Source organism: Cibotium barometz, chromosome 23 (assembly GCF_041138505.1).
Source record: "Cibotium barometz isolate CiBa-2024 chromosome 23, ASM4113850v1, whole genome shotgun sequence".
Taxonomy (NCBI): Eukaryota; Viridiplantae; Streptophyta; class Polypodiopsida; order Cyatheales; family Cibotiaceae; genus Cibotium; species Cibotium barometz.
In genome coordinates, this window is record NC_141068.1 from 16,419,174 (window position 1) to 16,563,352 (window position 144,179).

Here is a 144,179-nt window from a genome sequence, read left to right on the forward strand (position 1 = left end):
ATTTTAGCCTGACAGATGGTATAGTGGATTTGCATTATGTGAAGACTGAAGAGCATGTGGCCCACATCTTTACAAAGCCACTTAGCAGGGAGAAGTTTGAGTACTTCCGTACTATGTTGGGAGTACATGGGATGAGCTTGAGGGTGAGTGTTGAGAGCTTTGATAGCCCAAGCTCATCTACATCTTCATCTATGGCAATACATCATGAGCTTGAGAGGGGCTGTTGAGATTCAAGCTCTGACCGTGTCCAGCCGGTCATAGTGGTGTGGACATTAGCTACAGTTAGTAGTGTGTGGACACAACACATAGTGTGTGTTGTAGATTATGGATGAGGGCTTTACGCATTGTGTGAGAAGGGAGAAGGCTTCCCTCTATGGTTAGGGTTTGCTCTTCTGTGTGTGGACACAACACATAGTGTGTGTTGTAGATTATGGATGAGGGCTTTACGCGTTGTGTGAGAAGGGAGAAGGCTTCCCTCTATGGTTAGGGTTTGCTCTTTTGTGTGTGCTCCCTCTCTCTTGATCTATTTTTCATCAAGGACAACACTCTTTTTTTAACCCGGGGAGAATGTAACTTACTCATATGTACGTATTTTTGGGCCCATTTGATTTGGCAATTTTTAGCTATATTTAATGTTGAAAAGTAGAAAATACTTAAAGGACATAAAAGATTAAGTTTGGTCACAAATTTAGTAATTTAGATATGTCAATTTTGGGATTTTTTATGCATGTTTTGTGGTGTCATTTGTATGTGATTTCTATTCTATACTTAATCATGTTAGATAATGAATAAGAGAGTCATGGTGAGTCATTTAGCCTAAAGGAAGCTCATATGGGGTTTACATAATAAATATAACCGCAACGAGCAGCCGAAAGGGGGCCGAACACCAAATTGATCCTTAAATTTTAGTAACGGCCTCGCATGAGGGTGTAGATTACTTTATTTGTCAGATAGATGAATTAAAGAAAGTTAGAACAAAGTCCGTGTTCAGATAATTGGGAGATTTCGCATGGGGTGGCCGATATTCATGAAACAAATCCGACACCACTTTTTAGTGTGGGAGAAAGGCCCTATTGGTTAGATCTTTTGTTGGTGATTCTCTCTCTGATTTTAAGATTTTTGTATTGACGAATATTATTGTTACTTTGGATTTGTAAACAAATATGGTTTTATTGAAAATCTCTTCGTTTTCTGAAGTATGTGTGATTTTTCTGTATGTTTTGAGAAAAGTTTGTGTTAGAACATGGAACAAAATATGGGTACATCACACTTGGGACATGTGGGCCTCCAAGATGGCTATAGTGAGGGCTCCGGATGAGAACCCCATCTTGGACTAGGGAAGGTTGCCATGGTCCTCTAGAGGAATGGTTGCATAGGGCGCCAATTGGGGTTTCGATCACACGCGACTCGGATAAACCGTCGTTTGGGACATTTGGGTTGCAAATTAACAGAGAGTGTGATATTCTCTTTCTAACGAAGGGATTCTTGAGTGAGGGTTGTACCGCTTGGCGTGCATGAATTAGGGCCACCTCCAAGGGGGCACGGACATGCCTTGGCTCTCCAGGGAGGCCTTGGCGGCTTGGCATGTAACAAACTTAATCTCTCATTTGGCTATTTTACAAGGTATTTGAGATCATTTCACGTGTTGATATGTGTAGCATACTATGATTTTTCCATGCCTTAAGTATTCCATGTAGCAAGAGGCCCTTAGTTTCTCACAAACTATGGGCCATGTGCAAACAAAATATGCTTCAAATATTAAAAAAACATATTAATACTCACTTTATATCATATTAATTAGTCAATGTACAAATTACATGAAGAAAAAATTCTTACTAGGTAGAAGGTTATGTCCTTGTTCCTCTAGGCAGCTACAATTGTTCATCCTTGAAATCAGATATTTTTGTTGAGTTTTCCTTGATCATGGTCTTTCATTTCCCTTTAGCCTTGATCTGGTCTTTATCACGAGTTGCATGATTTGTCTTGTCTCTCGATAGAGGCTTTATACAATCCGCTATAGGATTGTACCACTCTCGGCTATTCATTGGTGCTATGCAATAGAGGCATGAGATGAATAAGGGTGCTTTAGATATGAATAAGGATATTGAAGTTATAGTAGCTGATGGAAATATTCATATCTAAAGCACCCTTATTCATATCTAAAGCACCCTTCATATCGGCATCGTTCTTCTTTATAAATAGCAACTCCTTTTTCTTGGAATCTATAGTTTTCTCTATTTAAGAAAACAAAAATAGGTCAAACCATATACCACTTCATTATAGTGCTTCTAAATGAAAGAATAGGTTTAGGAAATTAGTATCTTAAATAGCAACAGGTTGGCCCCCAAATCTAGGAGACCTACGAATAAGATATATCTTTGTTTCCTTCTCTTATTGCCTCTTTACCCTCTCCAGCACCTCATCCTCATCGTACTTATTTTCCTCCTTTTGATTGGCATCCTTCTCCTTGACCTCCTTCTTATTAAGTTCTTTCTCATTAGCCTTGGTTTTGTTGGACTTTCCAAATGATGCAAGTGCTCCCTTATTATAAAATTCTTCCTTGAAATCAGCCACCGCCACTTAACCACATGGAGTCATCAGAATTAAACTATCACATGATGCACGTTTCCCCGAGATACATTTAAGCTTCTCCTTAGAGTGTATAGATGGTGCACCTACAAAATTTATCACTAAATAGTATAAATCCCAAACATAAAACGTCTTTATATCTATTAGAAGAAAACAAAACACAAGGATTGCATAGTACAAATTTTTAGGCTTCTATGTAGTACTCACATAGTACTAGTGTCAAATTGTTAGGCTACAACACCAAACTATTATTTAGTATTCACATGATACTATTTCCAAATTGTTAGGTTGCAACACCAATCTGCTAATCAATAATACTAATAGTACTCAGATAGTACTACTACCGTTAGTTAGGCTATAGCAACTAAATGCTATACTCAAGAGTACTCAATAGTACTAGACAATACTATTGCCAAATTATTAGGACGCAACGCTAAATTTTTAATCAATAGTACTTGTAAGACTCCTCCCCAGTCCCCCCTGAAGATGTCCAGTTTCTTCCCCTGTAATCAATCCCCTTTTCAGAATAATAAAAGATCTTGTTTCTACCTGTTTTGGTCTAGAGAGAGAAAATATTCTAGAGAGAGATAATTCAATTTTTAGATATCCTTGGAAGGAAAAATATCCCTTCTTAATAAAATAAATTTTCCCAAAATAGAAGTTTAAAAAGAAATTCCTAAGGTGCATTAGAAATAAATTAAAATGTGCACAAATGACCTTAGCCTAAGGGTCCCTGTTTTTAGATAATTTTGGATTAAGGTCCAAACATAGGTTTAACAGGCCAATGAGATTAATCCAAATGTAGGGAGGAGATAAATTGAAGAATAAAAGAAAAACCCCCTCAAAAATGAGTAAATGCTTGCATAAGATGAAGAGTGGACTAAGGACCAAAGAAAAGAATTTAAAAATTGAATTTTGACACCTCAATGTGGGGATCTCCCCTCATGAAGTAGGTGCCTTTTTCTCATCATTACTCCCAATTTTTAATCAATAAAATGAGATATTTTCATCTCTCCTCTCTCCTGTTTCAAATCCAGATCCAAAAAGTAAGCTAAACTGACACAAAAATGGTCAAAAATTGACCAAACTGATCTGGAAAATTCTAGAATTAGTTTGTATGGTTAGAGGCTCACTTTTTCCTATAAATGGAAGCCTCCCCCTTTGTAAAAGCTTAATGGTGTTTATGCACTGTTACTCTACTCTTGTCGTCCTGAGCCATCTACATTGAATTTTTTTAATAATTCAATTGTTTTTTGCCTAATCCTCTCCAAAATGAATTGGTGGCCCCACTATTGCTTCAAACAAGAGTAGAACCCTCAATCCCTCAAGCTAAAGGAGAGCTTACAAGCTCCATGTAACCTAATTTTCTTACTTTGTTTACGAATTTTAATGAAAAATCTATGGTTTTCTTGATTTTTATGTTTTGCAAATGATTGAATTAAATTCAAATGCTATGCCTTTGATGAAAAGGCCACCCCCTTCTCTTCTTTACATTCCAACCTTTCTTAATCCTAGAAAGATTAACTAAGTGATTAATTAAACTCTTCTTATTGTTTACTCTCTTGAATTTAGAAAATCGTGTAGATTAGAGTTCTGTAATTCTAAATTGGGTTAATTAAGTTAAGTGAAGAAAGATAAAAATTAGAAATGGTCAGCCATACAAAGGAGGTTATGGCAAAAAAATTTAGAATTTTGTGAAAAAGAAAGTTTGTTTTTATGTTATTCCAAAAGAGTAATTCCCACCATTTTTGCGTCTAAAAGAAATATTCTAATTACTCCATGTATATATTCACCTATGAATATGCATGGATATCACTGATATTAATTATTAAATTTGATTTCTATGCATATAGAAAGATGCATAAAGGAAATTCTTTTATTATAGAAGTGTTATTCTTATTAAATTTGATTTCTATGCATAGAAAGAGGCATAAAGAAATTTTTTTTATTATAAAAGTGTTATTCTTATTAAATTTGATTTCTATGAATAGAAAGATGCATAAAGGAATTTTTTATTATTATAAAAGTGTTATTATTATTAAATTTGATTTCTATGCATAGAAAGATACATAAAGGAATTTGATTTCTAGTAAGCCAATTTATACAGAGCCCCAGAAAACCTCATTTAGATGTAGTCAGACGCATTATGCGATATGTAAAGACCACTACACATTATGGTCTTCTTTATGAGCATGGTAAAGGGTTGGATGTAAATGGCTACACAGACGCAGATTGGGCAGGTAGCTCGTATGACATGAGGTCTACTAGTGGTTATGCCTTTACATTTGGAAGTGCAGTGGTGAGTTGGAGCAGTAAGAAGCAACCTACTATTGCTTTATCTAGTACAGAGGCTAAATACAGGGGGGTGCAGCCACTACTACATGTGAAGGAGTATGGTTAAAGAGTCTCTTGGCTGATTTGGGTGAGCCTATTGATGGCAAGGTTGTCATTCATTGTGATAACATGAGCAGCATAAGAATCCAGTTTTTCATGCGTGGACCAAACATATAGAGGTCCACTATCATTTTGTTAGAGAGAAAGTGTTAGAGTGGATTTGCATTATGTGAAGACTGAAGAGCAGGTGGCCGACATCTTTACAAAGCCACTTAGTAGGGAGAAGTTTGAGTACTTCTGTACTATGTTGGGAGTACATGGGATGAGCTTGAGGGGGAGTGTTGAGAGCTTTGATAGCCCAAGCTCATCTACATCTTCATCTATGGCAGTACATCATGAGCTTGAGAGGGGTTGTTTTGAGATTCAAGCTCGATGTCAACTTATGCCAATAACACTATGTGCTAGCATGTTGGGTAGTAACATGTGTGAGACATAAATGATCGCGTCCAGCTGGTCATAGTGGTGTGGACATTAGCTACGGTTAGTAGTGTGTGGACATAACACATAGTGTGTGTTGTAGATTATGGATGAGGGCTTTATGCATTGTGTGAGAAGGGAGAAGGATTCCCTCTATGGTTAGGGTTTGCTCTTCTGTGTGTTCTCCCTCTCTCTTGATCTATTTTTCATCAAGGACAACACTCTTTCTTTAACCTGGGGAGAATGTAACTTACTCATATGTACGTATTTTTTGGGCCCATTTAATTCGGTAACTTTTAGCTATATTTAATGTTGAAAAGTAGGAAATACTTAAAGGACATAAAAGATTAAGTTTGGTCACAAATTTAGTAATTTAGATATGTCAATTTTGGGATTTTTTATGCATGTTTTGTGGTGTCATTTGTATGCGATTTCTATTCTATACTTAATCATGTTAGAGAATGAATAAGAGAGTCATAGTGAGTCATTTAGCCTAAAGGAAGCTCATATGGGGGTTTACATAATAAATATAACCGCAACGAGAGGCCGAAAGGGGGCCGAACACCAAATTGACCCTTAAATTTTAGTAACGGCCTCGCATGAGGGTGTAGATTACTTTATTTGTCAGATAGATGAATTAAAGAAAGTTAGTTCCTCATAGGACGAACAAAGTCTGTGTTCAGATAATTGGGAGATTTCGCATGGGGTGGCCGGTATTCGAAACAAATCCGACACCACTTTTCAGTGTGGGAGAAAGGCCCTATTGGTTAGATCTTTTGTTGGTGATTCTCTCTCTGATTTTGAGATTTTTGTATTGAGAAATATTATTATTACTTTGGATTTGTAAACAAATATGGTTTTATTGAAAATCTCTTCGTTTTCTCAAGTATGTGTGATCTTTCTGTAAGTTTTGAGAAAAATTTGTGTTAGAACATGGAACAAAATATGGGTACATCACATCTGGGACATGTGGGCCTCTAGGATGGCTATAGTGAGGGCTCCGGATGAGAACCCCATCTTGGACTAGGGAAGGTTGCCATGGTCCTCTAGAGGAATGGTTGCACAGGGCGCCAATTGGGGTTTCGATCACATGCGACTCCAGTAGACCGTCGTTTGGGACATTTGGGTTGCAAATTAACAGAGTGTAATATTCTCTTTCCAAGGAAGGGATACTTGAGTGAGGGTTGTACCGCTTGCGTGCATGAAGCAGGGCCGCCTCCTCCAAGGGGGCATGCCTTGGCTCTCCAGCGAGGCCTTGGCGGCTTGGCATGTACAAAACTTAATCTCTCATTTGGCTATGTTACAAGGTATTTGAGATCATTTCACGTGTTGATATGTGCGGCATACTATAATTTTCCATGCCTTAAGTATTCCATGTAGCAAGAGGCCCTTAGTTTCTCACTATGGGCCATGTGCAAACAAAATATGCTTCAAATATTAAAAAAACATATTAGTAATCACTTTATATCATATTAACTAGTCAATGTACAAATTACATGAAGAAAAAATTCTTACTAGGTAGAAGGTTATGTCCTTGTTCCGCTAGCAGCTACAATTGTTCATCCTTGAAATCAACTATTTTTGTTGACTTTTCGTTGATCCTGGTCTTTCATTTCCCTTTAGCCTTGGTCTGGTCTTTATCACCAATTACTTGCTTTGTCTTGTCTCTGGATGGAGGCTTTGTACAATCCACTATAGGATTGTACCACTCTGAACTATTCATTCGTGCTATGCAATAGAGGCATGGATTTGCACATCTAGCTAGGACCACCATAGACCCCATACATGCACTTCAATGATTTCAAAAAGTCTGCACTCATGTGCTACTCAACTGTAAAGTTTCCTACCGCATCAAACACAAGCATCTCTCCTATATTCTGAGCATCAATAATGCTTGGAAATTTTGTGTGCCAAAACAACCATTTGAGAGTATCATGACTCTCATGTGGTACTGCAACTGCCCCTATGTACCATAGTTCCATCTCTGACTGTACGCTATGTAATGGCTAGTCTTCCTTACCTTGGGCATAATTTAAAGCTTCGTTCATCAGCCTTATACTGATTCTTTCCATTTTTTGATGTTTTAGAATTTGTGTCTCATCAATCTTGATAACAAAAATAAGATTACCCTCACAATCCTCTATTGTACTGATAGAAATTCATCATGGCTGATTGGACCCTTCTAACATATCTAAATACATTATTATGTATGTCGTAGTTGAATATTAATTTCTTTTTTTGGCTTCTCTACAATCATTAAACCGTCAATGTGTTTGTATTCCCTGGAATAGCAAAATTTTGTTGGTGTCGTGCCATGTCTATGGTATGTGATCGGGGTAAGCTGAATACACCACGAGACGATGAGGCTTTGATATTGTTTTATCTCTTTTTTCTTATTGAAACCTTGTCACATGCCTCCACCACCTCATCAGGCTTGACCAAGTCACGAAAGTCATTGCAAACTTCCTTGACCACCTTCCTTCAAAGCCCTACACACTGAGAGAGCTTGAGCATTTCAATCATGTCATTATTTTTTATAGAAGATTTGATCATGTAAATTCTATCTAGATGATTATCCAAGCAGAAACCTACCACACTTTTCATGTAGCTTTGAGAAAGCTTCGAGCAAGCTTCATCCATTTCTTCTTAGGACCCCCATGTGCGGCTAGGCATGTAATACTTTTAAACTGTCTAGATCTCACTCTTAACCAAAAAGGAGTGCTTTTTAGTTGGGATTTTTGGAGTTCATGTTCCTCCAATTTTTTGTTAGTCTGTCTAAGCTTGTTACCTCTTTTTGAGATGACTGAAGTATCCTTTCCAACTCATTTACATGTTCAGTTTTGTGAGATCATGATATCTTCTAGTCCTTTAATAGATTGCTTGTACACACACTAGGAATAGTTTGCTCGAAAATAGTAGCCTCATTATTAAATCTTGAGTAATATCCAAATAAATATTCTCTACCATCCCCAATGAATCGAACAAGGTCATGTAAATTGATAAATGATGGAGGCTTACCAATTGATGGGTCAAGTGGGTATAGACCTCCTTGAACCCACATATCTACATGCTTCTTTCCTTCTGCACATAGCCTTGAGCTTCACCCTCATCATGTAAAGATTTGTGATAAATACTTCTCCAGGTGTAATATTCTTTATCGAGTACTAAGATGACATGGTTTCTTTTCTTTAAGTGTGGATCAACTATTGGAGTCGCCATAGCAATAAAAATGATCCAAACAGACAGCAAGAGATGGCGAGGAGAGAAAAAAGATAGTATAAAGAAAAGAGAGGGAAAAATTTGCATCATACCCTATAGAAGAGAGAAGTATGGCATGTATTCAAATATTTAAAATTATCTTAGTTTAGAAAACATGTACTACAGCAGGTAAGAAGGCTGCCAAAAGGATAGGTGAATTAAAGACTATAGATATGTGTGGATGGCATATTAAAGACAGTCTCCTCTAAATATAGGTAAAAGAGATGCATTTAATATAGCTATTTGTCTCTACTATTTTAGTTAAATCACTTTGATTAAGCAAGTTAATCCAATCCTTAAATGGCTCTTTTTTTTTCATTTTTGGCCCTAATGTTTAAACACCACTGGTTTTAGTCGGATGGGGCAACATCACAATTCAAGGTAGCACACCCGCTTTACTTCATTTCAAGGTAAGGCTTTTGATTCATCCCCAATACATGATATTTTAATAATTGAAATACATTGTGATTCCACTACCAAGTATGAGGTATATTTTAATTTGTAACAATCTCTCTCTTTTTTACATTGCTAGGTACTATTCTTGACTGGCCTTTGGATGATGTGGAACTACTTTGGTAGTGGTCATGGAAAGGGGGAGCCTGATGGTGCAGTGCAATCATAAAACGTGCATTGACTACAATAAAGCTATAGAGAATGCACACGATGTTATGGAGTGGTTGAATCAGAAAATGGGAGACGATGATGTGAAGCAAAGGCATTTTGTGGAGGTGAAGGGTGGTGATGTTGATCAGACAAATGCATGGGCATGCTAGACTACCAGAGGGGTCTCGTTGTTCCACACATTGTGTGTCCTAGGTTTTAGTAGCAAAGATCCTACACATGATCTATTGAGAAGCTTGTCATATTTTTGTTCATTTCACATGGATGGATCATGGGACAAGTGCACTGTAGAGCGGTTCTCTCTACGATGCAATATAGTGCTCATAGAGTATTACCAATCAACAAATGTGTTAAGAAACACAATGTCAATCCAAGGACTTGACCCGATTAGTGCATGAAGGCTTATCCCTTGAGGGAGAGCTGACATACATGAACCACCACTTGACGATTCAACCATTCAACACCTCAATCAATCTCTCAATCCCTTAAATCCACTACACTAATTAAGAGAACAAGCAATGCATGGCAATCTCTTAATCCCATTCAAACATTGATTAAATCTTAGCTTTTCCTAATGCCAACAAACCCATAAGTGTGCATCTACTAACCCACAAGCTTAAGCAAGCATAGAATGTAACATTCACAAACCCACAAACTCATAGAGAGAGTCTATCCATGAATAACTCATTGCCAATGAAGTGGGCAAGAGCTTGCATCAATGGAGACTACACACACACACACTACAAGCATGCATACACAAGAGAAAGAAAGAAGCATTCAACTAATCATAGATTAATCTACTTCAATGATGCTAAAACAGATTAAGAGAAAGAAGTAGAGCTATACTCAATGGAGCTTGATGCTCATTAGAGTACAATAGAGAGAGAGTTAGAGAGTTGTCATAGCTCGAGAGCTCAAGAGCGTCACTCAATAGCTTATGAGAATGGCCAAACGCGTCCTCTTTCTTTAGCTAACATCTCTTTTATATAGAGATGTCACTAACCCTAACCCTAGGCCTCTGTCATACATAGGCGGACAACCCCATAAGGGAGCCTTTCTTAATATACTTTTAAAACTCTCATTCAGAACCCACATTGGCCTAAAACGATTTACATTGCACTTCGGCACAAAAATATGAAAAAATTATGTGCATCTTTATGTTTCCATGGCTACAATCCCGCTCTCTCGCATTAATTACTTCCGGTCTCCTTCCATAATCCGTGTTCCTGTGAGTGTTCCCGTGGAACATTCCCCCCCTTCCTAAATCGCGCACGTCCTCGGGCGCGGTAGAAACAAAAGCTGCAAAAAACAATGGAAGACAAGTAAAGCCTTTTATTGAAAAAAAAAACATCAATGACAATCTTACACGTGAGCATGCAAGTGAAAGACTGATTAGAGTTTTAAAGAGTGCTAAAAGAAGCGAGTAAACACTAGTCAAAGTAAGACTAAGTGGTAGATAGTGCCATGCAAAGACAAGTGTGTTTGTACACTGCAGGTTATGATCGCAGTCTCAATGTCTACAAGTGTTTAAGTTATTCCTAAGTGGTAACCCTACTCCTAAATATAAGCCATGGTGATTGGACCTTTCTTTCTTTCTTTCTTTCTTTCTTTTTTTTTTTTGGTGTAAAGATCAAAAGATTAAAGATAATTATTATTTTTAGCTTGATAAAGAGGAAGGTTCCATCCCAATGAGACCCAAGCAATGGCCAAGAGACCTCCGCCCAAGAGAATTTGAAGGCCGCTAAGTATCTCAAGGGCAATAGACCCTTTTCTTTCTTTTTGACATAAGAAGTACCCCATGAAGATGAGGGCATCGGTCTCGAGGGCCCATAATGTACCCAAGAGTCCTACCATCATCTATCAAGGCGATAGAGTCCTTGTAGGTCTCCCTCTTAATCTTTTAGACGTCAGTGTTCACCCCATGGAAACCAAGGCATCGGCCCCAAGGTGCTAAAACAACCCAAGGTCCTACCAAGCATTCCACATGGCCGTAGACACATCATGTCTCAAGTCACTTCTATATATTTTTTAGGGCATGTGTTTCGTAAATTTTTGTTTATCGTAGCACCTAGCCCATACCTAAGAGGTAACTACCACTAGGGATAGCTAATATACTTCTAGAGCATAAGAACTTGGCATACTCTGTTGGTATATGTCTTACACTATCTTCAAATAGAAATACCTTCTACTAAGTCCTCTAAGAATCTAGAAATCACTCGCCAATAGTAACAACTAATTTAAAACTTAAACCAGCCAACTATGTGTGAACATGCAAACATTATATGAAAAAGTGAAAAGCACATAAAGAACAAAAGATTATGATTTGAATACACCTGTTGTAGTGCTCGTTGATGTGGCGCATTTGTCTTGATGCATTGCTGATGTGCAGATTGCTTCTCTTTGCTCTTTGTAGGCATTGCATGTCTCCCCCCTTTCTAATTTGTGTGCACGGTAGGTGTACTATTGGAGCGTGTTTGTATGCTCTTATTTAGCAGCTGAGATCTCTGCAAAATGTCTTATTAACAAACAAGAAAAGAAAAGAATAAAATTTGTTATTGGTGCCAATCACTGAATATAGCCGAGGGAAAAAACCCAGTGGGAGAAAAGTGCCCTCGCTTGTTGATCTTATTGTGGAGTTGATGAGCTTATCCTTGCGCTAGCGGTGGATCCATGTCCACTTCTACTGGAAAGATTGTATCAATCACTTCAGGATGCAAGGACAACCCTGTATAAAAGCCGGCCTCTGGAGAAGGTGCTAGAGGAAGGAGTGCTTCCTTGCTAAAATATGGCATTGGTTCTATGGGAAGGTTAAGCAGACAATGCCAATTTTGGAATTGCTCAATATAGGTGCTCATTGTGATCCAAAATTGACATGTTGAGGCTGGGGGAAGAAGGGCTTGCAAGATAGCTAGTTGCAAGTCATTTAGGCATGTATCCCTCCATTGTTTGTGCTTGAATCTCCTCAGGTAATCTACGTTGATTTGGTCCTCGGTCTGGTACTCTCATATCAAGAAGGTTATGGCATTGGGGTGTAATTCCCACAATTTGTTTCATTAAGCCCGTGCCATATCGTCAAAAGTAAGAGCGGCATAGCCAACAAATGTGTGAAGCTTCGTGCACACTCTTTTGACAATGTGGAAATGGATGATGTTGTTGATAGAATAAAGTGACAAAGTGATGCCCACATCAAATTTCACCTAAGGGAGTATAAAAGTACCTAGAATGAGTTTGAAAAGGAGGAACACTATAACCCCCGCGATGTTCAGGTTGAGTACTATCAGGGTCAATGCATGGGGGACATGTATCTTGCCAAGTATCCATTAGCAGGAGGTATCTGGGAATAGAACAATGAAATTTAGAAACTTAAAACTTTATACACTCTCATATCCATCATTACAATCCCTATAAAAAAGAATGTAGATAAGATCATCTCAAAAAGAACACAATCCTGTAATGGTAGAAGGAACCACATTAGTAAAAGTGAGACTTTTCAAAAACTAATCTACCAAAGAGCTTCAATTGTTGTAAGATTCCTCCCCCAACCCCCTTTTTGATGTCTAGTATCTTCCCCTGTAATCAACCCTCTTCAGAAATATAAAGACCCTCTTGCTAACTATTTTAACCTAGAGAGAGGAAAATTATTCTAGAGAGAGAATATTCAGATTTTGAATATTTTTGGATAGAAAAATATCTCTTATAATTCAGATGAGTTCCCCTGAAACAGAAATTCAAAAAGAATTTCCCAATGTGCAATTGGAATTAATTGGAAATAGGTATAAAGGACCTTAGTCTAAGGGTCTAGATTTTCAGAAATCTTTAGACTATGGTCCAATTAAGGTTCCTATGGGCCAATAGCATCAATCCATGTGTAGGGAAGAGATAAATCCAAATTTGTAAAAAGAAGATACCCAAAAATGAGTAAATGCTCACATGAGGTGAAGAGTTGAAAATGTACAAGGTTTATTAGTAAAAAACTATGAGCAATATTAAAATGATTCCATTATGACACATATGTAAGGAAGGGGAATTCTTTAAAGGAGGTGCATATTTCACATAAGATGAAGAGTTGAAAATGTACAAGGTTTATTAGTAAAAAACTATGAGCAATATTAAAATGATTCCATTATGACACATATGTAAGGAAGGGGATTTCTTTAAAGGAGGTGCATATTTCACATGCTTGAATGAGTTTTAAACTCATAAAAATTGAGATATTTCATCTCTCCTCTCTCCTCATTCAAGTCTAGTTCCAAAAAGTTAGCTTAACTGACCTAAAAATGGTCAAATATTGACCAAGCTGATGTAGAAAATTCTAGAATCAGTTTGTTTGGTTAGGAGCTCAATTTTTCCTATAAATAGAAGCCTCCCCCTTGTTGAAAAATATATAGTGTTTATGCATCGTTACTCTACTCCACCTAAGCCAAGAACTGTGAATTCATTTAATAATTCACTAGTTTTTGGAGCTTCCCTCTTTCTTCAATCCCCATTAGTGGCTCCATCAACATACTTAACCAATTGATTGGTTGGGGACCTCTACCGTGAACAAAGAATCAAGCAAGTTGTAAGGTAATTAGTGAATATTGATCTTTCTATAATTTCTCAATGTTTCTCTCTTCTCAACCCCTCTCAAGCTTGAGAAGTTTAATTGGTATGGTTTTTTAAATGCTATTGAAGTTTGAATAGTAGTGAAGAGTTACATAATTTAATAAATGCTATTGAAGTTAATTTTCATTTATGTTTAAATTCTAATGATTTTTATGTAAATTCTCTCTCTCACTAAGGAAATGGTCATACTCATGACCCCTTCTCAATCCAAATCAAGCTTTTCATAAAGCTTTTCCTTAACCCAAGATTAAGCTATGCTTGAGGTCAAATTAATGGCTTTTTTCTATGCTTTTAGTTTATGTATATTGATGATTCAATCCATTATGGATTAATAATCCAATTAGAGATCATTTTAATTATTTCCTTAATGATAAGCATTATCCCTTGGAAAAATTGAGATTTATCAGTCATAGCAGCGGAGCTATGGCAAAATTTTTATAAAAATTATGCATAAAATAATTTCATTCAAAGCATAAAAAGAGGACTTCCTACCATATTCTAGGAATTATCATCCTAGATTAATTGAAAGAATTTCATTACAATCATGGAGAAATTGAATTTTAATATCATGCATAAAGGATAAGTTTTTATATCAAAAGTGTTATTTTTATCATTTTTATTTCATGCATAGAAGTATGCATAATGGATAAATTTTTATATCAAAAGTGTTATTTTTACCATTTTTATTTCATGCATAGAAGTATGCATAATGGATAAATTTTTAAATCAAAAGTGTTATTTTTACCATTTTTATTTCATGCATAGAAGTATGCATAATGGATAAATTTTTATATCAAAAGTGTTATTTTTACCATTTTTATTTCATGCATAGAAGTATGCATAGTGGATAAATTTTTAAATCAAAAGTGTTACTTTTATCATTTTTAATTTTCATGCATAGAAGTATGCATAAAGGAAAATTTTTTATATCAAAAGTGTTACTTTTATCATTTTGAATTTTCATGCATAGAAGTATGCATAAAAGAAAATTTTTTAATATCAAAAGTGTTACTTTTATCATTTTTAATTTTCATGCATAAAAGTATGCATAAAAGAAAATTTTTATATCAAAAGTGTTACTTTTATCATTTTTAATTTTCATGCATAGAAGTATGCATAAAGGAAAAATTTTTATATCAAAAGTGTTACTTTTATCATTTTTAATTTTCATGCATAGAAGTATGCATAAAGGAAAAATTTTTATATCAAAAGTGTTACTGTTATCATATTGGATTTCATGCATATAGGTATGCATAAAAGATATTCTTTTTATACTAAAAGTGTGATTTTCCTCATAAATGGATTTTTTGCTTAACTTAGATGCATAAGAGGAATTCTTTTATTCTAAAAGTGTAATTCCCTACCAAATTGAAATTATGCATAAGAAGATGCATAAAAGATTGATTTTAATTTCGAAAGTGTTAGTCTCCTTAAATGGAATTTATGTATAAATAAATGTGTAGAGAAATCTTATATCAAATATAAGAATTCTCTTTTAAAAAAAAAAGATATGAAATGTGATAAGATGTGATAAGAGGTGTATGAGATGTGATAAGAATTGATAAGATGCGTATGAAAAGTGATAGGATGTGATAAGAGGTGTATGAGATGTGATAAGAATTGATAAGATGCGTATGGAAAGTGATAGGATGTGATAAGAGGTGTATGAGATGTGATAAGAATTGATAAGATGCGTATGGAAAGTGATAGGATGTGATACGAGGTGTATGAGATGTAAAAAGATGTGATAAGATGTGTATGAGATGTGATAAGATTTGATAAGATGCGTATGGAAAGTGATAAGATGTGATAAGAGGTGTATGAGATGTAAAAAGATGTGATAAGATGTGTATGAGATGTGATAGAATGTGTTAAGATGAGTTAGGATGTGTTAAGATGTATATGGGATGTGTTAGGACGAGAATGGATGTAATATGGTTGTATGAATGTGATGTGGATGTATACATGTAGATGTATATGTATGAATGTGAATGTTGATGTGGATGTGGATGTATGGATGTAGATACGGATGTGTATGTATGTATGTGGATATGTATGTATGAATGAGGATGTAATAATGGACGTATGTATATAGATGTGGATGTAGGGATGTATGTATGTAGATGTGGATGTATGTATGTAGATGTGGATGTATGGATGTGATTGTGAATGAAGAGGTGGATGTGAATGTATGGATGTAGATACAGATGTGGATGTATGTATGTAGATGTGGATGTATGGATGTGATTGTGAATGAAGAGGTGGATGTGAATGTATGGATGTAGATACGGATGTGGATGTATGTATGTGAATGTGGATGTATGAATGAGGATGTGAAAATGGATGTATGCATGTGAATGTGGATGTATGAATATGAATGTGGATGTGTGGATGTGGAAATGGAGGTATGGATGTATGAATGTAGATGTGGATGTATGCATGTAGATGCGTATGTATGAATGTGAAATTGGATGTATGACGTGGACGTACGAACATGGATATGTATGTAGAATAATGAATATGAAGATGTATGTGAGATAATGTAGTCTATATGAGTGAATGGATGAGAACGAGTACACACTGAATGGAATGTGGAATAAGTAATGTGGTCCGAGAGTGGATAATATGGAAAGACAAGAGTTAGTTATAGAAACTGTATTTGTAACTGTTTGTAAATGACTATTTTTATGTCAAGAATGCTGGAGAAGTATTTTGACCGTCTTGAGGATTAAGGTCATGAAGACTGAACTGATAAAGTTGCAACTGCTGACGGAGAGTCAATGGAGGACGTCTCGCGTAGCAAGGTCGATCGAGGTCTTGACCAGCCTCGGCTCGATTTAAATGGTGAGCTTCCGGTACGGTGGATGAGGGACCAAGGAAGCGGCCTATGAGTGAAGCGCTAGGTCACCTGCGAAGGATCCTAGAGGGTGCTGACCATACGGTGCTCGGGCTCTGGGTCGCCGAAGATACCCACACGTGCGTCGTGGAAGATATTGGAATAAGGAGTAAGAGTTGTTTTCTGAAACCGGGCATGGATCTGGTTGATTGACCTTGCTGGTCCTCAACAGATGAGTCCATGGCTCTTTTATATGGATCTGTGGGTTGATCTTGCTGATCTTCCACGGAGACTCCATTCTATTATATGAATATATTGCCGGTTACTATGAGCTAGGAACCATGGAAAAGGCCCCTGAGAGAACAAGTGGTGAGCGTTTTGGTTGCCAATGATGCCATAAGTATACCGATGAAAGAATGACTGGAAATAAGGATTCAACCAGAGACTTTGAGGATTGTCATCAGTGACATAATGGTTTTATTAAAGGATTGTTTTAAAGCTAGTTGATGCTAAGAAAAAGGCAATTTCATATTGGGTGTGTAAGTGGTATGACTAGTTTTATGTTTGCATGAACTTCCGGCTAGGGGACCTTGGAACTCTTTTCCTTGGTACCCGGGACAAAACCTAACCAAATTCCAAATTGGATCCCATCACTACAGTGGTTGGGCGGTTGGCTAACCCATGGGATCGGATGGGGTTAGGCTGGACTGATGGATCCGTAAATCGAGATTTAATTTCTATTATTACGATAGATGAAGTAAATCCCGGATAGAAATTGTTCTATGGATAGGAATCAACGGCTGTGCCTCTTGATGGGGAAAAAAGCGTTGATCCCAATGATCCAAGTGCAAGTTCTTCCTTGATTTGACCAAGTACCATTAAAGGTGTAGTCAGATCAGTTTGATCAGTAATGATCTTGACTACGTTAGAGTAAAGAGTTATCTTGGTGGAATCGCCCGTGCTTTCTGGGTAAAGAAAGTTTTTCCGGTTTCGGTTTTGGACAAACCGACGGATTAGTCTCTTGTCCCGATATCCGTGGGCGAGGCCCCGAGTGTGGGACCCCTATCCCGCGCGAGAAGTGCTACTTCCGCTGCTAGTACCCCGAATCAGTTGCTCGGTGGGAACAGGGATCTCACAGTTGGTATCAATGTAAGATTCTCCCCCAGCCTTCGAGGTATACATGAGTAAGAATCCCCTTTCTGATCTTATAATTATTCTCTCTCTAAAATAAAAGAAAGATTCTGTTTAAAAAAGAAAGAACCTTTTCCCTGAATACTTCTCAAGAGTCCCACCTGTTTTAAGATTCAGAACAATGAGTTCAGAAGTGAGAATCGATGTTTTGGATATCAAGGTTTTGGTCTTCATTTGAGTACGGCCCAAAAGAAGTTCTTTATCTCTTGGGAAGTATAAGAAGTTATCTCCCAGATATTGTGGACCAAAGAAAGTAGGTGATTTAGCTTACGAACTTCTTTTATCTCCTCATCTCAAAGTTCTAAATGCCTTCTATAGAAAAATATGCCAAACCCAAATCATGGAAAGACGGTAAAACTTCAGTGGCAAGTTACCGTTGGCTTCTAAGTTACGCTAGCTCCTTCCTTTATATAAGTCGTAACTTTTACTTGTTGTTCATAGTAATCTTACTCCCATCGATCTCCTTTCTTTCTTAATCTCCTTCATGGCTTGGCAACAAGAATTAGTTTTATCCATAATGATTCCTCACCTTCAAGACGCAAGTGAGTCTGTGAAGAAGGATTTTATAGAACAGTATGAGCGCTCACTTTTTCCTCACCTAGGAACTTCTGTAGCGCAGACCAAATGGCGGACCTATCAAGACATAACTAGGGTAACACCCTGGGGTCAGCAGCACTTTCGTAACAATGTTCGCTTGGCCATGGTTATCAAAGCCTTGGGTTTGGGTCCTCGATACTACTGCGTCATGAGATCAAGACATCTGGGTTTTCTGAGCGGGTCTTCTTACTGGCGTGTTTTCTTCCTTATGAGAAGATATGCCTTTACCCCGTTTTTGGCTTGCCTCTCAGAGGTCCTTTTGTTAGAACACCTCATACCACTGAGATAGGCGCAGCAATAACCCACAGAATCATTCCCATAGATGAGTTACCTTATACTTGTGCAGCTTGTGAGGACTGCTTTTGTGACCATATGATGGACGGGCTTATGGAAGTGTAAAGAGTTCCTCTATCTTTACTGTATAAGTTCCGAGAATGAATAAAGTTTAAATCTTGTTCGTATTTTGAATCTTGCTCTCTTTAAGACTTATCTTGGTGGTTAATCTTGATTAAAATTTTTCTCTAAATCTCATATTCGTGAATCTTGCGAAATTATCACAAATTGTGAGATGAGGACATCTCGCGTTTTTTAAGTGGGGTAGAATGTAAGATTCCTCCCCCAACCCCCTTTTTGATGTCTAGTATCTTCCCCTGTAATCAACCCTCTTCAGAAATATAAAGACCCTGTTGCTAACTATTTTAGCCTAGAGAGAGGAAAATTATTCTAGAGAGAGAATATTCAGATTTTGAATATTTTTGGATAGAAAAATATCTCTTATAATTCAGATGAGTTCCCCTGAAACAGAAATTCAAAAAGAATTTCCCAATGTGCAATTGGAATTAATTGGAAATAGGTATAAAGAACCTTAGTCTAAGGGTCTAGATTTTCAGAAATCTTTAGACTATGGTCCAATTAAGGTTCCTATGGGCCAATAGCATCAATCCATGTGTAGGGAAGAGATAAATCCAAATTTGTAAAAAGAAGATACCCAAAAATGAGTAAATGCTCACATGAGGTGAAGAGTTGAAAATGTACAAGGTTTATTAGTAAAAAACTATGAGCAATATTAAAATGATTCCATTATGACACATATGTAAGGAAGGGGAATTCTTTAAAGGAGGTGCATATTTCACATAAGATGAAGAGTTGAAAATGTACAAGGTTTATTAGTAAAAAACTATGAGCAATATTAAAATGATTCCATTATGACACATATGTAAGGAAGGGGATTTCTTTAAAGGAGGTGCATATTTCACATGCTTGAATGAGTTTTAAACTCATAAAAATTGAGATATTTCATCTCTCCTCTCTCCTCATTCAAGTCTAGTTCCAAAAAGTTAGCTTAACTGACCTAAAAATGGTCAAATATTGACCAAGCTGATGTAGAAAATTCTAGAATCAGTTTGTTTGGTTAGGAGCTCAATTTTTCCTATAAATAGAAGCCTCCCCCTTGTTGAAAAATATATAGTGTTTATGCATCGTTACTCTACTCCACCTAAGCCAAGAACTGTGAATTCATTTAATAATTCACTAGTTTTTGGAGCTTCCCTCTTTCTTCAATCCCCATTAGTGGCTCCATCAACATACTTAACCAATTGATTGGTTGGGGGCCTCTACCGTGAACAAAGAATCAAGCAAGTTGTAAGGTAATTAGTGAATATTGATCTTTCTATAATTTCTCAATGTTTCTCTCTTCTCAACCCCTCTCAAGCTTGAGAAGTTTAATTGGTATGGTTTTTTAAATGCTATTGAAGTTTGAATAGTAGTGAAGAGTTACATAATTTAATAAATGCTATTGAAGTTAATTTTCATTTATGTTTAAATTCTAATGATTTTTATGTAAATTCTCTCTCTCACTCAAGAAATGGTCATACTCATGACCCCTTCTCAATCCAAATCAAGCTTTTCATAAAGCTTTTCCTTAACCCAAGATTAAGCTATGCTTGAGGTCAAATTAATGGCTTTTTTCTATGCTTTTAGTTTATGTATATTGATGATTCAATCCATTATGGATTAATAATCCAATTAAAGATCATTTTAATTATTTCCTTAATGATAAGCATTATCCCTTAGAAAAATTGAGATTTATCAGTCATAGCAGCGGAGCTATGGCAAAATTTTTATAAAAATTATGCATAAAATAATTTCATTCAAAGCATAAAAAGAGGACTTCCTACCATATTCTAGGAATTATCATCCTAGATTAATTGAAAGAATTTCATTACAATCATGGAGAAATTGAATTTTAATATCATGCATAAAGGATAAGTTTTTATATCAAAAGTGTTATTTTTATCATTTTTATTTCATGCATAGAAGTATGCATAATGGATAAATTTTTATATCAAAAGTGTTATTTTTACCATTTTTATTTCATGCATAGAAGTATGCATAATGGATAAATTTTTAAATCAAGTGTTATTTTTACCATTTTTATTTCATGCATAGAAGTATGCATAAAGGAAAATTTTTAAATCAAAAGTGTTACTTTTATCATTTTTAATTTTCATGCATAGAAGTATGCATAAAGGAAAATTTTTTATATCAAAAGTGTTACTTTTATCATTTTGAATTTTCATGCATAGAAGTATGCATAAAAGAAAATTTTTTAATATCAAAAGTGTTACTTTTATCATTTTTAATTTTCATGCATAAAAGTATGCATAAAAGAAAATTTTTATATCAAAAGTGTTACTTTTATCATTTTTAATTTTCATGCATAGAAGTATGCATAAAGGAAAATTTTTTATATCAAAAGTGTTACTTTTATCATTTTTAATTTTCATGCATAGAAGTATGCATAAAGAAAAAAATTTTATATCAAAAGTGTTACTGTTATCATATTGGATTTCATGCATATAGGTATGCATAAAAGATATTCTTTTTATACTAAAAGTGTGATTTTCCTCATAAATGGATTTTTTGCTTAACTTAGATGCATAAGAGGAATTCTTTTATTCTAAAAGTGTAATTCCCTACCAAATTGAAATTATGCATAAGAAGATGCATAAAAGATTGATTTTAATTTCGAAAGTATTAGTCTCCTTAAATGAAATTTATGTATAAATAAATGTGTAGAGAAATCTTATATCAAATATAAGAATTCTCTTTTAAAAAAAAAAGATATGAAATGTGATAAGATGTGATAAGAGGTGTATGAGATGTGATAAGAATTGATAAGATGCGTATGGAAAGTGATAGGATGTGATAAGAGGTGTATGAGATGTGATAAGAATTGATAAGATGCGTATGGAAAGTGATAGGATGTGATAAGAGGTATATGAGATGTAAAAAGATGTGATAAGATGTGTATGAGATGTGATAAGATTTGATAAGATGCGTATGGAAAGTGATAGGATGTGATAAGAGGTGTATGAGATGTAAAAAGATGTGATAAGATGTGTATGAGATGTGATAGAATGTGTTAAGATGAGTTAGGATGTGTTAAGATGTATATGGGATGTGTTAGGACGAGAATGGATGTAATATGGTTGTATGAATGTGATGTGGATGTATACATGTAGATGTATATGTATGAATGTGAATGTTGATGTGGATGTGGATGTATGGATGTAGATACGGATGTGTATGTATGTATGTGGATATGTATGTATGAATGAGGATGTAAAAATGGACGTATGTATATAGATGTGGATGTAGGGATGTATGTATGTAGATGTGGATGTATGTATGTAGATGTGGATGTATGGATGTGATTGTGAATGAAGAGGTGGATGTGAATGTATGGATGTAGATACAGATGTGGATGTATGTATGTAGATGTGGATGTATGGATGTGATTGTGAATGAAGAGGTGGATGTGAATGTATGGATGTAGATACGGATGTGGATGTATGTATGTGAATGTGGATGTATGAATGAGGATGTGAAAATGGATGTATGCATGTGAATGTGGATGTATGAATATGAATGTGGATGTGTGGATGTGGAAATGGAGGTATGGATGTATGAATGTAGATGTGGATGTATGCATGTAGATGCGTATGTATGAATGTGAAATTGGATGTATGACGTGGACGTACGAACATGGATATGTATGTAGAATAATGAATATGAAGATGTATGTGAGATAATGTAGTCTATATGAGTGAATGGATGAGAACGAGTACACACTGAATGGAATAATGAATATGAAGATGTATGTGAGATAATGTAGTCTATATGAGTGAATGGATGAGAACGAGTACACACTGAATGGAATGTGGAATAAGTAATGTGGTCCGAGAGTGGATAATATGGAAAGACAAGAGTTCGTTATAGAAACTGTATTTGTAACTGTTTGTAAATGACTATTTTATGTCAAGAATGCTGGAGAAGCATTTTGACCGTCTTGAGGATTAAGGTCATGAAGACTGAACTGATAAAGTTGCAACTGCTGACGGAGAGTCAATGGAGGACGTCTCGCGTAGCAAGGTCGATCGAGGTCTTGACCAGCCTCGGCTCGATTTAAATGGTGAGCTTCCGGTACGGTGGATGTGAGGGACCAAGGAAGCGGCCTATGAGTGAAGCGCTAGGTCACCTGCGAAGGATCCTAGAGGGTGCTGACCATACGGTGCTCGGGCTTTGGGTCGCCGAAGATACCCACACGTGCGTCGTGAAAGATATTGGAATAAGGAGTAAGAGTTGTTTTCTGAAACCAGGCATGGATCTGGTTGATTGACCTTGCTGGTCCTCAACAGATGAGTCCATGGCTCTTTTATATGGATCTGTGGGTTGATCTTGCTGATCTTCCATGGAGACTCCATTCTATTATATGAATATATTGCCGGTTACTATGAGCTAGGAACCATGGAAAAGGCCCCTGAGAGAACAGGTGGTGAGCGTTTTAGTTGCCAATGATGCCATAAGTATACCGATGAAAGAATGACTGGAAATAAGGATTCAACCAGAGACTTTGAGGATTGTCATCAGTGACATAATGGTTTTATTAAAGGATTGTTTTAAAGCTAGTTGATGCTAAGAAAAAGGCAATTTCATATTGGGTGTGTAAGTGGTATGACTAGTTTTATGTTTGCATGAACTTCCGGCTAGGGGGCCTTGGAACTCTTTTCCTTGGTACCCGGGACAAAACCTAACCAAATTCCAAATTGGATCCCATCACTACAGTGGTTGGGCGGTTGGCTAACCCATGGGATCGGATGGGGTTAGGCTGGACTGATGGATCCGTAAATCGAGATTTAATTTCTATTATTACGATAGATGAAGTAAATCCCGGATAGAAATTGTTCTATGGATAGGAATCAACGGCTGTGCCTCTTGATGGGGAAAAAAGCGTTGATCCCAATGATCCAAGTGCAAGTTCTTCCTTGATTTGACCAAGTACCGTTAAAGGTGCAGTCAGATCAGTTTGATCAGTAATGATCTTGACTACGTTAGAGTAAAGAGTTATCCTGGTGGAATCGCTCGTGCTTTCCGGGTAAAGGAAGTTTTTCCGGTTTCGGTTTTGGACAAACCGTCGGATTAGTCTCTGTCCGGATATCCGTGGGCGAGGCCCCGAGTGTGGGACCCCTGTCCCGCGCAAGAAGTGCTACTTCCGCTGCTAGTACCCCGAATCAGTTGCTCGGTGGGAACAGGGATCTCACAGTTGGTATCAGAGCAGGTTTTGAAAGCTAATAAAGATAATAAAATTCTTATCTGAAATTGGTAATAAGAATTCAGAAACAGCATTTTCATAATGTATTTTCATTCCGTAAGCTGCTTTAATGAAGAAATTTTAATCAAAGAAATTGTTTTTATAGATGGAAGTTTTCCATTTATCTGGTATTCCCGACCTCACCCAGTCTCAAGATATGATTGCATTTGCCTTCGAGCATCTCATCTCTTTCGCTTCAACACGAACAAGCCAAGCAAGACTCGCACGCCATTTCGAGGAATTATATTTTCCTAACCCAGTGGAGAGACAACAGCATAAGTGGGTTGCAGGGCTATATATCCACGCCTCTTATAACCGGCGTGCAATGCTGAGGCAGAACCTCTCATTGGCCATGATTTTGATAAAGCTGAAAATGACGCGTGGTGTCATTCTATATCTTTCAATGCCTCAAAATTTCAGACGTGCTTGCCGAGTTTATAGACTCCTTAGTCGATTTATCCCTAAGGAGAAAATAATAGCTCCCTTCGCAGTTAGAGAACTTATGTAACAGGGCATGACTATGGCCCAGTACGGTCCTCTTATATGTCTTTCGAGGAGATTTTGAACTCAGAGCCGAGTTGCTCTATGTATATATTGCAACTTTTATATAAATAAAGAAACGTTTTCCTGTTAAAAAATTCCTGTTGAATAAATGATTGTTTATGGCGAACGATCTACTGCTGATAAAGAAAAAAAAAATCTGTTATCGGACTTATGCCATAGATCTCCATTAAGATCTTGTCTTGTATAAGAAATTGTTTTCCGAACTCTTAAGTCTTAGGATCTCGTGAATAATATCAAAATAAAAATTTAATAATATATAAATTTTGGCAAAATCATGAGACGAGGAAACCGTGGTCGTCAGCCAGACCCTGTCTCTGAAGATGACGAGCTTGACCTTAATGTTCGCAAGGCTCTTCATAGGTCTCAGCCAGGACCCTTCAAAGGAGAAGGGGAGAACTTGGGTGAGGCTGTGGAGAAATGGGTGGAAGCCTTGGAAGAGTATTTTGATGTCACAGGATACAATCATCAAAGCAATTGGCTAATAAAGATCAACTGAGAAGCCAAATATGTCAAAAATTTATCAAGAAACACAAAAAGGTTGTAATTGTGTGATATAATTCATACAATTTGATATTCAAACTGAAAAATTTGTAATTTAGTAATTGGGTTTTCAGATGCCGCAATTGTATGGAACCCTGACTTGCTTGAGGCCTAGACATGATGGTATCTATCTTATAGTTCCAAGTATCATGACTACCCGTATATACCGAGAGTATAACTACAGCTCTTTACTGACAGTATATACGAGTAAATCTAAGACTTGAAATTATAAGCGTTAATGCTATCCAGATGATGATTTTGAATGTGGTTGATATGATTTTTAATTCTGTTTGAGAATTGATGAATTGAATTGGATTCTGATTGAAAAATGACGATTTTCGAAATTTAGTTGAAATGTAATAAGCTGAGCAAAACCACAATGAGGATGAATGGGACGAGTCCCAGTGATGATATTCATAACTGGAATGATGATAATGATTTCAGCAAATCACTATGAGATTAGTGGATTGTGCTGTCAGATTGCTACTGTTAACACTTGAGACGGTAGATTAAGTTAAGGGATGACAAATTGAGAACTTGCTTAACTAAAATTCCTGTGGAGGAATGTTCAGAAGGAAAATTTTCAGTCTAATGGACCATTATCGTGTTAAAGATATGAATGATATGATCTGAATGAATTGTTATTTAATGATGAGTTCTATATAAGGGATAATTATCCCCGTATTCTGTTGGGTTGACCAGAATATAAGGAACCCCAGAATAAATTGGATCTTAAGAAAAAGAGTTGTCCTCTACCTTGCGAGATGAGGACATCTCGCACTTTTCAAGTGGGGTAGAATGTAAGATTCTCCCCCAGCCTTCGAGGTATACATGAGTAAGAATCTCCCTTTCTGATCTTATAATTATTCTCTCTCTAAAATAAAAGAAAGATTCTGTTTAAAAAAGGAAGAACCTTTTCCCTGAATACTTCTCAAGAGTCCCACCTGTTTTAAGATTCAGAACAATGAGTTCAGAAGTGAGAATCGATGTTTTGGATATCAAGGTTTTGGTCTTCATTCGAGTACGGCCCAAAAGAAGTTCTTTATCTCTTGGGAAGTATAAGAAGTTATCTCCCAGATATTGTGGACCAAAGAAAGTAGGTGATTTAGCTTATGAACTTCCTTTATCTCCTCATCTCAAAGTTCTAAATGCCTTCTATAGAAAAATATGCCAAACCCAAATCATGGAAAGATGGTAAAACTTCAGTGGCAAGTTACCGTTGGCTTCTAAGTTACGCTAGCTTCTTCCTTTATATAAGTCGTAACTTTTACTTGTCGTTCATGTGCAGTAATCTTACTCCCATCCATCTCCTTTCTTTCTTAATCTCCTTCATGGCTTGGCAACAAGAATTAGTTTTATCCATAATGATTCCTCACCTTCAAGACGCAAGTGAGTCTGTGAAGAAGGATTTTATAGAACAGTATGAGCGCTCACTTTTTCCTCACCTAGGAACTTCTGTAGCGCAGACCAAATGGCGGACCTATCAAGACATAACTAGGGTAACACCCTGGGGTCAGCAGCACTCTCGTAACAATGTCCGCTTGGCCATGGTTATCGAAGCCTTGGGTTTGGGTCCTCGATACTACTGCGTCATGAGATCAAGACATCTTGGGTTTTCTGAGCAGGTCTTCTTACTGGCGTGTTTTCTTCCTCATGAGAAGATATGCCTTTACCCCGTTTTTGGCTTGCCTCTCAGAGGTCCTTTTGTTAGAACACCTCATACCACTGAGATAGGCGCAGCAATTACCCACAGAATCATTCCCATAGATGAGTTACCTTATACTTGTGCAGCTTGTGAGGACTGCTTTTGTGACCATATGATGGACGGGCTTATGGAAGTGTAAAGAGTTCCTCTATCTTTACTGTATAAGTTCCGAGAATGAATAAAGTTTAAATCTTGTTCGTATTTTGAATCTTGCTCTCTTTAAGACTTATCTTGGTGGTTAATCTTGATTAAAATTTTTCTCTAAGTCTCATATTCGTGAATCTTGCGAAATTATCACAAATTGCGAGATGAGGACATCTCGCATTTAAATAGGTATAAAGAACCTTAGTCTAAGGGTCTAGATTTTCAGAAATCTTTAAACTATGGTCCAATTAAGGTTCCTATGGGCCAATAGCATCAATCCATGTGTAGGGAAGAGATAAATCCAAATTTGTAAAAAGAAGATACCCAAAAATGAGTAAATGCTCACATAAGGTGAAGAGTTGAAAATATACAAGGTTTATTAGTAAAAAACTATGAGCAATATTAAAATGATTCCATTATGACACATATTTAAGGAAGGCGAATTCTTTAAAGGAGATGCATATTTCACATAAGATGAAGAGTTGAAAATGTACAAGGTTTATTAGTAAAAAACTATGAGCAATATTAAAATGATTCCATTATGACACATATGTAAGGAAGGGGATTTCTTTAAAGGAGGTGCATATTTCACATGCTTGAATGAGTTTTAAACTCATAAAAATTGAGATATTTCATCTCTCCTCTCTCCTCATTCAAGTCTAGTTCCAAAAAGTTAGCTTAACTGACCTAAAAATGGTCAAATATTGACCAAACTGATGTAGAAAATTCTAGAATCAGTTTGTTTGGTTAGGAGCTCAATTTTTCCTATAAATAGAAGCCTCCCCCTTGTTGAAAAATATATAGTGTTTATGCATCGTTACTCTACTTCACCTAAGCCAAGAACTATGAATTCATTTAATAATTCACTAGTTTTTGGAGCTTCCCTCTTTCTTCAATCCCCATTAGTGGCTCCATCAACATACTTAACCAATTGATTGGTTGGGGGCCTCTACCGTGAACAAAGAATAAAGCAAGTTGTAAGGTAATTAGTGAATATTGATCTTTCTATAATTTCTCAATGTTTCTCTCTTCTCAACCCCTCTCAAGCTTGAGAAGTTTAATTGGTATGGTTTTTTAAATGCTATTGAAGTTTGAATAGTAGTGAAGAGTTACATAATTTAATAAATGCTATTGAAGTTAATTTTCATTTATGTTTAAATTCTAATGATTTTTATGTAAATTCTCTCTCTCACTCAAGAAATGGTCATACTCATGACCCGTTCTCAATCCAAATCAAGCTTTTCATAAAGCTTTTCCTTAACCCAAGATTAAGCTATGCTTGAGGTCAAATTAATGGCTTTTTTCTATGCTTTTAGTTTATGTATATTGATGATTCAATCCATTATGGATTAATAATCCAATTAGAGATCATTTTAATTATTTCATTAATGATAAGCATTATCCCTTGGAAAAATTGAGATTTATCAGTCATAGCAGCGGAGCTATGGCAAAATTTTTATAAAAATTATGCATAAAATAATTTCATTCAAAGAATAAAAAGAGGACTTCCTACCATATTCTAGGAATTATCATCCTAGATTAATTGAAAGAATTTCATTACAATCATGGAGAAATTGAATTTTAATATCATGCATAAAGGATAAGTTTTTATATCAAAAGTGTTATTTTTATCATTTTTATTTCATGCATAGAAGTATGCATAATGGATAAATTTTTATATCAAAAGTGTTATTTTTACCATTTTTATTTCATGCATAGAAGTATGCATAATGGATAAATTTTTATATCAAAAGTGTTATTTTTACCATTTTTATTTCATGCATAGAAGTATGCATAATGGATAAATTTTTATATCAAAAGTGTTATTTTTACCATTTTTATTTCATGCATAGAAGTATGCATAGTGGATAAATTTTTAAATCAAAAGTGTTACTTTTATCATTTTTAATTTTCATGCATAGAAGTATGCATAAAGGAAAATTTTTTATATCAAAAGTGTTACTTTTATCATTTTGAATTTTCATGCATAGAAGTATGCATAAAAGAAAAATTTTTTATATCAAAAGTGTTACTTTTATCATTTTTAATTTTCATGCATAAAAGTATGCATAAAAGAAAATTTTTATATCAAAAGTGTTACTTTTATCATTTTTAATTTTCATGCATAGAAGTATGCATAAAGGAAAATTTTTTATATCAAAAGTGTTACTTTTATCATTTTTAATTTTCATGCATAGAAGTATGCATAAAGGAAAAATTTTTATATCAAAAGTGTTACTGTTATCATATTGGATTTCATGCATATAGGTATGCATAAAAGATATTCTTTTTATACTAAAAGTGTGATTTTCCTCATAAATGGATTTTTTGCTTAACTTAGATGCATAAGAGGAATTCTTTTATTCTAAAAGTGTAATTCCCTACCAAATTGAAATTATGCATAAGAAGATGCATAAAAGATTGATTTTAATTTCGAAAGTGTTAGTCTCCTTAAATGGAATTTATGTATAAATAAATGTGTAGGGAAATCTTATATCAAATATAAGAATTCTCTTTTAAAAAAAAAGATATGAAATGTGATAAGATGTGATAAGAGGTGTATGAGATGTGATAAGAATTGATAAGATGCGTATGGAAAGTGTGTAAGATCCCTGTTCCCACCGAGCAACGGATTCAGGGTACTGGCAGTGGAAGTAGCGCTTCTCGCGCGGGACAGGGGTCCCACACTCGGGGCCTCGCCCACGGATATCCGGATAAGAGACTAATCCATGGGTTGTTCCAAAACTGAATCCGAAAAAACTTCCTCTACCGGAAAGCACGGGCGATTCCACCAGGATAACCTTTTACTCTAACGTAGTCAAGATCATTTCTGATCGAGATGATCCGATTACATCTATAAGATACTTAGTCAGTTCAAGGAAGAAACTTGCACTTGGATCATTGGGATCAACGCTTTTTTCCCCATTCAAGAGGCACAGCCGTTGATTCCTATTCATAGAACAGTTTCTGTCTGGGATTTTTTTTTTCTATCGTAAAAACAAAAGTTTGAGTCTCGATTTACGGATCCATCAGTCCAGCCTAACCCCATCCAGTCCCATGGGTTAGCCAACTGCCCAACCACTGTAGTGATGGGATCCAATTAAAAATTTGGTTAGGTTTTGTCCCGGGTACCAAGGAAAAGAGTTCCAAGGCCCCCTAGCCGGATGTTCATGCAAAATAAAACTAGTCACACCACTCACACACCCAATATGAAATTGCGTTTTTCAACCAGATTCAACCAGTTTAAAACAATCCTTTAATAAAACCATAGTATCATTGATCACCATCTTCCAATTTATCCAATTGATTCTTAATTTCCCATCATTCCTTCATCAGAGTATCTATGGCATCATTGGCAACTAGAACGCTCAGGAGCCGTTTCGATAGTTCCCAGCCCATAATACTTGGCAATATAATCACTTAACATGATGGACTCTCGTTGAAGATCAGCAAGATCAACCAACAGATCCATATAAGGAGCCATGGACTCATCCATTGAAGACCAGCAAGGTCAATCAACCAGATCCATGCTCGATTTCAGAAAACAACTCCAACTCTGTTCCAATATCTTCCTCGACGCACGCGTGGGTATCCTAGGCGACCCAGAGCCCGAGCACCGTATGGTCAGCACCCTCTAGGATCCTTCGCAGGTAACCTAGCGCTTCACGCATAGGCCGCTTCCTTGGCCCCTCATCCACCGTACCGGAAGCTCACCATTTTAATCGCACCGAGGCTGGTCAAGACCTCGGCCGACCTTGCTACGCGAGACGTCCTTCATTGACTCCCCGTCAGCAGTTGCAACTTTCTCATCACGACCTTAATCACAAGACGGTCAAAATGCTCCCCCCCAGCATTCTTGACATAAAACAATCATTTACAGACAGCATTTACAAACAGCATTTACAAACAGTTTACAATACAATTTCTATTTTAACTTTCATTTTTCCACATTATCCCTCCTCAATCTACATTACTTATTCCATATTCCATTTATATGTATACTCATCCCATCACATCATTTCCATCTCATCACTTCAGATTCCCTCACATCACAATCGTATATTCACATCCATACATCCACAACTATATGCGTACATTCACATCTACATGCATACATCTACATCCCTATGCATACATCCACAACTATATTCACATTCACCTCCATACATCTACATCTACATGCATACATCCACTCCACATTCACATCCACATCTATACATCTACATCTACATGCATACATCCACCTCTACATCCACATCTACGTCTATACACCTACATCTACATGCATACATCCACCTCTACATCCACATCTACGTCTATACACCTACATCTACATGCATACTTCCCCATCTACATCCACATCTACATCTATACATCTACATCTACATGTATACATATACATCTCCATTCACAACTACATCTACATGCATACATCCATATCTCCATTCCCATCTACATCTATACATCTACATCTACATGCATCCATCCACCTCCACATCCACAACTATATCTATACATCTACATCTACATGTATACATCCACATCTCCATTCACATCTACATCTATACCTCTACATCTACATGCATCCTTCCACATCTCCATTTACATCCTCATCTACACATCTATTTCTACATGCATACATCCACATCCCATGCATACATCCACCTCCACATTCACACTCACATCCATACATCTACATCTACATGCAACATCCACATCTCCATGCATAATAAAGTTCTTTTAATTAATCTAGGATGATAGTTCCTAGAATATGGTAGGAATTCCTCTTTTTATGCTTTGAATGAATTTATTTTATGCGTAATTTCTATAAAATTTTGCCATAGCTCCGCTACTATGACTGATAAATCTCAATTTTTTTCTGAGGGATAAAGCTCATTATTAAAGAAATAATTAGAATGGTCTCTAATTGGATCATCAATCCATAATGGTCTCTAATTGGATCATTAAGAAAACAATTAGAATGGTCTCTAATTGGGTCATCAATCCATAATGGATTGAATCATCAATGTGCATAAACTAAAAGCATAGCAAAAAGCCATTAATTTGGCCTCAAGCATAGCTTAATCTTGGATTAAGGAAAGGCTTTATGAAAAGCTTCATTTGAATTGAGAATGGTTCATGAGTATGACCATTTCTTGAGTGAGAGAGAGAAATTACATAAAAACCATTAGAATTTAAACATAAATGGAAATTAACTTCTATAGCATTTATTAAATTATGTAACTCTTCCCTACTATTCACCAATTAACTTCAATAGCATTTAAAAAAACCATACCAATTAAACTTCTCAAGCTTGAGAGGGGTTGAGAAGAGAGAATCATTGAGAAATTATAGAAAGATTCTCTTTTTCTTTACGTGATGTACTAATCACATTTGCAGGGCTGGTATTATGATGCAGCGTGCCACTCCATGGTCTATCAATAGACCCACTAGATGAGGACTCTCCTGGTCCACTCAAAGACTGTGATTGCTGACGTGCATTTTGTGCAACCTTACTTCCACTCACATCAGCCCCAATAGCTTCTTTTTCAGCAGCATACCAGCTGCTCATCTCATCAAAGACAACATCCCTGCTTACCCTCAACTCACGTGTAGCAGGGTTATAACACCTGTATCCCTTTTGCTCAAGGGAATATCCAATAAACACATATTTTTCAGCTTTCGGATCGAGCTTAGTTCTCAGCTCATCTGGCACATGCACATATGCAATGCATCCAAAAACTTTCAGATGAGACAAATCTGGTTTTCTGCCAGTAAACCTCTCCTCTGGAGTTACATCATGTATGGCTGCAGTTGCAGTCCTGTTCATGATGTATACTACTGTAGAAACAGCCTCAGCCCAATAGCAATGCGGCATATTCTTCTCTTCCATCAATGCTCGCGCAATCTCAGCAATGTGCCTGTTTTTCCGTTCAGCAACTCCATTTTGCTGCGGAGTGTATCTGCATGTAAACTGTCTCCGAATACCATTATTCTTCAAAAATTCAGAGAACTCATTGGAGAAGTACTCTCCCCCTCCATCTGACCTTAGGCACTTTACATATTTCCCTGTTTGCTTTTCAACCAAAACTCTAAAATTCTGAAAGTGAGTGAACACCTCACTCTTCTCTTTCATGAAATATACCCACACTTTCCTTGTGTGGTCATCAATGAAAGTCACATAATACCTGCAGCCTCCCATAGATATGGTCTTCGTAGGACCCCATACATCTGAATGCACAACATCTAGTGCATTTCTGCTCACATATCTGTTACGTGGAAACACATGCTTTGTTTGCTTCCCAAATTGGCATGCTTCACATATTTTCTGCATACCTTCCACTTTAAATTTTGGCAGCCCTGTCACAATTCCTTTTGTCTGCATAGACTTTAATCTCTGCACATTTACATGTCCAATTCTTTTATGCCAAATGTCTGTGTCTGCAACTATTTCTGAACCATTTGCAAACATCACAGCACTCATTTCAGGCATGTCTACATTCAATGTAAACATTCTGCCCACTCTGTTGCCTTTTGCAACCAACCTGCACTTGTCTTTGAAATCTTCAACATAACACCCATCAGGGTTAAACCGAACCTGTAAACCCTGCTCAATCATCTGGCCAACTGAAACCAGATTCTTTGTTATGTTCGGTACATGAAGTACATCTGCAAGGTACTTCACTTTGCCATCTTGCATAGACAATGGCACATCTCCAACGTGGGCAATTGGATGAGCAGTGTCATCCCCTGTTTCCACAAAACCTGGTCTTTCTGGGTTTTTCATCTCCTTGAACCACTCCCCATGACTCGTCATGTGGTTTGAAGCGCCTGAATCCACATACCATACATTATTCTTTTGTGCTGCATCAACATTTTCAACATGGCATTCACAACATGCTGCATAACAAACAACCTTTCATTATCCTCATTATTTCTGCTTGAGGATGCATAGTTGTTTTGCTGCACTTTCCCATTTTGCATGTCAGCCTGCTTCTTATAACATTCTGACTGCACATGTCCAGGCTTACCACAATAATAGCATTCACGTGCATCATTATATTGCCTTTGCCAATTTCCACGGCCTCTTTGACTCCCCCTGCCTCTGAATTTGCCTCTTCCACCTGCGTGTTATTGTTGTTGTTGATTCTGGGACTGTTGTTGTTGTTGCTGCTGCTGACCATAATTTTGATTACCTATTCAGCCACCTCCTTGACCGCGTCCACGACCTCCTCTACCTCGTCCTCTTCCTGAACTCGTGTAAAAGGCATGTTGCTCTGAACTGTTTTTGCTTTGTGAAGACTGTTGGTCTTCACCCAAGTTCTTCTCTTCGATAATCAGCATAGACACCAAATCTGTAAAGTTGGGAATGTTTTTCCGAGTCTGAATAGATGTCTTGAACGCCTTGTATTGTGGCCCGAGACCACGTAGACAAACTTCCACCTTGTCATCATCATCTACTGACACACCAATAGATGCAAGGGATTCCACAATACCCTTTATCTTCAGCGCATAGTCATTCACAGACATGCTCTTTTTCTCCACAGTATGAAGTTCGTTCTTCAACTGTATCTTACGTGCCTTGGTATTTGTTTCATAGAGCTTTACCAAGGTGTCCCACGCCTCCTTGGGGGACTTGGCATCCTGAATGTGCCCAATCATGGTGTCCTGTATACTAATGGAGAGCCAATACATAACCTTCGTGGCTCCTTGGTTCCAGTCTTTAAACTCTTTCACATCTGTAGCAGTCGGATTTATATCCGGTATCTCCGGTGCCTCTTCATGCTCACCTTCTATGTAGTCCCAATAGCCTTTTCCCATCAGGAAATTTGTCAACCTGAACCTCCAAGCATGGAAGTTATTCTTGTCCAGCTTCTCAGCCACAATCTGTGTTATGCCATCATTCGACATCTTGCCATACACACAATTTTACCAGAAACTGCACTCTGGTTTTTCTGCACAAACTGCTGTATTTTCTGCACAGCGGTACTGTAGTACTCTCAAATGTCACAACCAGTGACTTCAATATGCATACATACACCCAATGGCAACTGTAGACCTCTTTGCAGCACCCACAGTGTCTTCACAGTCAATCTGTCTTCCTGTAGTTCTTAAAACAGAGTTCTGCAGAACTGGACAAAATAGCTTGCACGATACCCATATCCATCTCCTTTGTCAACCTTCTATGCATGGAGGGTATCCTCAATGTTTGAGAACGGTTCTCATATTCTCCCAAATAAGATGGTAAGGTTTTCATTGTATGCTTACTTCTAGGAGAAACAATTGGATGCTTGGGCGTCTAAAGTTGTTTTCTGTGCCCCTAGTAAAATCCACTTCAAAGAATGGAGGTGAAATAATAGAGGACATATTCTCATTAACTTTCTCATGAACTGCTACCCACATCTCATTTGCCATGTCCTCATTAGCATCAATAACTTCATCATTGCATGGGAAGGCAAGACTAGGTGGTGGCAGAATGCCTTCTTTCAATGGGGTGTCAATTGGTGCAGACTTCTCGCTATGAGCTTGTAAGATCAGCTCACTTTTCATTTCCCAACTTGATGGCACTTCTGGTATGGTTTCTAATGTTGGCTTAAGAGAGGTTGGGCCCCAAGGGATAGGTGGAGGTGGGCCCTCAAGTATTGATTGAGCTTCCCTAATGAGTTGCTGATGTACAGCTAGATTGATCTTCTCCTCACGAGGGTTTGGGTATTCTTGAAGCTTCTTGGGTAGCTCAGGTAAAGCTGCAATGCGACTTCTATAACCATCAATGGATGGCATCTAGAGTCTCGTTCACCTTATCCACAAAAAAAGAACCCCTAGAACTATCCTCGGTTGTACTAGCCTCATCTTGTTTAGCACTAGGCCCAGGTTGAGGTTGATGCTCCTCATATGCACTTCTTGGGATGTTTTGTGTCTATGATCTAGTCATGACTCTAAGTGGCACGACATCCTCATTCTCTGATGAAGGTGGCGATGGAAGTGCCTCTACAAAGTTGAGTGAGACCTTTGGTTGAGAGGTACCTTCTCGGGGGGGTCACTATATGTAAATCCTCTATATCACGTGCGTTCAAGGCCTATTTAAAAAGTCCCTTATCTGTGAATTTTTTAGTGAATATAATGTATCCTTTCCTATTCAAATCTGTAAATTTTTTTTAAAATACAATAAATAAATCCCCTCTATAAATATATTTCTGTAAGTTTTAAATATTTAAAATGTCCTTCTGTTGAACCCACGTGATACTTACATATTTATACGAGTGACCCCCCCGAGGGTACCTTCCTCATGTGGTTTCAGCAAACAATCCTTTGGAAAGTGTTTTACACAACACCTTAGACAATATCTTTCAATTGGTGGAAACTGTGGTACTGTTGTATTTGATCGAGCTGCTTGCCTTGGGCGATGTGGACAATCACGAGTCCAATGGGGTTCTTTGCACTCATAACAGGGGCCCATTAGTTTGGCTTCTACTTTCCTTTACTGCCATTGACCTGAGGGGCCTGAAGTCCTAGGTTGGTAGCCACCTAGCAACATCAAAGAATTTTGTTTCCTCAGTTGAGGCTCTAGTGCTTGGCTTGGATATGCGGGACTTTCAAATAGATTTTCCTTGGATGAATATGATGCATATTCCTCCTCCACATAGCTTGAGTTTACCAAGTCTCTACACATATTTGAATTGTCATAGTCAACAAACCTCACAGGGGCAGTCCCAGGAGCAGGAGGTTTAGCTCCAAGTACAGGTCGTGCCTGCTCTTGTGCCATCGGTGGCTTACGTTCAAAATTAGTATACTATTGATGCATTTGTGGAGCCACTGCACCCCTTTGGTGCTCACGCTCTTGTCTCATTCTCGCAATGTGATTCTTGTGTGGTGTGGGTATAATTCCTGTAAGATTCCTCCCCCAACCCCTTTTTGATGTCTAGTATCTTCCCCTGTAATCAACCCTCTTCAGAAATATAAAGACCCATTTTAGCCTAGAGAGAGGAAAATTATTCTAGAGAGAGAATATTCACATTTTGAATATTTTTGGATAGAAAAATATCTCTTATAATTCAGATGAGTTCCCCTGAAACAGAAATTCAAAAAGAATTTTCCAATGTGCAATTGGAATTAATTGGAAATAGGTATAAAGAACCTTAGTCTAAGGGTCTAGATTTTCAGAAATCTTTAGACTATGGTCCAATTAAGGTTCCTATGGGCCAATAGCAGCAATCCATGTGTAGGGAAGAGATAAATCCAAATTTGTAAAAAGAAGATACCCAAAAATGAGTAAATGCTCACATAAGGTGAAGAGTTGAAAATGTACAAGGTTTATTAGTGAAAAACTATGAGCAATATTAAAAATATGAGATATTTTGGGTATCCAAAAATGAGTAAATGCTCACATAAGATGAAGAGTTGAAAATGTACAAGGTTTATTAGTAAAAAAAACTATGAGCAATATTAAAATGATTCCATTATGACACATATGTAAGGAAGGGGAGTTCTTTAAAGGAGGTGCATATTTCACATGCTTGAATGAGTTTTAAACTCATAAAAATTGAGATATTTCATCTCTCCTCTCTCCTCATTCAAGTCTAGTTCCAAAAAGTTAGCTTAACTGACCTAAAAATGGTCAAATATTGACCAAACTGATTTAGAAAATTCTAGAATCAGTTTGTTTGGTTAGGAACTCAATTTTTCCTATAAATAGAAGCCTCCCCCTTGTTGAAAAATAGATAGTGTTTATGCATCGTTACTCTACTCCACCTAAGCCAAGAACTGTGAATTCATTTAATAATTCACTAGTTTTTGGAGCTTCCCTCTTTCTTCAATCCCCATTAGTGGCTCCATCAACATACTTAACCAATTGATTGGTTGGGGGCCTCTACCGTGAACAAAGAATCAAGCAAGTTGTAAGGTAATTAGTGAATATTGATCTTTCTATAATTTCTCAATGTTTCTCTCTTCTCAACCCCTCTCAAGCTTGAGAAGTTTAATTGGTATGGTTTTTTAAATGCTATTGAAGTTTGAATAGTAGTGAAGAGTTACATAATTTAATAAATGCTATTGAAGTTAATTTTTATTTATGTTTAAATTCTAATGATTTTTATGTAAATTCTCTCTCTCACTCAAGAAATGGTCATACTCATGACCCGTTCTCAATCCAAATCAAGCTTTTCATAAAGCTTTTCCTTAACCCAAGATTAAGCTATGCTTGAGGTCAAATTAATGGCTTTTTTCTATGCTTTTAGTTTATGTATATTGATGATTCAATCCATTATGGATTAATAATCCAATTAGAGATCATTTTAATTATTTCCTTAATGATAAGCATTATCCCTTAGAAAAATTGAGATTTATCAGTCATAGCAGCGGAGCTATGGCAAAATTTTTATAAAAATTATGCATAAATAATTTCATTCAAAGCATAAAAAGAGGACTTCCTACCATATTCTAGGAATTAACATCCTAGATTAATTGAAAGAATTTCATTACAATCATGGAGAAATTGAATTTTAATATCATGCATAAAGGATAAGTTTTTATATCAAAAGTGTTATTTTTACCATTTTTATTTCATGCATAGAAGTATGCATAATGGATAAATTTTTATATCAAAAGTGTTATTTTTACCATTTTTATTTCATGCATAGAAGTATGCATAATGGATAAATTTTTATATCAAAAGTGTTATTTTTACCATTTTTATTTCATGCATAGAAGTATGCATAGTGGATAAATTTTTATATCAAAAGTGTTATTTTTATCATTTTTAATTTTCATGCATAGAAGTATGCATAAAGGAAAATTTTTTATATCAAAAGTGTTACTTTTATCATTTTTAATTTTCATGCATAGAAGTATGCATAAAGGAAAAATTTTTATATCAAAAGTGTTACTTTTATCATTTTTACTTTTCATGCATAGAAGTATGCATAAAGGAAAAATTTTTATATCAAAAGTGTTACTTTTATCATTTTTAATTTTCATGCATAGAAGTATGCATAAAAGAAAATTTTTATATCAAAAGTGTTACTTTTATCATTTTTAATTTTCATGCATAGAAGTATGCATAAAAGAAAATTTTTTATATCAAAAGTGTTACTTTTATCATTTTTAATTTTCATGCATAGAAGTATGCATAAAAGAAACTTTTTTTATATCAAAAGTGTTACTTTTATCATTTTTAATTTTCATGCATAAAAGTATGCATAAAAGAAAATTTTTATATCAAAAGTGTTACTTTTATCATTTTTAATTTTCATGCATAGAAGTATGCATAAAGGAAAAATTTTTATATCAAAAGTGTTACTTTTATCATTTTTAATTTTCATGCATAGAAGTATGCATAAAGGAAAATTTTTTATATCAAAAGTGTTACTTTTATCATTTTTAATTTTCATGCATAGAAGTATGCATAAAAGAAAATTTTTATATTAAAAGTGTTCTATTATCATTTTTAATTTTCATGCATAGAAGTATGCATAAAAGAAAATTTTTTATATCAAAAGTGTTACTTTTATCATTTTTAATTTTCATGCATAGAAGTATGCATAAAAGAAATTTTTTTTATATCAAAAGTGTTACTTTTATCATTTTTAATTTTCATGCATAAAAGAAAATTTTTATATCAAAAGTGTTACTTTTATCATTTTTAATTTTCATGCATAAAGGAAAAATTTTTATATCAAAAGTGTTACTTTTATTATATTGGATTTCATGCATATAGGTATGCATAAAAGATATTCTTTTTATACTAAAAGTGTGATTTTCCTCATAAATGGATTTTATGCTTAACTTAGATGCATAAGAGAAATTCTTTTATTCTAAAAGTATAATTCCCTACCAAATTGAAATTATGCATAAGAAGATGCATAAAAGATTGATTTTAATTTCGAAAGTGTTAGTCTCCTTAAATGGAATTTATGTATAAATAAATGTGTAGAGAAATCTTATATCAAATATAAGAATTCTCTTTTAAAAAAAAGATATGAAATGTGATAAGATGTGATAAGAGGTGTATGAGATGTGAAAAGAATTGATAAGATGCGTATGGAAAGTGATAGGATGTGATAAGAGGTGTATGAGATGTGATAAGAATTGATAAGATGCGTATGGAAAGTGATAGGATGTGATAAGAGGTGTATGAGATGTGATAAGAATTGATAAGATGCGTATGGAAAGTGATAGGATGTGATAAGAGGTGTATGAGATGTAAAAAGATGTGAAAAGATGTGTATGAGATGTGATAAGATTTGATAAAATGCATATGGAAAGTGATAGGATGTGATAAGAGGTGTATGAGATGTAAAAAGATGTGATAAGATGTGTATGAGATGTGATAGAATGTGTTAAGACGAGTTAGGATGTGTTAAGATGTATATGGGATGTGTTAGGACGAGAATGGATGTAATATGGTTGTATGAATGTGATGTGGATGTATACATGTAGATGTATATGTATGAATGTGAATGTTGATGTGGATGTGGATGTATGGATGTAGATACGGATGTGTATGTATGTATGTGGATGTGTATGTATGAATGAGGATGTAAAAATGGACGTATGTATATAAATGTGGATGTATGGATGTATGTATGTAGATGTGGATGTATGGATGTGATTGTGAATGAAGAGGTGGATGTGAATGTATGGATGTAGATACAAATGTGGATGTATGTATGTAGATGTGGATGTATGGATGTGATTGTGAATGAAGAGGTGGATGTGAATGTATGGATGTAGATACGGATGTGGATGTATGTATGTGAATGTGGATGTATGAATGAGGATGTGAAAATGGATGTATGCATGTGAATGTGGATGTATGAATAGAATGTGGAATAAGTAATGTGGTCCGAGAGTGGATAATATGGAAAGACAAGAGTTCGTTATAGAAATTGTATTTGTGACTGTTTGTAAATGACTGTTTTATGTCAAGAATGCTGGAGAAGCATTTTGACCGTCTTGAGGATTAAGGTCATGAAGACTGAACTGATAAAGTTGCAACTGCTGACGGAGAGTCAATGGAGGACGTCTCGCGTAGCAAGGTCGATCGAGGTCTTGACCAGCCTCGGCTCGATTTAAATGGTGAGCTTCCGGTACGGTGGATGAGGGACCAAGGAAGCGGCCTATGAGTGAAGCGCTAGGTCACCTGCGAAGGATCCTAGAGGGTGCTGACCATACGGTGCTCGGGCTCTGGGTCGCCGAAGATACCCACACGTGCGTCGTGGAAGATATTGGAATAAGGAGTAAGAGTTGTTTTCTGAAACCGGGCATGGATCTGGTTGATTGACCTTGCTGGTCCTCAACAGATGAGTCCATGGCTCTTTTATATGGATCTGTGGGTTGATCTTGCTGATCTTCCACGGAGACTCCATTCTATTATATGAATATATTGCCGGTTACTATGAGCTAGGAACCATGGAAAAGGCCCCTGAGAGAACAGGTGGTGAGCGTTTTGGTTGCCAATGATGCCATAAGTATACCGATGAAAGAATGACTGGAAATAAGGATTCAACCAGAGACTTTGAGGATTGTCATCAGTGACATAATGGTTTTATTAAAGGATTGTTTTAAAGCTAGTTGATGCTAAGAAAAAGGCAATTTCATATTGGGTGTGTAAGTGGTATGACTAGTTTTATGTTTGCATGAACTTCCGGCTAGGGGACCTTGGAACTCTTTTCCTTGGTACCCGGGACAAAACCTAACCAAATTCCAAATTGGATCCCATCACTAGAGTGGTTGGGCGGTTGGCTAACCCATGGGATCGGATGGGGTTAGGCTGGACTGATGGATCCGTAAATCGAGATTTAATTTCTATTATTACGATAGATGAAGTAAATCCCGGATAGAAATTGTTCTATGGATAGGAATCAACGGCTATGCCTCTTGATGGGGAAAAAAGCGTTGATCCCAATGATCCAAGTGCAAGTTCTTTCTTGATTTGACCAAGTACCGTTAAAGGTGCAGTCAGATCAGTTTGATCAGTAATGATCTTGACTACGTTAGAGTAAAGAGTTATCCTGGTGGAATCGCTCGTGCTTTCCGGGTAAAGGAAGTTTTTCCGGTTTCGGTTTGGGACAAACCGACGGATTAGTCTCTTGTCCGGATATCCGTGGGCGAGGCCCCGAGCGTGGGACCCCTGTCCCGCGCGAGAAGTGCTACTTCCGCTGCTAGTACCCCGAATCCGTTGCTCGGTGGGAACAGGGATCTCACAATTCCAAGCACAGGCCTGGCACCACTTCTTTGTGGGTTGGTTTGTGACTAGAGGAGAAAAGGTATTACATTCTTCGGTTTTATGGTTACTGCCACATGCTCCACAAAGACGAGGACCTGTAGGTAGTACACTCCTCATTCGCTTGCTGTTGTTGTGGCTACATGGGTGGGTGATAGGTTTGTCCCAATCTCCTTAGTACTAGGTTAGCTATCTAGTCTGGATTTACTCGTGCGCTAGACCCTGAACTTTGGTCATCGCCCCACTGATCTCTAGGTTGCACCTCAGGGCTAGTACCATCTTGGAATTTGAAGTTATCTGTGAAATCCATAGCATCATGGCAACACTCATTGAAATTTGTATGCTTCTTTGCATAGAGATGTGTGTGCAGTGTTGAATTTTTGAGTCCTTTTAAGAAGAGAGAAATTAATCGACTCTGCACCCCCATCTACTAGACCCTTATTAACTAGCCTTCCCTTGATGTAGCAATCTAATATAGGTGTAATGTCCTCATCCATCTTGGCTTGTGAAATTTTTACAACAGGCACATTCTCTTTTGTTTTTCTCCTAGTGCTCACTGACTTTGTTAATTCTCTCCTAACTTGTGGACATAAGGCTAGAAATTGACGCCACGAGAAATCAGGACCCTTACCTCTCATGTCTTCCAAAAGGTTGTATGGAACCATACCATGTCCAAGAGGAAAATCTTGGAGATTTATACGACGTCGTCTCCTCTTGACTTCCTTGTTTTCCTTCACTTTCTTTCCTCGTCCATGTTCACTTTGTGATGCCACACCCTCCTTTTTCTTCTCTTTTCCACGCCTTCGTTTGACACCATTTTCTTCAATGTCTACCTCCTTGGCCTTTGTTACCTCTACCACATGTACATTTGGGTCCGGCAAGGGCGGCATTCCTTCCACTCCACTCCCCGTGGAGGTGGTCTTGTTGCATTGGGCTTCTGCAAAATCATCGGTTGTTGTTGACTAGTGCCTTCACCTGCATTCATCACTGGATAATTCATGTTAGTCTTCCTTGGCTCCCCACAAGGCCAAGGAAAATTATACATCCCATGCCCTGACTCTCCGCAATTCCAACATTCCAAGAGTCGCCTAGGTCGTGGCTCTCGTTCTTCAACCCTTTTGGCTTGGCCCTTCTGTTCCACAGCTTGTGCAAAGTGGATAGACAAGTTATTTAAAGACTCATTGAACTTTTCTATCACCTCAACTGTGACCTCAGGTAATTCTCTATGAGTGCAAGATTGTACCTCTTCCCTAGGCTTTGAATCATCAAAGATAAAGCCCCCCCTAGCATACACCTCATCTTTCGGAGTTTCTTGGTAGCCCTAGCCTCAGCAACATCAAATGTCGTGGGCTCTCCTGACTCTACTTGCAATTTTAGTGATGGGTACATCCCTGCAATAAATCTCTCCGTCTTCAAGAATTCTGCACCATCTCTAGGGTTAGGAAGACTATGCAACCAAAGAGTCCAAAGACGTAAGAATTCTTGCTTATAACTCAAGTAGTCCTCTAGATCCTTTTGCTTATGAGCAAATATTTCTTGCCATAGCTTTTGTGTATTCAAAGGAGTGAAGTAATTGTCTCTAAAAAGTTGTATGACCCCCTTGTAATCTACTCGTGCGGGTGCAGGTAGAGATTGAAACCAAGTGGAAGCATCTCTTCGTAGGACCAACTTAAACATGTCTAAGCATTCTTGGTCTCCTACCACTCTCTTTATGTGGAGTGCCATTCTAAAGTTTGATAAGAACAACTCGGCATCCTCACCGGGCTTTCCAAAGAATAAGGTACCCCACTCATTTGCCTAGTGGTATCCATGCTTAAGAAAAATAAGCACAAATATAATTGCACAAAGGTCTTCCTTCACTCTCTTTCTCTCTCTCTCTTTTTTCTTTCTTTTTTTCAAAATAGAATGAAAATGTAGACGTCAAAGCTTATGTCATAACAAATCAAAGGCAAAATAAATGGATTAATTGAGGCAAAATAAATAGATTAACTGAGGCATTAATGGCTGCTACTTGCCTAGGTCCAAACATACGACGAATGACACGCTGAAATTGCAACTTACTACCAACAACTATGTGTATTTCTTGCCTAGCATAAGAAATTAGCCTATAGTATGTCTTCTTGATTCATAAAACTAAGCTAAAACAAGATGAAAATATGCACATTAAAGGAAATGGTGTAATCTACAATGGGAAGTATGACAGGATTAGGTGATGCTAAAACCTCTCTTAGTCTTTCTGGACCAAAAAGAAGAACCATGCGTTGTCGTGCCATGGCACGTCTATGGTGTGAAACCATGCATATGAGGCCAATAAATGCAAGTCCAGATGCATGGGATTAAGTGTCATGACTTGAGTCATTATATGATGCCTAAGTACATATGTTCATATTGTAAATGAGGTTCAATAAGACGAGCTGAGGCTGAGTCAAGTCTCGAAGCTTCTGTACATAAGTGTGGTGTGAATTATGGAGCTTTATGCTTATGGTAGACCTTGTAGTAGGGAACACCCTTCTCGACATGTATGGAAATGTGAGAGCATGTATGAAATAAGGTTTGGTTTTCAAGAATGCCCTTTTGAGATATCGTGTCTTGGGATACCATGATTCCTGTTCTTATTCGAAATGTGCAGATCAAGGAGGCTCTGGGTTTGCTGGAGATGATGCTCCTAGGGCAGTGTTTCCTAGTATTGTGGGTCGTTCTTGGCGCACTGGTGTTATGGTGGGTATGAGACAGAAAGATGCATATGTTGGTGATGAGGTCCAATCTAAGTGGGGAATATTGACCTTGAAATATCCTAATGAGCATGGTATCGTAACCAACTGGGATGACATAGAAAAGATTTGGCACCATACATTCTTTAATGAGCTTCGAGTTGCTCCTGAAGAGCATCCAGTCTTGCTCACTGAAGCTTCTCTCAATCCAAAAGCTAATCGAGAGAAGATGACTCAAATCAGGTTCGATACATTCAATGCACCAGCTACGTATGTTGCTATCCAAGCTGTGCTTTCATTGTATGCCAGTGGAAGGACAACAGGTATTGTGCTGGATTCGGGTGATGGTGTTACGCATACTGTTCCTATCTACGAGGGCTATGCTCTGCCACATGCTATCATTACGTGGCAGCTTACGTGGAGATATCCGAATTTAAAGCTACATAAAAGGTGGCGCAGTGTATTGGGAACTAGGGAAATTTCGATAATATAGCTGCAAAAGGGATGCGCGCCCGAATTCCTTGTGGGAAAGAGAGAAAAACCAGAAAGGGGGCGCATATCGACAGGGTGTGTGCAGAAAATGTGAAGCAGAGCGTCATCTAACCAGGGATTTTAAAATCAAAACGGCGACTACTGTTTAGAGCTTTTTGGGGTTAGAATTAAAGAGTGAATGGAGTACTTTCAAAGGAGATGATCTTCACATTATATGTACTCTGTTCCTCGCGCAGCCGACAGTGAAGCAGCCGTATGGGGAATAGCGAAATCAAAGAAAAATTTGCTTTTTTTTTAACTTTCAGATAAGTGAATTTTGTTTTTGTTTATTACCACTTATGATTTGAAAAATCGTATAACCTATGAAACCTTTAAGGTTTTGGAGAATGATAAGGTTTTGGATTTGGAGAATCTTGGAATAAGAAAGCATCAAAAATACAATAAGATTCCTGGAATTTGGGTTTTATTTTCTACTTGATTGGATTTTGGAATGCTAGACATGGAGTTTCCTAAAATCACATGAGTATGATATAGATATGCCATATGTCATCTTTTGCTTGTGAGTTGTTGGAATCTAAAAGCAGGTTTTCAGGAGATAAAGAGACACCTTGAAATAATGGAATTGGTGTCACTTGATGTATGTGATGTGAATGGTCACATGTATATGGGAATTTTTTGAAGATTATGTTGTGCCTACATGTGATTGGTTTGAGGCATTTGGAAAAAGAAGACAGGTAATCTATGCTTGGAACTGGACATGCTCTGGATACACAATTTATGTGCAATCATCAGGTTGAATTTGGGGATGTATTGAAGTGAATTGGCACATGTATATGTCATCAAAAATGGAGATGTATTATGCTCCTTGGAGAGTTATGTGTGTGTGTTTCCTTGCTGGGATTTGAAAGCTACTCTCACAAAACCAGAAGTCTCGCACTTTCCCAGCGATACCGTCCACGTCACGATAGCTTTTTGGTGAACCCGACGTGAAACTGCTGGGGTGAGAGTGTGGTGAAATACACAGGGAAGCTATGGCTGAGAATCCTGAGGGTCAGGGGGTTCATTTTGACCCCGGAGTTATGCAAATGTTTCAGATGTTTACTATGTATATGCAACAACAGCAAGCTGCTGAGAGGGGACAAATTTCCCCAACCAAAGCACTGCAATCAATTATGAAAAAGGTGGATCAATTTGATGGTAAGGATATCACAAAGTACTTACGCAATTACACAAAGGAAATGGAGCTAAACAGGGTGACTGAGGAGGATATGGTTCGAAGCTTTGAGCTGGTATGTGTTCCTGAAATAAGAGAGCGCATAAGAGGATTGCAGACAGCACATGGTGGCAGAAATTGGGAGGAGTTCAAGCTTGCTTTAAAGGATGAATATTTCATGGAGGATTCCGAGTGAGTGACCAAACAAACTTTCTTGGAATGGGTCACAAAACCCAAAATGGGAATTTCTGCCACAGAGTTGCTAAGAGAGTTTGAGAAGCGCTATGCCCAGCTGTCAAGGATAGAGCACACAACTTTGGACAGAGAAAAAACAGAGCTCTTCTTACAAGCAGCTGGGAAAGATCTCCAAGAGAAACTGGAAATCCTCCTTGAGGATAAGGATACAGAGCAAGGGCTAAAGAATGATTGGAATGATGTCGAGGATGCGGTCACCATGCTAGCAAAGCGGAAGCAAAGGTGGGATAAAATGGTGATGAGCTCGGCAACCCCTATAACTGTTGTTATCCCTGAGAATCTACCAAAACCAGCTGCTGCAATCCCAAAGGTAGAAGGGCCGATGGATGAGCTTATTAAGGGTATGCGAGACCTAAAACTGAAGATGTCTAGGATTGAAGAAAAAGGGCTACCATTAGGGCAGGCTTCTATGCAAAGGCCTCAAAGCAAAGAAGGGTTTACATTCAGATGTATATGGTGTGATGACCCAGAACATGCAAAGAAAGATTGTGCTAGCTATAAAGAAGCCCTCAGAAATCAACTTGTGTTTTTCAAAGATGGGAAAATCCACCTTACAGAGACTGGTCTTCCATTAAGCACGAACTTTGGGAAAGGAGGGATGAAAAAGCTGGTTGAGGATATGGTTGCTAGACATGCTATCTCTATGGTTGAGGCAGCAACCTATGGGTTAAAGGCTGGTCAATCAAAGCAGGGATCTGAGAATGATGAAGATTATGAGAATGAAGATTTTGGGCCATCAACAATGGAATTAATTGCATCAAAGAAGGTGTCTAAGCAAGCTTTGCATGAGGCAGGTGACTGTATACATCTTGAGACTGGCTCTGGGAGGAGCCTATGGATTCTTTATCTGTTCATGCCTACATTGCTAAATGCCAGAATAATGAGGCACAGGTAGAGGAGAAGCGTAAAAGGGAAAATGAGGAAGGAGGGTCATCAAAAAGAGTTACCCGTGGAAGTGAAAAGAAGGATCCTGGGCCATCACATATGCCTCCACACCGCATAGCAGACCTCCACAGGAAGTATCAATGGAAGAAGTGCCAGCAAAAATGAAGCATGAGAAGGAGAAGGGTAAAGGGAAAAGTCCACTCTACAAACTTCAATCTGATATTGAAGCCACAACAGATCTCAAAAAGGTGCTTGAAGAGAGGATTCTAAACAGCAGGGTGGAATTTACACTAGGAGAAGTCTTGGGAATTGCAAAGAAAGAATTCCATGATGAGATAATTGATATTTTACGAAGGAAGAGGCAGTCCATAATTGAATCTATTCCATCACAAGGGGAGGCAAGCACTTCCAAGACTCATGGAGTACAGGTACAGCAAAAGGAAGAGAGAGAAAATGTGGTGGAATGTAATCACTCTGCTGAAGGGGCATGACAAGTGCGCTTTGTGGATGAGGATGATGAAAAAGAAGTTCTTACAAAGAGTCATTACTCCAGGAGCCATTGGGCAAGGGCCACCACTGAAACCCTTGTCAAGATAGGTGACTTGGAAGAGCCGTATGTCGCTATAATCGACCATGCGTCTGAAATAAATCTTATGGCTAAAAATCTCTACAACAAATGTAAGTGGCCAATGGATGTAGATCATGGGTGGATGATTAAAGCAGCTAATAACTCATCTGGAGAGCTCTATGCAGCATGTCCAAATGTAAGGGTAACTATAGGGGATGTGAAAGATGATCAGAACTTCTTTGTTCAGGAGATGTCATCGTATCCCCTCATCCTTGGGCAACCCTACATTACAGCTGTGAGGATGGAAACAAAAGTTTTGGATGATGGCTCGGCATATGCAAGAATAAGGAGTAAAGATGGCAAGAAAGCTGTTCAGTTCTTGATAGTTTGCATTAACCATGAAAGGAACCGTGAGTCTCTTCGAGCACAGTCACTCCCAAAGATAAATAGAGAATTCATGAACTACAGGGAGATAAGGGATTTTGGCCAGGTGCCATTGTAAAGCGGGATTCCAATGGTACAAGGGAAAATGAGTTCTCGCAGGACTCAATCAATGTAAATAACTTCTCAGCAAATTTCAGGGATTTTCTAGCTATGGGTCACTGGTCTTTGTAAAAAGCAAGGATTTGAAGCGTGGCATGCGTAGACATGTAAAAATGAACAAAAAAGTCTTGAGCAGTGTGGTCTTTTGGAGAAGAATGAGTTTATTTCAGGGGTGCTTGATGAGGTGTCATTTGTGGATACTATGGATGCGCTTTTTGATATGGGAAGAGCATGCTTACAGGGTGGAAATGAGATGATAGAGGTGTCATCTGTGGGGATGTATGATATAATCCGGAAATTTGAGGGGATGGAATGTAAAAACATGAATTGTGAGATGGATGCTCATGTTGATACAAAGTACAAAACAGTTGCAAAGAAGGTGAAACCAGTTGCCTTGCCTTTGCCACCAGGAAGCAAGGAAAAATTAGATGAAGCCTCTATGCAACCGAATCTCAGAGATCCGAAGAAAATTGGGCATAAGTTTACACAGGAAACCCTAAAAGAGCTGAAGATTGGTGAAAAGGATTTTTTGTTGCCAGTTAAAAGGGAATGCTTTGAGGAGATGCTTGTAAAACATGGGAAAGCCTTTGCTTTTCAGCCGCATGAGATAGGCTGTGTTGATCCAAGTGTAACAGCACCAATGGTGATCTTCACTGTACCACATGTGCCCTGGAACCTGCGACCGATTCCAGTACCAAAGGCTCTCTTACCAAAGCTGATGGAATTACTAAAAGAAAAGATCAGGATGGGAATTTTGGAGCCATCATGTGCTCCATATTCCAACAGATGGTTTACTGTGCCAAAGAAAAATGGAACATTGCGCTTCATTCAAGACATGCAACCTGTAAACAAAGTCACAATCAGGAATGTGGGAGTAGGTCCGTTGTGGATGAGTTTGCAAAAGCATTTGCAGGGAAAGCTATATACTCTATGGGTGATCTGTATTTGGGATATGATCAGTTCCAGCTGGATATACAAAGCAGAGACTTGACCACAATGAAAACTCCTTTGGGATTAGTAAGAATATGTACCTTACCACAGGGAGCCACCAACTCAGTGGTGGCGCATATGATGAATGGAATGAATAAAGTCTTACGAGACTTCATACCACAAATAACTATGCCTTTTTTGGATGATGTGCCAATAAAAGGCTGTGATGAGAAAGACAAAGATGGGGATTTGGATTCGAAGGGGTGCCGCAAGTTTGTGGCGAATCATATAAAGGATTGTGATATGATTCTATCCAGGCTTGAAGAGGTGAATCTTACTTTATCTGGACTGAAATCAGTGTTTGGGGTTGGTGAAGTGCTAATAGTGGGACATCTTTGTAGTACTAGTGGATGCCGACCTTGTCCAGCCAAGATAGATGCAATACAAAGAATGAAAGAGATATGCATTAATGTTACAGAGCTGAGGAGATTTCTTGGTGCATGTGTCTTTTATGTTATATGGATCCCGCATTATGCACATGTAGCAGATCCTCTTTATCAACTTTTGAGGAAAAATAAAAAATTTTTGTGGAGTGCAGCACATACTAAAGCTATGCGAAAGCTGAAATATCTGCTTCAATCATCACCTACTCTAAGGAAGGCAGATTATGAGTGTAGCAAGCCTGTGATTGTTACAGTTGATACTAGTCCTACTGGGATAGGATGGGCAGTAGGGCAAGATGATGAGGATGATCACAGGTATGTAATCAGATTTGGAGCAAAGGTATTAAGCATTCGACAACGAAAATATCCGCAGATCAAGAGAGAGTTATGGGGAATAGTCACTGCTCTAAAATGTGAAAAAGAATATCTTATTGGGGCATCTGTACTTGTGGAAACTAATTGCTTGCCACTCCTTGGGATGATTGCGAGCTGCACCACTCCAGATATTGCTATGCTTAGGTGGATTGCCTATATCAAGTCACTAAATCTTGAGTTTGAGCATATTGTAGGAAAAGACAACCCAGTTGCAGATATGCTATCAAGAGCCAGGTATGAAGATGAAGAAGGAATGATTAGTGACATTGATGATGTAGGTACAAAGTTCTACACTATTGCATATGCAAAAGGGGACCATACTTGCCTATCAAATGCACTTGAGTCTTTTATTGAGGAAATGTATGAAGGAGATTGGTTGCTTATTGGTCAATACTTGAGTACTCTAACAAGACAGGAAAATTGGTCTGACTCAAAATTTAAGAGGATCCGCAGAAAAGCATATGGGTATTTTCTAAAGGATGGGTACCTGTGGAAGCATCTTAAGCAGAGGAATGCTATGCCACAGAGAGTCATGTGTGATAAAGAGACTCAAGGGAAGCTCATGAAAGAATTCCATGAGAGTCTCTGGGCTAGACATCGAAGTGTGTGGGCCACCTTTACTAAAATAAAGGAAAGATATTGGTGGAAAGGAATGTACAAGGATATTTCCCAATATGTGGAAACATGCATGGTATGTCAAATGTACTCAAATGTGCGGCATCGTGATGGCTTGCAACCAACCTACCCACCTGCCATGCACTACAAATGGGTAGTGGATCTAGTTACAATGCCTTTGGGAATTTGGCAGATGCGGTACATAGCACTTGCAAGAGAAGATTTGACAAATCAGGTAGAGGGGTGTGCTCTTAGAACAAAGAGTACGGAAACAGTACGCAAATTTCTCTTGGAAGATGTGATTTGCCGGTATGGATGTGTTGGGAAAATAACAGCTGATAGGGGTGAGCTAGATGTTGACATTAGGACCTCAATGGAGTCTTCTTGGGCCCTTTTATTTGGCAGTTTAAGGGAGTCAAACCTTTTCTCTTAAGAAGAAACGTTTTCTAATTTGAAGCTTCAAAACGGCTACTTTATTCGAATTTGAATTTTGGGGGGAAAATGGAATTTAAAATCTAGCGGATAAAACCATATCATGTAACATATCTATGGAAAGCTCTTGATGCGTAGATCACAGATCTGTAATCTCCGCTCAAATCGGAGCTTGTATGTAGAAGTTATGGAGGTCCAAAAATTGTAAAATTACCCCCCCTTTTGGGGGGAAAAGTGCACCCTTTGACCACTCTTACACCTCTCTTAATCACCAATGGTTTTTGCTTACATGGCGGGCTCCTATTTGTCAAAAAGTTAAACGTTTCCATAATCTCATGGCAAATTAAAGGGCCCAAAAAGACTCCATTGAGTTCCTAATGAGAAGCAAGGGAATTCTTCTCTAGAATTGGCATCAAACTGTCCCCTAACATGTGCTTACAATCCTGAGGGCAATGGTAAAAGTGAGCGAGGACATCCTCCAATCATTAAAGCTTTGGATAAGGCATGCAGAGAAAGAATGCGAGAGTGGCCAAGGCTGCTACCATATGCTTTGTGGGCTGACCGTACAACTCATAGCTCAGACAGGATACATGCCTGCAGAATTAATGTATGGTTAGAAGCCAGTAATGCCAGTTGAAGAAGTAGTTCTGACTTGGAATGTATTGCCCTGGGTGAAAGGATTGAACAGGGAAGACCTCCTTGCATTGCGAATAAGGCAGCTGGAGAGGAGGCCTGAAGATGTAGAGCTTGCTAAAGTTCGTTTGAAAGATGCAAGGTTGAAAAATAAAGAAAGATTTGATAGAAGACATAGACTCCGGCCAAAACCTATTGAAGAAGGTGATTGGATCCTAATGTATGATAGTAGCCTTGATAACCAGTTCACTGTTCAAAGAAAATTTGCAAAAAGATGGTTTGGCCCTTACATTGTCAAGCATGTGCATGGAAATGCCACGTATACCTTATGTGAGCTTGATGGAACAGAGATAAAGAATCTTGTGGTAGGTAAAAGAATCAAGATGTTTAAAAGAAGGCATGACAGTGATCCTTTTGATTCACAGGAGACTCGGGATGAGAGGCTTGACAGTGATAGTATGGATATGGTTGAAGACGAAGTGGATGATCTTCCTGGTAATGTAGAAGATGAAGATGACATCCAGTTATATGTGGATCTTGATGATGATTTGGCACATACCAGAGGATGTGCAGGTTTAGAGGGGGTGGATGTCATGCCATGGCACGTCTATGGTGTGAAACCATGCATATGAGGCCAATAAATGCAAATCCAGATGCATGGGATTAAGTGTCATGACTTGAGTCATTATATGATGCCTAAGTACATATGTTCATATTGTAAATGAGGTTCAATAAGACGAGCTGAGAGTCAGGTCTTGAAGCTTCTGTACATAAGTGTGGTGTGAATTATGGAGCTTTATGCTTATGGTAGACCTTGTAGTAGGGAACACCCTTCTCGACATGTATGGAAATGTGAGAGCATGTATGAAATAAGGTTTGGTTTTCAAGAATGCCCTTTTGAGATATCGTGTCTTGGGATACCATGATTCCTGTGCTTATTCGAAATGAGCAGATCAAGGAGGCTCTGGGTTTGCTGGAGATGATGCTCCTAGGGCAGTGTTTCCTAGTATTGTGGGTCATTCTCGGTGCACTAGTGTTATGGTGGGTATGAGACAGAAAGATGCATATGTTGGTGATGAGGTCCAATCTAAGTGGGGAATATTGACCTTGAAATATCCTAATGAGCATGGTATCGTAACCAACTGGGATGACATGGAAAAGATTTGGCACCATACATTCTTTAATGAGCTTCGAGTTACTCCTGAAGAGCATCCAGTCTTGCTCACTGAAGCTTCTCTTCGAGAGAAGATGACTCAAATCAGGTCCGATACATTCAATGCACCAGCTACGTATGTTGCTATCCAGGTTGTGCTTTCATTGTATGCCAGTGGTATTGTGCTGGATTCGGGTGATGGTGTTACGCATACCATTCCTATCTACGAGGGCTATGCTCTGCCACATGCTATCCTTACGTGGTAGCTTACGTGGAGATATCCGAATTTAAAGCTACATAAAAGGTGGCGCAGTGAATTGGGAACTAGGGAAATTTCGATAATATAGCTGCAAAAGGGATGCGCGCCCGAATTCCTTGTGGGAAAGAGAGAAAAATCAGAAAGGGGGCGCATATTGACAGGGTGTGTGCAGAAAATGTGAAGCAGAGCGTCATCTATCTAGGGATTTTAAAATCAAAACGGCGACTACTGTTTAGAGCTTTTTGGGGTTAGAATTAAAGAGTGAATGGAGTACTATCAAAGGAGATGATCTTCACATTATATGTATTCTGTTCCTCGCGCAGCCGGCAGTGAAGCAGCCGTATGGGGAATAGCAAAATCAAAGAAAAATTTGCTTTTTTTTTTACTTTCAGATAAGTGAATTTTGTTTTTGTTTATTACCACTTACGATTTGAAAAATCGTATAACCTATGAAACCTTTAAGGTTTTGGAGAATGATAAGGTTTTGGATTTGGAGAATCTTGGAATAAGAAAGCATCAAAAATACAATAAGATTCCTGGAATTTGGGTTTTGTTTTCTACTTGATTGGATTTTGGAATGCTAGACATGGAGTTTTCTAAAATCACATGAGTATGATATAGATATGCCATATGTCATCTTTTGCTTGTTGTGAGTTGTTGGAATCTAAAAGCAGGTTTTCAGGAGATAAAGAGACACCTTGAAATGATGGAATTGGTGTCACTTGATGTATGTGATGTGAATGGTCACATGTATATGGGAATTTTTTGAAGATTATGTTGTGCCTACATGTGATTGGTTTGAGGCATTTGGAAAAAGAAGTCAGGTAATCTATGCTTGGAACTGGACATGCTCTGGATACACAATTTATGTGCAATCATCAGGTTGAATTTGGGGATGTATTGAAGTGAATTGGCACATGTATATGTCATAAAAAATGGAGATGTCTTATGCTCCTTGGAGAGTTATGTGTGCGTGTTTCCTTGCTGGGATTTGAAAGCTACTCTCACAGCCAGAAGTCTCGCACTTTCCCAGCGATACCGCCCACGTCACGACAGCGTTGTTGGTAGAAAAATTTTCTATCAATGCAAACATTCACTCTAATGGAGTGCACCCAATGAAACTGGTTGAATTGAATCCCAAGAGGATTAGGAGGAGGTGGATTATTCATGGAAGATCACACAAAAGTACCAACTTTCCTTCTTAAAATATGATACCCAACAAGCACACAAGGAAATTTATGTGTTAAAGAGATCGATGTACCTTAAATACCCATTTAAAAACTGCTTGTTCCTCAGTGGGGGCACCAAAATTGAGGCGGTCCGGGGCAGGCAACAAGAAGAGCAGCCTCTAAGCACTCCTCAAGGTTCCTGTGTTACTTAATGGGCTTGGGACACAACGCAACACAAACATAAGAACCCCAAAACCACACACTCAACAAAAAAAGGGGCACCACCTAGTTATGTGTGTGAACTAGGACACCAAAGATCTTTCCTTGTAGCCAATCAATACAAGCTAACCATATACATCAATCAAAAGGCACACACACCCTCAACAAACACTCATAACATATGGTATTGTGTGTGAAGGAGACTAGCATAACATATGGTATTGTGTGTGAAGGATACTAGCATAACACAAATAGATGCACACCAAACTTGGAGAAGAACTTAGAGAGACAATATAAGCTTGATTTTGTTGTTGGTATATACATGGTCTTAAGGTTACAGGAGCCCTCTCACCATACAACCCTCTTACCATACAACCCTCTTAAGGTTACGGGAGCCCTCTCACCATACAACCCTCTTACCATGGAATGAAAGGCAACAAATCAAAAACAGGCCCTCAAGCCTCTAAGCATAAAATCACACCACAAAAGACAAGGATCGAATTTACCTTAAATCAAACATCGGACCGCTTTGCTAAATCAACTTTGGAGATGTAGGAGTCCAAGATTTTGTATACAATTGCACCCAAACTACTAATCTTATTTATGCACAAAGGCAAGATACAATTATGATAGGGAGTATGGCATCACTCAAGCCCTCACAATGACATAACTAGCTTCAAGCTTCTCTATGCAATCAAAGGTATTGATGTATAGAGAGAGCTCACAAGTTCACTATCTCCTTACACACTAGAGTTGGGAGTGGTGTACAATGTGTGTAATCTCCCTTTACACAAGGAATGAAGGGGCTCTATTTATAGGTTTGAGAAGCCGCGATTAGGATTAAGCCTAATCAATTTTACTATGAGAAATCATAGATTATGAATTTTTTATTTTGGAATGAGAGTGGGTCTCTTCTTATCCCTTGAGTCACATGGATATGAGCTCAAGGTGAGAGAATTATTGAAGATGAGAGGAGAGTGTGATGTAGAGGTTTGAGCAAATAACTTGTAGTAATGCCTACTCAAAGAGTAGTAGAGTGGGTGCTTATTTACATATGTTAGTGGTTAGTAGTTAGTAATCACTATAAAAGGTTAGTAGTACAATGTACAAATAGGTGAGAAGGGCTGAGAGGTTGAGTGAGAGGAGTAAAGATTTGGAAAGATCCTTTGTGTGGTTGAAAGCTCGAAGAAGCTTGGATTCACCCATGTGTAGATCTTTAAGTTAATCGCGCCGGTCTCCTTCTTGCATTCGACGCCACAAAAGTTGATTGAGGTGAAGAACATTGGGGTTTTTGTAGATGAAAGCCCCATATTTGCAGAGGTTAATATGATACATTCATGCTGAATTTTTATGTATTTTTTGAGATTGGAAAAATAATTTAGTAATATGGGAGTAGTAGGGAGAGAAATGGAGATAAGGTATGGGTGTAGAGTAGATATGAGAGCAAATGGAGATGGAAGGAGAGGGGAAAGGTGGAGAGGGTGAGAGAGGACATGAAGTTTGCAGGTTTGATGGAGTGAGAAAGGAATGAGTAAGTGTGTAGGTGACGAATGTGTAAGGGAGGTGAGAAGAGACTAGGTGTACCTTGCCAAAACGTGGGTAGGCTGGGGTCCAATAAAAAATTCATATCTCACCACCGTTAGCTCCAAAAATTCTCAAACAAATTGAGCATATTTCTGAGCTCCCGAGCTAGGTTTTGTCTTTTGATGACCAGTCCAAATTCAAAGTGGAGGCGGGTGCAAACAATTCAGCAGGATCATGTATTTTCTGAATTTTCAAAATCTTTGTGTAAGTCCCCATTGGTGGAATTTCTTGATAGCTCCAAGAGTGAGCCCCCCAATACATCATACCCTGACCTTAGAGACTCAAGTGTATGTGGAAACTTGCATGGAGGAGATTTTTTCCATTTTATAAAGATATAATAAGAAAAAAATCAAGCTAGTACTTTAACTAGTCAACATATCATGACAATATGGTTATTATGATAGGAAAATAAAATAAACAAAGAGATCTAATTGTGAATAAAAATACTAAAATAAAATATACAAAAATAATTGATATATAAAAAAGTATTTAATGAAAATATATAAAATATTTAATAGTAAAAAATATATCCAAAAATACTAAATTGTGGAAGTCAAAAGGGAGGGAGACCCTCATTATTTTAGGGTAGATGAGATAATAAAAGATGAAATAGTCTAAGGGAAAAAGTGATTTGGGTAGTAGGCTTTCTACACGGTGTGGGTGGGTAAAAATGTGAGGGCATAGGATTTACTTATGCATGGTGAAGTTGAAGCACATGTACAATGATGGTCCAAAAGTATTATGAAGAAAATAATAATAATAATAAATAAATAAATAAAATAAACTTAGGTTTTGTAATACACACACCTAATGAAGTATTTACATATTTGAGAAAATAGAGACCCCCATATTTAGGCCCTTATATAAAATGAAATATTTACACAAAATGGGACGTAATAATTTTATTTATTTTTTATGAGTAGCTAGCAAAAACTTTTTTTTAAATAATATAAAAATATATAGACGATATGGGTAGAGTCCCTAACGCACACACGCCTATTTACAATGAAAAGGTATTTATGACAAAGAGTTTATGTGATTTTCTTGGCCGAGGTAGCTCCCTGTGGCAATGTGGATAGTCGAAAAAACGGCTATCACTAGTAATATAAGCCTCTTTCTGTGAGTCCTTAGTGCTTCGGTATGTTTTCTATTCTCAATCACCTTCCTATGATTTGAATTATCAAATACGAGCTGGATCTAAATATATTTTATTTTTTATCGTGTATAATTAGGACTCACAACATCAGGTAATGTTTGAATTCGTCTGGCGATTTCTATACACCCTGCACATATACCTGGGTCCCCTCTTTCTACTCTCTCTCCTCTTCACATGGCTATGCTCCCAATCTCTTGTAGTCATGCAAAGAGTGCTCTCTTTGCATAAAGGGCTATGAGCTCTATAGAGTACTATATGCATTTACATAGGGCTCATAGAGAGCCATATGCATGCATTGAGAGCTCTACCAAATGTATGGGAGCTCACCTTCATATTTGGTAGCTCGCTATATGCACGCATAGAGTTCTCTATCAACTGCATGAGATCTCTTATGAATTTGCATAAGGGCTCTTACCTTATGCATAGAGATGTGTTTTAGCACAAGGCATAAGGTAAAGTGCTTATGTAAATACATAGAGGGCTCTACTAAATACACGAAAGCTCTATGAATTTTCATAGAGCTTTCATGCATTTGCATAAAGGCTCTTACCTTATGCTTGCATAGAGGCTCTCTAAATACACGAAAGCTCTATGAATTTTCATAGAGCTTTCATGCATTTGCATAAAGTCTCTTACCTTATGCTTGCATAGAGGCTCTCTTACCTTATGCATAGAACTCTTACCTTATGTATACATAGATTTCTCTTTGATCTCCCTTTATGAATAGAGGGCTCTACCAAATGCATGAGAGCTTTATAGGTGCATTTACATAACATATCTTGAATAGTAATTTGGTGTTATATAAAAAGATGTAGGGGAGAAGCAAGCTTGAGCTCTTGCAAGCACACACACACTCACAAAACCCTAAAAGAGAACACATAAGGTGAGAGGCTAAAAATCTTCTTCTACTTCACACAACACTCAACACACCATATACAAAGATATGAGTACACACCATATGAAAAGGTACTCAACCAAATACATACTAGGGTTCTCTATAGTGTGAACCCAACTAAATGAGCTGGTGCTATAACTATGCCAGTCTCTAGAATGGCTGTCACACAACATGTCATCCCACTGGCTGCATATCACCCATGATCTCACCAACCATGCTAGTGGTGTAAGTGTGGGGCCTATCCCCCATTTGGGTCATCAGTGTCCACCGCCTCACTAGATGAGCTCGATATCTCAACACTCCCTCTCGAGCTCAACTCCATATCATGTACACCAAGCGAAGCCCTGAATGTGCGGAGCTTCTCTGTACAACCCAATGCTTTGGTGAAGATGTCAATGACCTGATCCTATGTGCTAACATAAACAAGGTCAATGTCTCCTGCCAAAACCTTCTCTCTAACAAAATGGTAGTGGACCTCTATATGCTTCGTGCAAGCATGAAAAACTGGGTTCCTGTGGCCAATTGTATACTGCTAATGTTGCCACAGACAATGACAACTTGTCTATCCACTGATGGATCCAAATCTGCAAGTAGCTTTCTCAACCAAGCTACCTCACATGCTGCCATAGCAGCACCTCTATACTCGGTCTCTATAGTACTAGATAGAGCAACCGTAGGTAGCTTCTTGTTGCTCCAAGTCACAGCAGCACTCCCTAAAGAAAACATGAAGCCACTAGTAGATCTTATATTTGAGATACTACCAGCCCAATCAACATCTATGTACCCATGTACACATATCTCTGTCCCAGTTTCATAAAATAGTCCACAATGCAAAGTAGACAACAATCCAAGGTTTAGGCTTGGAAATGATGTGCTTCTTAAGAGGCTTAGCAACTGGACTAGATGGTACAAGTTTGTACGCATCTTTAGGTAGCCACATTGAAAATTCCTTCTTGCCCGGCCTTCTTTGAGCAGCAACTAGAGTAGTTGGAACATGCCAGCCACCCACCATGGCCCTCACTTGAGTACTCATTAATTATCCACATCATTTGTTTTGGAGCTTCAAGAGCAGATTTTGAGAGTGGGTTGTGTAAGGTAGAAACATTACCCCTTTGACACGATAAAGCTCGTGGAGTAGCAGAGACTTCCTCTACATGCAGAGCTGTTGTTGATGCATCCCTATAGTACAAATCATCTAGAAGATCACGTGGTTGTACCATTGGTATAGGAATAATGTCATATCCATCTGAGTCACAGAATTGAATTGGCTTCGGTAAAGCACATGTCGATAATGTTGCAAGGACGTGACTCCATTCTAGTGGATCAATTAAATGCTCAGGGAAGGGTTGTGGAATGTATGCCTCATCTGATACACTTCGATTACCCTTAAGTCTCTCAGTGTTGAAATCCCTACATGAGGCTCCACACATCCATAGATCTTCTCATCCATTTGACAATGTAACTCTTGAGCCCTCAGATGAAGCAGAATCAAACTCATCTATTGGAGACCTTGTTACATCACGATATGAGTGATTCCTTAGGTTGACCCTTGTGATGACAGAATCATGTCGGAGGTATAAATAATTGTATCCCCAATCTTGAATCATTTGAAATTGTCGCATGAATGGTCTACCCAATATCACTTCATAGTTTGGATGTTTTCCAAAATCCACTACTGCAAAGGTGTGCTCATATTCAATCCCACATGTGGTGACCAATATGTTCTCAAGCAGCCCAAGGGGATGTTCTAAACTTCCATCTGCTAGCTGCAAGCGCAGCCTGGTACTCCTAATAGCTGGTTTGGCCCACTTTTCCCAAATGGACCTTGTCACAATGCCCACTCCTGCACCACTATCAAGTATTGCAGTTGAAGCTACTTTTCGCACTTCTAATGGGAGGGTAGCATTTCCCTGATCGTCCTCACAAAATTTTCCTACTTTGTTGATAGGAACTGGCATAACATGCTTTGTCTCGGGGTGTATAGTACACTCATGGTGACCCTTTTGTAGCAATACCTGCTCTGACAAACATGTGGCAATATCATTCCACAACTCAGGTCGAATTTTCATCAAATCAAGCAAAGGTAAGGTACAAGCCACTGGTGCTGACAAAATAGCTTGCACGATACTCATATCCTTCTCCTTTGTCAACCTTTTATGCATGGAGGGTATCCTCAAGGTTTGAGAACAGTTCTCATATTCTCCCAGATATGATGGTAAGGTTTTCATTGTCTGCTTACTTCTAGGAGAAACAATTGTTTGAACTTCCTCCTGGATGCTTGGGCGTCTAAAGTTGTTTTCCGTGCCTCTGGTAAAATCCACCTCAGAGAATGGAGGCGAACTAATAGAGGACATGTTCTCATTAACTTTCTCATGAACTGCGGCCCACATCTCATTTGCCATGTCCTCATTAGCATCAATAACTTCATCATTGCATGGGAAGACAAGGCTAGGTGGTGGCAGAATACCTCCTTTCAATTGGGTGTCAATTGGTGCAGACCTTTCGCTATGAGCTTGTGAAATGAGCTCACTTTTCATTTCCCGACTTGATGACACTTCTGGTATGGTTTCTAATGTTGGCTTAGGAGAGGTCGAGCCCCGAGGAATAGGTGGTGGTGGTCCCTCAAGTATTGACTGAGCTTCCCTAATGAGTCGCTGATGTACAACGAGATTGATCTTCTCCTCACGAGGGTTTGGGTATTCTTGAAGCTTCTTGGGTAGCTCAGATAAAGCTACAATGCGACTTCTATGAGCATCAATGATGGCCTCTAGAGTCTCATTCACTTTATCCACAAAAACAAAACCCCCAAAACCATCCTCAGTCGTACTAGCCTCATTTTGTTTAGTACTAGGCCCAGGTTGAGGTTGATGCTCCTCATGCACTTCTTGGGATGTAAAAGTTTTATCCCTCATGTTTTGTTTAGAGGCTTCTTGAGAACTAGTGGATGTACTTTTAGTTTTCTTGTTTCGGTTCTTCTTCCTCCTAGTGGTTTTTTTTCTATTGGACTGTAGGGTCTTGTCCACTAGATTTGTCTTTGCATCCCTAGTTCGAGGTGTCTCATCAGTTTGTATTTCGGCATTTCGTGTCTGTGATCTAGTCAAGACTCTAAGTGGCACGACATCCTCATTCTCAGATGAAGGTGGAGATGGAACTGCGCCTACAAGGTTGAGTGAGACCTTTGGTTGAGAGGTGCCTTCCTCATGTGGTTTCAGCAAACAATCCTTTGGGAAGTGTTCTGCACAACACCCTAGACAATATCTTTCAATTGGTGGAAACTGTTGTACTGTTGTATTGGATCGAGATGCTTGCCTTGAGCGATGTGGACAATCACGAGCCCAATGGGGTTCTCCGCACTCATAAGAGGGGCCCACTAGTTTGGCCTCTACTTTCCTTGGCTGCCATTGACCTGAGGGGCCTGGAGTCCTAGGTTGGTAGCCGCCTAGCAACATCAAAGAGTTTTGTTCCCCTGGTTGAGTGTCCACCAGTGCTGGGCTTGGGTATGCGGGACTTTCAAAGAGATTTTCTTTGGATGAATATGATGCGTATTCCTCTTCCACATAGCCTGGGTTTACCAAGTCTCTACACATATTTGAATTGTCGTAGTCAACAACCCTCACAGGAGCAGTCCCTGGAGCAGGAGGTTGAGCACCAAGAACAAGTCCTGCTTGCTCGTGTGCCATCGGTGGCTTACGTTCAAAATTAGTATACTGTTGATACATTTGTGGAGCCACTCCACCCCTTAGCTGCTCACGTTCCTGTCTCATTCTCGCAATGCCAGTACATTCCTGTGTGGTATGGGTAAAGTTCCAAGCACAGGCTTGGCACCACTTTTTTGTGGGTTGGTTTGTGACTAGAGGAGAAAAGGTATTACATTCCTCTGTTTTATGGTTACCGCCACATGCTCCACAAAGATGAGGACCTATAGGAAGTACACTCCTCATTCTCTGCTGCTGTTGTTGTGGCTGCATGGGTGGACGATAGGTCTGTCCCAATCTCCGTAGTACTAGGTTAGCTATCTCGTCTGGATTTACTAGCGTGCTAGACCCTGAACTTTGGTCATCACCCCACTGATCTCTAGGTTTCACCTCTGGACCAGAACCATCTTGGAATTTGAAGTTATCGGTGAAATCCATAGCATCATGGCAACACTCATTGAAATTTGTATGCTTCTTCGCATAGAGATGTGTATGCAGTGTTGAATTTTTGAGTCCTTTTAAGAAGAGAGAAATTAATCGACTTTGGGCGGGCTTCTCATCTTCTGGGCAACGATTAATGTACTGCTTCATTCTATTTACACAGTCTCTAACACTCTCATTCTCGCCTTGCCTGAAAGAGTAGATGTGTGCTACCGTGTCATGTTGAATTCCCATCAAGGAAAAAGCAGCAATGAATCTCTCTTCCAAAACTCGTAAAGAAGATTTGTCTGAAGACTCTAATGCCTGAAACCAAGCCAGGGCCTTTCCCTCAAGAGTGAGTCCAAATCCTTCAATTTGAGTATGCTTGTCAGCCACTTGCTCAGCTCGAACTGCTTGCCTAAATGCTGCTACATGGTCGTATGGATCTCCCGACCCTTCATACTTCTTTACCAGTTTCTGAAGAGTTGATGGCCTTACTTGTCTTGAATACTCATCATAGGGCCTACGGCCTCTCACTCTCAGTGGGAATTGTTCCTCTCTTTGGTAAGATGGTCCACATGCATCAAAAATTGGTGTGGGTACCCTATTACCAGCCTCACCAAACCCCTCCAAAGATCTTGTCACCCGCATTTCAGGAGGTGCATTTATGGGACGCCGAGTTGGCTCCCCTACCCTCCGATTGTTATAATGAGAAAGATGTTGTTGTGTGACGTGTGGTCGCACATTTGGTGTAGGACGATATCTTGGTGCTAGAGTTGGGCTACTAGCTGTGGTCCACTTGGATGTTGAATGTCCCTCTCTAGTGAACTCTCGTAGGGGAGGAGCCACAGTTTCTCCAAGAAAGGCTGTCTCTCCTGGTTTGGCTGTATTTGTTGAGAACACTTCCATGAATAATGGTTGTCCTTTCCACGTGAGCTCCCGAATCTCTTTCCAATCTAAGGTTCAGTATTCATTGGCCCATTTATCAATTATTCTGTTCATGTGTCCTGCAAGCTTCTCAACTACCACCACAAGAGCTAGAGGAAGATCTAGCTGTGGCAATCTAGTTGTGGCATAATATCCCTCTAACGAGTCCTTATAGACCTCTTGAAGTGGGTCATCCTGTAAGACCTTTGTCACTGGAATTTGTTGTACAAACTCCCATTGGTTCTCAACCCCTGATCCATTTTGCTCTTGCCTTTCCTATCCCTTTCCAAATTTAGATCTACAAGAAGTAAATCATCTATGGATGGATTTGAGGACTGGGCATTGGAGGGTCCAGGCATGTCCGGCTCAATGAGCCAGTCATCTCTAGACTCCCTTGCTCTGGAAAGTTTCGATAAGTCAAAGAACTCGGTTTAAGAGAGCTCCCCTAATTTGTCTACATTTTCTGGATGGTAGGTGACTTCGTAGCAAACACCATCTCCACCCATGTACATGTTACCCTGGTCATTGACTAGAGGTGCTCTATCAAGTTCTGAGAAAATGTCTACGATCTTAACAAGATACCGTTGTTGTGGGTCCCTAAAGATCTCAGCTCCTTGAGCATTTGTGTAGACATATTGGAGTCTCACATTAAGTGTTAACCCCATGGTGTCGGCTTCAAATGGATTAAAGGATCTTGTGGGTGTTCTATTTGGGGCTACGGGATGACTATTTGTCGGCCCTAGATTGTCCATGGACAATGAACTAGCTGTTCTGGAGGAAAGGGTATCGGATTGGGATTCAGAAAGGGTTTCAGCAATATCTGCCAAATTGCCTACCGATTGGGTCCCACTTTCCTGCGTAGGTACTCTAGAAGGTGCCCTAGGCCCTATGGCAGAATCTATAAGATGTCCCGACCGCAAGTGCATAAGGTCAAATTTTTTTGGTTTTTTATGTGTTTTTGTTTTGTTTTGTTTTTGTTTTTATTTTTGTTTTTGTTTTTTTAATATATATATATATATATATATATATATATATATTTTAACCTACCTAATCACTAAATGCAACTAAAATGAGTATGTGTGGTGTAACTATCTATCCTATTTTTTATTATTATATTTTTTTAAAATATGATTTTATGTTTTTACTTTTTTTTAAAAAGAATTAATTACAAAAATTATGAATCACACTAAAAAAAATACTAATTATGCACAAAGTTACAAAAATTAAAAAAAATGCAAGTTACACTATTTATGCAAAAAATTAAAAAAATTTGAAGAAACAAAATATGCAAAAAAGTAGACTCCAAAAAAACACTTAATTTATAGATTTTTTTTTAAATTTTCTTTTGTTTTCTTCTCCTTTTGTTGTTTTTTTTGTTTGTTTGTTTGTTTTTGTTTTTGTTTTTTTTTTTAACTAATAAATTTCGTACCAATTACAAAAAATATGAATCTACTAATTATGCACGTAATTATAAAAATTTTAAAAAAATAAAAATAAAAAATGCAAGCTACTTTAATTATGCAAGACTTTACAGAAATTTAAAAAATGAACAATGGATTCAAAATACAAAAATAAAAATTGTTTTTTCTTTTTTCTCCTTTTAAAAAAAAATAAATTTATTGTTTTATGGGTTTTTTTTCTTTTTTTTTTCTTTCTTTCTATCTCTTTTTCTCTTTTTTTTCTTTTTTTTAAAAAAAATAATATATATATATATATATATATATATTTTTATTGTTTTGTTGTTTTTATTTATTTATTTTATTTTTTTAATTTAAAAATATAAAAAAACATGAAAAATTAAAAAAAATTAAAAAAATTAAAAATGCACTTACCTTATCCGCTGCCTCTCCGGAATTCTCGCCGCCGCACCCACTCGCCGATTCTTCAATGCTTCGCGGCGCTCGCTTCTGCTTCTTCGCTTTCCCAGCTGCTGCGTAGGCGTGCGCTTCTTTTTCTTTCGCTTCCAGTCAGCCGCCTCACACGGCTCTTCTTTCTTCGCGCTTTCAGCCTTCCACCTCTTCGCTCTCAGGCACCCTTGCTTTCAGCCGGCCGCCTATACCTTCGCCTCCAGCTTTCAGCTGGCCGCCCACACGCCTTTGCTTCTCAAACCAGCCATGCCGTCCACTGTGCCTTCTTCTCATCTGCTGCAACCAACCTTCAGTCGTCTTCTTCACGCCTCCTCACCGGTCAATCGCTGCCTCCCAGTGCAGACACCCTTACACAAATCTTTGCCAGCTGCGCCACCTCACAATCCACAGCCACGCCCCTCCGCCTTCTACGCTTGTTCCAGCGGCGCCTTCGCTGCAGCTCCACACCGGCCAACGCTGCCCGCCGCCGTCTGCAGTCTGCGCCCACGTCAGACGACACTTCCACAACTCCGCCCACAGCTTCGCCTCCACCTCTTTTTCTCGCTTTCAGCCTTCCACCGCTCGTTGCAGCCACGCCACCCGCTTCAGGCTGCTCACGTCAGTATATAAAATATATATATTTCTTTAAAAGCCGCCTTACTGCGTTTTTTTCCACTTCGACGCCTTACAGATGCACACACACACACACACACACACACACACATACATATATATATATCTATTCATCTTTGCTGACCAAGCAACAAAACAACAAAACAATTAAAAAAAAAGGCCGCCTCCAACACTTCCTATCTACCTCTCGCCAACCCCGTCAAAGATGCAACAACAGAAAGTACTTAAATCTGATTAATGGCGGGATTTCTCTACCGCAATGGGGTTTTAATTTTTTTTTTGCTTCTAATCAAAAAACCGAAAACACACAAGGCACCCTTGAGATCACACACTCAATGCCCTTGCAAACTCTACTCTAATCTACCCTAATCCACGATTTTGCAATAAATGGAGCACTTAGTAAGAAGTAATGGTTAACACCCTTCACTAACTTAGGTGTGCGTTCCCCGGCAGCGGCGCCATTGTTTGGGACATCATAGCATAGCGGAGGCTACACTCCAACCCACACACTTTGTCAATCCGTGAATGCAACCCGGTTAGTGCATAGAGGCTATCCCGAATGGGAGAAGATTAGTTAACCACACACTAATGACTTCTAGTCCTACTCAATCCTTCTTCAACACTCAAGCAATCAATCTAATATAATCAAAGCATCAAGATTAGGCTACACTTAAGCACAAAAATGCAACTTATGCAAAGAATCTAACATGCAAAGAGCTATCACACAAGCCTCAACTACACATCATTTCATGCACAAATCAGATTTTAGCATCAAAACATCATTAAGAAATCTAGATTAGCAAGTGTGTAGACCATAACCTCATATCATTGAAAATGTAGAGAATAGAAAGTACAAGATTGAAGCATGAATGGAGATGGAGAGCATTGGGAGAGCACTTGAGAAGGAGCTATGGAGTAAGCTCTCTCTATGAGCCTCTCAACCAAATGACCAAAGAGTCCCCCCTAGCTCTCAAATGGGCCACCTTTTATACAAAAACTCTAGAACTCCCAAAAGTTCCCATGTGGGATTATTGTCAAGCCCTCTCCCACATTCATCTACAACTTGGAACTCTTTTCAAGAGCCCTAAGCGTCTTTTTTGTTGCATCCTTGTATTGATCTTCATTCGTCATGCAACATATGCTCTTATGTATGTGTGTGTGTGTGTGTGTGTGCGTGGGGGGTGTGTGTATGGAAGCATATATTGATACCATATTCTACACCCACTATTGGGCACTGATGATGTTAGTGGGGATGTCATAGTATATAGTCCATACTATACATGATGGAGTTGATGGTTTAATATCATATGGATGATTACCATGAGGTTATAAATTTCACATTCTTATAAGGTGAATTTGGGCATGTTCCTGGATTCATCTAGGTATATATATATAGCTTACATAGAACATGTGTATGCTCCATGCCTACTCTATGCATAAACATATGCATACATAGCTCTAACAATGCATAAACTCTTTACAATATGCATAATACATAATGCAATAATCATTATGCATAAGCTATTAAGCACTAATGCATATGCTTAAGCATTACACATAATGTATTACGCTTAATACATAGGCATAATGCATTAAGCATATGCATAATGCAATAAGCTATTAAGCATTAATGCACATGCTTATTGCATTATTGCATATGCTGAATACATAAGCATAATGGATTAAGAATATGCTTAATGCATTATGCATAATGCATATGCTATTAAGCATTAATGCATTAAGGATATGCTTAAAGCATTAGGCATAATGCATAATGCATTAAGCATTAATGTATTAAGTGTAATTCATTAAGCATTAATGCATTACACTTAATGAATTAAGCATTAATGTATGCATTCAGCACAATGTATTAATGCTTAATGCATTAAAGATTAATGCTAATGCATTAGAGTTAATACATTACATTTGATGCATAAATGCTTAATGCACTAATGCTTAATGCACTAATGCTTAATGCATTAATTCTTAATGCATAATGTTTATTGCATTATGCATAATGCATTGAACATATGCATAATGCATAATGTAATAATCATTATGCATTAGCGTAATAGCATTAATGCTTAATGCATGAACGCATTATGCATGTGTAATAGCATTAACGCAAATTAGCTTAATGAATTAATGCTTAATGCAATAACGCATTATGCATAATGCAATAAGCATTATGCATAAGTGTAATAACATTAATGCAATAAGCTTAATGAATTAATGCTTAATGTATGAATGCACAATGCATTATTACATTAAGCATTAATGCTTAATAAATTATGCATAATGCATAATGCAATAAGCATTATGCATAAGCGTAATAGCATTACTGCAATAAGCTAATGCATTATGCAATATGCTTGATGCGTTTTGCATAATGAATTATGCTTATGCATTAAGCATTAAGGTGTAGTTTTAATGCATTAATGCATTATAAATAATGCATTAAGCTTAATCATTATACATAGGCAAAAAAAACTTAAGAAATAATCCCCTGTACCAAAATTGCCAGTGTCTGGTCAGGACCAGGCACTTACGTGGTTCCAAACCACTTAGTCGGCTCTCCAAAGGAGTCGCAACTAATGCAATTGTACCCAATGCAATAAGCCAATGCGAGAATGTTGAGCTACTGTGTGCCTAAGTGCGAGGAGATTGAGCATGAATGCAAGCAGGTTAGTTCCTATGGCCATTCAGATTTTAGACAAACTATCACATCCAAAAAGGAATAACTTAACACAATATTGAACATGACATAGTACTTAGAGATGAATAGATAAAAAGCAACAGTGAGACAAGGTCTAATCCATTCCTAAACATTAAATTACAATGCCTTAGAAGAACTCTACCCATGAACTACTCTGTCAACTCTCTTGTGTCTGTATTCGGTATTGTTTCTCTCCTCAAAGCTTGAGTAGACTGGATTCACTCTCTCTTCTATCCCGTTATCCAAATAATCCCCCCTTTTCCATTACAACCACGGGTACTATCCATTCATCAAGAAACTGTTACAAGTTTATTACAAAACAAGAAGACCCGGTTTGTTGCTCACTGGTCAGTCCAGCAGCATAGCAAGGATCTAGGCGGCAACTAAACGAGCTGGTTGGCCGCCAACACTTGGCGATCATGGTGGACAATGCACCAGCAGTGTGAAGCCCATAGTTGCGGGGTTTGAAGAAATTTATTCCTGTAATGCAACTTGGTCTCGATCCTCCTATCTGGATTCCTTATAGCCTACTCTAGCTAATAATGAGACAAGGTGCCCGCGCAAACTCCGCATGAGTGGTTACATCAGAAGATTCCATGTTCATGCAAGAGAGATGCAAGGGAGTAAGCTACGAGACTAATCAAAATAAAGCATGTGCAAGATTACATCCGATTCAAATGTAAGATTCCTCCCCTAGTCCCTCAATATGTCCAATCTCTCCCCCTATAATCATTTCCCTTGTCAGAATATTAACAGATCTTGTTTCTACCTATTTTGGCTTAGAGAGAGAGAGAGAAAATATTCTAGAGAGAGGTTATTCAATTTTTAGATATTTTTGGATGAAAAAATATCTCTTCTTATTAAAATAAATTGCCTCGAAACAGAAGTTCAAAAATAAATTTAGAAGGTGCATTAGAAATATATTATAATCTATTCAAAAGGCCTTAGCCTAAGGGTCCAGATTTTTTGAAAATTTTAGATTAAGGTTTTGAGGGGCCAATTAGATTATTCCAAATGTAGAAAAGAGATAGATTGAAGAAATAAAGAAAATTCTCCCAAAAATGAGTAATTACTCACATAAGATGAAGAGTTGACTAAGGACAAGGTTATTAGTTAAAAAAGGTAAGATATTTAGAGGAAATGATGCATTTTTTACACCTCAATGTGGGGGGATTTCCCTCATGAAGGAGGCACCCATTTCACATGTAAGGTGGAGTTTTAAACTCTCAAATAATGAGATATTTCATCTCTCCTCTCTCCTGTTTCAACTAGAACCAAAAAGTAAGCTAAACTGACCTAAAAATGGTCAAAAGTTGACCAAACTGATTTGGAAAATTCTAGAATCAGTTAGCTTGGCTAGAGGCTCACTTTTTCCTATAAATAGAAGCCTCCCCCTTTGTAAAAGCTTAATAGTGTTTTATGCACTGTTACTCTACTCCTCCCCAGAGCCAAAAACAATGAATTTATTGATAATTCATTAGTTTTTGACCATTTCCTCTTCAAAAGAATTGGTGGCCACTCTTGCAAAGAAGAGTAGATCCCTCAAACCATCAAGCCAAAGGAAAGCTCACAAAAATTCATGTAAGCTAGAAATCCTACTTATTCTTTATTCCATTTAATGGTTTTCTATTTTTTATTTTCTTTAAAATGAAAAATGATGTTATGTCCTATTGGAAAAACTTTCCCCCTCTCTTCATTCTTGAATTCAGCCTTTCTTTATCCTAGATATATAATCAAATTGTTAGAATTAAACTTTTCATATTGTTTCTCTTTAAAAAGTGGAATTTGATTAGTTTAGAATGATGTAAACCATTTGGGATAATTTCTAAGTAACTTGAGAATGAAAAAAAATTAAAAATGGTCAGCCATACAAAGGAGGTTATGGCAAAATTTTCTTAAATTTTGTGAAATAAGTTTTATCTTTTATTATTTAAAAAGAGTAATCCCCACCGTTTGTGTATTCTAAAAGTGTTATTTTCATTCCAGGCATAGAAAAATGCATATTAGAAATATTTTTATTATAAAAGTGTTATTTCCATTAGAAATAATTTATATGCATAGAAAGATGCATATTGGATATTTTTTTATTATAAAAGTGTGATTTTCATTAGATTAATTTCTATGCATAGAAAGATGCAAAAAGGAATTTATTTTTATTTCAAAAGAGTTATTCTCATCGATTTTGATTTTATGCATAGAAAGATGCAAAAAAGAATTTATTTTTATTTCAAAAGAGTTATTCTTATTGATTTTGATTTTATGCATATAAAGATGCATCAAGGAATTTATTTTTATTTCAAAAGAGTTATTCTCATTGATTTTGACTTTATGCATAGAAAGATGCATAAAGGAATTTATTTTTATTTAAAAAGAGTTATTTTTCTTAAAATTAAATTTATGCATAAATAGATGTATAAAAGAAATTTTTTTTATAAAAGTGTTATTCCCACAGAAGAAGCTGATTTTTATAAAAGAATGAATGGATGGATAGGTGTGATGTGAATGAGATAAAAGTGAATGAATGGATGGATAGATGTGATGTGAATAGATAAATGTGAATGAATGGATGGATAGATAGATGTGATCTGAATCAGATAAATGTGAATGAATGGATGGATAGATCTGATGTGAATGATGTGAATCAGATAAATGTGAATTAATGGATGGATGGATGTGATGTGAATAGATGTGATAAGATGCCATGTGAATCAGGATGGATGGATAGGTGTGATGTGAATCAGATAAATGTGAATGAATGGATGGATGGATGGATGTCAATCAGATAAATGTGAATGAATGGATGGATGGATGTGATGTGAAGAGATGTGATGAGATGCCATGTGAATCAGGATGTAAATAAATGATATGGGATGGATGTCGATGTATGTGAAATAATAGATGTGGATGTATGTGAAAGGATAGATGTGGATGTATGTGAAGAATGGAAGTGGATGTATGTGAAAGAATGGATGTGGATGTATGTATGTGAAAGGATGGATGTGGATGTATGTGCAAGGATAGATGTGGATGTGTATGTGATAAGTATGGATATGAATGTATGTGAAAGGATAGATGTGGATGTGTATGTGATAAGTATGGATGTGGATGTATGTGGAAGAATATATGTGGATGTGACTGTGATGGATATGAATGAGAATAGAGGTGATGAGATGTGATGTAAATTGGATAGATATGAATGATAAAGGATGTGAATGAATGATATGGGATGTGAATGAATGTGTTGGCATGTGAATCAGGATGTGAATGAATGATAAGGGATATGAATGAATGTGATAATCTGTGAATTGGGATGTGAATGAATGTGATGGTATGTGAATCAGGATGAGAATGAATGGTATGGGATGTGAATGGATGTGATAAGATGCGATGTAAACTGGATAGAAGTTAATGAATGTGATGAGATGCGATGTATGGGTAAATGCGAGTGGATGAGATCTGATGAGGTTAATTGAGAAAAATGATGTGATGAGAATGGGAATGCTTATGAAATGAATGTGGATTAAGTAATGTAGATTGATGTGGAAAGACGAGAGATTTGTTATAGCAATTGTATTTATGACCTATTTTTAAATGACTGTTTTATGTCAAGAATGCGGGGGAAGCATTTTGATGGTCTTGTGATGAATGAGGTCATGGAGACCTAGCTGATAAAGTTACAATAGCTGATGGAGAGTCAACGGAGGATGTCTCACGTAGCAAGGTCGGCCGAGGTCTTGACCAGCCTCAGTTTAATTTAAATGGCGAGCTTCCAGTATGGTGGATGAGGGACCAAGGAAGCGGCCTATGAGTGAAGCGCTAGGTCACCTGCAAAGGATCCTAGAGGGTGCTAACCATACGATGTTCAGGCTCTGGGTCACTGATGATACCCACATGTGCATCATGGAAGATATTGGAACAAGGAGTAAGAGTTGTTTTCTGAATTCGGGCATGGATCTGGTTGATTGACCTTGCTGGTCCTCCAACGGATGAGTCCATGGCTCTTTTATATAGATCCGTTGGTTGATCTTGCTGATCTTCAATGGAGATTCCAATTTTTTATGTGAATATATTGCCGGTTACTCTATGAGCTAGGAACTATTGAAAAGGCCCCTGTGTGGACAGGTGGTGAGCACTCTGGTTGCCAATGATGCCATAGGTACACCGATGAAGGAATGATTGAAAATAAGGATTCAACCGAAGACTTTAGCCAAGATGGCGCCAGTGAGAGAGTTGTGATAGCAGTGGCTATGTCAAAGCAATGGTCTTTACATCAGATGGAGGTACACCGATGAAAATAAGGATTCAATTGGAGATTTTAGCCAAGATGGCGACAGTGAGAGAGTTGTGATAGCAGTGGCTATGTCAAAGCAATGGTCTTTACATCAAATGGATGTAAAGAATGCATTCTTGCATGGGGATTTGCAGGAAGAGGTGTATATGTTGCAACCACCTAGTTATGAGGATGTGAGTCACCCCGAGCATGTTTCCAGGTTGAAGAAGGCCTTGTATGGCTTAAAACAAGCACCAAGAGCATGGTCTAACAAGATTTGTGAATATCTTGTCACTATTTGCTTTCATGTAGCCAATGCAAATTTCTCGCTGTATGTGAGACACAGTGATAGAGGGGTTGTGCTTGTTGTCATCTATGTAGATGACCTGATCATTATGGGGGACCATGATGCAGAGATCTTTGATGTAAAGATCTTGCTTACACAGAAGTTTGAGATGAAGGATCTAGGGGAGCTCAGATATTTCTTGGGCATTGAGGTGATTAGGTCACCACACATGGTATTGGATTACTCGAGAGACAGTATGGCTTGGACATGTTGTCCAAGTATGGTATGACATGCTCTAAGCCTGTCTCAGTGCCATTGGATCAGAATGGCAAGTTGAGTGCAGATTCACGAGAGATTTTGGAGGATCCTACTATGTATACGTGCATACTAGGAACCTTGATCTACATGACGATCACCAGGCCAGATTTGAGCTATGCTGTTGGGTTGGTGAGTCAATTTATGCAGGTTCCTCGGAAGCCGCATTTGGATGCATTGATAGTACTCGACCTGATCATCGCGGGGGTTATAGTGCTCCTCCGTTTCAAACACATTCTAGGTACTTCTATGCTCCCTTAGGTGAAAATTGCTGTGGGCATCACTTTGTTACGTTATTCTATCAACAGCATCACCCATTTCCACATTGTCAAGAGTGTGCACGGCTCGTATTAGGAGAAGCTTCACATATTTGTTGGATATGCCGCTCTTACTTTAGACGATATGGCACGGGCTTAATGAAGCAAATTGTGGGAATTACACCCCAACGCCATAATCTTCTTAATGTGAGAATACCAGAGAGAGGACCAAATCAACGTAGATTACCTGAGGAGGTTCAAGCACAACAATGGAGGGATACAAGCTTAAATGACTTGCAACCACCGATCTTGCAAGCCCTCCTTCCCCAAGCCTCAACATGTCAATATTGGATCAATATGAGTACCTATATTGCGCAGTTCCAAAATCGAAACTGTCAGCTTAACCTTCCCATAGAACCAATGCCATATTTTAGTGAGGAAGCACTCCTTCCTCTACCACCTTCTCTAGAGGCCGGTTTTTGTGAGGGGTTGTCTCTGCATCCTGAGGAAATTGATACCATCTTTCCAGCAGACGAGGACACGGATCCACCACCAGTGCAAGGGTAAGCTCAACGACTCCACAATAAGATCGATAAGCCAGGGCACTTTTCTCCCACTGGGTTTTTTCCCTCGGCTATATTCGGTGATTGGCACCAATGGCAAATTTTATTCTTTTCTTTTCTTTCCTTGTTTGTTAATAAAAATTTTGCAGAGATCTCCGCTAAAAAAAAGAGCATCAAACACGTCCCAATAGTCCACCTACCGTGCACACAAATTAAGAAGGGGGGAGACATGCTACGACGCCTACAAAGATCAAGGAGGAGCAATCTGCACAAAATCAGCAATGCATCAATGCAAACGAACAACATCAACAGGGCACTACAACAGGTGTATTCAAATCTTAATCTTTATTTCTTTATGTGCTTTTATCTTTCGAATATATAGTTTGCATGTTCACACAATGTTGGCTGGTTTAAGTTTTTGATTAGTTGTTAAAATATGGTGAGTGAATTCTAGACTCTTAGAAGACTTAGTAAAAGATATTTCTATCTAAAGTCAGTGTAGGATATATACCAATGGAATATGCCAAGTTCTTATGCTTTCAAGGTATATTAGTTATCCCTAGTGGTAGCTACCTCTTAGATATGAGCTAGGTGCTAGGATTAATAAAAAAAAATTATGAAAATATACCATAATATATATATATATATATACAAAGTAAATTGAGACATGATGTGTCTACAGCCATGTGGAATGCTTGGTAGGACCTGGGGTTGTCTTAGCACCTTGGGGCCGATGCCTTGGTTTCCATGGGGTGAACACTGATGTCTAAAAGCTTCAAAAAAAGACCTTTGAGGAATCTATCGCCTTGATAGATGTTGGTAGGACTCTGGGGTACACTATGGGCCCTCGAGACCGATGCCCTCATCTTCATGGGGTACTCCTTAGGTCATAAAAGAAAGAAAAAGGGTCTGTCGCCCTTGAAGATACTTAGCGGTCTTTAGATTCTCTTGGCGGAGGTCTCTTGGCCATTGCTTGGGTCTCTTTGGGATAGAACCTTAATCTTTATCACCTTCTACACACATATCCCAAAAAAAAAAAAAAGAGAGAGTTCCAATCACCTTTGCTCATATTTAGGAGTAGGTTTGCCACTTAGGAATAACTTAAATACTTGTAGGACATTGAGACTGAGATCATAACCGGCGGTGTACAAAGCACACTTGCCTTTGCATAGCACTATCTACCACTTAAGTCTCACTTTGACTAGTCTTTACTTACCTATTTTATTACTCTTTAAAACTTTAATCAGCCTTGCACTTGTATGCTCACGTGTGAAATTATCATTGCTGGTTTTTCTTTTCTTTTCTTTTCTTTTCTTTTTTTTTCAATAAAAGACTTTACTTGTATCCATTGTTTTTTTTGTTGCAGCTCTTGCTACTACCGCGCTCGAGGACGTGTGCAAAATAGGAAGGGGGGAGTGTTGCATGACGAATGAAGATCAATACAAGGATGCAACAAAAAAGACACTTAGGGCTCTTGAAAAGAGTTCCAAGTTGTAGATGAATGTGGGAGAGGGCTTGACAATAATCCCACATGGGAACTTTTGGGAGTTCTAGAGTTTTTGTATAAAAGGTGGCCCATTTGAGAGCTAGGGGGGACTCTTTGGTCATTTGGTTGAGAGGCTCATAGAGAGAGCTTGCTCCATAGCTCCTTCTCAAGTGCTCTCCCAAGGCTCTCCATCTCCCAAGGCTCTCCATCTCCATTCATGCTTCAATCTTGTACTCTCTATTCTCTACATTTTCAATGATATGAGGTTATGGTCTACACACTTGCTAATCTAGATTTCTTAATGATGTTTTGATGCTAAAATCTGATTTGTGCATGAAATGATGTGTAGTTGAGGCTTGTGTGATAGTTCTTTGCATAAGTTGCATTTTTGTGCTTAAGTGTAGCCTAATCTTGATGCTTTGATTATGTTAGATTGATTGCTTGAGTGTTGAAGAAGGATTGAGTAGGACTAGAAGTCATTAGTGTGTGGTTAACTAATCTTCTCCCATTCGGGATAGCCTCTATGCGCTAACCACGTTGCATTCACGGATTGACAAAGTGTGTGGGTTGGAGTGTAGCCTCCGCTATGCTATGATGTCCCAAACAGCATACATTAATACAAAGGTCTATGTATGGAGTTTTTGTCAGAGCTTCGGAGATACAAGCCAAACTCAGCCATAATGAAGCCTAGCACTCATAAACAAATATAAAAAAATAATACTGCAACAAAAAGGTAGTTGATAGGGCGAATGCACCACTAAAGATAGAAAGAATTAACACAATATCCAACTAGTTGCACCTTGGATGAAAACTTCACAATGTGAAATTTGCATGTCCACTAATACAACATAAAGGTATACCTAGATGAATCTAGGAACATGCCCAAATTCACCTTATAAGAATTTGTAATTTATAACCTCTGGTAGTCATCCACAAGACAATAAACAATCAACTCCATCATGTATAGTATGGACTACATACTATGACATCCCCACTAATGTCATCAGTGCCCAATAGTGGGTGTAGAACTTGGTATCAATATATGCTCCCACACACACACACACCGCAAGCGCGCACACACACCCACACACAAGTAAGTGTATACATTCATACAAAGGTCTATGTACTGAGTTTCTGTTAGAGCTTCGAAGATACAAGGAAGACTCAGCCATAATGAAGACTAGCACTAAGGATCATAACAAATAGAAACTATTATTAAATAAATAGAGAGAGGGATTGGAGAGGAGAAATGGAGAAGAAAATAGAGAATACAAAAACATAGAGGGGAGGAGACATATCTTGTGATTGAGATCACTATGCTTGTGGAAGAGCAAGGAAGGAAGAAGATGAATGAGATAAAGGAACAAAAGGTAGGTAGGTTGTGCAATGAGGGTACTATAATGCATCACAACTCGGATGGGAGAATCTAAAATTTTCCCAATTAATTTGGCTATCTATGCGCCATTTATGTGGCCATAAATGTAGCTATACATGTGGCACAACCACGTGGGTAGCCACATGTATAACTGGAAATAGCCACATCACGGTTAGTGCCATCGATACACTACTTGCACCACTCTCTCACTACTTCCTCTCTTTATTTAATGTTTAGATTTTGCTATTGTGGCCTTCATTCTCATAGTGATCTACGTGAGTCGAAAACCATGTATATTGATCAACCTCCAAATGGGGTAGTTAATCCATATGACTACGTTCGACCACTAATTTTTCAAAAGATGTCTTTGGCCCTATCCAAGACTTTTTATGCCTCCAATTAAGCCATATAATTTTTGAGCAAGTATTGAGAGTTGCACCTTTGTCATCCTAGACATATCTAGGGTATAAAACACCATTCTAACAATGATCTATATGACCGCTAACTAGACCTATACAAAGTTGTCACTACCATCCTAGTCACACGACCTTATTTAATGCTTAGAACAAGATGTCATGTGGTAGAATAGTCAAAAGTGGTTACTCCTCATCATGGAGGGGATTGACAAGTCAAGGACCAAATTACAACAAATGAACACGTAGAGCATTGATTTTTACTTGCTTGTGTAATAATGTTGCATTGGGGTGCCCTCAATAAGACCATGCACAAATGTGTCCCCCTTTTGTGGGCTAAGTGTATTGTTTCAAGCCCATGGAACTTTTTTTTCCTAGGTCCGAGTTGCAAACAAACATCATGGGTCACTTCGAGCAAGTTTTCAATGGGTTTTGAGGATAAGGACTCATTTTCAATGATACTGTTGGTATCATTTTCTCAAGGCCTTGCATGTAGTAGATACAACTTCCTACTTCACACACACTCCAAATATTCATGATCCTTTTTCAATGTATTAGTTTAGCTTGTAGAAGTATGTCAATCTCCTTGTCAATGATGCTAGATCTTAAGTACCACTTTATATGAATTTTGTAGGTGGGGGTTTATTCATGTGGAGAAATAGGTTTGCCCCTTCTTCTCAAATAGATGCCTCGAATCCTTCACATGTTGCTGGTTTGGCTATGGTGGCAAACCCAACATCATCATGGGAGGGCCGCTAATTCCCAACCCACCCCCCATTATTTTTTTTTAAAAGTGATATTCCATACAGGAGCATTAAAAGAATACCAACATAACACATACCAACCCCCCTTTCTCCTCATAGGATGCATGCAAAAAAATGAAGCCTAATGAGTGGAGTGATGAGATGGACAATTCTGCATGCCTGATGTACTAAATTCTACCCTCATGGGGTTCACCATGCAAAACTCCATATAGCACGTGCATTCATGCATTCAAGGGGTAATTAAAAACCCCTTACTTACATATTTTTATAATTTAGATACATACCTCTTCACTAAATTTTGATTGGTAAAACCGAAAGGAGGCAGCCAGATTTGAGCTTCAATGCCTAGTGACATTTGTGAAACCAAAACTTGATCTCTCATTTGGCTATGTTACAAGGTATTTCATATCATTTCATGTGCTATGTTACAAGGTATTTCATATCATTTCATGTGCTATGAGGACTACATAAATCCTTTGTGTCTGTGTGTGCATGTGTGTGGGTATGGAGAGGGGGGGCTCCCGATAGATTTCGGGGTGGTCATGTATGTGGCACCCCCATGGTGATATGGCCTGCCCCACAACTGGTCAGCTGATGAGAGCCGCTGGAGCCTAGACACGTGGAAGGGCACCAACGCCTTTTCACCAAATATCTTTCACCATTCTTGGACCGTGGACCTTGCCAACACCATTTCACCACCCCAGCTATAGCTTGGCCCAGTCGATGTAGCTCACCATATCATAAATGCTCTTCAATTTTTTTGGCGAGACATATATTTTGAACTTATAGCATTTGAGAATGAGATTAGTATTTTTTGCTTAAATAAACATTATTCTTTTTTTATCCCAACTAAAAAAACACACTGCATTGCTCTATGGTGTCTCCAGTGGCAACAGTTTGCTTAGTCACTCAACAGTCTTGTTGCTCTCACAAGTAGTTTGCTTGCTAATCAAATCTCTTTTTCAAATGTATCTTATTTTCTAATCTCTTTTTCAATTATATCTTGCTGATCTCATTTTGTAAAACCATAGCTTATCTCACTTTCAAATGCAACCACAAATCCCTCCTAGCGGTCCTTTCCTTGCAATGCATTTTTGTTCATGATGAAAAATCAAAATACAAGGTCTTGCGGCAAGCTTCCATCTCATGGTCATGAGTGGATGACTTTGTGCGCAAGGCGAGGCCAAATAGTTTGACTTTCTAACATTATGGAAGACATATAGTCACCATCGACCGGCAACATGGCCAATTGAAAAAGCCACAAAAAGATGCATGGATAGAGAGAATAGTGTAAGTGCTCTCTCGTTCATTTTCAATATCAAAGATTCATATATACTCCTTGATTTAATGGTTTTAAATGCTCTCTCTTTTATGAATATTCTGATTTTGGTGTGGCTTTGGGCCAAAAGATGCATGCAATCAAGACAAAATGGATGAAGAGATGGTTTATGGGAAGGAAGTCTCTCCCTCCATGGAAGGTGTAAGAAAAAGGCGCCCACCTACTATAAGACGACAACGCACGTCAGGATGTCAACGCCATTTTGTGGTAAATTGTTTATATGAGGATAATTCTATTGCAATGATCTCATCCATAAATCCATACCATACTAACAAAGAAGATATAATTTTCCATGGTGCTCCTTGTAAGGATGTGGACCAAAATTACCACATTATTTTCTCTGCATGGATCTCATTAGAAAAAAAATTATGGGTTTCAAATATGTTGTATAGAGGCTTCTCTCCACAACAAGTATTAGATGGCCACATCCAATACTTACATGCAGGCCAAAACAGTGATGCAAAGTGTCCTATGACAAGGGATGACTTCTTGTCTATTCGAGATATCATGAATATCTCCAAGAAGATTGCCATTGATAGATATTAATTGCATGATGATGATGTGGAGAGTACCAAGCGTTGGTGTCTAGAAAACTCTTCTATGACGTTTGTGTACCAAGAATAAGATCTTGATTGCAACAAGGATTTTATTCTTGGAATTCAAACTCCATGGCAAAGAGAGATGTGCGACAAGTTTGGGAATGGCAACTTATTGGCAATGGACTCAACATTTGGGACAAACAAGTATAAGGTGTACATCGTGCTTTTTATCTTCTTTGTAAGGTGTATACGTTTCATTTTACGTTTGCTAAAACTAAATATTTTGTAGTTCCACTTGTAGACCATTCTCGTGTTCGATTCTCATCGAAATGGTGTTCCAATTGCGTGGGTCCTTGCCTCAAGCACCACATTTGAAGTCATTAGACTGTGGTTAACAAAGTTTAGGGACCGCATGCTCAATTACCACAAATCATGGGAACCAAGTGCATTCTTGGCGGAGCGAGAGATCGATGCCTTGAGCTGAGGAAACACAGTTGCCCGTCTGCTCCAGTCGACGAGGGGATGACGAGAGGAAGCTTGCAAGGAGGGAAGCTTGGAGAAAAGGGGAAGGGAGCACGAACTAGAGGAGGGGAGGGACGAAATTTAGCAGCATGATTCGAAATCTGGCATCATTCAAAAGCATGCGAAGGGACCCCCACAAACTGACCCCACACATGCAGTCGTCATTTAAAAAACCACCAAGTTTAAAACCGGTACTATTAAAAATAGCGAAATATATGTAGAGCCCCTTCCTTTGGCTTTGGGGGGGTTATGGCTTTTGACTATCTGGGGTGACCTGGGACATGCGGGCCTCACAGATGGCCATATTGAGGGCTCCAGATGAGAAGCCTATCTTTCTGTGGGAAGAGAGATGGACTAGGGTAGGCTGCCATGGTTCCTCTAGAGGAATGGTTGCAGAGGGCGCCGATTGGGGTTTCGGTCGCACGCGACTCAGATAGACCATCGTTTTGGGAGATTTGGGTTGCAAATTGGCAGAGAGTGTGGATATCCTCTTCTAACGAAGGGATGCTTGAGTGAGGGCTGTACCACTTGGCGTGCATGAAGCAGGGCCGCCTCCAAGGGGGCACGGGCATGAAACTTGATCTCTCATTTGGCTATGTTACAAGGTATTTCAGATCATTTCACGTGCTGTGTGGACAACAAAAATCCTTTTTATTTGTGTGTGTGAGTGACACGAACCACTCTCTGGAGCGTAATGGAACTGCCGACCAAGTTCTCCGACAGCATGCGTAGCAGCTGCTCGTATGCAGGCAACGGCCTGGCGATCTCAAAGTGCTCATGGAAACCAACGTCCACCACCAATCTCATGTGGTCGGCAGGTACTCGTGTGTCCATCTACGAAGAAGAAACGTAAGGTCAGGACATAATCGAAACGAAATCGACCTAATGCAGGCTGCTCAGGGACGGGGATCCAGAGGTCCTGGGCTCGAATCCTGCAGCACCCTCTGAGCAGAAACTGTCCTATAGGGATTATGATTACCTAGCATGGCTCCGTTTATCGGCTTTCCTTCTGACTTGCAAATGCCCGCATTATACACAAGTAGACATGCAGCAGCATGCTTATCCGCTTGCACCTCTGATCCTAAGTTGATCTGTTGATCAGCCTTCTTCACCGCCCTCGCTACACAGGCAGCCAATTTTGCGTCCACGGTGGCTGCCCGTAGCTTGCAAAACAGAATCAACCTCCTAGATTACACCCGTGATATAAGCGCTTAGCTACAGCTAGTTAAATCCCACAAGCTTTAAGAAAAAGCTCAGCTTCTATTAACACTATATGAACGATACGAAAATTCTTAGTTTAGCAATTAACACTCTTTAGAGCAGCTCTCAGCTTATCATTATCACAACCCACGTCAAGAAATTGCCTCCTAGATGTAATTAGATTATGTGATCTTTAAAAGATAAATTTTGATCTCACTTTATTAACTTTGAAAAGCTACAAGAGTCTGAGACACTTGGAAAACATAGAGTAGATGAACCAAAGCCTCTTGCATGCTCTGCAAGAGGGCATGCACCGTTGCAAAAACCAGTAGAGTGAATATGCCACCAATCCACGCTTGCAGATGCTGATCTTTGAAAGCTGCTTTCCATCTCCATAAACTCATCAACCATAGCCCTCAAGCATGGCGAGCTTGGCTCACACTACAAGGAAAAGCGATCGTATGCATGCTTATAGACGCATTTTGACGACGTGGTTTAAAATATTACGGGCGTATTTATAACAACGTCTAAAAGCGCATCTACCGATAGGCACCTATAAGCGCATCTATAAGGCGTGTCTATAGGGGCGTCTTTAAGCGCATCTTTATTTTTATAGATGCGCTTATAGACGCGTCTATAGACACACCTATAGACGCACTTATAAACGTGTCAGTAGATGCACCTATAGAGGCCTATATAGACGCCCTCTGAAATTTTAAAAAAATTCCAGAGAGCTGCCTGTGCAGATGTACAGTTGCATTTTCTACACATGCATGCAGCTGCATTTTCTACACAAGCATGCAGCTGCATTTTCTGCACAAGCAGCTCTCTAATTTAAGGTACAAAAACAAACTTGCAAACTAAATGCCCAGCACCCAAGGGTGCAATTATAATAGAGGAAAGAGAAGAAAGATAGAAAAGCGCTTACCTATTTTTGTGATGTTGAAAGAGAGGATTAGAGGACCTACAAAACCAATAAAAGGAAGTCTTCGCGAGGGTACGACTGCACCCAAAGCACAAGGAGCTTGTGCCCCCATAATTGTAAACAAAAAATATACACCCATATTTAGATTTCAAATAGTTCATCTTAATTAGCTTGTTCATGTTGTTAACATCAATCATCATTTAAAGGTTTGTCAGACCAATCACTCTCTCGGGGTCTGATCCGATATAGAATGTGTTAGATAAAATTGAACGAATTTAAAGAGATGAAAGACCGGTGAGAGCGGGGACACATGACCGGCCAAAACCTAGTGACCTTCAGTCCCAATCTATTTACTCAATTCTCTAGAATGTTCCAAGCAGCACAGACTCTCTGTTATGTTGCATTCAGGTTTGATGCCAAACCTCCCGTACAGGGAGTTCATTATCAATTTGTGCAGAGAAGACATGACGTAATCTCCTTCTTTTTGGCTTCCTTCCTTTCCCCATAAATCTCCAGCACGAATTTGGAGAACGGGATTTCTATCTTCTCGAATAAATACCCATACCTAAGTTCAACTTTATACCCTATTTTGCTAATTTGAGCTCTTCTGTGAAGTAGACACCCGTGAAGGTCCCAGTGGGAAAAAGTAGAGTTCCCTTCTCAAGGTCCTTGTAGGGTAGTAAAGGCACCTTGATGGTATCGGGACACGTTACTTTTACCTCATGAGTCCTTATGCATAAAGCGATACATGAGGCTTATGCATATAAAGCACTATGCAAGCCATGGTAGCCTAAACTAAACCGTACCCCAGCACTATGCAATAAGCATGCATGCATAGACTAAGCTCTATGCATGCATAAAGCTCTATGGCATTCTTAATGCATAGAGATGTATGCATAGATTAAGCTCTATGCATGCATAGAGGTCTATGCATAGAGCTTAATCTATGCATACATCTCTATGCATTATGAATGCATCCATAGAGCTTAATCTATCCATTAAACTACGCCGCTATGCAAGCCTTATGCAAGCTATGCTAAAGCTTATACATAAAGCATACATGAGGCCTTATGCATAAGACTTTAAGCATAATGCTTTATGCATGAGGCCTTATGCATAATAAAGATTTAAGCATAATGCTTTATTCATGAGGCCTTATGCATAAAACATTATGCATAAGGCTTATGCATAAAGCACTATGCATAAGGTCTTAAGCATGAGGCCTTAAGTATAAAACTATGCATAAGGCTTATGCTGCATAAAGCACTATGCATAAGGTCTTAAGCATAATGCTTTATGCATGAGGCCTTAAGTATAAAACTATGCATAAGGCTTTAAGCATAATGCTTTATGCATGAGGCCTTATGCATAATAAAGATTTAAGCATAATGCTTTATTCATGAGGCCTTATGCATAAAACATTATGCATAAGGCTTATGCATAAAGCACTATGCATAAGGTCTTAAGCATGAGGCCTTGAGTATAAAACTATGCATAAGGCTTATGCTGCATAAAGCATGCATGAGGCCTTATGCATAAAGCCTATGTATAAAGCTATGCATGATGCCTTATGCATGAAGCCTATGCATAAAGCTATGCAAGAGGCCTTATTCATAAATCTATGCATGAGGCTTATGCATAAAGCACTATGCAAGCCACGCTAGCCTAAACTAAACCGTACCCCGGCACTATGCATTAAGCAGGCATGCATAGAGCTTAATTCATGCATAGATTAAGCTCTATGCATGCATAAAACTCTATGCATAGAGCTTAATGCATGCATAGAGGTCTATGCATAGAGCTTAATCTATGCATAGATCTGTATGCATTAATCTCTATGCATGCATAAAACTCTACGCATAGAGCTTAATGCATGCATAGAGGTCTATGCATAGATCTGTATGCATTATGAATGTGTGCATAGAGCTTAATCTATGAATTAAGGTCTATGAATAGAGCTTAATCTATGCATTAAGCTCTATTTGGCTCTACAAATAGAGCTTAATGCATAGATTAAGCTCTATGTTTAGAGCTCTATTTATAGATTAAGCTCTATGATTAGAGCTCTATGCATAGATTAAGCTCTATGATTAGAGCTTTATTCATAGATTAAGCTCTATAGATAGAGGACCTACAAAACAAAACCCCTATTTTTGGTAGATAAAAATAAAGGAAAGAGAGGATAAAAAGATAGGAAAGAGAGGAAAGATAGAAAAGCACTTACCTCTTTTTGGTGATGTTGAAAGAGAAGATTCGATGACCTACAAAACCAACAAAAGGGTGAGGAAAGGATTAGTAATGCATACATACAAAAGCCCTAAGAACCTAATGCATACATACAATATCAAAAAGAGAGGAAAGAGAGAAAAGCATTTACCTATTTTTTGTGAAGTTAAAAGAGAGGATTATAAGACCTACAAAACTAAACAAAAATTTGAGAAAAGAATTAGTAATATAAAATCCTAAGAGTGTGAATACCATGGATACACAAGGAGGTTTAAGTATAAGCCTCTTATGCATAAGAGACCTCTTATGCATAAGCCTCTTATGCATAAGAGACCTCTTATGCATAAGCCTCTTAGGCTTATGCATAAGAAAGAGAGAGAGAGAGAGAGAGAGAGAGAGAGAGAAGAGAATACCATTCGAAAATTTTAGACATAAGAAGCTTATGCATTAGAGAGAGAGAAAAGAGAGTGAAGAGAATACCAATCAAAAACCCTAATTCTAAACATACCATTCAAAAACCATGAATGTATGATGAAGAGGTGGGAGAGACAAGTGGGATAGAGATTACCTTTTGAGGAATCGTCCTTGGGAGGAGACTTGGGAGAATACTTGAGAGGAGACTTTGTGAGGAGAGGACAAAGGGTGAGGAAGAGGTATAGCACAGGGAGCACAGGGAAGGGAAGCGAAGCAAAAATAGTTACGGTGTCAACACGGATGGGATTATTTGTTTTTTTTAACAGAGCATCTATACTCGCATCTATAGGCACGTCTATAGATGCATCTATATCATATAGATGCACTTATAGATACGTCTATAGACGCGCATATAAACGCGCCTTTAGACACGCCTATAAATGCACATATAGCCGCGTAAACCCCGATAAATTGCAAGTTCACCCATGGCCCTTCTCTCACTTCCATCTCTCTCTAGTTTGTGCATCTATGTTCTCATTCTCTTGTAGTGTCAGTGCGCCCAACCCATAATTCGCATGCTTCATGTTAGCACATCAAGACACCCTTCTGCATGTGTAGAATCCCACATCCTCAAATTGACATCAAAACGCAAAGATTCTGCGAAAGTAGGTTGGACAAACTACATGGTCATTTTGTATATAGATAGCCTATTTAGAAGCCTATTCTTTGAATAAATTATACTAATTTAGAAGCCTATTATTTGATGGCTAAGAAGTGGTACCATATAGCTTCTGCATGTGAGATGTGGAATTAATATAGCATTACTTTGAGCTATGGGATGATGAGTTAGATAAGTGGATAGAAGTTAAAGACAATAATATGATGCCGCTTAAAGGTCAGTGGCAATGACAAAGCTGGACTTGCAAGATTTAGATAACCACGAAACATAGGCTTTGGCTGATAATACTACAGCTAGTGCCTCTAATTCTACTTTTTTGATTGAATTGATGAAGGGGGCAAGGGCAAGGGCAAGGGCAAGACATGATTTGGATTTTGGACAAAGAGGCTAGAGAGGAAGATCACTTGTAGTAATTAAAGAGGATTGCACACTGGCACACAACAATGCACTTATAGAAAGAAAGAGAGTCAAGGAAATGGATAAGTCTAGGCTCTAGCGTCAGCAATTATAGATGTGTCATCTGTGTGCTAAAGCTAGATGTGCTACTTCTCTCCCTACCCTACAAACAAGGTCATAACCTTACACATGATTACACATGTCATTGGCTATCCCTCCCTGACCTTGTCCTTCCTCATCCTCTCCCGCTGCTGTTTAACCCTATAAAGCAGTTGATCATGGCAGTCCCAATGTTTATAACAATGCCCTTTTTCTGAATTCGTATCCCTCCAACTGATCTTGTAATAATAATATTGTCATTGCTATTGGGTCAAACTTCTTCTCGTCAATTAGATGTCTCCACCCCTCCAGCTCTGATTCCTCTTCTCCTCCTGCTGCTCCCCCCTCCCTTGTAGCCTCTTACTAGACATCATCCTTTAGCATACGTCAATCCTTGTCATTTTTGGCTAAACGATTTAAGTTTTATTTAAAAATTTGAACTTGATGTATCACAACATATTTTAAGAAAAGATAAATCAAGTATTTCTGTAGATGAAAAAAAAACAAGTATTTGTTGATGATATAGCCAAAATATGAACAAAATCCCAACATTTTTTTCTAGATTCTTGTAGTGGCAAAACCAAAATCACCAAATTTTTGCTGAAGAAGTAGATAAAATTTAATCCTTTTTTTTGCCTAAAGGGAAGTGATTTATTTGCAAATTATCTAAATTAAACACATGAAAATTTAAAATTTGATCAAAATAAGCGCATTTCTATGGTTGTGGAAGAACAACACGTATATCAAATTTTGACGACTCCAATTTGTGATTATCGCATGGTTATTCCAATTGTACAACCTTAGATGGACACCACTAGGACTAGGGTAAAGATAGGATCCTGTTGCCAATTTGAACACCATTGGAGATGGGGTGAATACCAAAAGGAGGAGTTAGGGTGAAGACCAAGAGCAAGAGCTAGGGTAAGGGACACCTACTCACAAACATACGGTCAAAAAAAAAAAACCAGACCAATATATTTATAGATGACCTCGAGTATGCCATGTGGTGTACAGAAAGCAACCTGTATTACGAGGGACACGTGTTTCCACACGTGCGAGAGTTAATGCACACGTGTGGTAGACTCACAGGTGCGACTCACACGTGACCGCACGTCGACTCACACGTGTGCGACTCACACGTGTGACCGCACGTCGACTCACACGTGACTGCACGTCGCCATGTGGCTTCACACATGTGACTGCACGTCGACATGTGGCTTCACACATGTGATCATACATTGACATGTGGCTTGGCACGTGTGGATAGGGGTGGCATGGCCACATGGCATTCGTACTATTCCCATGTGACGTCACATGCTTATATAGCTTGTTAAATAATTATTTTTCTTTTTCCCCCGAGAGCTGCTCGAGAACCCTACACCTTCGAGCTTCCCGTTGCTATTCTATCCCCTACCTTGTCCACTAAGCTATCCTTGCCCTTTGCTTGGCCCCCTGAGCTGCCCCAGCAGTGTGCCTGCCTCTCAGCCCCTTCAATTGCCCCATTTTTGTGAGATTTTCCCATCTGCCAAACTAGGAAAGACAACGCAATATCATCGATCTTTTGACACACCGGATTTCTACCTGTCAAACTTCTCACTAACAATCTCATTGAGTCCATCAGAGATATTTTCTTGCAACAATCAAAAACCTGCAAATAGACAATTCCTGTATGCAACTTGTAAAATAGCAATATCTTTTGTGAGACTGTTGTTGCAAGCGGCACTTCAGCACAAACTGTATGTCACCAGATTTGAACAAAGTACATGTACATACACCCAATATCAACAATACATGTGAAAACACTATCTACACTCTCAAAATGCACTGCTGCACTATAGTAACTAGATTTTGACTAGAGACAATTCTCTACCAAAACTTCCTAAAACTGTCGAAAATACCTTGTAGGTGATCGAATGGAGACAAAAATTTGCTTGAAGCGTGAATTTGGATACAAAACTATAGTAAAAAGTACTATTCATCTTTAACCTACAAGCCTTTGACAAAGATAGCTTCTCAATCGAAGATGTGTTGCTCCCAAAGCTATCCAGGGGATGTTGTACCTAAACAAAAAGGGGAAGAGATGATGATGCTCTTACCTGTGTACCGCTTCCTTCTTTTCTTGTTCTTGACTCTTTCTTTCCTCCTTAGCTCTCACACAAAATGGAGCTCTGATACCATAAAGAAACTTTGGGGGAGAGGGAGGGCTTGAGTTCCTTACAAGCAAATACACACACACATAAGAGAGTGTAAGATACAAGAGAGAGATGGATGGCCAAATTTTCTTCTGCCTTCTTCTCTTCTATACAACCATATAACCAAGAAAGTCAATATTAGGTAATTTGGAAAAAATCTCATATTTTGGGAATCAATTACTCCTTATAGTTTTGGACATATCTTAAACATACCAACTCCAAATTTTTCGGAGGTCATAGATTTAGATTCTACTCTTCAATATCTTTCCAATGATATGTCACATGAGGGGGTTTTGATGAATTTTTGGACAAGTTCATCATGATCCCATTTTGCAAATGGGAATGGGATTTTTCCCAAATTATCTAATATGGTGTTAAGAGATAGGATTACATAAATAAAAGGAAAGTACTCTGCTACAATAATATATAATGGTTAGTCCATAGTGTGAACTTGACTATATGAGTTGGCACTTTAACTATGCCATAACTCAAGTACTCCAAAGTGGCTGTCACATAATCTGTCATCCACTAGTGGCATATCAATCATAATCCAACCAACCACGCCAGTCAGTGGTATAAATGTGGAATTTACCACCCAAGTGGGTCATCAATGTTCATTTATCATAGCACTAGTTGAGCTCGATATCTCAACAAACAAGGTTTTCCATGGCAGATGGTAGACTGGCAAGAGATTACATCTCTCGACATGCGGAGCTTTGCATGCATGTTTGATACCATGGAAAACAAACCCGTGTGTAGAAGAGGTGAAGCCAAGCAATAAGATATCTTCATGGTGTCAAAAGGTGGGTAGAAATGAAATTTTTAGTAGATCAAGGCAACTATGAAATTGGCAATCTCATTCCCTCACTCAGTTAGGCAACACTCACAACAATTCTCATAAATAAAATGTTAGGAGCTAGAGAGCAGAGAGAACTCATTAACCTCTTCTCCAGAACTTCAAAAGACCCGAAAAAGGTTGTTTTGTTCAAAAATGTGGTGCCAAAGAGCACAAGAAAGAGATTGGGAGTGAGGAAGGCACAAGGTCATCTAGCAAGTTGCCACAACATCAAGGATAATTTATCCCACGTAAGCTCTCAAGTAACTTAGTAGCCACCTCATATAAAAGGGGCACCTCAAAGCAATGTAATACAATCAACTCCTCTTAAGCTATACCAAGTAAGTCCAATTGGTTTCATATCTTGTGCATCTCTTTTTAGTTATTTTTTACCAAGTAAGTCCAATTGGTTTCATATCTTGTGCATCTCTTTTTAGTTATTCTTTACTCATGCTCATAGTATCTTAATCAAGTTTAGCATTTTCTTTAATCCACCTTAGCTTAAGCCTAGCCTTGATCCATGTTTCTCAACATGGTATCAGAGCTAGACCGGCTAGACTTAGCAAGGTGAATAGGTTATATTGTACATTATGATTAGATCTTCCTCTCTCTTTCACTCTTAAAGGATGGCACAACTAAATGAAGTGCTGCACTTAAAGAGGAAGAAGAGGAAACTCTTCACACCATTCACACATCTTCACTATGATTACCACACTCTCTATATCACTTGACCACACACTCACACTTACCAAGGGCATCAGCACCTTTGCATGTGTGGGTTTATGCATTGTCTTCAGCTTCACTACAAGGCTTGTAATAGATACACATATAAAGACCTATCTCAATCTGCCTGCTGCTCAACATTGTAGACAATAGCTCTCTCTAGAATGAACTAAAGAGTAATGATTTCTTGCTGCAGAAGATGAACTGCAGTTGACAAACTGGAGAGGGAGGCTTTCTTGGTGTAGTGGACGAGCTGGAGAGGGAGGCTCTCTTGATTCTCTCATTAAACCTACAGCTCCTCGTTATGCTTTGCTCATGGTGATTCTCCTTTGAGCTCATGGTGATCCTCCTCAACTGATAGAAAATTACTTTGTCTGAATCTCTGACATTGCTCGTTGTTGTAGGGGTGCACGGTTGTCCTTCCCTTGCTTCCCCTGCTCATTGGCATGAAAACCCCAAGGCCCTTCTTCCCTTCTCTTAACCCCAATGTATAGCCTTATCTGCAAGGTGGCCACGGGCAAGGCCATACTTTTTCTCTCTTTGTGTCAACAAGGTGCAAAGCCTAGCTCTTCTTTGCTCCTCACATCGCAGGTAATCAGGGCACACATCTTTGCCTCTTCTCTCTACCTTTGAGCTGCCCTAGCACCCTATGGTGCCCCTCATGTCCTTGATATAGCCCAGTGGAAACACAGTGCGATTAGATCAATCTGACCAAAGTAGATTTCCCATATTGCATTGTTTTTACATACCCCACAATTTCTAGTTGTATAACCCAGCTCCCTCATAATTTATTTTTGTTGGATAACACAGATTCCTCTAGCTGCCCCCAATACAATTTCTTCTTGGTTGTACAACCGTTTAGCTACTTATGGCTTTTAACTCGAAAGAGATGGCTTTAGGTGATGAAGGTGATCATGTGTTAGAAGAAAGACCAACAGAGAGACTCTTTGACCTCCTACAATTTGCGGTGCAAAAAGTTTATTTGATTGCTATAGGGAATCTTTCAATGTTAGATTTGAAGTGAGTTCAGCGATTGATCACTTCAAGAACTATTATGAAGAAGAGATAAAACCTTTCTGTGCATGACAGATGATAGTAGAATTCTTATTGAGGGTGTAAGGTTTGATCCTCTCAACATGTTGTCACAGGCAACTTCAAAAATGGCCAGATTTCGGACCATGTTGTCATTTTGCATGGATGGAGAATGGGAAAAGTGCACCACATTGTCATGCAAGTTCATAGACTTTGAAGAAACTAGAACCCATCAATAGGAAAAATGAAAATGCCATTGAGCAGGGTGATATGGTACTCATCCCTTGTTGTGCACTCTAACTGCTGAGAAAAATGAAATTTGAATGTCACAAGTGTTCCACCATCCCAAGCACAATGGTTCTCAACAATCAGATGAACTAGAGGTCTGAGATTCCTCTTGATGCCACTACTCCATGTAGCTAACTGGAAGCATGTTATTAGTGTTGTCAGAAAATGTAATAGGCCAAGTCTCCATGAAACAATGTGCTAGTTCACTCTATGCAGTTTACCTTGTGTACCATCTGGTATAAGCTTCCACCAATGCTTAAGTATAATGCCATTTAAGTCTAGAATCATCACCTTTTTTTGAACACCCTCCATTTGGACAAGACCTAGAGTCATGTCAAAACTTAAAAGAATGTACTAGAAAAATGAAAATTGAATCATAGACATGTGTACACATAAAAATCCTAGTTCATATATAGCCTCGGACATTAAAAAGTATATATGAGTTAATATAAAGGATTCATATCCTATTTTGTGGTGGATTTTGTCCTATGAGTAGGGGTGGGATTTTACTAGGATTAAAAAGTTTGCTAGAGGCTATGGTAACAAAGTTTCTTTTCTTAGAAGTTGGATTGAGTAAACTACTTTTGGGAAGGTTATTGTGGTCATCTATATCACCCTCTTCATTACAACCTCCATCATTTTGCAGACTGTGGCCCTCACTTGTGTTTTCCTCCTCTTGAGTGTCTTCAGCACCCTTGTTCTTCTCTTTATCATCGTGTGCCATCTCAGCCTCCTCTCTGTCCAATGTATGATAAGTTCTCTTTTGCTCTGCTATTGCTTCCTTTTCTTTAGCCACTATAGTTTCTTCACCACTCTTGTTCTTCTCTTCAGGATCCTATGTCATCTCAGCCTTCTCTCCAACCACCACTGTATGGCAAGTTCCCTTTTCCTCTATTGCCTCGTTTTCCTCACCTAATATAGTGTCTTCACCACCCTTTTTCTTCTCTTCAGCACACTCCATCTCACATGTAACTGTATCTTCAGTTGTAACTTTAACACTTGTAACTATCATCTCTGCTTTATCAATGCTTTCACCAGTAATAATTGTGCATCAGTGGTAACTTCAATGCCCTTGATTGTTTCTTCACTTGTAATATTTCCATCATCTACTATAACTTCAACATCTTTATTCATATCTGGAGCACCCTTATTCATCTCCCCGCTTCCACCAGTAATTGTACCTTAGATACCTGCTCTATATAATGAACAGCCTCACTTACAATAGCATCCAGTAAAAGTTAGAATTTCTTGTCATCATCAGTATCTAATGTAGATGAATCACTGAGTTTCTCATATTCCTTCTATCCGCAAGGTACTTAAAGTCACATGCATGATCCTTAAACTTGTCTTGCTCTGGATGGAATGTAGCTTCATAAGGGTTCACTCAAAGGAAATTGTGCATTTAACTAAACATGTGTCATGCATTTCCTTCTAAGGGTACATACTTTACATAATGGATGGCCCCACTTATAACATCATCTAGTAAAAGTTGAAATTGCTTGTCTCATTAGTATTTAATGCAGATATTAGTATTTAATATAGATGAATTTTTGAGCTTATCATCTTACTTCTGTCCAGCGTTAGGACCTCCATTTTTTGGAAAGCAAGCGATTTTGAGCACTGCAGATAAGTCATCGATTCTCTGCAGAACTCTATTTTAAGAACTGCAGGAAGACAGATTGGTTATGCAGACAATGTGTGTGCTGCAAGGAGGTCAACAATTGCCATTGGGTGTATGTATGCACATTGAGGTCCCTGGTTGTGACATTTGAGTGTAATACAGTACCGCTGCAGAAAAGAAGGCAGTTTGTGCAGGACAAACCAAAGTGCTATTTCGGTAAATTTGAGTATCTGGCAAGATGTCAAATGATGGTGTGAGGTGAAAAAAAGAAAGAAAGAACCTGCCTCTACAGCCCTTCCACCTCGCAAACTTGGGATAACACACACGAACGGGGGCACCACCAGCCACCGGCTGGAACACTCTCTCACACTCTTCACCACCCAACCCACGCCAGAAAGACAGCACCAAACAGGGGCACCATAGACAAGGCAAACACCCAGCAATATATTCCAGTTAAAACATTTCATACAAGCTTCTCCCGACACAGAAGCCTTACTCACACAGCTTACAAACACTCAGGCCCGTGATTGCCGAGGATACACCACATCCCCAATCACCACATGATCCACTCGCCTGCCTGCTGTACCAATCACACCAGAAAAAATCCGGCCACTCTCACTTCAGAAGGCGCCCACACCAGCTAACCTTCAACTCTCTGCAGCCCATCTACTCTGCATGTGTCATCAGCACAGCAGCTCGACCATCATCTCTCTCTCTCTCTGTGCTGATCCTCTGCTAGCCTCTTCAAACCCTTCCTCTTGCAGCTTATCTGCCCTGCTCTACCGGCCCACCACCAAGCAGCAACACCTGTCTCTTTGCTTCACTCGGCACCCTGCTCTCTGTCCATCCACTCAAGTCTTCACTTACGCGGCCCACACCAGCCAGCCTGTCACCTGCAGCTTATCTGCTCTCCTTTTGTCCTCGCTAGCAGCTCCCTTTGATGCCAGCACCTGCCGGTGCTTCCACTAGCTCCCACAGTTCACAAAGCTTGTCAGCGCCTCTCTTCCACGAGGCGGCCACACCACATCACCCAGTCGTCTTTGAAGCCAGCCACTCCAGCAGCTTCCACTCACCTGTCCACTAGCCAAAACCTGTAGCTCTAGCGGTCGTTACACTTCAACCCACGCTCAGCTCCTCTCGCACCTACAGCAGCCTGGCCACCAACTTCAAGGCAGCCTCCCTGCGTTTTATCTTCAGCTGCACTCCTTAGCTTCCCTTCGCTTTATCTTACAGTTGCGCCAGACCTTGCCATAGGCGACCTGTCCCACTGGCTCCCACATGTCAGCCCACACTTCTCTCTCTTCTTACGTTGCGCCTGCTAGCTCCTCGACCAAGGCCTCCACGCCTGTTTTGCTTTACACACGCTGTCAGCCCGTCAACCCACACGTCATGCTCTCCACGCCTGCAGCAGCTACCCACTGTCTTCGCTGCTTTTCACAAGGGGGGCCACTCTTTCACAAAACGAGGCGGCCATACGCAGCTTAATGACGGCTCAAACCTGCGCCTGTGTGACTGGTGCTAGCCACGCTAGCCTCTTTGCCTTCTCTGCGGCCCAGCCAAAACCCACGTAACCCTCTTCCTTGGTTCTTCACTCGCTGCCCGCTTAGCTCGTCAGCCCTTCGACGCCAGCCATCTTGTCTACTTCCCTTCGCTTTATCTTGTAGCTGCGCCAGAGAGACAGCCTCGTGCAGCTCTTCCACTGTCGGCTTCGGTTGCACCTGAGAGCCCCCCCTCAAAACAACTCGGCCGCCTCACCTTTTACTGCAGCTGCGCATCACCAGCTTCGCCAAGCTTCGTCAATCTTCTGGATCTAGCGTTGGTAGCTGCTCAGGCCTCCACGCCTTCTCGCTTCTCTTCACACGTCTACCTGCGAGACGGCTCCCACAATTCTCCATGCTTCTGGACTTTTTGCTGGCGGCTACGTTGGCATCCACACAAGTGGCCATGTGGCTACTACTTTATTGGCCATATTAATCATTATTATATTTTTATTTTCTTCCTCTCCTAATGGATGGCCGCCCTTCCATACCAATTCACACCAATTCTCTTATGACCTTGGCCCCATAATCGTTAATTGCTCATGCACCTCTTCAAATGCAATCTTTGACGCTTTCACACTCATGTCCTGCTACCTTGGCCACATCAATGGTTGCTTCCCACGCTTTCCACATCTTCAAATGTTACTTAGTGCCCATTGTATTTTGACGTGCCCACACATATCAAGCGGCCGAACAGCTTAAATCAACCCAGCAAACCTCTCACCGGACAGACCTGCAACAAGCCTAAGATAAATCCGTCCACCCTGTACACCTGGCAACACCCTCCAAATCAAACTCTCCACATAAGCCATGCACACGTATGTACACAAGCCATAAAAACCTCTCAGAAAAACGCCTGACATACTTTGCCACCCCCCATCTGCTAGAGCATTCATGCTCAGCAGCAAAACACAAAGTTCAATAGCTATCCACCAGGATCAAAAGGAAACAGCAACTCACCATTCCATTCCCCAGCATCCATAAAACACCATGGGTGCATCACTGCATACCAAACATCCACCACGCGCATCACAAAATCATTTATGTCCATCATCTGATCCAGCATTTACAGACTCTGACCACACAGCATCATCTTCAAGCCTTTGCTCTTCACCCACAACAACCCTCCTCATCTTCAAAACCGGTGGCATTCCAGCATCTAGCATCCAATCCATCAACACCTGTGAAGGCCAGGTTCCAGCATCTTGACCTTTCTGCACACTAAAATCCAGATCCTCTCCAATGGGAGTGTCCACCAGTACTTCCAGCTCTTGTACAATAGGCATCTCTTCACAACCATTCAGCTCAACTGGCTCAGAACCCTTATCATCCATGCACTTTGCCTTCAGCATTTCAGCAACCCGGAAAGAAGCCTTTGTTACACTCTCAACCATATCTGCATTCATGTCTATCTCTGGCTCCTGCTCATCAAGGCTAGCAACTTCCCAGATATCATCCTCAAGCATAATACTCTCATCACAATGCTCTTCATCAGCCAAATCTACATGCATACCTTCTTCAGTGTTGCCAACCCCCCTGGTATCATCGTCCAAAGACTTTCCAGCACACAATGCACCTAATGGACAAACATCCATACCTTTCATCGCAGGTACCATATCACCATCAAGCTATCCAAGAAAATCCATAATGATGGAGTCTTCCTCCACGCTCTCCACATCCGCATCCGTCTTCACTTCATCAAAAGTCTCTACCCCATCCTCCTCCCTTGTAGAATCTGGCAAAGAATCATCCTCAAAGCATCATGTATCCAGCTCCTCTTCCTTCTTATCATCAGCCAATCCCAAGGCATCATCCTCTTTGCTTCCATGTGCATGCATGTCATCCAGATCCGAATGCAAATGATCTGCAATAGAACCTTCCAACTCACTATCATGAACAGTCGTGATGTCCAAATCCAAAGAAAAATCCACTCTGGCAACTCCTTATCTGCAATAGTCTCAAACCTTGACCCAGACTCATCCTGCTTTACTTGCTTTTCATCCACCTGCACATGCTTCAAAAACTTTGGAAAAAAATCAGAAGGCATATAAAACATCCCCCTTTGTACCTGTATCGGCCTTTGAGGCTCCTGTCTAATCAAACCTTGCATAGAACTCTTATTCACCTCAACCAAATTCACATGCATATCCCTTACAGACACAACACCTTCATACGGATAAATACCCATCTCCATCTGCTTCAAAATTTTGCCTTCCTTTTCCCTAGCAACCCTAACTGCATCATCAAATGACCTAGGATTCTTCAACTCAACCTTGACCCTCAATGGGTAGCAAACCATCAATAAACAAGCTCTTTTTCAAAAACATAGGAGGAACTTCCTGCTTTAATGTCATACACCACTTACCCCACAAACATGTAAATACCTTCACAAAATCGTCCAGTGATTGCCCATGTACCTGCTTCAAGATGCTCAACTCCTGCCAAAGCACACTAGGATCCTCTACTTGCTGAAAACGCTCCAAAAGGCCTTCTTTCAACCTGTCCAAGGTCAAGACACCAGCATCCTGTGCTTCAAAATCCTTAAGCCAGCTTCGGGCATCTCCCTTCAAGAAAATCTTTATCAGCCTCAGAACCTGCTCTTCATCTGTCACATGGTTGCTAATGCATACCAACTCCATCTGCTCCAAAAAGTCACACACATCTTCACCCTTCCTGCCATGAAACTCAGGATAGGACCACATCATGACAACCTATAACAATCCCTGCGCTCTCCTCAGTGGAACATACGCCCTTCTAGGCAAAGAACAATGCCAGAGCTATCCTCAGTGGGACAATGCCAGAGCAACTCCTCAGTGGGGGCACCAGAAGGATGTGAGGTGAAAAAAAGAAAGAAAGAACCTGCCTCTACAGCCCTTCCACCTCTATAGCCCTTCCACCTTGCAAACTTGGAATAACACACACGAACGGGGGCACCACCAGCCACCGGCTGGAACACTCTCTCACACTCTTCACCACCCAACCCACGCCAAAAAGACAGCACCAAACAGGGGCACTATAGACAAGGCAAACACCCAGCAATATATTCCAGTTAAAACATTTCATACAAGCTTCTCCCGACACAGAAGCCTTACTCACACAGCTTACAAACACTCAGGCCTGTGATTGCCGAGGATACACCACATCCCCAATCACCACATGATCCACTCGCCTGCCTGCTATACCAATCACACCAGAAAGAACCCGGCCACTCTCTTCAGAAGGCGCCCCACCAGCTAACCCTCAACTCTCTGCAGCCCATCACTTCTGCATGTGTCGTCTCAGCAGCAGCTACACCATCATCTCTCTCTCACTTTCTCTGTCTCTGTGCTGATCCTCTGCCAGCCTCACAACAAACCCAGGCAGCTTATCTGCCTTGCTACTAGCCCACCACCAAGCAGCAACACCTGTCTCTTTGCTTCACTCGGCACCCTGCTCTGTTTTCAGCATCCGGTTGCCAGCATCTCCTTGGCTTCCACATCCAGCTTCACCTGCAACTGCTAGCCCTCACAGTCGCTATCCCTTGTCTCTGATACCACCAAGACGATCCCTCTCACCACGTCTTTGCTCTCCTACGCTCTTTGGAGAAGCCTCTTCTGTCCTTTTACAAGGCGGCCACTACCCCGACAGACGCCGGCCTTCAATTCTCTTGCTTCCTTTTTCACTATCTCCTGCTCGTTGCCCTTGATGTGCGCTCTCACCTGAGAAGCCCCTTGTCACACAGCAGCCGACCACCTGGCCTTCTCTTAACAGCTGCTGCAGCAGCTTTGCTTGTAACTCTGCCTAGTCCACGCTAGCCCTCACACGGCCAGCCCTTCACCCCTTTCCTCCACGTTCACCCTTTGGCGCCTTCTGCGCTACCCACTGCACCAACCAGCCCACGAACTTCAGCTCTTGCATGTGCAGCAGCCAGGTCACCAACTTCAGCTCTCGCATGTGCAGCAGCCAGGCCACCAACTTCAAGGCAGCCTTCCTCTCTGTTTTCAGCTGCACTCCACACTCCCAGCGCCTCTGTTCTGCCTCAATCACCCTTGACAGTTACCTTGCGCCAACCACAGCTACGCCCACTTCATCCATCGCCAGCCCGTTGGCTAAGGCTTCCACGTCCAGCTTCTTTAACGCTAGCACCTACAGTAGCCAGCCTCCACACTTCGCCGTTGCTCTCAGAATGACCAGAACCCTCATATCAACGCGGCGGCCTCCACACTCAGCAGCCCGGTGCAGCTCCAATCACCGTAGCCACCTCTGTACTCGCCTTGTTCTCTCTCCGCGGCGGTTCTTCACCAGGGAGGCTCCCCGTGTGTGAGATCCCTGTTCCCACCGAGCAACGGATTTGGGGTACTAGCAGCGGAAGTAGCACTTCTCGCACGGGACAGGGGTCCCACACTCGGGGCCTCACCCACGGATATCCGGACAAGAGACTAATCCGTCGGTTTGTCCAAAACCAAAACCGGAAAAACTTCCTTTACCCGGAAAGCACGGGCGATTCCACCAGGATAACTCTTTACTCTAACGTAGTCAAGATCATTATTGATCAAACTGATCTGACTGCACCTTTAACGGTACTTGGTCAAATCAAAGAAGAACTTGCACTTGGATCATTGGGATCAACGCTTTTTTCCCCATCAAGAGGCACAGCCGTTGATTCCTATCCATAGAACAATTACTATCCGAGATTTACTTTATCTATCGTAATAACAGAAATTAAAATCTCGATTTACGGATCCATCAGTCCAGCCTAACCCCATCCGATCCCATGGGTTAGCCAACCGCCCAACCACTGTAGTGATGGAATCCAATTTGGAATTTGGTTAGGTTTTGTCCCGGGTACCAAGGAAAAGAGTTCCAAGGCCCCCTAGCCGGAAGTTCATGCAAACATAAAACTAGTCATACCACTTACACACCCAATATGAAATTGCCTTTTTCTTAGCATCAACTAGCTTTAAAACAATCCTTTAATAAAACCATTATGTCACTGATGACAATCCTCAAAGTCTCTGGTTGAATCCTTATTTCCAGTCATTCTTTCATCGGTGTACTTATGGCATCATTAGCAACCAGAACGCTCACCACCTGTTCTCTCAGGGGCCTTTTCCATAGTTCCTAGCTCATAGTAACCGGCAATATATTCATATAATAGAATGGAATCTCCGTGGAAGATCAGCAAGATCAACCCACAGATCCATATAAAAGAGCCATGGACTCATCTGTTGAGGACCAGCAAGGTCAATCAACCAGATCCATGCCCGGTTTCAGAAAACAACTCTTACTCCTTGTTCCAATATCTTCCACGACGCACGTGTGGGTATCTTCGGCGACCCAGAGCCCGAGCACCGTATGGTCAGCACCCTCTAGGATCCTTCGCAGGTGACCTAGTGCTTCACTCATAGGCCGCTTCCTTGGTCCCTCATCCACCGTACCGGAAGCTCACCATTTAAATCGAGCCGAGGCTGGTCAAGACCTCGATCGACCTTGCTACGCGAGACGTCCTCCATTGACTCTCCGTCAGCAGTTGCAACTTTATCAGTTCAGTCTTCATGATCTTAATCCTCAAGATGGTCAAAATGCTTCTCCAGCATTCTTGACATAAAACAGTCATTTACAAACAGTCACAAATACAGTTTCTATAACGAACTTTTGTCTTTCCATATTATCCACTCTCGGACCACATTACTTATTCCACATTCCATTCATGTACTCGTTCTCATCCATTCACTCATATAGACTACATTATCTCACATACATCTTCATATTCATTATTCTACATACATATCCATGTTCATACGTCCACATCATACATCCAATTTCACATTCATACATACGCATCTACATGCATACATCCACATCTACATTCATACATCCATACCTCCATTTCCACATCCACACATCCACATTCATATTCATACATCCACATTCACATGCATACATCCATTTTCACATCCTCATTCATACATCCACATTCACATACATACATCCACATCCGTATCTACATCCATACATTCACATCCACCTCTTCATTCATAATCACATCCATACATCCACATCTACATACATACATCCACATCTGTATCTACATCCATACATTCACATCCACCTCTTCATTCATAATCACATCCATACATCCACATCTACATACATACATCCATACATCCACATCTATATACATACGTCCATTTTTACATCCTCATTCATACATACACATCCACATACATACATACACATCCGTATCTACATCCATACATCCACATCCACATCAACATTCACATTCATACATATACATCTACATGTATACATCCACATCACATTCATACAACCATATTACATCCATTCTCGTCCTAACACATTCCATATACATCTTAACACATCCTAACTCATCTTAACACATTCTATCACATCTCATACACATCTTATCACATCTTTTTACATCTCATACACCTCTTATCACATCCTATCACTTTCCATACGCATCTTATCAAATCTTATCACATCTCATACACATCTTATCACATCTTTTTACATCTCATACACCTCTTATCACATCCTATCACTTTCCATACGCATCTTATCAATTCTTATCGCATCTCATACACCTCTTATCACATCCTATCACTTTCCATACGCATCTTATCAATTCTTATCACATCTCATACACCTCTTATCACATCTTATCACATTTCATATCTTTTTTTTAAAAAAAGAGAATTCTTATATTTGATATAAGATTTCTCTACACATTTATTTATACATAAATTCCATTTAAGGAGACTAACACTTTCGAAATTAAAATCAATCTTTTATGCATCTTCTTATGCATAATTTCAATTTGGTAGGGAATTACACTTTTAGAATAAAAGAATTTCTCTTATGCATCTAAGTTAAGCATAAAATCCATTTATGAGGAAAATCACACTTTTAGTATAAAAAGAATATCTTTTATGCATACCTATATGCATGAAATCCAATATGATAAAAGTAACACTTTTGATATAAAAATTTTTCCTTTATGCATACTTCTATGCATGAAAATTAAAAATGATAAAAGTAACACTTTTGATATAAAAAATTTTCCTTTATGCATACTTCTATGCATGAAAATTAAAAATGATAAAAGTAACACTTTTGATATAAAAATTTTCTTTTATGCATGAAAATTAAAAATGATAAAAGTAACACTTTTAATATAAACGAATTTTCTTTTATGCATACTTCTATGCATGAAAATTAAAAATGATAAAAGTAACACTTTTGATATAAAAAATTTTCTTTTATGCATACTTCTATGCATGAAAATTAAAAATGATAAAAGTAACACTTTTGATATAAAAAATTTTCCTTTATGCATACTTCTATGCATGAAAATTAAAAATGATAAAAGTAACACTTTTGATATAAAAAATTTTCTTTTATACATACTTCTATGCATGAAAATTAAAAATGATAAAAGTAACACTTTTGATATAAAAATTTTCTTTTATGCATACTTCTATGCATGAAAATTAAAAATGATAAAAGTAACACTTTTGATATAAAAAAAATTTTCCTTTATGCATACTTCTATGCATGAAAATTAAAAATGATAAAAATAACACTTTTGATATAAAAATTTATCCATTATGCATACTTCTATGCATGAAATAAAAATGGTAAAAATAACACTTTTGATATAAAAATTTATCCATTATGCATACTTCTATGCATGAAATAAAAATGGTAAAAATAACACTTTTGATATAAAAACTTATCCTTTATGCATGACATTAAAATTCAATTTCTCCATGATTGTAATGAAATTCTTTCAATTAATCTAGGATGATAATTCCTAGAATACGGTAGGAAGTCCTCTTTTTATGCTTTGAATGAGATTATTTTATGCATAATTTTTATAAAAATTTTGCCATAGCTCCGCTGCTATGACTGATAAATCTCAATTTTTCTAAGGGATAATGCTTATCATTAAGGAAATAATTAAATTGATCTCTAATTGGATTATTAATCCATAATGGATTGAATCATTAATATACATAAACTAAAAGCATAGAAAAAAGCCATTAATTTGGCCTCAAGCATAGCTTAATCTTGGGTTAAGGAAAAGCTTTATGAAAAGCTTGATTTGGATTGAGAATGGGTCATGAGTATGACCATTTCTTGAGTGAGAGAGAGAATTTACATAAAAATCATTAGAATTTAAACATAAATGAAAATTAACTTCAATAGCATTATGTAACTCTTCACTACTATTCAAACTTCAATAGCATTTAAAAAAAAAACCATACCAATTAAACTTCTCAAGCTTGAGAGGGGTTGAGAAGAGAGAAACATTGAGAAATTATAGAAAGATCAATATTCACTAATTACCTTACAACTTGCTTGATTCTTTGTTCACGGTAGAGGCCCCCAACCAATCAATTGGTTAAGTATGTTGATGGAGCCACTAATGGGGATTGAAGAAAGAGGGAAGCTCCAAAAACTAGTGAATTATTAAATGAATTCACAGTTCTTGGCTTAGGTGGAGTAGAGTAACGATGCATAAACACTATATATTTTTCAACAAGGGGGAGGCTTCTATTTATAGGAAAAATTGAGCTCCTAACCAAACAAACTGATTCTAGAATTTTCTTTATCAGTTTGGTCAATATTTAACCATTTTTAGGTCAGTTAAGCTAACTTTTTGGAACTAGACTTGAATGAGGAGAGAGGAGAGATGAAATATCTCAATTTTTATGAGTTTAAAACTCATTCAAGCATGTGAAATATGCACCTCCTTTAAAGAACTCCCCTTCCTTACATATGTGTCATAATGGAATCATTTTAATATTGCTCATAGTTTTTTTACTAATAAACCTTGTACATTTTCAACTCTTCATCTTATGTGAAATATGCACCTCCTTTAAAGAATTCCCCTTCCTTACATATGTGTCATAATGGAATCATTTTAATATTGCTCATAGTTTTTTTACTAATAAACCTTGTACATTTTCAACTCTTCATCTTATGTGAAATATGCACCTCCTTTAAAGAATTCCCCTTCCTTACATATGTGTCATAATGGAATCATTTTAATATTGCTCATAGTTTTTTACTAATAAACCTTGTACATTTTCAACTCTTCATCTTATGTGAAATATGCACCTCCTTTAAAGAATTCCCCTTCCTTACATATGTGTCATAATGGAATCATTTTAATATTGCTCATAGTTTTTTACTAATAAACCTTGTATATTTTCAACTCTTCACCTTATGTGAGCATTTACTCATTTTTGGGTATCTTCTTTTTACAAATTTGGATTTATCTCTTCCCTACACATGGATTGATGCTATTGGCCCATAGGAACCTTAATTGGACCATAGTCTAAAGATTTCTGAAAATCTAGACCCTTAGACTAAGGTTCTTTATACCTATTTCCAATTAATTCCAATTGCACATTGGAAAATTCTTTTTGAATTTCTGTTTCAGGGGAACTCATCTGAATTATAAGAGATATTTTTCTATCCAAAAATATTCAAAATCTAAATATTCTCTCTCTAGAATAATTTTCCTCTCTCTAGGCTAAAATAGTTAGCAACAGGGTCTTTATATTTCTGAAGAGGGTTGATTACAAGGGAAGATACTAGACATCAAAAAGGGGTTGGGGGAGGAATCTTACATTCTACCCCACTTAAAAAACGCGAGATGTCCTCATCTCGCAACTTGTGATAATTTCGCAAGATTCACGAATATGAGACTTAGAGAAAAATTTTAATCAAGATTAACCACCAAGATAAGTCTTAAAGAGAGCAAGATTCAAAATACGAACAAGATTTAAACTTTATTCATTCTCGGAACTTATACAGTAAAGATAGAGGAACTCTTTACACTTCCATAAGCCCGTCCATCATATGGTCACAAAAGCAGTCCTCACAAGCTGCACAAGTATAAGGTAATTCATCTATGGGAATGATTCTGTGGGTTATTGCTGCGCCTATCTCAGTGGTATGAGGTGTTCTAACAAAAGGACCTCTGAGAGGCAAGCCAAAAACGGGGTAAAGGCATATCTTCTCATGAGGAAGAAAACACGCCAGTAAGAAGACCCGCTCAGAAAACCCAGGATGCCTTGATCTCATGACGCAGTAGTATCGGGGACCCAAACCCAAAGCTTCAATAACCATGGCCAAGCGGACATTGTTACGAAAGTGCTGCTGACCCCAGGGTGTTACCCTAGTTATGTCTTGATAGGTCCGCCATTTTGTCTGCGCTACAGAAGTTCCCAAGTGAGGGAAAAGTGAGCGCTCATACTGCTCTATAAAATCTTTCTTCACAGACTCCCTTGCATCTTGAAGGTGAGAAATCATCATGGATAAAACTAATTCTTGTTGCCAAGCCATGAAGGAGATTAAGAAAGAAAGAAGATCGATGGAAGTAAGATTACTGTGAACGACAAGTAAAAGTTACGACTTATATAAAGGAAGGAGCTAGCGTAACTTAGAAGCCAACGGTAACTTGCCACTGAAGTTTTACCGTCTTTCCATGATTTGGGTTTGGCACATTTTTGTATAGAAGGCATTCAAGACTTTGAGATGAGGAGATAAAAGAAGTTCGTAAGCTAAATCACCTACTTTCTTTGGTCCACAATATCTGGGAGATAACTTCTTATGCTTCCCAAGAGATAAAGAACTTCTTTTGGGCCGTACTCGAGACCAAAACCTTGATATCCAAAACATCGATTATCACTTCTGAACTCGTTGTTCTGAATCCTTAAAACAGGTGGGACTCTTGAGAAGTATTCAGGAAAAAAGTTCTTCCTTTTTTAAACAGAATCTTTCTTTTATTTTAGAGATAGAATAATTATAAGATCAGAAAGGGAGATTCTTACTCCTGTATACCTCTAAGGCTGGGGGAGGAATCTTACATTCTACCCCACTTAAAAGGTGCAAGATGTCCTCATCTCGCAAGTAGAGGACAACTTTTTTGCTTAAGATCCAATTTATTTTGGGGTTCCTTATATTCCGGTCAACCCAACAGAATATGGGGATAAATATCCCTTATATAGAATTCATCATTAAATAACAATTCATTCAAACTATATCATTCATATCTTTAACACGATAATGGTCCATTAGACCGAAAATTTCCTTCTGAACATTCCTCCACGGAATTTAAGTTAAGCAAGTTCTCAATTTGTCATCCCTTAACTTGATCTACCGTCTCAAGTATTAACAGTAGCAATTTGACAACATAATCCACTAATCTCATAGTGATTTGCTGAATCATTTTCATCATTTATCATTACAGGGACTCGTCCCAATCATCCACATTGTGGTTTCGCTCAGCTTATTACATTTCAACCCATTTTCAAGGATCATCATTTTTCAATCAGAATCCAAATCAATTCATCAGTTCCCAAACAGAATTAAAAATCATATCAACCACATTCAAAATCAGCATCTGGATAGCATTAACGCTTATAATTTCAAGTCTTAGATTTACTCGTATATACTGTCGGTAAAGAGCTGCAGTTATACCCTCGGTATATACGGATAGTCATGATACTCGAAACTATAAGGTAAATACCATCATGTCTAGGTCTCAAGCAAGTCAGGGTTCCATACAATTGCGGTACTTCCAATTGAAGACCCAATTACTAATTTACGAATTTCAATTTGAATTAACAATTTGTATGAATTATATCAAACAATTACAACCTTTTTGTGCGTCTTGATAAACTTTTGACATAATTTGCTCCTCAGTTGATCTTATTGGAGATCTATGACTTAAGTCTGATAAATAGATTTTTCTTTATCCGATCGTCCGTTAAAAAAAAACATTTGTATATTTATATACAAGTTGCAATAATTACATAGAGTGGCTCGGCTCCAAAATTCAAAATCTCTTCGAGAGATGCATAAGACGACGGTACTGGGCCATAGTCATGCCCTGTTACATAAGTTCTCTAACTGCGAAGGGAGCTATTATTTTCTCCTTAGGGATAAATCGACTAAGGAGTCTATAAATTCGACATGAAAGTCTGAAATTTCGAGGTGTCGAATGATATAGAATGACACCACGCACCATTTTCAGCTTTAACAGGATCATAGTCAATGAGAGATTCTGCCACAGCATTGTATGGTGGTTGCAATGGGCGTGGACATATTGCCCTGCAAACCACTTATGTTGTATTCTCTCCGCTGGGGTAGGAAAATATAAATCCGCGAAATGGCGTGCGAGTCTTGCTCGGCTTGTTTGAGTTGAAGCGGAAGAGATGAGATGCTCGAAGGCAAATGCAATCATATCTTGAGACTGGGTGAGGTCGGGAATACCAGATAAATGTGGAACTTCCATCTATAAAAATAATTTCTTTGATTAAAATTTCTTTATTAAAGAAGCTTACGGAATGAAAATACATTATGAAAATGCTGTTTCTGAATTCTTATTACCAATTTCAGATAAGAATTTAATTATCTTTATTAGCTTTCAAAACCTGCTCTGATACCAACTGTGAGATCCCTGTTCCCACCGAGCAACGGATTTGGGGTACTAGCAGCGGAAGTAGCACTTCTCGCACGGGACAAGGGTCCCACACTCGGGGCCTCACCCACGGATATCCGGACAAGAGACTAATCCGTCGGTTTGTCCAAAACCGAAACCGGAAAAACTTCCTTTACCCGAAAGCACGGGCGATTCCACGAGGATAACTCTTTACTCTAACGTAGTCAAGATCATTATTGATCAAACTGATCTGACTGCACCTTTAACGGTACTTGGTCAAATCAAGGAAGAACTTGCACTTGGATCATTGGGATCAACGCTTTTTTCCCCATCAAGAGGCACAGCCGTTGATTCCTATCCATAGAACAATTTCTATCCGGGATTTACTTCATCTATCGTAATAATAGAAATTAAATCTCGATTTACGGATCCATCAGTCCAGCCTAACCCCATCCGATCCCATGGGTTAGCCAACCGCCCAACCACTGTAGTGATGGGATCCAATTTGGAATTTGGTTAGGTTTTGTCCCGGGTACCAAGGAAAAGAGTTCCAAGGTCCCCTAGCCGGAAGTTCATGCAAACATAAAACTAGTCATACCACTTACACACCCAATATGAAATTGCCTTTTTCTTAGCATCAACTAGCTTTAAAACAATCCTTTAATAAAACCATTATGTCACTGATGATAATCCTCAAAGTCTCTGGTTGAATCCTTATTTCCAGTCATTCTTTCATCGGTATACTTATGGCATCATTGGCAACCAAAACGCTCACCACTTGTTCTCTCAGGGGCCTTTTCCATGGTTCCTAGCTCATAGTAACCGGCAATATATTCATATAATAGAATGGAGTCTCCGTGGAAGATCAGCAAGATCAACCCACAGATCCATATAAAAGAGCCATGGACTCATCTGTTGAGGACCAGCAAGGTCAATCAACCAGATCCATGCCTGGTTTCAGAAAACAACTCGTACTCCTTATTCCAATATCTTCCACGACGCACGTGTGGGTATCTTCGGCGACCCAGAGCCCGAGCACCGTATGGTCAGCACCCTCTAGGATCCTTCACAGGTGACCTAGCGCTTCACTCATAGGCCGCTTCCTTGGTCCCTCATCCACCGTACCGGAAGCTCACCATTTAAATCGAGCCGAGGCTGGTCAAGACCTCGATCGACCTTGCTACGCGAGACGTCCTCCATTGACTCTCCGTCAGCAGTTGCAACTTTATCAGTTCAGTCTTCATGATCTTAATCCTCAAGACGGTCAAAATGCTTCTCCAGCATTCTTGACATAAAACAGTCATTTACAAACAGTCACAAATACAGTTTCTATAACGAACTTTTGTCTTTCCATATTATCCACTCTCGGACCACATTACTTATTCCACATTCCATTCAGTGTGTACTCGTTCTCATCCATTCACTCATATAGACTACATTATCTCACATACATCTTCATATTCATTATTCTACATACATATCCATGTTCATACGTCCACATCATACATCCAATTTCACATTCATACATACGCATCTACATGCATACATCCACATCTACATTCATACATCCATACCTCCATTTCCACATCCACACATCCACATTCATATTCATACATCCACATTCACATGCATACATCCATTTTCACATCCTCATTCATACATCCACATTCACATACATACATCCACATCCGTATCTACATCCATACATTCACATCCACCTCTTCATTCATAATCACATCCATACATCCACATCTACATACATACATCCACATCTGTATCTACATCCATACATTCACATCCACCTCTTCATTCATAATCACATCCATACATCCACATCTACATACATACATCCATACATCCACATCTATATACATACGTCCATTTTTACATCCTCATTCATACATACACATCCGTATCTACATCCATACATCCACATCCACATCAACATTCACATTCATACATATACATCTACATGTATACATCCACATCACATTCATACAACCATATTACATCCATTCTCGTCCTAACACATTCCATATACATCTTAACACATCCTAACTCATCTTAACACATTCTATCACATCTCATACACATCTTATCACATCTTTTTACATCTCATACACCTCTTATCACATCCTATCACTTTCCATACGCATCTTATCAAATCTTATCACATCTCATACACATCTTATCACATCTTTTTACATCTCATACACCTCTTATCACATCCTATCACTTTCCATACGCATCTTATCAATTCTTATCGCATCTCATACACCTCTTATCACATCCTATCACTTTCCATACGCATCTTATCAATTCTTATCACATCTCATACACCTCTTATCACATCTTATCACATTTCATATCTTTTTTTTTAAAAAAGAGAATTCTTATATTTGATATAAGATTTCTCTACACATTTATTTATACATAAATTCCATTTAAGGAGACTAACACTTTCGAAATTAAAATCAATCTTTTATGCATCTTCTTATGCATAATTTCAATTTGGTAGGGAATTACACTTTTAGAATAAAAGAATTTCTCTTATGCATCTAAGTTAAGCATAAAATCCATTTATGAGGAAAATCACACTTTTAGTATAAAAAGAATATCTTTTATGCATACCTATATGCATGAAATCCAATATGATAAAAGTAACACTTTTGATATAAAAATTTTTCCTTTATGCATACTTCTATGCATGAAAATTAAAAATGATAAAAGTAACACTTTTGATATAAAAAATTTTCCTTTATGCATACTTCTATGCATGAAAATTAAAAATGATAAAAGTAACACTTTTGATATAAAAATTTTCTTTTATGCATGAAAATTTAAAATGATAAAAGTAACACTTTTAATATAAAAGAATTTTCTTTTATGCATACTTCTATGCATGAAAATTAAAAATGATAAAAGTAACACTTTTGATATAAAAAATTTTCTTTTATGCATACTTCTATGCATGAAAATTAAAAATGATAAAAGTAACACTTTTGATATAAAAAATTTTCCTTTATGCATACTTCTATGCATGAAAATTAAAAATGATAAAAGTAACACTTTTGATATAAAAAATTTTCTTTTATGCATACTTCTATGCATGAAAATTAAAAATGATAAAAGTAACACTTTTGATATAAAAATTTTCTTTTATGCATACTTCTATGCATGAAAATTAAAAATGATAAAAGTAACACTTTTGATATAAAAAAAATTTTCCTTTATGCATACTTCTATGCATGAAAATTAAAAATGATAAAAATAACACTTTTGATATAAAAATTTATCCATTATGCATACTTCTATGCATGAAATAAAAATGGTAAAAATAACACTTTTGATATAAAAATTTATCCATTATGCATACTTCTATGCATGAAATAAAAATGGTAAAAATAACACTTTTGATATAAAAACTTATCCTTTATGCATGACATTAAAATTCAATTTCTCCATGATTGTAATGAAATTCTTTCAATTAATCTAGGATGATAATTCCTAGAATATGGTAGGAGGTCCTCTTTTTATGCTTTGAATGAGATTATTTTATGCATAATTTTTATAAAAATTTTGCCATAGCTCCGCTGCTATGACTGATAAATCTCAATTTTTCTAAGGGATAATGCTTATCATTAAGAAAATAATTAAAATGATCTCTAATTGAATTATTAATCCATAATGGATTGAATCATTAATATACATAAACTAAAAGCATAGAAAAAAGCCATTAATTTGGCCTCAAGCATAGCTTAATCTTGGGTTAAGGAAAAGCTTTATGAAAAGCTTGATTTGGATTGAGAATGGGTCATGAGTATGACCATTTCTTGAGTGAGAGAGAGAATTTACATAAAAATCATTAGAATTTAAACATAAATGAAAATTAACTTCAATAGCATTATGTAACTCTTCACTACTATTCAAACTTCAATAGCATTTTAAAAAAAAAAACCATACCAATTAAACTTCTCAAGCTTGAGAGGGGTTGAGAAGAGAGAAACATTGAGAAATTATAGAAAGATCAATATTCACTAATTACCTTACAACTTGCTTGATTCTTTGTTCACGGTAGAGGCCCCCAACCAATCAATTGGTTAAGTATGTTGATGGAGCCACTAATGGGGATTGAAGAAAGAGGGAAGCTCCAAAAACTAGTGAATTATTAAATGAATTCACAGTTCTTGGCTTAGGTGGAGTAGAGTAACGATGCATAAACACTATATATTTTTCAACAAGGGGGAGGCTTCTATTTATAGGAAAAATTGAGCTCCTAACCAAACAAACTGATTCTAGAATTTTCTAAGTCAGTTTGGTCAATATTTGACCATTTTTAGGTCAGTTAAGCTAACTTTTTGGAACTAGACTTGAATGGGGAGAGAGGAGAGATGAAATATCTCAATTTTTATGAGTTTAAAACTCATTCAAGCATGTGAAATATGCACCTCCTTTAAAGAACTCCCCTTCCTTACATATGTGTCATAATGGAATCATTTTAATATTGCTCATAGTTTTTTTACTAATAAACCTTGTACATTTTCAACTCTTCATCTTATGTGAAATATGCACCTCCTTTAAAGAATTCCCCTTCCTTACATATGTGTCATAATGGAATCATTTTAATATTGCTCATAGTTTTTTTACTAATAAACCTTGTACATTTTCAACTCTTCATCTTATGTGAAATATGCACCTCCTTTAAAGAATTCCCCTTCCTTACATATGTGTCATAATGGAATCATTTTAATATTGCTCATAGTTTTTTACTAATAAACCTTGTACATTTTCAACTCTTCATCTTATGTGAAATATGCACCTCCTTTAAAGAATTCCCCTTCCTTACATATGTGTCATAATGGAATCATTTTAATATTGCTCATAGTTTTTTACTAATAAACCTTGTACATTTTCAACTCTTCACCTTATGTGAGCATTTACTCATTTTTGGGTATCTTCTTTTTACAAATTTGGATTTATCTCTTCCCTACACATGGATTGATGCTATTGGCCCATAGGAACCTTAATTGGACCATAGTCTAAAGATTTCTGAAAATCTAGACCCTTAGACTAAGGTTCTTTATACCTATTTCCAATTAATTCCAATTGCACATTGGAAAATTCTTTTTGAATTTCTGTTTCAGGGGAACTCATCTGAATTATAAGAGATATTTTTCTATCCAAAAATATTCAAAATCTGAATATTCTCTCTCTAGAATAATTTTCCTCTCTCTAGGCTAAAATAGTTAGCAACAGGGTCTTTATATTTCTGAAGAGGGTTGATTACAGGGGAAGATACTAGACATCAAAAAGGGGTTGGGGGAGGAATCTTACACCGTGTCCACAAGCAGCCACCTATGACTGCTCCTTGGTGTCACCAGCCAGGCGGACTACCTCTCTTCGTGTGCCTGCGCGGCTGCGCCTGGGAACCCCCAGTTCAACACGGCAGCCTCGCTTATCCACTGCAGTTGCGCCCTCTTGCCAGCTCTCCAAGCTTCTGGAATTTGTGCTGGCCAGCTGCTCACGCCTCCAAGTGGCTTTGCCTTCTTATGGCCACGTCAACATAATCATCCTTTTTTTTTAATTTTCCAAGGCCTAATGAATGGCCACGCTTCCTTTTCACACCAATCTAAAGGCCACCTTGGCCCATTCATTGCCCACCCTTCCATACCTCTTCAAATGCAACCCACGATGCCACTGTATTTCTAGGACGCCCACACACTTCAAGACGACCAAACAGCTGAAATCAACCCCAGCGAACCTCTCGTGGACCACTTCCGGACAGGCCTGCACGAGCCTCAAAACAAAAGCATCCACACTGTACACCTGGCAACGCCTTCAAAACCAACCTCTTCACACCTGCCATGCACACGTATGTACACTGACCAAAAAGACCACTCAGAAAAACGCTTGACATACTTTGCCATCCCCCCATCTGCTAGAGCATTCATGCTCAGCAGCAAAACACAATTCCAGTAGTCATCCACCAGAAGGATGTGAGGTGAAAAAAAGAAAGAAAATCTTGCCTCTATAGCCCTTCCACCTCGCAAACTTGGAAACACAGCATCCTCAGTGGGAGCACCAGAAGGATGTGAGGTGAAAAAAAGAAAGAAAACCCTACCTCTATAGCCCTTCCACCTCGCAAACTTGGAAACACACACACGAACGGGGGCACCACCAGCCACCGGCTCGAACACTCTCTCCAACTTCACCACCCAGACAGACAGCAAAAACAGGGGTACCATAGACCAAAGCAAACACCCAGCAATATATTTCCAGAAAAAACATTATACAAGCTTCTCCCAACACAGAAGCCTTACTCACACAACCATAAACAAAACACTCACTCAGGCCTGTCTCACTACCGAGGATACACCACATCCCCAATCACCACAAACCTCTCGCTTGCCTGCTGTACCAATCACATCAGAAAGAACCCGGCCACTCTCACTTCAGAAGGCGCCCCACCAGCTAACCTTCAAGTCTTTGCAACCCATCTACTCTGCATGTGTCGTCAAAGCAGCAGCTACACTCTGTGTCTCTCTGTGCTGATCCTTTGCCAGCTCGCCACAAACCCACTTCCTCTTGCAGCTTATCTGCAGTGCTACTGGCCCACCACCAAGCAGCAACACATGTCCTTGTCTCTGTCTCACTCGGCACCCTGCTCTCTGTCCACTGTTTTGTCGGCTTCACCTACGCGGCCCACACTTGCCTTGCACCTTGACGCCAGCACCCCTACGCTCCTTGCATAGCCAACCTGTCGCCAGCAGTATCCCTTGCACTTCAGCCACGCCAACCCTTACCCTCCGCCGACCGTTGCTCAGTTGACCAGCACTCCTCTGCAATGCTTCACAACAAACCCAATCATCACAAGGCGGCCACCTCAACAACCGCCAGCCTTCAATCCTCTCCTCGCGCTGGACAGCCCGTTAACCCACACGTCATGCTCTCCACGCCTGCAGTAGCTACCCTCTGTCTTTGCTGCTTTTCACAAGGGGGGCCTCAATAGTTAACACGTCGCTCACTCCAGTGCCTTGGCCCTCTTCACCTGTACGCTTTCTGGCCCTCTCTTTTAGTCCTCGCCAGTAGCACCCTTTGACGCCAGCACCCACCTCTTTCCCACATGTAGCGCCCCACCAGCAAACACGCCAGCCCACACGACCAGCTACCTTGTACAAGGCGGCTGCTTCTCACACGTCGGCAGCAGCAACAGAGTCACCAGAGCGTCGCCTTCCATTAGCTTCCACACGGCCAAAACTCTTCGCCTGAGAGCCTCCTCAGCAAAGCGACCCCCACTTCTGCGAAGCGGCCTCTCCCTTTTCGTTTTGCAGGCACTCGCCAGCTTCTCGAACTCGCCAGCTTCGCCATCTTTCCAGAAGAGGCGCTGGCAGCATCATTAACTTCCACGTAGCTTTCTTATTAATGGCCACATTTACTATTATTTTTTATTTTGTTTAATGCCTGAGAGATGGCCATCCAATTATGCTTCTTTTCACACCATGTCAAGGCACATTGGCCACATCATCAATTGCTTGCCCATGCTCCACACACCTCTTTCTCATGGCAACACCGACCCCTTCAGTCTTTAATGCCCATGCCTCCATACACATTCAAATGCAACTTAGTGCCCGCTCTTTTCTTTGGGGACGCGTACACACCGAGAGCTGCCAAATGGTTGATATCACCTTCAGCAGCTACGTTCCCGACAGGCCTGTAACAAACTCAAATCAAAACCATCCATGCTAAACACCTGCTGGCAACGCATTCCCAAACAAATCTCTGCACAACAGCCATGCACACGTGTATACACGGACCCAAAACATCACTCAGAAAAACGCGTGACAATGGCATAAACTAGATTGTTGCTGATAAGCTTGATAAGAACAACTTCCATGCTTGGAGGTTCAGGTTGACCAAATTCCTGATGGAAAGGATTACTGGGACTACATAGAAGGTGAGCATGAAGAGGCACCGGAAGAGGCACCGGAGATACCGGAGATCAATCCGACTACTGCACATGTGAAAGACTTCAAGGATTGGAACCAAGGAGCCAAAAAAGTTATGTATTGGCTCTCTATCAGTATACAGGACACCATGATTGGGCACATACAGGATGCCAAGTCTCCTAAGGAGGAGTGGGACACCTTGGTAAAACTCTATGAAATGAATACCAAGGCACGAAAAATACAGTTGAAGAATGAACTTCATACTGTCGAGAAAAACAGTATGTGAATGACTATGCATTGAAGATCAAGGGTATTGTGGATTCCCTTGCATCTATTCGCATTTTAGTAGATGATGATGATAAGGTGGAAGTCTGTCTACGTGGTCTCGGGCCACAATACAAGGCGTTCAAGACGTCTATTCAGACTCGGGAAAACATTTCCAATTTCACAGATTTGGTGTCTATGTTGATTATAGAAGAGAAGACAGTCTTCACAAAACAAAAACAGTTCAGAGCAACAGGCCTTCTACACAAGTTTAGGAAGAGGACGAGGTAGAGGAGGCCGTGGACCCGACCAAGGAGGTGGCCGAACAGGTAATCAAAATTATGGCTAGCAGCAGTAACAACAACAGTCCCAAAATTCACAACAACAACACGCAGGTGGAAGAGGCCAATTTAGATGCAGGGGGAGTCAAAGAGGTCCTGGAAATTGGCAAAGGCAGTATAATGATACACATGGATGCTTTTATTGTGGTAAGCCTGGACATGTGCAGGCAAATTGTTATAAGAAGCAGGCTGACATGCAAAATGGGAAATTACAACAAAAAAACTATGCATCCTCGAGCAAAAACAATGAGGATAATGAAAGATTGTTTGTTATGCATCATGTCGTTTAATGCCATGTCCGAAAATGTTAAAGCAGCACATACAGATGATGTATGGTACGTTGACTCTGGTGCTTCGAACCACATGACAAGTCATGGGGAGTGGTTCAAGGAGATGAAAACCTTGAAAGACCAGGTTTTGTGGAAAATTTAGGGGATGACACCACTCATCCAATTGCCCATGTTGGAGATGTGCCATTGTCTATGCAGGATAGCAAAGTGAAGTACCTTGCATATGTACTTTATTTTCTAAACATAACAAAGAATCTGGATTCAGTTGGCCAGATGATTGAGCAGGGTTCGCAGGTTCGATTTAACCCTGGTGGTTGTTATGTTGAAGAATTTAAAGACAAGTGTAGGTTGGTTGTTGCAAAAGGCAATAGAGTGGGAAGAATGTTTACATTGAATGTAAACAAGCCTAAAGTGAGTGCTGCGATGTCTGCAAATGGTTCAGGAACTGTTGTAGACACAGACATTTGGCATAAAATAATTGGACATGTGAATGTGCAAAGAATGAAGTCTATGCAGACTAAAGGAAATGTGACAGGGCTGCCAAAGTTTAAAGTTGAAGGTATGCAAAAAATATGTGAAGCATGCCAATTTGGAAAGCAAACAAAGCATGTATTTCCACGTGATAGAATGTGAGCAGAAATGCACTAGATGTTGTGCATTCAGATGTATGGGTCCTACGAAGACCATGTCTATTGGAGGCTGCATGTATTATGTGACATTTATTGATGACCACACAAGGAAAGTGTGGGTATACTTCATGAAGGAGAGGGGTGAGGTGTTCACTCATTTTGAGAATTTCAGAGTTATGGTTGAAAAAAAAACAGGGAAGTATGTAAAGTGCCTAAGGTCAGATGGAGGGGGAGAGTACTTCTCCAATGAGTTCTTTGAGTTTTTGAAAAGGAATGGTATTCGGAGACAGTTTGCTGCAGATACACTCTGCAGCAAAATGGAGTTGTTGAGCAGAAAAATAGGCACATTGCTGAGATTACACGAGCATTGATGGGAGAGAAGAATATGCCGCATAGATATTGGGCTGAGGTTGCTTTTACAACACTTTACATCATGAATTGGACTCCAACTACAACCATACATGATGTAGCTCTAGAGGAGAGGTTTATTGGCAGAAAACCTAATTTGTCTCATATGAAAGTCTTTGGATGCATTGTATATGTGCATGTGCCAGATGAGCTAAGCACTAACCTGGATCCAAAAGCTAAAAAATGTGTGTTTATTGGGTATTCCCTTTGAAAAGATGCAGGGGGGAAGAGAGCTTGAGCTCTTGCAAGCACACACACACACTCACAAACCCTAATAGAGAACACACAAGGTGAGAGGCTGAAAACTTCTTCTTCTTCACTCAACACTCAACACACCATATACAAGAATAAGAGTACACAATAATATGAAAGGTACTCAACCAATACATACACGGGTTCTCTATAGTGTGAACCCGACTAAATGAGCTGGCGCTATAACTATGCCAGTCTCTAGAATGGCTGTCACACAGCCTGTCATCCCACTGGCCGCATATCTCCCATGATCTCACCAACCATGCCAGTGGTGTAAGTGTGGGGCCTATCCCCCAGGCGGGTCATCAGTGTGTCCACCGCCTCACTAGACGAGCTCGATATCTCAACACTCCCCCTCGAGCTCAACTCCATCTCATGTACACCAAGCGAAGCCCTGAATCTACGAAGCTTCTCTGTACCCAATGCTTTGGTGAAGATGTCAGCTACCTGATCCTCTGTGCTGACATAAACAAGGTCAAGGTCTCCTGCCAAGACCTTCTCTCTGACGAAGTGGTAGTGGACCTCTATGTGCTTCGTACGAGCATGAAAGACTGGGTTCCTGGCCAACTGTGTACTGCTAATGTTGTCACAGAAAATGACAACTTTTCTATCCACTGATAGACCCAAATCTGCAAGTAGCTTTCTCAACCAAGCTACCTCACATGCTGCCATAGTAGCTCCTCTGTACTCGGCCTCTGTACTCGATAGAGCAACCGTAGGCTGCTTCTTGCTGCTCCAAGTCACAGCAGCACTTCCCAACAAAAACATGAATCCACTGGTAGATTTTCTATCTGAGATACTACCAGCCCAATCAGCATCTGTGTACCCATGTACACATATCTCTGTCCTAGTCTCATAGAATAGTCCACAATGCAAAGTACACCTCACATACCTCAGTATGCGTCTCACTGCATCCAAATGCGGTTCCCGTGGAACCTGCATAAATTGACTCACCAACCCAACAGCATAGCTCAAATCTGGTCTGGTGATGGTCATGTAGATAAAACTTCCTACTATGCGCCTATACATAGTAGGATCCTCCAAGATCTCTCCTGAATCTGCACTCAACTTGCCATTCTGATCTAATGGCACAGAAATAGGCTTACAGCCTGTCATACCATACTTGGACAACATGTCCAAGCCATACTGTCTCTATAGTAATCCAATACCATGTGGTGACCTAATCACCTCAATGCCCAAGAAATATCTGAGCTCCCCCAGATCCTTCATCTCGAACTTCTGTCTAAGCAAAATCTTTACATCAAAGATCTCTGCATCATGGTCCCCCGTAATGATCAAGTCATCTACATAGATGACAACAAGAACAACTCCTCTATCACCATGTCTCACATACAGCGAGAAATCTGCATTGGCTACATGAAAGCTAATAGTGACAAGATATTCAGAAATCTTGTCAGACCATGCTCTTGGTGCTTGCTTTAAGCCATACAAGGCTTTCTTCAACCTACAAACATGCTCGGGGTGACCCACATCCTCATAACCAGGTGGCTGCAACATATACACCTCTTCTTGCAAATCCCCATGCAAGAATGCATTCTTTACATCCATCTGATGTAAAGACCATTGCTTTGACGCAGCCACTGCTATCACAACTCTCACCGTTGCCATCTTGGCAACTAGGCTGAAAGTTTCCTCATAATCAATTCCATATGTCTGCGCATATCCTTTGGCTACCAATCTAGCCTTGTACCTGTTTATGCTTCCATCACTGTTATGTTTAACTTTGTACACCCACTTGCATCCAATGGCTTTCTTGCCTTCAGGCAATTGCACTAAATCCCAAGTCTCATTTCCATATAGTGCATCCATCTTCTCATCCATAGCTTTCTCCCAACACACATTTCCAACAGCCTCATCAATGCATGTGGGCTCAACAACCTGCACAACCTTTGCCATATATGCATAGTGATGTGCCACATAACCATCATAGGTAAATCTTTGCACAGAATTTTTCACTCTCCCAGATCTTCGCAGCTTTTCATTCATGGCTTCCATAGCCTTCTTTACACCAGGTGTTCTCATAGCTGGGATCCCAAGCTCCTCATCAAAGCTCATATCTGAGCCACTAGACTCTCCATCAACATGAGAATGCCCTGCAGAAATGTCAGGCATACCAAGGGGCTCAACCACTTTCTCTTTTCCTTTACGTAATGTACTAATCACATTTTCAGGACTGGTATTATGATGCAACCTGCCACTCCATGGTCTATCAATAGACCCACTAGATGAGGACTCTCCTGGTCCACTCAAAGACTGTGATTGCTAACCTGCATTCTGTGCAACCGCACTTCCACTCACATCAGCCCCAACAGCTTCTTTTCCAGCAGCATACCAGCTGCTCATCTCATCAAAGACAACATCCCTGCTTACCCTCAACTCACGTGTAGCAGGGTTATAACACCTGTATCCCTGCTTTCGGATCCAGCTTAGTTCTCAGCTCATCTGGCACATGCACATATGCAATGCATCCAAAGACTTTCAGATGAGACAAATCTGGTTTTCTGCCAGTAAACCTCTCCTCTGGAGTTACATCAGTATGGCTGCAGTTGGAGTCCTGTTCATGATATATACTGCTATAGAAACAGCCTTAGCCCAATAGCTATGCGGCATATTTTTCTCTTCCATCAATGCTCGTGCAATCTCAGCAATGTGCCTGTTTTTCCACTCAGCAACTCCATTTTGCTGCGGAGTGTATCTGCATGTAAACTGTCTCCGAATACCATTCTTCTTCAAGAATTCAGAGAACTCATTGGAGAAGTACTCTCCCTCTCCATCTAACCTTAGGCACTTTACATATTTCCCTGTTTGCTTTTCAACCAAAACTCTGAAATTCTGAAAGTGAGTGAACACCTCACTCTTCTCCTTCATGAAATATACCCACACTTTCCTTGTGTGGTCATCAATGAAAGTCACATAATACCTGCAGCCTCCCATAGATATGGTCTTCGTAGGACCCCATACATCTGAATGCACAACATCTAGTGCATTTCTACTCACATATCTGTTACGTGGAAACACATGCTTTGTTTGCTTCCCAAATTGGCATGCTTCACATATTTTCTGCATACCTTCCACTTTAAATTTTGGCAGCCCTGTCACAATTCCTTTTGTCTGCATAGACTTCAATCTCTGCACATTCACATGTCCAATCCTTTTATGCCAAATGTTTGTGTCTGCAACAATTCCTAAACCGTTTGCAAACATCGCACCACTCATTTCAGGCATGTCTACATTCAATGTAAACATTCTGCCCACTCTGTTGCCTTTTGCAACCAACCTGCACTTATCTTTAAGATCTTCAACATAACAACCATCAGGATTAAACCGAACCTTTGCAAACCCTGCTCAATCATCTGGCCAACTGAAACCAGATTCTTTGTTATGTTTGGAACGTGAAGTACATCTGCAAGGTACTTCACTTTGCCATCGTGCATAGACAATGGCACATCTCCAACATGGGCAATTGGATGAGCAGTGTCATCCCCTATTTCCAGAAAACCTGGTCTTTCCGGGTTTTTCATCTCCTTGAACCACTCCCCATGACTCGTCATGTGGTTCGAAGCACCTGAATCCATATACCATACATTATCTTTTTGTGCTGCATCAACATTTTCAGACATGGCATTCACGACATGCTGCATAACAAACAACCTTTCATTGTCCTCATTGTTTCTGCTTGAGGATGCATAGTTGTTTTGCTGCACTTTCCCATTTTGCATGTCAGCCTGCTTCTTATAACATTCTGCCTGCACATGTCCAGGCTTACCACAATAATAGCATTCACGTGCATCATTATATTGCCTTTGCCAATTTCCACGGCCTCTTTGACTCCCCCTGCCTCTGAATTTGCCTCTTCCACCTGCGTGTTGTTGTTGTTATTGTTGATTCTGGGATTGTTGTTGTTGCTGCTGCTGAGCATAATTCTGATTACCTGTTCGGCCACCTCCTTGACCGCGTCCACGGTCTCCTCTACCTCATCCTCTTCTTGAACTAGTGTAGAAGGCCTGTTGCTTTGAACTGTTTTTGCTTTGTGAAGACTGTTGGTCTTCACCCAAGCTCTTCTCTTCGATAATCAGCATAGACACCAAATCTGTAAAGTTGGGAATGTTTTCCCGAGTCTGAATGGACGTCTTGAACGCCTTGTATTGTGGCCCGAGACCACGTAGACAGACTTCCACCTTGTCATCATCATCTACTAACACACCAATAGATGCAAGGGATTCCACAATACCCTTTATCTTCAGCGCATAGTCATACACAGACATGCTCTTTTTCTCCACAATATGAAGTTCATTCTTCAACTGTATCTTACGTGCCTTGGTATTTATTTCATAGAGCTTTACCAAGGTGTCCCACGCCTCCTTGGGGGACTTGGCATCCTGAATGTGCCCAATCATGGTGTCCTGTATACTAATGGAGAGCCAATACATAACCTTCGTGGCTCCTTGGTTCCAGTGTTTAAACTCTTTCACATCTGTAGCAGTCGGATTTATATCCGGTATCTCCGGTGCCTCTTCATGCTCACCTTCTATGTAGTCCCAATAGCCTTTTCCCATCAGGAAATTCGTCAACCTGAACCTCCAAGCATGGAAGTTATTCTTGTCTAGCTTCTCAGCCACAATCTGTGTTATGCCATCATTCGACATCTTGCCAAACACACAATTTTACCAGAAACTGCACTCTGGTTTTTCTGCACAAACTGCTGTATTTTCTGCACAGCGGTACTGTAGTACTCTCAAATGTCACAACCAGTGACTTCAATATGTATGCATACACCCAATGGCAACTGTAGACCTCTTTGCAGCACCCACAGTGTCTTCACAGTCAATCTGTCTTCCTGCAGTTCTTAAAACAGAGTTCTGCAGAGAATCGATGACTTACTCGCAGTGCTCGAAATCGCCTGCTGCAATGTGCTTCTATATATAAATTACAAAGAATAAATGTGCATGATGTGAAGTAATGTGTGAAGTGTCCTAAAGTCTATAGGCTATGTACAAGTCTAGACAAAATTGACAGGACGTGAGATGTGCTAATCTCCAAAAAGAGAGGCCACCGCAACTCCAAATTCTGATCGCAAAAGTGTAAACGAAGCTTCATGGAGTCCTTTGGTGAGAATGTCTACAATCATTTGATCAATTGGACAACGTTCTACTGTTATTACTCCTTTCCTTACTTCATGTCGAACATAGTGATAATCAATTGCAATATGCTTGGACTTGCTATGTTGCACGTAGTCCTTGGCTAGACTAATAGCACTTTGGTTGTCACATCTAAGAGGAGTGCTTGAGGAAGGAGAATGACCAATATCAGCAAGAAATTGTCGAAGCCAAACCAATTCACGAGCTACTAAAGATGCATCTACATATTCAGACTCTGTAGTAGAAACTGCAATATAATGTTTAGCCCAAGATACCAAACAGCCATTGATAAAGAAGCAATTACCACTGGTGGATCGCATGGACAAGTTAGAGCTTGCCCAATCACCTTCTGAATAACCCAAAAGATTAAGAGAAGTTGATGAAGATATGTCTTCTTGACGGTGATATACAAGTCCAAAATCTGCGCAGTACCCTTCAAGTACTTCAAAACACGTTTAGCTTGAGACCAATGTCTTATAGATGGAGAGGACAAGTATTGTCCTAATAGATTTTCTGCAAATAAAATATCTGGATGAGTGCTCATGGCCACAAATTGAAGAAAACCAACAAGATTAGCATTAAGAGAAGTTGATGAAGATATGTCTTCTTGACGGTGATATACAAGTCTGAAATCTGCAGTGCCCTTCAAGTACTTCAAAACACGTTTAGCTTGAGACCAATGTCTTGTAGATGGAGAGAACAAGTATTGTCCTAACAGATTTGCTACAAATAGAATATCAGGATGAGTGCTCATGCCCACAAATTGAAGAAAACCAACAAGATTAGCATAGGGTTAATTTAAAGCTGATGATTTAGCCTCAATATTTGCAAAAGTACTCCTAGTAGAGCTTGCAAGACAAGGAGTGTTTACCGAATGTGTAGTAGTAGCCAATCCAAACTTTTGAACAATATCCTGGATAAACTTTGTTTGACAAAGAAGTAAAATACCATTGTGACGATACCTTTGAACTTGAATACCAAGGCATGAATGGATGTTGCCAAGATCCACCATTTCAAAGACTGAGGATAAAACCTTTTTTACTTGTTGCATGAAAGATAGATTATTAGACACAAGTATAGTGTCATCAACATAAAGGGCCAATATCACAAAATGGTCATCCACATTACACTTGATATAAAGATTTGGGTCAGAGAAGCAAGAAACAAACCCCTGAGATGTGAGAAATTGATCAATCTTGATGTACCATGATCGTGAAGCTTGTTTTAGTCCATACAAAGCACGGTGGAGTTGGCATACAAGATGTTCCTTTCGAGGAATTGTAAATCCTTCAGGTTGCTCCATATATATTTCCTCCTTTAAGTCTCCATTAAGAAAAGCCATCTCAACATCCATTTGATGTATTTCCAAATCAAACTGAGTTGCAAAAGCTAGTAGCACTCGAATGCTTGTACTACAAACTACGGGTGAAAAAGTGTCATGATAGTCAATCCTTGCAATTTGTGAGTATCCCTTTGCAACTAAAGGAGCTTTGAATTTATCAAAGGATCCATCTGCCTTTGTTTTAGTCTTGTAAACCCACTTACATTTGATAGGAGTACGATCAGAAGGTAGATTGGTAAGAACCCATGTACCTTTCGAGATCAAAGACTCATATTCAGCTTCCATGGCTTTCTTCCATTGTTCCTTTTGTAGAGAGGACATAACTTCTGCATAAGTTGAAGGATCTTCACAAACAACCAATACGTGGTTAAAGGTTTCAAGATCATCATCGTATACATATGTGAATATATTGCCAGTCACTCTAAGCTAGGAACTTTCGAAAAGGCCCCTGAGTGGACAGGTGGTGAGCGTTCTGGTGTTGCTAATGATGCCATCGGTACACCGATGAAGGAATGATTGGAAATAAGGATTCAACCAGAGATTTTGAGGATTGTGATCAGTGATACAGTGGTTTCATTAAATGATTGTTTTAAAGATAGCTGATGTGCTGAGAAAAAGGCAATTTCATATTCAGTGTGTAAGTGGTGTGACTAGTTTTAAGTTTGCATGAATATCCGACTAGGGGGCCTGGGCACTCTTTACCCTGGTACCCGGGACAAGACCTAACCAAATTCTTAATTGGATCCCATCACTACAGTGGTTGGGCGGTTGGCTAACCCACGAGATTGGATGGGGTTAGGCTGGCCGCTAGACTGATGGATCCTTAAATTGAGACTCAATTTTGTTATGGTACGATAGATGAAGTAAATCCCGGACAAAAATTGTTCTATGGAGAAGAATCAACGGTTGTGCCTCTCGATAAGGAAAAAAGCATTGGTCTCTATGATCCAAGTGCAATCTTTTCCCTAATCTGACTTGGGACTGACGGCGGGTTTGGTCAGATCAGTTCAGTTAGTTAAGGCTTTTGACTACGTTAGAGAAAAGTTATCCTCGAGGAATTGCGCGTGCTTTCCGGCAAGGGAAGTTTTTTCGGGGTCGGTTTTGGAAGAACCGATGGATTAGTCTCTTGTCCGGATATCCGTGTGGGCGAGGCCCCGAGTGTGGGACCTTACCCCACGTAAGAAGTGCTACTTCTACTGCTAGCACCACTGAATTCGTCGTTGTGTGCTGGGGACAGGGATCTTACAGCTAGTATCAGAGCGAATTGGCTAATGAGGATCAACCGAGAAGCTAAAAATGTCAAAAATTTATGAAGAAGCAGTAAAAGGTTATAATTGTGTGAAAAAATTCATACGAATTGATATTCAAACTAAAATTCATAAATTGGTAATTGGGTCTTGAGATGGAAGTACCGCAACTGTATGGAATCCCTAACTCGCTTGAGGCCTAGACATGATGGTATTTACCTTATAGTTCCAAGGACCGTGACTACCCGTATATACTGAGGGTATAACTGCACCTCTTTTACTGGCAGTATATACAAGTAAATCTAAGACTTGAAATTATAAGCATGAATACTATCCAGATGATGAATTTGAATGTGGTTGATATGATTTTGAATTCTGGTTGAGAAGTGATGAGTTGATTTGGATTCTGATTGAAAAATGAAGATTCTTGAATTTTGGTTTAAATGTAATAAACTAAGCAAAACCACAATGAGGATGAATGGGACAAGTCCCTATGATGATGTTCATAACTCGAATGACGTTAATGACTTTAGGAAATCAATATGAGATTAGTGGATTGTGCTGACAGATTTGCTACTGTTAACACTTGACCTAGTCGATCAAGTTAAGGGATGTCAAATTAAAAATCTGTATAATTGAAATTTTCCATGAAAGAATGTTCAGATAGAAAATTCGGTCTAATAGACCATTACTGTGATAAGGATTTGAATGATACGATCTGAGTGAATTCTTATCTAATGATGAGTTTTATATAAGGGATCTTTATCCCAAGATTCATGTTGGGTTCACCAGACTATAAGGAACCCCAGAATCAGTTGGATCTTAAGGAAAAAAGTTCTCCTCTAATTTTACGAGATGAGGACATCTCGTGTTTTTTAAAGTGGGGTAGAATGTAAGATTCCTCCCTCCGACTTTTGATGTGTGCAGGTGTAAAAACCTCCCCTTCTGATCTTATAATTATTCCCCTCTCTAAAATAAAAGAAAGATCTTGTTTTATCCTATTTTGGCCTAGAGAGAGAAAATGTCTACAGGGAGGTAATTCAAAATTGAGATATTTTTGGATATAAAAATCCTCCTAGTGTCTAAAATGGTTTCCCCTAAAACAAATATTCAAAAAGAAATTTCCAATGTGCAATTGGAATAAATTGAAATCAGGTAAAAAGGACCTTAGCCTAAGGATCCAGATTTTTTGAAATTTTTGAATTAAGGTTCCTATGGACCAATTAGATTAATCCAAATGTAGGGAGGAGATAAATTGAAGAATAAAAGGAAATCCCCCCAAAAATGAGTAAATACTCACATAAGATGAAGAGTTGACTAAGGACAAGGTTATTAGTTAAAAAAGAAGAGATATTTAGAAGAAATGATGCATTTTTGACACCTCGGTGTGGGGGAATTCCCCTCATGAAGGAGGTACCTATTTCACATGTGTGGTTGAGTTTTAAACTCACAAATAATGAGATATTTTCAGCTCTCCTCTCTCCTGCTTCAACTAGATCCAAAAAGTAAGCTAAACTGACCTAAAAATGGTCAAAAATTAGCCAAACTGATTTGGAAAATTCTAGAATCAGTTTGCTTGGTTAGAGGCTCACTTTTTTGTAAAAATAAAGCCTCCTTCTTTGTAAATGGTTAATAGTGTTTTATGCACTGTTACTCTACTCCTCACGAGAGCTAAAAAGAGTGAATTTATTGATAATTCATTAGTTTTTGACGATTTCCTCTTCAAAAGAATTGGTGGCCACTCTTGTTGCAAACAAGAGTAGATCCCTCAAACCATCAAGCCAAAGGAAACCATCAAGCCAAAGGAAAGCTCACAAAAATGCATGTAAGCTAGAAATCCTACTTTTTCTTTATTCCATTTAATGGTTTTCTAATTTTTGTTTTCTTTAAAATGAAAAATGGTGATATGCCTTGTTGGAAAGGCTTGCCCCCTCTCTTCATTCTTGACTTCAGCCTTTCTTTATCCTAGATGTGTAATCAAATTGTTAGAATTTAACTTTTCATATTGTTTCTCTTTAAAAAGTGAAATTTGATTAGTTTAGAATGCTTTAAACCATTTGGGATAATTTCTAAGTAACTTGAGAATGAAAAAAATTGAAAAATGGTCAACCATACAAAGGAGGTTATAGCAAAATTTTCTTAAATTTTGTGAAATAAGTTTTATCTTTTACTATTCAAAAAGTGGAATTTGATTAGTTTAGAATGCTTTAAACCATTTGGGATAATTTCTAAGTAACTTGAGAATATCTGTTGAGGACCAGCAAGGTCAATCAACCAGATCCATGTCCGAATTTAGAAAACAACTCTTACTCCTTGTTTCAATATCTTCCACGACACACGTGTGGGTAGCTTCGGCGACTTACAGCTCGAGCACCGTATGGTCAGCACCCTCTAGAATCCTTCGCAGGTTACCTAGCGCTTCACTCATACGCCACTTCCTTGGTCCCTCATCCACCGTACAGAAAGCTCACCGTTTTAATCGAGCCGAGACTGGTCAAGACCTCAGCCGACCTTGCTACGCAAGACGTCCTCCATTGACTCTCCGTCAACTGTTGCAACTTTATCAGATTAGGTCTCCACGCCCTCATTCACAAGACGATCAAAATGCTTCCCCAGCATTCTTGATATAAAACAGTCATTTAAAAAAAAACAGGTCATAAATACAGTTTCTATAGCAAACTCTCATCTTTCCACATTGTTCCACATCATTCATTCATATCCATCACATTCGTTCATTCATACCACCAAATACATTCTCATAACCATCCCATCACATACATTCTATATGCACATTATATCACATCACTTCTGTCCACACCATATCTCATTCATACACATCCATCCATCCAATCATTCACCTATGTGACTACCCACATTATATCACATCACTTCTGTCCACACCATATCTCATTCATACACATCCATCCAATCATTCACCTATGACTACCCACATCTATTCGTACATTCATATCTATCACTTCACATCCACATATATTCATGTCATATCATATCATTTTTCATCACATCAAATTCTTTCGCATACACATCCACATCACATTCTTTTACATACATTCACATCCATTCTTTCACATACATCCACTCACATCCCATATCATTCATTTACATCCTGATTCACATGACATCACATCTATTCTCCTCACATCTCTTCACCCCTATTCACATCACACATTTCATCACATCTATTCACCTTACATCTCATCACATCTATTCACCTTACATCTCATCACCTCTATTCACATCACATCTATGTATCCCTTCATTCACATCTATCTGATTCACATCACACATCTCTTCACATCTATTTACCTCACATCTCGACACCTCTATTCACATCACATCTATTCATCCCTTCATTCACATCTATCTGATTCTCATCATACATCTCTTCACATCTATTTACCTCACATCTCATCACCTCTATTCACATCACATCTATTCATCACCTCTATTCACATCACATCTATTCATCCCTTCATTCATATCTATCTGATTCTCATCACACATCTCTTCACATCTTTTTACCTCACATCTCATCACCTCTATTGGCATCACATCTATTCATCCCTTCATTCACATCTATCTAATTCTCATCACACATCTCTTCACATCTGTTTACCTCACATCTCATCACCTCTATTGACATCACATCTATTCATCCCTTCATTCACATTTATCTGATTCTCATCACACATCTCTTCACATCTATTTACCTCACACCTCATCATCTCTATTCACATCACATCTATTCATCCCTTCATTCACATCTATATGATTCTCATCACACATCTCTTCACATCTATTTACCTCACATCTCTTTTTCTTCCTAAATTATCTTTCTCGAAAAAGGGGGTGATATTTCAATTACTAATTTAGTGAATTTCATTCATTGAATATTCACTTAACTAATTTCTATATTAATCATGAATTCCAATGAGGAATAAATTAATCATTTATTTGAATATTTCGACTTTGATAGATTTCTTGAATTTTCTCTTTTACAAACCGAGTGAATATGAAACGATAGAATTTTCCCTCTCAGAGTATTTACTTATTCATTTATCAATTATTCATCGAAATTAAACATAGAATTAAAAAGAATCTAATTTTGAGATAAAAATTCTTTATGCATCTATTTATGCATAAAATCAATTAAATAGGAATAACACTTTTAAAATAAAAAGATTTTCAATATGCATCTTTCTATGCATAGAATTTAATGAAAATAAATCTAATGAAAATAACACTTTTATAATAAAAAAATTCCAATATGCATAGAATTTAAATCTAATGAAAATAACACTTTTCTAAAGCAAAAATATCCAATATGCAAATTTCTATGCATAAAAATTGAATCTAATGAAAATAACACTTTTATAATAAAAAATTTCCAATATGCATCTTTCTATGCATAGAAATTGAATCTAATAAAAATAACACTTTTATAATAAAAGAAAATCCTTTTATACATCTATTTATGCATAAAATAGGAATAACACTTTTAAAATAAAAAGAATTTCTTTTAGAATGCACAAACGACACGGGGATTATTCTTTTTGAACAACATAAAGATAGAACTTATTTCCACAAAATTTAAGAAATTTTTGCCATAACCTCCTTTGTATGGGGCTGACCATTTCTCGATTTTTACATTCTAAATTTACTTTAAAGTTTATCCCAAGATGAAATAAAGCACTCTAATCTAATCAATTTTTCACTTCTAAAGAGTAATCAATAGGAAATGTTTAACACAATTTATTTGTTACTCATTTTAAGATAAAGAAAGGCTGAAATTCTTAATGAAGAGAAGGGGGAAGCCTTTTCATCAAGGCTTATAATCCATAATCACATTAAAAAGCAAAGAATTTAGAAAACCATAGATTAGAATTAAAAATATAACTTACATGGAGTTTTGTGAGCTTTCCTTTGGCTTGAGGAATTGAGGGTTCTACTCTTGTTTGGATCAAGAGTGGCCACAGTGCATAAATACTATTTAGCTTTTACAAAGGGGGAGGCTTCCATTTATAGGAAAAGGTGAGCTTCAAACCAAGAAAACTAATTCTAGAATTTTCTAGATCAGTTTAGTCATTTTTTGACCATTTTTGGGTCAGTTCAACTTACTTTTTGGAACTAGACTTGAAATAGGAGAGAGGAGAGATGAAATATCTCATTTTATTGATTCAAAATGGGGAGTAATGATGAGAAAAAAGGTGCCTCCTTCATGAGGGGGAATCCCCATTTTGAGGTGTCAAAAATCAGTTTTTTTAAACTATTTTTCTTGGTCCTTAGTCTACTCTTCATCTTATGTGTAAGATTCCTCCCTTTGACTTTTGAGGTGTGCAGGTATAAAAACCTCCCCTTCTGATCTTATAATTATTCCCCTCTCTAAAATAAAGGAAAGATTTTTTTTAACCCTGTTTTGGCTTAGAGAGAGAAAATGTATAGAGAGAGAAAATTAAAATTTGAGATATTTTTGGATATAAAAATCCTCCTAGTGTCTACAATGGTTTCCCTTGAAACAGATATTCAAAAAGAAATTTCCAATGTGCGATTGGAGTAAATTTAAATAAGGTAAAAAGGGCCTTAGCGTAAGGGTCCAAATATTATGAAATTTTTGAATTAAGGTTCCTATGGACCAATTTGATTAATCCAAATGTAGGGAGGAGATAAATTGAAGAATAAAAGGAAATCCCCTAAAAAATGAGTACATACTCACATAAGATGAAGAGTTGACTAAGGACAAGGTTATTAGTTAAAAAAGAAGAGATATTTAGAAGAAATGATGCATTTTTGACACCTCACTGTGGGGGAATTCCCCTTATGAAGGAGGCACCTATTTAACATGTGTGGTTGAGTTTTAAACTCACAAATAATGAGATATTTTCATCTCTCCTCTCTCGTGCTTCAACTAGATCCAAAAAGTAAGCTAAATTGACCTAAAAATGGTCAAAAATTGACCAAACTGATCTGGAAAATTCTAGAATCAGTTTGCTTGGTTAGAGGCTCACTTTTTCGTATAAATGAAGCCTCCCCCTTTGTTAATGGTTAATAGTGTTTTATGCACTGTTACTCTTCTCCTCCCCACCAAAGCCAAAAACAATGAATTTATTGATAATTCATTAGTTTTTGACTATTCCTCAAAAGAATTGGTGGCCACTCTTGTTGCAAACAAGAGTAGATCCCGCAAACCATCAAGCCAAAGGAATGCTCACAAAAATTCATGTAGGCTAGAAATCTTACTTTTTCTTTATTCTATTTAATGGTTTTCTAATTTTTGTTTTCTTGCTGGAAAGGCTTTTCCCCTCTCTTCATTCTTGAATTCAGCCTTTCTTTATCCTAGATGTGTAATCAAATTGTTAGAATTAAACTTTTCATATTGTTTCTCTTTAAAAAATGAAATTTGATTAGTTTAGAATGCTTTAAACCATCTAAGTAACTTGAGAATGGAAAAAATTGAAAAATGGTCAGCCATACAAAGGAGGTTATGGCAAAATTTTCTTAAATTTTGTGAAATAAGTTTTATCTTTTACTATTCAAAAAGAGTAATCCCCACCGCTTGTGTATTCTAAAAGTGGTATTTTTATTATATGCATAGAAAAATGCATATTAAAAATATTTCTATAGTAAAAGTGTTATTTTCATTAGAATTAATTTCTATGCATAGAAAGATGTATATTGGGAGTTTTTTTATTATAAAAGTATTACTTTCATCAAAATTTATTTTTATGCATAAATAGATGCATAAAAGAAGTTTTTTATTATAAAAGTGTTACTTTTATTAAAATTTAATTTATGCATAAATAGATGCATAATGAGGGAAAAATTGTTGGTCTCTATTATCCAAGTGCAATCTTTCCCTGATCTGACTATGGGACTTACGGGTTTGGTCAGATAAGTTCAGTTAGTTAAGACTTTTTGACTACGTTAGAGAAAAATTATCCTAGAGGAATCGCCCGTGCTTTCTAGGCAATGGGAAGTTTTTCCGGGTTTGGTTTTGGAAGAACCGATGGATTAGTCTCTTGTCCCAATATCCATGGGCGAGGCCCCAAGTGAGGGACCCTGGCCGACACAAGAAGTGCTACTTCCACTGCTAGCGGTCGTTGCGCGGTGGGGACAGGGATCTTACAGCTGGTATCAGAGCAAATTTGGCTAAAGTGGATCAATTGAGAAGCCAAAAATGTCAAAAATTGATGAAGTAGCAGTAAAAGGTTGAAATTGTGTGATAAATTCATACAAATTGTTGTTCAGACTGAAATTTCATAAATTGGTAATTGGGTCTTCAAATGGAAGTACCACAATTATATGGAATCCGTGACTTGCTTGAGGCCTAGACATGATGGTCTTTACCTTATAATTCCAAGGACTACTACTCGTATATACCAAAGGTATAACTGTAGCTCTTTATTGGCAGTATATACGAGTAAATCTAAGATCTTGAAATTATAAGCAAAAATGCTATCCAGATGATGAATTCGAATGTGGTTGATATGATTCTAAAATTGTGGTTGAGAGCTGATGAGATGATTTGGATTCTGATTGAAAAATGATGATTCTTGAATTTTGGTTGAAATATAATAAGTTGAACAGAACCACAATGAGGATGAATGGGACGAGTCCCTGTGATGATGTCCATAATTGGAATGACGATAATGACTTCAACAAATCACTATGAGATTAGTGGATTGTGCTAACAAATTGCTGCTGTTAACACTTGACCCAGTGGATCAAGTTAAGGGATGACAAATAAAAAAAATCTATATAGTTGAAATCCCCATGGAGGACTGTGTTCAGATGGAAATTTTGGTCTAATGGACCATTATTGTGTTAAAGATATGAATGAGATGTTCTAAATGAATTGTTATCCGATAATGAGTTCTATATGAATATCTTTATCCCATGAATTGTTATCCGATAATGAGTTCTATATGAATATCTTTATCCCATGATTCTATGAGGAACTAACCAATCTAAAGAACCCCATAATCAGTTGAATCTAAAATCGGATTTGAATCATAAATAAAGGGACTTAACAAAAATTTTCGTATTGATAGGAGCATGGATCGAGATCATCGTGGTAGAAATGATAACCCCCAACTCGACGAGGAAGAGCTCGACTTCAATGTTCATAAAACTCTTCATAGATCCCACCATGGACCTTTCAAGGGTGAAGAGAAAAACTTGGGTGAGGTTGTGGAAAAGTGGATCGAAGCAATGGAAGAGTACTTCGATGTCACTAGGTACAACGAGAATTGCAAGACTGAAGATAGTAGAAATAGCCAGAGTGGCATGGAGAAACCACTGCGAGACAAACCATCTGGATCGGAATACCCAGACATAGAATGATCCCAAAAATTATCGAAGGACGAGGTTCTGTCCTCCCAGCTTTTTGGAAACAAAGATGAACGAATTCTTAGATTTAACCTAGGGGAGCAAAACTATTGAATTATATCACCAAGCGTTCGCTCTCCTTCTCAAATTCTCGCCACCACTAGATGAAGAACAGTTGGCCAGGTTCGTTCGGGGACTGAACAAACCTTTAAATATCCTGGTGAAGAAGGCTAAGCCAGTTTCCATGGCTTTCAAAAGGTTTTTAATTCCAGAAGGTGATTCCAACCTTCCGCCGCCTAAAAGATATCAGGGTCAAGCCCAAGATATGGAAGGTTTCAGAATGGAAGAAATGTCCTTTTCCTGAAACTCCCCTGGAATTTAACTTCAGAAGCTCCACCCTTAAACAAGGGAGTGAAATGCTATAACTATCAAGGATTTAGACATCACAATATGGATTGCCCAACACCTTTTGGATCAAGGTTTTCAGGGCACGGAAATCAAGGATCAAGATTCCAGACTCCAGCTCCTTCCTTCTAGAGTAATCAGGTTTCCTATCGCCAAAATCAAGAAAATCCTAGAGGTAGACCCTCTAACCAACCCGCAGTCTCAATCCAAAGTAATGCAAGACCTCTGCCTTAGAATAGGGGAAGGCAAAGAGAGATAATTCCAAATCGGCCGTCCACTTCCAAGGCAATAACACTAGAAGTAATTGAAGAAGAAGAAGAAGATGAAAGAGATCATACTCCACCTACGAGATGAGGACATATCGCATTTTTCAAGAAGGAGAGAATGTAAGATTCCTCCCCAACCCCTTAAGATGTCCAATTTCTTCCCTTGTAATCAATCCCCTTTTCAGAATAATAAAAGATCTTGTTTCTACTTGTTTTGGCCTAGCGAGAGAAAATGTTCTAGAGAGAGATAACTCATTTTTTAGATATCTTTGAATGGAAAAATATCCTTTCTTATTATACTAAATTCTCGTGAAGCAGAAGTTTAAAAAGAATTTGCTAAGGTGCATTAGAAATAAATTATAATCTGCTCAATCATCACAGACATACTCTTTTTCTCCACAGTATGAAGTTCATTCTTCAACTGTATCTTTCGTGCCTTGGTATTCGTTTCATAGAGTTTTACCAAGGTGTCCCACGCCTCCTTGGGGGACTTGGCATCCTGTATGTGCCCAATCATGGTGTCCTATATACTGATAGAGAGCCAATACATAACTTTTCTGGCTACTTGGTTCCAATCCTTGAACTCTTTCACATCTGCAGAGCAGTCGGATTGATCTCCGGTATCTCCGGTGCCTCTTCATGCTCACCTTCTATATAGTCCCAGTAACCCTTTCCCATCAGGAAATTTGTCAGCCTGAACCTCCAAGCAGGGAAGTTGTTCTTATCAAGCTTCTCATTAACAATATGGTTTATGCCATCATTTGACATCTTGCCAGACACACAAATTTACTAGAAACAACACTCTCGTTTGTCCTGCATATACTGCTGTATTTTTTGCACTTAAAACTAGTCACACCACTTACACACCCAATATGAAATTGCCTTTTTCTCAGCATCAGCTATCTTTAAAACAATCATTTAATGAAACCACTATGTCACTGATCACAATCCTCAAAATCTCTGGTTGAATCCTTATTTCTGATGATTCCTTTATCGGTGTACCTATGGCATCATTGGCAACTAGAATGCTCACCACCTGTCCACTCAGGGGCCATTTCGATAGTTCCTAGCTCAGAGTAACCGGCAAGATCAACCAACGGATCCATATAAAAGAGCCATGGACTCATCTGTTAAGGACCAACAAGGTCAACCAACTAGATCCATGTCCGAATTCAGAAAACAAATCTTGCTCCTTATTCTAATATCTTCCCCGACGTACATGTGGGTATCTTTGGCGAACCAGAGCTCGAGCACCGTATGGTCAGCATCCTCTAGGACCCTTCGCAGGTTACCTAGTGCTTACTCATAGGCCGCTTCCTTGGTCCCTCATCCACTATACCGGAAGCTCACCATTTAAATCAAACCGAGGCTCGTCAAGCGACCTTGCTACATGCGAGACGTCCTCCGTTGACTCTTCGTCACAGCAGTTGCAACTTTAACAAATAAGTCTCCAAGACCTCATTCACAAGATGATCAAAATGCTTCCCGAGCATTCTTGACATAAAACAGCCATTTAAAAACAGATTTCACATACAAATACAGTTCCAACAATATTTCCATTTTTTTCTCATCACTCCACATCCTTTCACATTAGTCCCCATCTTTTCTTATCTTCTCATAAATTTTTTTTTTCTTTATCAATCCCTATCACATCACATCATTCCCAGATCAAATCACATCCAATCGCATCATCCACACATCAATCCACATCATCCATACATCCATCCACATCATCCACACCAATCTACATCATCCATACATCAATCCACATTATCCACACATCCATCCACATCTTCCATACATCCATACACATCAATCCACATCATCCATACATCCATCCACATCAATCCACATTATCCACACATCAATCCACATCATCCATACATCTATTCACGTCAATCCACATTACCCACACATCAATCCATATCATCCATACATCCATCCACATCAATCCACATTATCCACTCATCCATCCACATCAATCCACATTACCTACACATCAATCCACATCATCCATACATCCATCCACATCAATCCACATTAACCACACATCAATCCACATCATCCCTACATCCATCCACATCATCCACATCAATCCACATTATCCACTCATCCATCCACATTACCCACACATCCATCCACATCTTCCATACATCCATCCACATCAATCCATACGTTAATCCACATCATCTATACATCCATCCACATCAATCCACATTATCCACTCATCCATCCACATCAATCCACACTACTCACACATCCATCCACATCTTCCATACATCCATCTACATCAATCCATACGTCAATCGACATCATCCATACATCCATCCACATCAATCCACATTACCCACACATCAATCCACATCAATCCACATTACCCACACATCAATCCACATCATCCCTACATCCATCCACATCATCCACATCATTTCATAAGTATTCCCATTCTCATCTAATCATATATTTTTCTATCTCATCACTTATTTCCTCATTTATCCTCATTAGATCACATCTACTTGCATCTACCCATACATCTCATCACTGCACATACATTAAAATCTTTCTAGTTTACATCGCATCTTATCACATTCATTTCACATCACATCTCATTTATCCACATCCCGATTCACATGCTAACACATTCATTCACGTCCCTTATCGTTCATTCACATCCTGATTCACATGTTATCACATTCATTCACATCCTATATCATTCATTTACATCGTGATTCACATTCTCATCTATTCATTCACATTTATCTGATTTGCATCACATATCATCATATCTATTTACCTTTCATTCTCATCACATCCATCCATCCATTCTCTCCCATCTTTTATCTGTTTTGCATTACATCTCATCACGTCTATTCACCTCACATTCTCGTCAATCCTATTCTCATCGCATCCATCCATCCATTCATTTCCATCTATCTGATTTGCATCACATATCATCACATCTATTTACCTTTCATTCTCATCACTTTCATCCATCCATTCTTTGCTATCTATCTGATTCGCATTACATATCATCACATTTATTTACCTCTCATTCTCATCACTTCTATTCTCATCACATCCATCCATCCATCCTTTCCCATCTATCTGATTCGCATCCCATCTCATCACATCTATTTACCTCTCATTCTCATCACTTCTATTCTCATCACATCCATCCATCCATTCATTCCCATCTATCTGATTGGCATCCCATCTCATCACATCTATTTACCTCTCATTCTCATCACTTCTATTCTCCACACATCCATCCATTTATTCATTCCCATCTATCTAATTCGCATCACATATCATCACATCTATTTACCTTTCATTCTCATCACTTCTATTCTCATCACATCCATCCTGTATTCATTCTCATCTGTCTGATTCATATCACATCTTATCACATCTATTTATAGAATGTAAGAGAATTCTTATTTTTTATATAAAGATTCTGTACGCATCTATTTATGCATAAGAACAACTTCAGTGGGAAATAACACATTTATAAAAATCCATTTATGCATCTATTTATGCATAAATTCAATTTTAAGGAGAATAACACTTTCGAAATAAAAATAAATGTTTTATGCATCTTTCTATGCGTAAATCAAAATTGATGAGAATAACTCCTTTGAAATAAAAATAAATTTCTTTATGCATCTTTCTATGCATAAAATCAAAATTGATGAGAATAACTCTTTTGAAATAAAAATAATTTTCTTTATGCATCTATCTATGCATAAAATCAAAATTGATGAGAATAACTCTTTTGAAATAAAAATAAATTTATGCATCTTTCTATGCATAAAATCAAAATTAATGAAAGTAACGCTTTTATAATTAAAAAATTCTTTTATGCATAAATTCAATTTTAATGAAAGTAACACTTTTATAATAAAAAAATTCTTTATGCATAAAAATCAATTTTGATAAAAGTAACACTTTTATAATCAAAAAAATTCCCAATATGCATCTTTCTATGCATATATCAAAATTGATGAGAATAACTCTTTTGAAATTAAAATAAATTTCTTTATGCATCTTTCTATGCATAAAATCAAAATTAATGAGAAAAACTCTTTTGAAATAAAAATAAATTTCTTTATGCATCTTTCCATGCACAAAATCAAAATTTGATGAAAGTAACGCTTTTATAATAAAAAATTATTTTATGCATCTATTTATGCATAAATTCAATTTTAATGAAAGTAACACTTTTATTATAAAAAATTTCTTTTATGCATCTATTTATGCATAAAAATCAATTTTGATGAAAGTAACACTTTTATAATCAAAAAAAATTCCAATATGCATCTTTCTATGCATAAAAATTAATTCTAATGAAAATAACACTTTTATTATAAAAAGATTTCCAATATGCATTTTTCTATGCATAGAATAAAAATAACACTTTTAGAATACACAAGCGGTGGGGATTACTCTTTTTGAATAATAAAAGATAAAACTTATTTTACAAAATTTAAGAAAATTTTGCCATAACCTCCTTTGTATGGCTGATCATTTTTCAATTTTTTTCGTCCATGGTTCTTTTTTATGGATCCGTTGGTTGATCTTGCTGATCTTCAACGAAGATTCCATTTTGATATGTGAATGTTGCCGAGTACTATGAGCTAGGAACCATCGAAAAGACCCCTGAGAGTGGACAGGTGGTGAGCGTTCTGGTTGCCAATGATGAGGAAGGAATGATTAGAAATTAGAATTCAATCGAAAATTTTTGGAGGATTATGATCAGTGACTATGATTTCATTAAATGATTGTTTTAAAGACATTTGAATCTGTGAAAAAGGTATTTTCATATTGGGTGTGTAAGTGGTGTGACTAGTTTTAAGTTTGTATGAATATCCGGCTAGGGGGCCTAGGAACTCTTTTCCCTGGTACTTGGGATAAAACCTAACCAAATTCCTAATTGGATCCCATCACTACAGTGGTTGGGCGGTTGGCTAATCCACGGGTCTAGATGGGGTTAGGCTAGACTAAAGGATCTCTAAATTGAGACTCAATTTTGCTATGGTATGATAGATGAAGTAAATCCCGGACAAAAATTGTTCTATGGAAAAGAATCAACGGCTGTGCCTCTCCATGAGGAAAAAAGCATTGGTCTCTATGATCCAAGTGCAATCTTTCCCTGATCTGACTATGGGACTTACGAGTTTGGTCATATCAGTTCAGTTAGTTAAGACATTTTGAGTACGTTAGAGAAAAAATATCCTAGAGGAATCGCCGGTGCTTTCCGGGCAATGGGAAGTTTTTCCAGGTTCGATGGATTGGTCTCTTGTCCGAGTATCCGTGGACAAGGCCCCGAGTGAGGGCCCTAGCCCACGCAAGAAGTACTACTTCCGCTGCTAGCGGCCCTGAATTTGTTGCGCAGTAGGTACAGGAACCTTACAGCTGGTATCATAGCAAATTAGGCTAAAGTGGATCAATTGAGAAGCCAAAAATGTCAAAAATTGATGAAGTAGCAGTAAAAGGTTGAAATTGTGTGATAAATTCATAAAAATTATTATTTAGACTGAAATTCATAAATTGGTAATTGGGTCTTTAGATAGAAGTACCACAATTATATGGAATCCGTGACTTGCTTGAGGCCTAGACATGATGGTATTTACCTTATAATTCCAAGGGCTGTGACTACCCGTATATACCAAAGGTATAATTGCAGCTCTTTACTGGCAGTATATACGAGTAAATCTAAGATCTTGAAATTATAAAGCAAAAATGCTATCCAGATGATGAATTTGAATGTCAATGGTTGATATGATTTTAAAATTTTGGTTGAGAACTGATGAATTGATTTGGATTCTGATTGAAAAATGATGATTCTTGAATTTTGGTTGAAATATAATAAGCTGAACAAAACCACAAAGAGGATGAATTAGACGCATCCCTGTGATTAATACTTGACCCAGTGGATCAAGTTAAGGGATGACAAATTAAAAAATGTGTGTAATTGAAATCCCCATAGAGGACTGTTTAGATGGAAATTTCGATCTAATGTACCATTATTATGTTAAAGATATGAATGAGATGTTTTGAATGAATTGTTATCCGATAATGAGTTCTATATGAATATCTTTATCCCATGATTCTATGAGGAACGGACCAATCTAAAGAACCCCAGAATTAGTTGAATCTAAAATCGGATTTGAATTATAAATAAAGGGACTTAACAAGAATTTTCGTATTGATAGGAGCATGGATCGAGATCGTCGTGGTAGAAATGATAACCCCCAAATTGACGAGGAAGAGCTCGACTTGGATGTTTGTAAAACTCTTCATAGATCCCAGTCTGGACCTTTCAAGGGTGAAGGGAAAAACTTGGGTGAGGCTATGGAAAACTGGATCGAAAAGCAATAGAAGAGTACTTTGATGTCACCGGGTACAATGAGAAGAGCAAAATGGATCTTGCAAGACTGAAGATAGTAGAAACAGCCAGAGTGGCATGGAGAAACCATTGCAAGACAAACCATCTAGATCGGAGTACCCAGACATGGGATGATCTCAAAAATTACCTAAGGACGAGGTTCTATCCTCCCGACTTTTTGGAAACAAAGATGAATGAATTCTTAGAGTTAACCCAGGGGAGCAGAACTATTGAATTATATCACCAAGCATTCTCTCTCCTCCTCAAATTCTTGCCACCGCTGGTGGATGAAGAACAGCTGATGTTCATTCGGCGGGGACTGAACAAACCTTTGAATATCCTTGTGAAGAATGCTAAGCCAATTTCCATGGCTGAAGCAGTGCGGATGGCAAAGGATTTCACCAAGGCCTTTGATGTCAAAGTCCCGCCGAAGCCAGCACCATCACCTTTCAAAAGGTTTTTAATTCGAGAAGTTGATTCCAACCTTCTGCTGCCTAAAAGATATCAAGGTCAAGCCCAGGATATGGGAAGTTCCAGAATGAAAGGAATGTCCTTTTCCCGAAACTCAATCCCCTGGAAGTCAACTTCAGAAGTTTCACCCTTGAACAAGGGAGTGAAATGCTATAACTGTCAAGGATTTGGACATCACAGTATGGATTTGGACATCACAGTATGGATTTTCCAACACCTTTTGGATCAAGGTTTTTGGGGCAGGGAAATCAGGGATCAAGATTCCAGACTTCAGGTCTTTCCTTCCAAAGTAATCAGGTTTCTTTTCGCCAAAATCAAGAAAATCCGAGAGGTAAATCCTCTAACCAACCCGCAGTCTCAATCCAAAGTAATGCAAGACCTCCGCCTCAGAATAGGGGAAGACAAAGAGAGATATTTCCAAATCGGTCGTCCACTTCCAAGGAAATAATGCTAGAAGTAATTGAAGAAGAAGAAGAAGATGAGAGAGACCATACTCCACCTACGAGATGAGGACATCTCGCGTTTTTCAAGTGGGAGAGAATGTAAGATTCCTCCCCAGTCTCTCAAGATGTCCAGTTTCTTCCCCTATAATCAATCCCCTTTTCAGAATAATAAAAGATCTTGTTTCTACCTGTTTTGGTCTAGAGAGAGAAAATATTCTAGAGAGAGATAACTCAATTTTTAGATATCTTTGGATGGAAAAATATCCTTTCTTATTAAACTAAATTCCCGTGAAACAGAAGTTCAAAAAGAATTTTCTAAGGTGCAAATTTAGAAATAAATTATAATTTGCTCAAAAGGCCTTAGTCTAAGGGTCCAGATTTTTTGAAAATTTTGGATTAAGGTTTTGAGGGACCAATCAGATTAATCCAAATGTAGGGAGAAGATAAATTGAAGAAATAAAGAAACCCCCTCTCAAAAAAATGATAAATACTCACATAAGATGAAGAGTGGACTAAGGACCAAGCAAAATAGTTAAAAAACTGATTTTTGACACCTCAAAATGGGGATTCCCCCCCATGAAGGAGGCACCTTTTTTATCATCATTACTCCCCATTTTGAATCAATAAAATGAGATATTTCATCTCTCCTCTCCTATTTCAAGTCTAGTTCTAAAAAGTAAGCTGAACTAACCCAAAAATGGTCAAAAATTGACCAAACTGAGCTGAAAATTTCTAGAATCAGTTTGCTTGGTTTGAGGCTCACTTTTTCCTATAAATAGAAGCCTCCCCCTTTGTAAAAGCTTAATAGTTTTTATGCACTATTACTCTACTCCTCCCCAGAGCCAAAAACATTGAATTCACTTGATAATTCACTTATTTTTGACTAATTCTTCTGCAAAGAATTTGTGGCCACTCTTGATCCAAACAAGAGTAGAGCTCTCAATCCCTCAAGCCCAAGGAAAGCTCACAAAACTCCATGTAAGTTATTAATTCTACTTTTTTTAATTCTATTCTATGGCTTTCTGAATTCTTTGCTTTTTAATGTGATTATGGATTATAAGCCTTGATGAAAAGGGTTCCCCCTTCTCTTCATTAATAATTTTAGCCTTTCTTTATCCTAAAATGAGTAACAAATAAATTGTGTTAAATGTTTCCTATTGATTACTCTTTAGAAGTGAAAATTTGATTAGATTAGAGTGCTTTATTTCATCTTGGGATAAATTTTAAAGTAAATTTAGAATATAAAAATTCAGAAATGGTCAACCATACAAAGAAGGTTATGGCAAAATTTTCTTAAATTTTATGAAAATAAGGTTTATCTTTATGTTATTCAAAAAGAATGATTCCCGCGCTGTTTATGCATTCTAAAAGAAATTCTTTTTATTTTAAAAGTGTTATTCCTATTTTATGCATGAATAGATGTATAAAAGGATTTTCTTTTATTATAAAAGTGTTATTTTCATTAGATTCAATTTTTATGCATAGAAAGATGCATATTGGATAATTTTTATTATCAAAGTGTTATTTTCATTAGATTCAATTTTTATGCATAGAAATTTTTATATTGGATATTTTTTTATTTTATTTTAAAAGTGTTATTCCTATTAAATTGATTTTATGCATAAATAGATGCATAAAGAATTTTTATATCAAAATTAGATTATTTTTAATTCTATGTTTACTTTCCATGAATATTTGATAAATGAATAAGTAAATACTCTGAGAGAAAAAATTCTATCATTTCATATTCACTCAGTTTGTAAAGAGAAAATTCAAGAAATCTATCGAAGTCCAAATATTCTGATAAATGAGTAATTTATTCCTCATCAAAATTCGTGATTAATATAGAAATCAGTTAAGTGGATATTCAATGAATGAAACTCACTAAATTAGTAATTGAAATATCACCCCCTTTTTTGAGAAAGATATTTCAGGAAGAAAAAGAGATGTGAGGTAAATAGATGTGAAGAGATGTGTGATGAGAATCAGATAGTTGTGAATGAAGGGATGAATAGATGTGATGTGAATAGAGATGATGAGATGTGAGGTAAATAGATGTGAAGAGATGTGTGATGAGAATCAGATAGATGTGAATGAAGGGATGAATATATGTGATGTCAATAGAG

The 144,179-nt window shown here is 38.5% G+C and overlaps 1 protein-coding gene across 1 annotated transcript; it reads left to right on the top strand.

The window, feature by feature from the left end:
• The first annotated feature begins 9,242 nt into the window (after positions 1-9,242).
• Positions 9,243-53,848, top strand: LOC147625671 (uncharacterized). Its single transcript, XM_086817714.1, has 3 exons — positions 9,243-9,393; positions 44,964-45,503; positions 53,382-53,848. The coding sequence occupies exons 1-3, from the start codon at positions 9,243-9,245 to the stop codon at positions 53,846-53,848; spliced, it is 1,158 nt and encodes a 385-aa protein (XP_086673840.1).
• The last annotated feature ends 90,331 nt before the right edge of the window (positions 53,849-144,179 follow it).

What these genes read in the sequence shown, in the direction of transcription:
- LOC147625671 (XM_086817714.1), top strand. Translation starts at nt 9,243, where the DNA reads ATGGAAAGGGGGAGCCTGATGGTGCAGTGCAATCATAAAACGTGCATT. An exon ending in GCATTTTGTGGAGGTGAAGG is followed by an intron (nt 9,394 to 44,963) that starts GTGGTGATGTTG and finishes CGAAATGTGCAG; the next exon opens with ATCAAGGAGGCTCTGGGTTT. An exon ending in GCTACATAAAAGGTGGCGCA is followed by an intron (nt 45,504 to 53,381) that starts GTGTATTGGGAA and finishes CGAAATGAGCAG; the next exon opens with ATCAAGGAGGCTCTGGGTTT.